The following is a 144,179-nucleotide window of genomic DNA, read 5'->3' as shown; positions in this document are numbered from 1 at the left end:
CGTTGACGGCGAGACAGAGATGCTCCATCTTGTCCTTGGTCGCAGTGCGTCCGGATCGCTCGGGCAGCAGGGGCCGCAGCAGCGGCGTCACCATGTTCGTGTTGCTCGACAGTAGGCTGCGGTTGTCCTCGACGCTGACCTCGCCGGTTCCCACGTCCCCGCTGGTTCGTGACTGGAACGAGCGGATGCTGGAGCCTTCGCCCGGAACACGAACGGCCATCTCGCCCGCGCCCTCGTTGTTCGCGCCGGCGAAGTACACGGATTTTTTCTTCTCTGGCAGTGCACCGCGAGGGTCCAACTGCTGTTGCTGATAAAACTGCTGCTGACTCTTCTGCTGCTGCAGCTGCTGCGTCTGAAGCTGCTGCTGAAACTGCTGCTGTTGCAAATGCTGATTGGACTGTTGCTGGAACTGGTTCTGCTGTTGGATCTGCTGCTGCTGCTGCTGCTGCTGTTGCTGCTGTTGCTGCTGTTGCTGCTGTTGCTGCTGAAGTTGCTGGCGATGCTGTTGCTGCTGCATCATCAGCTGCTGTTGCTGTTGCTGTTGCTGCTGCTGCAGCTGCTGGCAGTAGTTTTCGTAGATTCGCAAGGCTTCCTGATAATCCGAGTACTCCTGCTGAGTCATGTTCATCAGCTGCTGCTGGTGTTGCAGCTGAAGCTGCTGCAGGTGTTCGGCGATCATTCGCTGCTTGACAACTTCGGGAGCCATGTAGTCCTGGGCGCTGCCAGCTTTGTTCACAGGCGTGGCCGAGCGAGACGTCGACTCCGAGCTCGACGATTCTTCTTCTTCTTCTTCTTCATCCTCACTCGACGAAGACGACGACGAAGAACTCGACGCCTCCTGCTTCTGCCGAGCCGCGACTTCACCGAGCAAGGGCATCTCGGCTGCTTTCGAAGGCGGAGGAGATTCGTCAACATCCACTGTCGCGGGCAGCGGAGTGTCGGTGCCCGTCTGAGCGTCGCGAACGATGACGTACATCGAGTTAACGTCTTCGGGCGTCAGCTTCTGCTGAGACATGGTGGCGTACTTCGAGACTTCACCGCCAGAGTCTCCGGACGACTTGACGACCACGGTGTCTCCGGCCTCGCGACAGGCATCGTTGCCGCCGGCTTCCTGCATCATGTGCACTGCGTACTGTTGGTGGTGCGCCTGGTAGCGATTGTACATCCAGCGCTGGTCCCCGGTGTAAGCCGCCATCTTCTTGCGATACTCGAGGTCGTCGTAGGCAACCATCGGGTGCATAAGCCCAGCCGGGTACGGGGCGTAGCAGCGCTGCTCGGCCTGCCGATCGTCCACGACGCGCTTGGGCTTGAAGGAGGACGAACTCGAGACCCTTCCACCGGGGTCAGCTTTGCGGAGCATGTGTGGCGGGTAGTAGGGGTCCGCGTACTGTTGCTTCTGGGGCACGTCCTGCAAGCACACGGCACTGCGCGACGGATAGTACACGCGCTCACCTTCTTCGTCTGGAAAGTAGGATTGCTTGGGCAAGCTGCGGCTCATGCCGTGGGGAACCGGAGCTCTGTAGTCGATGCGCACGGCGCGGCCGGGGTCCCCCTTGGCCATCGGGCTTTCCACGGCGTACCCTCCGGACGAGTCCTCGCGCTGAAGCGCCGTGGATCCCATGGATCGCGACAGGTCCTTGGGCGCGTACCCAAAACTCTTGGACTGGGGAGGGTAAGGTCGCGGCAGGGAGTCCATCATCTGCTGGTGCGCCGCGAACTGCTGCTGGGGCGACTGTCTGTGGGCGTACTCCTCGCTGCGGTATGAGGCCTCGGAGTAGCCAGTGGGCAGAGAGGACCTGGCCGAGGCCCTCTTCTTGTCCCGCTGTCCCTGGTCCGTAGGAATGGCACTCAGGGAGTACGAGTGAGTCATCTGGTGAGGTGCCTGCTCACCGCCTCCGGTACCCGAGGCGCTCCTAGCGCTGTCCGGAGTGCGGCCGGAGGCGGTCGTTGCCGCGTCGGCGGCTTCCGTATTGTCTCCCCCGCGGTTAGACGACGGCTCGCCGCCGGCCGACGCGGCCGAAGCTGAATTGACGTCGGCTATTGCCGAGTCGGGCGACACGTTGTACTGGCCTGCGGACGACGACTCCATGAGCTAAGAGGGTGTCTATGGCCGAGCTGGAGAAGCTTGGCACGTCTCGGTCCTTCCCGGTAGCGGCTGGGAATGCGAGTAGGCGACAATCTGTGACGAACGGCGACGTGGCGAACGTAAGGCCCAGAGACGGGGGGGGGCTAGGAAAAGAGGCGGCAGCCGTTTAGGCTTCGCTTCTGCAGGAACAGATTATTTCACGTGCGCGTGAAGCAGCTGCGCGTGAGTGAGCGCTCTGGGCGGCTTCTCTTTCTTGTCTTTCTGGGATGGGCGCGAATCGCGTTCCGATTGCTCGTGGTGTCTGCATGTTGTACAAAACCAAGGATGGGCCACCGAAGGCCAGGCCGCGTCCATTTCGGCACTGAAAAATCTGTACCGGACTCTGTGAGGCGATGTAATCTAGCGTGATTAGCATTCCGTTGTACTATATATACCTTTCTCCCTTAATTCTTTCCTTATTTCTACTACTTCAAGCAAGCGTATCTGGCCAATTCGTTCAAAAGTTGGTGATGGTTGATGATCCTTAAAGATTGCAAATATGCTAGCTATATTTTCTTTTGTTTCTTTCGGCGACATATTCGCTTTAATAACTTGAGTACGTTCGAGACGTTCTCAGCGTCCAAGGAGCACCTCCCGATTACACAAGTATGTTGGATGACCTTATTAATTTTAAACAATCTTAATGCGAGATTTATCATAAGCATGGTGATGGCGTTGTTTCTATTGCAGAGTGACTGCCTGTTTTATAGATTTATTTGTTTCTTTATACTCCTGTCAACGCCACTTGGGCGTATAGGCCATCCTGCCAAATACTTTATACGTTCTTTAGTTTCTTAATTACTCCCTTAATCCCTTCCTACTGTTGACTGATTGACATGAAACGCAATGTTTGCACACACTGAGTGGACATAGTCCTAGGCAGCAGTGGCGTAGCCAGAAATTTCGTTCGGGGGGGGGCGCTCACTTTGCAGCTCGGCCTCCTCCTTATAGAATTTTTCGAGGCGTCAAATACATTAAACATTAATAATAACTGCGTTGCCATTGCCAAAGATGCTGCAAACGAATTCTTGAACGCTACGCACTGTCAAGACAAGTAAAATATGTCTTTTTTCATAAAATATTATGCCCGTATGTCTCAAAATTGTGCCCGGAATAACTGATATCAATGCTTCCATGTTTTCTGGATATTTAATAAGTAAAGCAAACATCACACGAACTTTAGAACTATTTCAGTTTGAAACCAGCAAATCAGTGCATGCCGCTGATATGAAAAATTTAAAGGCCATAAAATGAAGAACTTGAGGACAAATATCTTATTAAAACTTTGTTAGCCTTCCTGCCTTTCTCTCATTTGCATCTCTCTTTCTCTGTCACTGAAGAACCTTGCTTACATTTTTCTGCATATGCAACGACGAGAGAAAGCTCTCAATGACGCTGTCCTTTGTTGGAATATATTGCGCAGGAGCAGCCGTCATCGGTAGTCTATTGTGAGTAATTGCTCCGAAATTGTAATCGCAACAGAGAGCACATATAAAAAGCAGTTCTGCAAAATATACAAGGGTGACTGAAATGAAAAATAGCCATTGCGAATATATGACAGACGGGGCGGATTTACTAAAAAGCAGTCTCTGTGAGCATTTAGACGTGTATCCCACTGACTAACGAGTCCTGTGATTCCCGTCTCGTAAAACTCCTTGGGTTGCTGCTTCAAAAATTTTGTAACTGACTCTTTCATGTCATCGTCCGACACGAATCTGGTTCCCTTGAGCTTTTTTTTTTCAAATGCCCCAAAATGTGGAAGTCCCAAGGCAACAGGTCTGGGCTGTATGGCGGATGTTGCAGCGTTTCCCTTTTGAACTTTGCCAGTTTATGATAACCAGATAAGCGACGTGGGGACAGGTATTGTCATGGAGAAAGATGACCCCATTCCTGAATTTTCCACGTCGTTTGTTTTGATTGCGACACGCTCAGGCGTTTCAAAATATCGGAAACGATTGATAGACTCTCCAGGTTTAGCAAATTCGAGCAGTAATGGCCCCTGACGATCGAAAAATAAGTCAACAACACCTTTCCGGCAGAAATGACGGCCTTTGCTTTTCTTGGGGGTGGTGAATTGGAATGTTTCCACTGTAAGCTTTGCCGTCGTGTTTCAGGCTCGTAGCAGCGGCACCATGATTAGTCCCCGGTCACAATTGCAGTCAAAAATTCCTCGCGCTCATCGTGATACCGGATTAGATGAGTCAAGGCAGCACCGAACCTCTCCGTCTTCTGGCGGCGGTTCAAAATCTTGGGCATCCATTTCGCACGCAAGAGCTGAAAACCGAGATGTCCATGAATTGTGGTGTGACCTGAACCGCGATAGATGTTCACACGCCCTGCCAATTCATTGATGCTTATCCTCCGTTCTTGTCTAACCAGTCTTTGCAATTTTTTGGGGGGTGATTGCTCGGTGGCTTTGGCCTGGTCTTGGATCGTCTTTGCAACTTTCACGTCTTTCTTTGAATCGTTTGCTCCAACGATTCACAGTGGCCAATGAAACGAAATGTTCAACGTACTCGGCAGCAATACGGCGACTAATTTCTTTTTGGGAAACATCTTCATCTGTCAAGAACCTCACGACACCACGCTGTTTAACTTGTGGGGTTTCCATTATGTCACACAACCATGCTCAACCTTGTGTATGCGAGCATTAAAGAACCTTGATCCTCACACATGCGTGTCCCTTTAGTACATAAGAGATGCCTCTGTGCCACGTACATGCCTCGCAGATAATGAACCAAACCATTATTGCAGGGTGGGTTGACTCACTTTCATTTGACTTGCCTTCGTGCATTAGAAATGCAAAGATACAACTGAATATACAAATCCGAAGGTACAGCTTGATAAAGGGCAATAACATGTCACTGGAAACAAAGTTAACTGCACGTACACACAAAACGTCGCAACAAGATAATGAAATATACGTATAACCAATATATCCGTGTATATAAGAAAAAGTCGCTACTATATATGATGCGTCAAACAAGGCAAATAAACATGTTGCGCAACTACAGATTCACAGCCCCCCCCCCCCCCCTAATCCACTCCCCCAATGTATGGCGCACGACGGAAGGCGGCGCGCTTCCTCCCCGCTTTTCTCCCTTGCGCACACAAGACTTAGCCACCATCGTCGGCTCACCCATGACCCCCCCCCCCCCACCTTAAGCGTTCACTCGCACATACAGCATGCGGTGCGCGGTCCCGATATTACCACCCCTGGACTTTATACGGAACATGAGGGCGACGGTGACGGCAGGAATGCGCCTGCAGTGTCCATATAACTGCTTTCGCAATAATATAATAAGATTATCCGGCAACTGAAGCGTCCCGTGGCCCATTACTTCCCGCAAAAGAAGAAGTAACAAAATCGAACTTTCACCATGCGACAATTCACTGCGCCGCAACAATGTATTATTTCTTTCTTTTGTGGGGCGGGGGCGCCGTAATGAATAACGCAAAGGAAAGCATGTTGGCCGCAATCAAATGCCTACTTTGGGCACCTTGTGTGGCTACCGAAGGAATATCGAACAAAACGTGACTATGCGCATACTGATCGTTATCCTACACCGGCGAGACAAAATTTTCCGGAGAGGTTGCGCTCAAGTGAACGCGTTGCGATCCGTCGAGTCCCCGTGGTGATGGCGGCGAGCGACCAGGCATTGTTTATTTTTCTCGTCTGCTAGCCAGAAAGCGTCCAAAACTCTGCCAGGCGAAAATCCACTCGGCCAGAGAAAAATGAACGCGCATCGAATTACGCCGCGCGGTGGTCGATGCAGCCCGAGAAAAACGCATGTGCTCTGGCTGCATGGTTCGGCAGCCCGCAAGTAGCGAGAAACAAAAAAAAAAAAATAATAAAGAAGAGGCTCAATGTGTCCTCGCGAATAGAAGTCCAAGTAGAAAAATAAATAAGAACGTAGTTACCTTTGCTGGCTTTGGTGTCTTGACACGGATGCTTTGGCGCAGGATAAAGAAAGGTGGATATTCTTTTCTGTGACATGACGGCACAAATGAACCACCACAACGCTTCGTCTCATTGGACCTCGCTGCATGCTTTGTCAACTTGTGTGATAGTGTATTGATTTGGCTTGTCCCTTTGTATGGTCCGATGTACGACTTTAGAAAAGTCAATGCGCCTTTGGCGTCAAATCTTTATAAAATAAAACCACATAGTTCTGGAATTGAAAATCTAAAGCCCGACTTTAGAAATGTCAATGCACCTTTCGCATTAAAAGTTTGAGAACCTTATACCTATAAAGTTTAAGAAGTGAAATCCAAGCGCTCCCGAATTGAAATCCGCGAGATGCCGCGACGAGCCCGCTCGCCATCTAAACACCTCTGAAACTTTGTGCTCGGATGGAGCTCCTTGGCGTTACGATATCTGACTCCCGGTGCATGGGCGTTGCCGCGAAATCCAGCCCAATTTCGCAAAGTTCGCGCTAGTGTCCTTTCGAGCGTGGAAAGGACATTCTAGACAAAATCGAGCATGATTTCCGACGCCGGGGTTTGTTCTGGTCGGCGGCGCATGACAGCACGATAAAATTTCGGGGGGGGGGGGGGAGGCTGAAGCCCCATAGGCCCCCCACGCCCCCCTGGCTACGCCCCTGCTAAGCAGTAAAGGAAATAATTAAAATGAACGGGAGAAATGAAAGGCAGGGAAAATAACCGCAATGACTATCGAGTTGGTTATACTTTGCACTAAGGGGAAGGGCAAAGAGTAAAGAAGAAAAGAAGATATGAAAGGAATCTTTCCGCGCAAACAAGGTAAATGCACGCAGCAATTACATTAATGAAATTCAGGGCGCTTTACGAGCCATAACCACGATATGATTACGAGACAGGCAGTAGTGTGAGACTCCAAATTATTTTGACCACCTGGGGTTCTTTAACATACACCTAAGTCTATTCATTCTAAACTGCGCCGAGTTACACTAATCGCAATAAATGACGCAAAAGACGGACGCCTTTATAGCGAAGTGCTTGAGGCTTACGAAGTCATTCGTTATGTAAGTGACTTCGCGGTAAAGGTAGCGCACCTCACCGCTCAAAATAGAACCGGCACGATCTTTCCTTCGCTTTTACGGGTCATTTCGTACGACGTAAAGGCGTTCATAGCAGAGGCGCTCGCCTGTATACTGTATCCAAGCCACAGTGGATCCGGCATTACTCATAGTTGCTGTAGGTAAATGTCTTGAAGCTTATATGACAGCCTAATGACCATACGCATAGATGGAGAGAGAGAGAGAGAGAACAAGGTAGGACGGGGAGGTTAACCACAGGGTTGGCTACCCTTCTCGGTGGTGAAGGAGTCGTGGATAGAAATAATTAAGGAGAAGCCAAAAAGAGATAGGGAGAGATGGCTAACCCACACCACACAGTAGAGTATAGGCACGGGGTGTCTAGAGGCCTCTTTAGGATCCGTCGATTTCAGAAAAGTCATTACAGCATGCGTAGATTCTTCACTTGACGACGGACAAAAGTAAGAAGCACACGGAGGATTTTTTTGCCTCTGTGAAGGCTCGTTTGTCCATTTGGCCGAGCGCGCTCCGAAGTGGCTGACGTTGAGCGTCGAAGCATATCCCGTGGCAGAGAAGGTGCTCGACAATCTCCTAGCACGGTGTACAAACCTTGACGCAGCTATCGCAGCCATCCCAGCTCCTGCAGCTGCAACCTCCATGTGCATTGGGTTAGACTACGGCATTTTTGTAGTGGCAATGAGAATAGGATGTTACTGTTGCAGTTGTTGTATCGCACTCGATTCTAATGAGGATGTCCTTTTCTTCCATCTTTATTTTGTAGTGAATGTTTCTGAAAAAAGGAAAGTCCGCTACAATCGTGTAAATACGGTGAAGATCGCGAAAACAGACGCACGTGGATGACTGAAGAAAAGGACGAGGACTTCAACAAGGACTCACATACCAACGTCCACCAATGAAGCTTCAGCAACAAATTTATCTTAACCAGTCGAACTTATATTAAAAATGACTAAGCTAATTTCATACGCATATACATGCAGTTCACGCTTGCTTTCGCCTGTTCATAGGACCACTGCCAGTGAACCCTTAAAGCCAGGCAACAATGAAATGGCACTGTATTCCATCGTGTTTACTCCAGATTGATTGATTGATTGATTGATTGATTGATTGATTGATTGATTGATTGATTGATTGATTGATTGATTGATTGATTGATTGATTGATTGATTGATTGTAATAAAGATCCCAAAGGTACGTTCTGAAAGCAGTGAATGCTGTAGCGGAGGGCTTCAAGCATGATTTACTGGATTTATTTAATGTGCATCAATTTCTGAGCCTCTGGACGTCATTCCTCTCTAATATTCTGGTTCACCTAGAATGTGGTCGTCGCAGCTGGAAATCGAACCTTAGACGTCACTACCGAGTACCAGCGTGCGCTATATATAACCCGCTGAAGTCCTCTCGGGGAGTGTCTCACGCGCTGCTGGCCACGTCCAACGGGCCACGTCCCGCAGCTTACCCTTCCACTGCACAGAATTTGCCGGCCCGTCCGTCTCGTAAAGGGGGTACCGCAAAAATCTTGCGTGCACTATTTATCGGGCTCCCCTAAGGCCGTTATTTCCGTCGTAAGTGTGCGCAGAGGACAATTACGCATGCCGGTGCCTGCTTTCGCTCTCAGGCAGTGTACACACGGGACCCGCCTGCTGCAACAGCAGCAACAGCGGCTGCGGCAGCGATTTGCCAAGCAATCCAAGACAATGGCTGGGTACGCCTCTGAAGCGACAATTGCGAACCTGTCTCAGACACGCCCCTTCATCAGCAGCGGTTAAGAGAAAGAAAGAAGGAAGGAAGGAAGGAAGGAAAGGAAAGGAATAAAGAAAGACTGGAGTACCGAGAACCAAAAAAGAGACGGGCGAGCCTGAAAACGCCTTGACTCCCTCGACACCGTCTCGTGGTACTCCCACGCAACCAGTTAAGCGTTCGAGCTAAACACAGAAACGAGAGGTCAGGAGAAGGGGGGAAGGAAATAATGAGGAGCCCGCTATACACCGACGGCGCCGTAGACTCTTTGCAGAGTCAACAAGATGTCAGTTATCGTCTCCTCATCGAACTGGATTTTCTTTCTTTTTTTACAGGTGGAATGGGCAAGGTCTACACGTACGCACGCTCCTTATTCGAGCGCCTTTCTTTGCGTTGACAGATGGGCTCCACCCCGTTCTTCTTGAACGAGAAAGGTCGCGTCTGAGAACCTCGTCGCCTCGTGTACAAAGCCTCCGAGAAATACAAAGAGAGGGACGGGATTTAATGTGCTGCTTTTACATGTATGCATGAACGAACGAACGAACAAACGAACGAATTAGTGAATTAATTATTTAACGTTTTATTGTTAAAAAGCCGAGCTCATCTAAACACTTCTCATGAGTTCTAAACGCCAAACCATTAACGTCCATTTGAACCCCACTGAGCGGTCCTTCAAGTTGCGGACTCCTGGCGGGCCCATTGCTCGTTAACCAAGTGACAATCGGTGGCTTGGCGGCTAATACAAACCAACACATTCCCCAATCCCATTGCCTTCAGTCACTATCACCCAGGCGTATACACAAACACATGTAAGCACAGTAACAAAAGAGCATACCTTCAACACATAATCTGGGCATGCCCAGAGAAAGAATATAATAACAATAAATCAGAAACACAGCAATCAACTTTAATAATGAAAGATGAGCAATGGGAGACCGTGCTACTCGGCTCGGACCCGGATGTTCAAGCATGTCTAGTTCAAATGGCTGAAGACGCCGCCGCGGCCCAGGGGCTGCCGGCCGCCGTCTAAAGAGGGGAGGGGGAAGACTTCTAGTTATTACCCCCTCCTCTAACCGAATTCCGGGCAAAATAAAGTTATTTCTCTCTCTCGCGCGAGCAAGCGAGCCCGTTGAGACGCCCGTTTAAACGCAGGCGAGAGCAAGCGCGGGCAAGGAATGCACGGATAACACAGGATTCGGAGAGCGAGAGCGAGGGTGACGTAGCGTCCAACGATGCCCTCACCGCTCACGCGGCACCTGGCGCGCTATCGCGAAGCGGGTGTTCGCTTTCGTCCCCTCTGCTCCATCGAGGCGCGCTTGTGACGCGGCGTCGCAGCCAATGGGAATTTAGGTGCCGTTTTTCGTTTGTCCAGGCGACACACGCCGGAATTTTCGCTCAATGGGTCATTTTATTCTTTCGCACCAATAATGTAGCCGCAATGCTAAGAAACCCTCAGTCCAAAGCTCCGCTGGTGTATTTTCTCCAGGCCCTTCTGTGTGTAGTCCATCATGTAAGCGTTGGTCGTGCGGGCTCCTGTCGAGGGTTATCTTTAAGCAGTTATTGATACTGCTATCGTATTGGAATGGCTGACGCACCCATGCGCGCAGAGTGCAGATGAGAGGAGGCTGTTGGAGCACCTCCCCTGCCAGAGTTTTTGCTTCGACGAACAACGCCAGACTGTTCTCGGTGAGCCTTCAGACACCGGCCGATCGTCCGTTTGGCAAAGCTAAGGTGCTGGGAGCCGGGCCTCATCTCTCACCAGCCCAGAAAAAGCCACACGTGCTCTTCTTAAGCATTTGAATACAGCGGGTTTTGAATACCACCAGGGTAGCACCTTGTCTATGCACTATAAAATGCTTTACACTCTTAAAAGTGAATAACGGTGTATACAATCTAAAAGAAGTTTATACCCTTTGGGGGTGTATATTTGCCACACAAAGATAATCGTCATCTGTCTTGCCTGCATTTCCTTTCTTGGAAACGCTGCGCTCGTTACTTTCCTGTCGAGAATGCTCTGTCATGCTGATAACGCGCATGCCGTTCGTGACTTGGAAGTGCCGAGCTCGCAGCGCTAAAGAAAGAAAATGCGGGCAAGACAGATGATTATTGTTGTGTGGCAAATATACACCCCAAAGGGTGTAAGGGTGCGGGTTATCAATTATACGCACCCTTTTCAATTGTAGGTATGTAAATCTGTCTAACTCGCACCCTTAAATATTTTCGCGTGTAATGGCGTGACATATAGACCCTTATTCACATATAAGGCTGTAGAATATTGTATAATTTATAGACAAGCTGGTATGCTGATGGCATTCATAACCCGTTGTCTTCAGGTACCGAAGAAGTGCTCGTGTGATTTTTTTCTGGGCTGGCGCGAGATCAGGCCAGGTTTAAGGGTGTACGCTTGATAGTATAGTGCGCTTGATTTATATGAACCACTGTCTGCCTCGTTCTCTTTCACTAAACTGAAGAGCAGGGTCCTTCAATGCTTTCTATGTATCGAAGGACCCTGGCTCAAGGGAGCAAACTGCTGAATATATATATATATATATATAATTGGGTTGCTGTAGAAGTGCGCAGCGGCGCCAGTTTGCGCTGCCTCCTGTTCTTCCCGTGAAAGTTATGTGCTCTCTTAACTGTTTGACTGAACGCGTTGCCAGGGCGCCCCAAGGTAAGCCTTAATTGCTTTCAGTCTTTAAGAAATATCTAACAAATACTTTTTATAAAATTAACAACTCAACCCTAATCAACTGTACATGTATTTTAATCGTTTGTGTACATATTTGTTTTCCTGTTCTTTGTATAACATCCTGATTTTCGTGACAATACAACGCTTACAGTGCTATTCGCATAACGGAATAATTTGCATTTGCTCTCTTCGTTTCAACCACTTTTCATAATTTTTTGCCCATTTTCTCAGCGCATATTTTGTCTGTTTCTTACGCACACTTCTAATTTATTTTCATATTGTTTACACAACTTGTAAGGCTCGCTTCATTTTGCATTCGCCGTTATTCGCTCGTAGGAAGACCGCCTATAAGGATTCAACTTTGAGACCTCTTCCTACATGTAACAGTGACTATGTATTTATTATGGGAAAAGAATAGAAAATGAACAAGCCCAACCGGCGTTCGCTACTAGACACACAAAAAGAGAAATCAACTGGGCGAGAACCACCGCAGGATGATTGCCAAATTCCGTCGATAGCGTGGCGGTGAACCTGACGAGGTATTTGATTTGCCAAATGTAACAGCGCTGACACATGCAACCACAAAGGAGCAAGGACGAGACACAAGCGCTTGTATCAAGTATGCACCTAATCGCCCAGAAAGAAGCTTTAATGAAGTGATGAGATATGCTGCTGTGAAACGCTTATTGGTTAGATATATTGGTTAATGCTATGACCTACGCGGGGTGCTGTGTAAGGGAGGGCGAATATCCTAAACTTTCGAATAGCGAATCGAACAGTGTCTTACTCGATTCGGTCTTCGAAACGAATTAGTCGCTATTCGTAAGTGCGAATATTTTTCGAATACTTTTCGAGTATTTCAGAACGTCAGCTTCGCCCAAATAAACATAACATTGGAGCAAAGGTACGGCAAACAATAGCCCCCGCAGGCATAACATAGGCGTAAAACATGCGAACTTGCCTAGTGGAGCAGGCTACGTCGCTTACGTGCTCATAGTTTACAGGCTGTACAGCCTGTCATTCGCACACTCTGAAGAGCAGTGGGCATGCGAAGAAACTACGTGTTTGCTCCTAATGCTCCGTTAGTGCTTTTAATAAACAACGCTTCGTAACATACTTTGTAATAACGAAACTTGCTAGCTTTATGAACGCCGGGACGTGAACATAGTTTTATATTAGTTCTGATAACGACCGTTTCTTTTATTAGAAAACTATTCGATAATTATTCGATTCGCTTTTGGCACTATGCGATTCGCATTCAATTTCTTTACAAAAAAAATCTCTATTTGCACACCCCTATAGGCAGTGCAAATAGGAATTTGGACTACCTACCTCCGAGTGTCGTGATGTTACACTACCTCTGCAGGATGGGCCCGCGTTACAAACACGCGATAAGACCCTTTCGCGGACACACATCGTGCGACGCTCACTGGCATCAGGATCCGCCCGCCACTTTTTCTCACTTCAAATGGTTCTTCACTTTCAGTATCTTAGGTAGTTGAAAAATCGCAAACAGGCGCACTCGCAACCACGCACGCACCCGCAGTAATATGGCCCGCACACACAGTGCTCTCTTAGTTATTGAGGATTGCTTACCAACTAGCCCGACAGCAAGTTCTTTTGGAACACTTTGAACGTGTTTTTAAGGAGTGTTTCCTTTTTTTTAACGTTACGCGTTCTTTATGTCTTGTACTGTACAAATGTGCTTAAAATATGTACACTTTATACTTTTATTTATAGGCTGTAACGCAGGCTATTCATTTCTGCATCATACTACCTATGTGTTGAACCGGGGCGCATATCTGTCATGCCTTCTGTGGTTTTCTGCCTACACCACTCAAAATCGTTGTACCTTTTTTGCGCCGGATGATTGAACAAAGTGACTCTGACTTTTGATTACACAGTCTCCGGGACCGGCACTGTCTCCGAGATCTAGGCAATGAGGGCAGAGGAGTCAAAGAAAGCTTCGCTCCAGAAAGAACCAAAAGGACATCGGAAAGCGGAGCCCTTTCCACCGCCTCCCTTCTCCCATCCCACATAAACTATTTTCCTGGCCTCGCAATCAGTCCCGCTTTCAAATCTCAACTCTCTGAAAAGCGCTCAATCACAGTCCGCGCTTGCCACCACGAAAAGGGGTTATATGCATATACCGTACAAGCGCCCACGATGCTATAAAGCCACAGAAAGCTGAGTTGAATCTTTCTCTGCGTAAAAGCATCCCTTCCTGGTCTCTACGACGACCCGAAAACCCCCGTTACTTTATCGCAGTGCGCCTATGCTCGCATTGTTTCAAGCAGGGCGAGCCTTAAGTGCTCCGAATCTCTACAATTCTATTTTCGAAGGGCGCCGGCGGCGGCCGGGCTGGTGTGTGTTCACCTCTACACGGACGGACGACGAGGTTATACGTACGAGCATGCACAGGTAGAGAGAGAGAGAGAGTTAAGCGGGCCTTTTCTTTTCCGTAACAACATCAGCCGCTTGTTCTTTTAATGGCGCCCCCGGACCACAGAGGGCGGGCGGGTCGTGACTCCTCAACGAGACTGCTTCCATCATTCAAGGATAGTGGAGCGAAAGGGCGGACCACATCTTCATCACGGGGCCGAGCGAGCAAACAAAGACACAGCCTCCGCGCTAGAAGGGGAAAGAAATGATAAAGAAATACTAAGGGATCTACCTAGGCAGACAGCGGTAAACAACCCGCACTAGACCGAGGGCGTGCGAAAGTGTAGGCACGGAGCATTTTTCCAGCGACTCCCTATAGACGGAGTCGACGACGTATAGAAGATGTTTGCCCACTGCGGTGATTCGGTATGCGCGCCGTTCTGCCGTCGAGCAGGAAGGTTGCAGGTTCGATTCACCGCTTCTGCGGGCAAATTCTGATGTCGGTGAAATTCGAAAAAGAAGAGGAGTGCAGACCGGTGATTCCTTCAGTTCTAAACTTGATTCATGCAACTGTCTCGATGAACAATTAAAAGAGCATAACAACCGTGTCTTTAACTCTGTGCCCGGCCATCTCGGCATTCATTGCCGCGACCATCACCGCAAACCGATTTTTGAAGGCACACAAATTATCAGTCCCCACAAAAGCGAACAGACAAGCGTGATAATTGAGGGCGCATGTAGTACACAAGTCCTACGTGTGTTGATGTCTCTTCTCTCCCTCTTGTCTCTTCTGTTGTGGCGTGGCGTGGTACATAAGCCTGGGGAGTTATTCTGTAAGACTCCACCTATAGTGGACGTGTCCATTTCGTCTGCTGCTGAAGTGTTGATTGGCTGTGGCACCTGCCTGCTGCGGGCGCGCCCCGCAGTCCAGCCAATCAGAATTTCAACAGCAGTCCAAATGGACATGTTCGTTAGGTGGGCTCTTACAGAATACCTCCCCAGGTCTGTGTGCGCAATACAATTCCTGCAAATCAACGCCTATTTCCTGTCTCTTCTCTCACCTCCTATATGTCGGTCGCCGCGCTGCTAACCAAAGATGCAACATTACCAACATACCCGTTCTTCCATCCTTGCGTCTAAGCTAAAAGAGAGTTATAACTCAGCGAGCCAGCGGGCCAGCGTAGATACCAGTGCGCATGCGCGGTACCACATGCGCAGTGTTGTCTACGCTGGCTCGCTGAGCTATAACTCTCTAAAGTCATTTACTGTGACTGCATTTTCCACCAAATTTCCGGCCCCAAACTTTGTGTAATGCTGCTGCAATCCTGGGCAAACTCCGTGAAAGGTACGCAACGGCAACGAACTGGACGACAACAGTTACAGTGGCGTGACCATGCCGCGACAACGACGCAGACGACGACGTGATAACCATGAAGACGACAACGACATCAGGACGGCACGAAAATGACGCTGTGGCAGAGAAGTGGTTCTTGTGGGGAAAGGAGGAAAGGCTGGCACTATCTTCTGCAACCCTTGCGGGAGCACGGCTCAGCGCCAGCAGGGCGATGGATATGGGAGTGAAGGAGATAGGAGGAGGGAGAAAGGTAGAGAGTCAAGGTACGACCATGGTGACGATGACAAATATGATGGTGGCGGCGTGACAAAGGCGACACGATGAAACGTTTCCCCGACTCACAGGCTGAGCGATACTTCGTTGGCGGTTACACCTGACAATCGCTTGTCATCTCCAATGCAGTTCACCTGTACTATGTAGATTTCAGTACACCCGTCAAAGAGCACGTAGTTAAAAAGTAAATTAAATTCTGAGGTTTTATGCGCTAAAAGCACGATTTGATTATGAGGCACGCCGTGCGTAGTGGGGGACTCCGGGTTAATTTTGACGACCTGGGGTTCTTTAACGTGCCCCCTTGGTGCAGGAAACAAGGGCGCTTTTGGACTCCCCCCCTCCCCCTTTGAAATTCGGCTGCCGTGGGCAGGATTAGATCCAACGCCCTCAGGCTCAGTACACCAACGCCATAGCCACTACACTACCACGGTGGATGAGAGCCTAAAGTTTAAAATAAACGGCGTTGGTAACACTCCGGCGTCACTGCTTTTATTAGTGCAACGTCATCTTTCTCACACAGAATTCACAATCACGAGACAATATGCTTAGTAGGTTAATTAAAGAAGACATTGAGGATAGAGGTAACAAACTCGGTAATATACGAGCATGTGACGAGAGGGTAGTCCAAGCCCGTGCTCTTTAAGAGGAAGCTTTAGCTCAGGTGCTCCTATCTAAATACATGTAAAAGGAGAATTTGTTTTTCTCGGCAACCACTGCATCAAATTTGACGGGGTTTGTTGCATTTAAAAGAAAAACTTACAATCTAGGGTCTGTTTGTTTCGAATTCTCGATTTAGGTCGTCAATTCTTTATTAAAAATTGGCAAACATCGCAAATTTTCAGAAAACGAAGCTATCAAGTTTACAACTCCGTAACTCAGCAAGAAAAAATGATATCACAATTCTGTCAATTGTACCTAATAGCACATCTAAGGCGGACAACTTTGAAATCTTACACATGAATCTCAAAAAATTTATTAATATGTAATTCCAACTTTTGCAGAACCCTCGTAAACAACGTAACAAATTCACGAAAGATGTAAAATAACATATGAAATTTGTTCGCTTTGAATGATTTAATGGATGCCGTTTACAGAACCGCGATATCTTTTCTTGGTGCAGAGCTATTAGTTCGTAAATGTCGTGCTTCTATTTTTGTCAAACTTCTCAATATTTTCTAACCTTCTTAACAAAATTCAAGCTCTACATCAAAACTCCGCTTCAAACAGTGTCTAGAATTTAACTTTCTCTCTCAAATGCAACAAATTTCATTAAAATCGGTCCACGGGTTATCTCAGAAAAACGTTTTTACATGTATTTGAATAGGCCGCGTCGGAGTTGGGGCCCGAGCTAAAGCTTCCTCTTAAAAAAAAAAAGAAAATGAAGTTAAACCGTCAGGACATTTACTATGCGGTCTTGCCGAGGGCAAAGGTAACTTGCGCTTGTAACGGCCGATTGTTGAGACGGGCTCGAGCACATGCAAAAGACTGTGTCGATCGCGAAGGCATTGAGGACGGAGTATAAGGTTCACAGTTTCCGTGCCATTTCATATTAAGACTCCGAAACTGTGCCAGGGACTGCAAAGTGTTTGGATTTTATTAGGCAAAGTGTTTGGATTTTATTAGCTGCCATCCCGCAAGTTTCTCAACTCATTACTCTCCAAAACTACACATCAGTGAGTGACTTGCTGGTAGTGGTTCAGGCTGCATTTACATCGCTACATCGCTCACCGTCAACTGCCTTGTCGTTCTCTTCCCACTCTCCTCACTTGTCTTCTTTGCAGCTTAACAGCTGGCTAAAACGATTCGCCTCATGCCGACCTCCTTCCATATACTTGCAAATAAACTTTCTCGGCCGACTTTTAGAATCGACCAGTGTCATATCAGCGAACAGAAAAGCTAATCAGGCGCGGTCTCCTCGCCGACATAGCAGCAGTCATGAAAATTTCGTGTGAATCGTGGCTCCTGCGGTGTTTGAGGTGAGGGACGATATAACGAACAACTCTCGCCCCGCGAGAACGCCGGGCGCCCCCTGTGAACGAAAATAGGCGACGCATGCTGCGAATGACATCGCGCTCCTTGATGGCACCAAAACAGCGCCTCGTATATACACGTACATCCCAGCATCGTCCTCGGGCGTGGCGCCTAAAGACCGTGGATGCATCTGGAATGAATCGACCACAGTTTGTTTTCCTTCCTTCGTCGCGTACACGTACAACGCGAAACCCAAGCGAGGAAGGAGCCGAAATCGCAGCTGAAATAGCCTTCCCGTTGAGCAAAAACGAAGAGCAACAGAGAACAACACCAGAAGCGACGGAAACCAATCATTAGGAGAGGGGGGGCAGCTCGCCGAACCGTTCCATTTGCGGGCATGGCCGTGTCCCCAGCACCGCCGCTAAACGCGACGCCGCCTTGAATCGAAGCCAGGGCATAAGTCACTCGGTCCCCCAAAGCGATGGCGGCCGCTGATAAGTGACGACAGGCGGCGCTCGAGCGACTAGGGCTTTATAGCCAGTAGCACGCCTCGATCAGTCTCCGGAAGCTTGCAGAGGGCGCGCTGCGAGCGCCGAGCTATAGCCCGCTCAGAACGAGGCAATCTTTGCACCCCCTCCCTCCAACCCACCGCAACTCGGGGGCTTCGATCTCGCTTCCCAATAGTCCGTCGCGTTTAGAAGACAAAGTGCGCGCAATGGGTAGTTTTTACGCAGCCACGTCCGTAAGTATAATGGCCCCCTCCTATATCAGTCGTTAAAGCTCAGCCGGTGGTTATAGCTGCTTCCAAGGAGAGTGCCGCATGCGGAGCGCGCATTCTATAAGCTTCTGGAAATCGGTCCCAATCCGCACCCGCGGTTGTCACTGCGTATAGTCTGCTGGAGAAGAAGTGGCCGCAAAATGCTTGGTGCACGCGCCGTGGCGTACCGCCGCAATATTCGGCGGCAATCAGGTTGCGCAAAACGCGTTCGCGAAGACAGCAGCAGCAGCAGCAGCAGCAGCAGCAGCAACAGCAGAAGCTAGCCTTGGAACTATCTGTACAAGCCCACTTACCTCCGCGGCCGATACAAATCACGCCACCACGTCGGCCGCGCTTCGAGCTAAGTTTGGCGCGCGCTACCCTGTAGTACGTGCGCTCATTTCCGTATACAGCGCTTGCTCGCAGAGTATGAACGAACGCAAAAAGAAACTACAGGCATTCTTTTACGGGAGCCAATCTGGAGTTTTGCGTTCCAACATTGTGGCTGCGCGGCATCGTAATCGCGTCTATAGCGTATGCAGCGTCCCAATCTCGTATTGGCTACATGCTCGATTGGCTACAGCAGTCCGAGCACCCAATCGCGGATTCGATACCCTCGTAACGTGGCCGCATTCTTACATGGGCGACAAGGAAGAAAAAACGCTCGTGTATACTTAAGTTTATGAGTTGCTTTGAGACGCTGAACTCCACCGATCAATCGATCTATCACTTTCGGGACGTTCTCGTTAGCGTCAGCCCCGGGTGCCCACACATGCGCACCAGCACGATACAATACTCGAATATCTTTCATTAATATCATATAAGACCTCGTTTATCAATTGGAACAGTTTTCCCAATCCACTCCCGGCCAACTCCACTCTTCCGTTGATTTATCTCTCTCGCGATTCAGTTCCGCCGTGACTATATATACATATTCAGTCGAGACTAAGTAGAGCACTCGACCGCTGCATCCAATAATTTCTCAAGTATCTCGGGCTTTTGTGAGGCTGTCTGTAGTATACTACCGACATTTGTTGTCGGTTTCCGTTCACCTCATCGTGGTCGCCATCTTGGGGTAATAAAGCAGGTCGGGAAGCCATGTGATCAAGAAACGTGACAACGCAACAGGCGCACGTCTCGATGACAGTGTTAAAGCGGTAAAAAAAAAAAACGGTCACCACCCAAAATCGAAACAATGCAAGCGTCATAATATGGTGCACTCGTGTCATCGCAGCCGCCACGTGTGCCCGTACTGGCATGGTAAGAAGCTGAGTCTTAGACGTCACGTGAAAACTATCTACAAGCAGACAGAGATTCGACCGGTCACAACTTCCAGCAAAGGTTCGTTCCATCTCGCTGTGCCCTTTAAACAGCATCCATTCCGCTGCAAAGATATATACGTTCTAGAGCTAGAATGCGCGCGCTCCAAAATATCGACCCTGAAAAGTGCTAGGCCGGCCCCCTTCACCGGTTTCCGAAGGCCGAGTACACCATCGAATCGGGGCGAACCGCCGTTACCGGTGAAGCAATTAGGGCGGCCGCGAATTCTTCGCCGGCACGCGACCGTGTTTCGAGAACGATATGTATACGAGACAACCGTCGGACAAACTAGGCACGCTTGGCTCGATCGACATACTCGACGTGTGGTTTGGCACCAACGAACGACGGGTTGCCTGTTATTAGCCAGGCGCCCCGCCTGCTGCTGACGAATAGGTGACCTCCAGTTCGTGGAAGGCCTCCTGGAGAAGGTGTCGGTTTGCTAATTAAGAAAATCAACAGCCGCCTTATATTCAGAACGCGCGAAACGAAGCCCGTAGTAAAAAAAATAAACTGATTTTAAGTTGGAATTACTCGCAATAGAAATTCCAGCCAATCCTGATACTGGACAAGTAAGCGAATTTAGGCGACAGCTAGGCCAACGTCAAAGAGCATGCACTTACGAAAACCTTTGTGAATCTGGGCCCAGATTTGCTGTAAAGCTAAAGATGTGGCCAATTTGGTGCTATATCTTCCATGGACAGATCAAAAAGGCAATGGTGTCGCAGTATTCGGCACAAATATTAGAGAGTTTTAGAATATCGCTTGTCGCCTTGCGTACGGTAAAGGGCCCCGGAAAAACTTTTTTGAACAAAGTAAGAAAACGTTGGCAGTTCTGTTGTAGAGGCTGCTGTGAACATGTCAACCATATTTTACTGCACTGCACGCAGTAGGAAACTTGCAATCTCGTGTCATAAACAGCGAAAAATCGCTTGCTCTCGCTTCCGCAATGCCGTCGCGCAGCGTCATCGAAAGCAGTACCCCCCAACGCTATTGGCTAATTTCGTGATCGCGAGAAGATTCTCGGTAACTCATAACTGCTAATTTTTAGTTACATAAATGAAGAATATACGTCTGCGATTTCAAAAAGATAGAAAAATCTTTTCATATTTCTACTGCGCGTAGTTGCGGTAGCTGCGCGTGGTCTCCTAAGTGACATTGGCGTGCTACGTAGCGTACGTAGCCTCCACCGCGGTCGCTACACTGTGAAATAATTTAAACCATTTTTCTCTTTTAAGTGTGTAAATTACTTTACTTTGCACGGGATGCCACCACAAGCCTTTTCGCCGCCACGACACTCGACTTTTGGCTGAGGCTTTGCCCTCTTCGCTTCTTGCTGTGTATAGCTTCCAGAGCGCTAGCGGATACGAAAGGGGGGATAACGACGGATATAGGTGCGATAACTATACACTTACAGTTGAAGGATTCGAAAATGTTTTACGGCGTGAGATTCGTCCTTTAATACTGAGGTCCTTCAATAGTGAGGTCATCTTATGATTAGTTAGAAAATCCGTGAGCCATTTCATTCCACTCTGTGAAGGCTGATGACCAGCGAAGCTGTTGAGCGCACGACACAGAAGTGACAGAATTTTGAACAAAGGTACGAACATATTTAATGCCTTGATCTGTGGTCGACGTGACGATATAGGTACGCACGTAAATTCACGTATCACCTCTGTTAATAAATGTGTCCGTCACGTAAGACATTGCATGGCTCATACCCCCTTAAGCAATGACTCATACCCCCGTAAACGCGGCCTCCCGACTACGACGACAGAAGAGTGAAATTCTACGCTGGAATGATGAGCGGCGAGCACGAGGTCGCGGGATCGAATCCCGGCCACGGCGGCCGCATTTCGATGGGGGCGAAATGCGAAAAACACCCCTGTGCTTAGATTTAGGTGCACGTTAAAGAACCCCAGGTGGTCGAAATTTCCGGAGTCCTCCACTACGGCGTGCCTCATAATCAGAAAGTGGTTTTGGCACGTAAAACCCCAAATATTATTATTATGATGAGCGGCAACGGAGCCAGCTGTGGAAGAAGGCGACGACGACGAACGCGCGAGCATGCAGTGGCACGAGCGCGGTGCGCCGAGAATACTTTAACAGTCCTTTCTGAAAAAGTTGTACAAAACATTTTTCTTTTCAAAAAACATCTGTTCTTATCCTAGTGCCTGGAACCTCCTTCAATCCCAAGTGTGACAAGGGTAGTTCAAAGGCGCGTCACAGGTCCCCGAGGCCACAGGTGCGTGTGCCATTGAGCTTGCACCCTTTCTGCACTATCACCAAGACCGATCTACATGATGGTAGTTTCTGCACACGGACGCCACGAAACCTCGGATCTGAGCCATATACAGCTTCGCTGTAAAAAAGTGTTTAAGGGCCTTTTTAAACGGCGGCAAGCACTTTTGCGGGGTGTTACGGTGCGCGCCTCTGTAGACATGTAGCTCAACGTACAAGTATACGCAAATGTAACGAAGACATTAGAAGATAGGGCTCCATCTCCAAAGGTGCTCGTGCAAAACATATCCAAGTTAGGACAATTCATAAGCAACCATTCTGTTTTAAGTGCGTAATCATTTCTATGCCTACACAACGAGAATCCTGTCCGTCCGTCGCGTAGGACGAATGCAATGGCCCATACCCCCGAAACAATGGCCCGTACCCCCTTTTTTAATACCATAGCATCTCATCGCAGCCGTTACTTCGACAATTGTCATCCGCTCCTGAACAGTATAACACACTGTACAATTCGATCACTGTCGGCATTTCACCAAATAGCGACATCTGAAAAGAGCGGAATGCTTGCACTCGAAGGTGAATGTAACATAATCGATCGTTGCCGTATAAATCGAATCTGAAATGCTAATTTAGCAATGACGAAATTCATATAGAAAGCCGCGAGTACGTGTAACCCGACAAGCGAGAACAATGCGTCCGCTTTAGTGAAGAGAAGCGTGCTTTCCACTATGCTTACACTAAAATAATTTACACCCATAAAAGTTACCAAGGGTGTAAATCTGTAAATGCCTTGAACATACCTTTCCATCCAAAAATGGTGTAAGGTTGCAAGTTATAGACCGATTTGCACCTTTTCTCACTTTAAGGTGTAAAATATTCACACCCTTAAACGGATGAACTAATTTAAGTGTGTAAATAATTTGCACCGTTAAAAGTGAGCAAGGGTGTAAATATGAAATATCTCACACTCTTCCACACAAAAATGGTGTAAGGATGATAGTTATAGATCGAGTTACACGCTTTTTCACTTGAAGGGTACAAATTATTTTACAGTGTACGTTAAGCGCAACGGCCAAACCCGTGGTTTCCAAGGATGGTATAGTTCCAGAGTTCTCTAACAGCCTTTACGCTGGTATCTGGGAGATGGTTTTGAGAATCCCAAAGAAGATTTCTATATGATCTTTTTTTTTAGTTGTGCCATGTTTTTTAAGAACTGCTCGCGGAATGCAGACAGTACAATTCTAACCCTTGAAGTTATTACGATAATTATGTTTTAATTACTTACATTACGGCACATACTTCAGTTTACGAATTGTGGCCGGTGATTTAGTAAGGCGTATCCACTCAAAACGAATTCTCGAGACTAGGTGCCAGTTTCGTGATAATAATTTTCAATGTGTCCGATGAAATGCATTGGCGTTCCAGTTTATTTTGTGTTGTTTCAATACATAAACCAGTGTTTTCTTTAAATATTAAGTGGAACAACGATGCATTTTTACCGCAAGTTCCACAGAGCATATCTCGAAACCGGTGACATCCTCAGAATTCGTTCTAAGTCGATATGCTTTGCATACTCACTAGCTACAATTCACGGATTGAAATACGGGCCGCAATCTAATCAATTAGAAATGTTAATTATCGAAATTATATTAATTATTCAATTAGGCATTTTGGTTTCTCGTAGACCTAATGGCCGCCTCGTGAAGTAATTTAGCAAAATAGGGTTAGAATTGTACTATTTCGCTTAGGAAAAATTTTTAAATTTGGTGCAGCACAAGAAAAAACACCCTGTGTGTAGAATTGATCCCTACGTATAACTACGCCTCTTCTACGCGTGCAGGTTTCCAAATCCTTCGTCTTGCAGAGTATCAGATGATGGTGGTGGTGCTGATTATTATTATTATTATTATTATTATTATTATTATTATTATTATTATTATTATTATTATTATTATTATTATTATTATTGCTGCTGCTGCTACTGGTAATATTACAGCCAGTAATAGGCACCACTGTTATCTACCACATACTACTAATACCAGTATTATCGCGGCGATAATGACACTTTTTGAACTCTCATCGAAGGTCGTGGCCTCCCCTCGCGTCCCCAGACAGCCGCCGCCACTTGCGCTTACATGTAAAGCTGACGAGAGCGTGTCCACCCTGCTTGTCCGGTTGAAATTTGCCGCCCGGACCATTTGTAAACGCTAGCATATTGCACCGACTAAGAGTCGAGTTGGTCTGGGTCAAGGCACTTGCAAGGGGCATGCAAGTTGACTCTGTTCGACGCGCTTGTCAAGGTGCATGTAAACACAATCGTCATGGCTCGGTGGTTCGCGACCTGCACCAAAGTGAACCACTGCGTTTTATTTGCCTTAAAGTAACAGTAGCCAAAGCTTGAAGCGGTATCATGTAATGATTATCTCTCTCTGGGCTTTATTCATTTAAATGTTATCACCCGTCGCAGCGAGTAGCAGATACATTTAATAACGCACCGTCATCTTCATTATCGGTCAGCATAAAAGGGGCAAGAAGATTAAAATGAAACGAAACTTCAGAATGGTATTATGTTTGGGCCGGCTGGTGCCTAGCCATATGACAGCATGTTGTGGTTGCACAACATGCTGTACATAACAAAATGTGGTTTTTTGGATTTTATTCGTAATTTTTTGTTTCTTCTGTCATTAGCTGTGCCTTTTTGGCCTGTGCCAGTGAAAGCAGTGACGCAGATACGACCGAGTGAGCCCTGAAGGATCAAAATATATTTTCTTTAATGCATCGTGATATAATACGGCCTGTGGATTCGTATTTTTGTAAGAATTCGCTTCATTTTCCATTCTCTGCACCCTGCTTTGTTGGCTGTAGGACGCCGTTGCACCGCCGTTATCGCAGCGACCGGCTGCCTGTTTTTACGGTTTATAAGAAAAGAAACGGTCAACCAAGTGTCGACCCTAAAGAAGACAAGGTCGACGTACAGTCGCCTTGATACTTAGCCAGAACACGCTAAACCACCTTTTCGATTCCACTGCGGCGGGTGCTAGTGATTTCTGGATTTGTTGCCTTCAGTTCCGCATCTTAATGCGTATTCTTTCCGAATCACTTAATCTTTGTTCCTTAAATAAAGTGTTTGTACAAGTTAAGCTGGTAGAAATGTCTCTTCAGTGTTCGTACTATGTCTGACGGCGGCTGTGCATAGTGGTTCAAATGATGCGGTTATTAAAGGTTAACTACCGCTCTCAATTCTGTATGTATTTTTCATGTTCATCATTCACTTTTTCGTATCTTATTCCTATCGTATTTCACGCGCAATTACGTCGACCTTGTCTTCTTTAGTATCGACAATTGACCTTTTCTTGTTTCGGCATTTCACACTGTGTAGTGAGCCCCTTGCCACGGTTTTCTTGCTCTCTCACGCTACCGCGAAGCATAGAATTCTGTTAGCCCCGAGTGTTCACGGCTACTTCAATACACACGCCCAAGGCTCAGGCGACGCACTCGTCCGGCTGCCGGATCTTCGATCTCCCTACCTCTAAAACCCCTTAAATTTCATAAGTAGCGACGCTCTCCTTCTCCGCCTTCACTCCTCCTCGTTTCTCTCGTTCACGCTTCCTCCTCGACTGTGGCGCCACCTACGCTGCTCGAGCGTAGCAACGGCGCCAACATGCGCTCCTCGTCACTCCGTAGACGCTTCTCGAGCGAAAATGGCACTGAAGCAAGGCGCGAGGGCCCACGTGATGCTATTAAGCCAATAGCGACACGGCGTCGGCCATACTGCGCGAGGAGGCGGCATTCTTCAAAGCGTGGTGTTACTTTACGAAGTTCGAGGGGTTTTGCCTACCCCTCCGACTCAGCTCTTTGCAGTCCCGATAATGATGATGTAACGCAGCTAAGCCCTTTGCAATGAGCAGGCATGTCAATTGCACGCCCCGAACGCCGGTACTTAGCCCCATCTAGGGGAGAGCTGTGCAGTTTTTCCTGTGGCGCCTAAAACGCCTGCCCTGCGTTAAAAGGCACTGGGAACTTACTTACTTACTTACTTACTTACTTACTTACTTACTTACTTACTTACTTACTTACTTACTTACTTACTTACTTACTTACTTACTTACTTACTTTACTTAATTTACTAGTTAAGTGAGATAGCGCTGTAAGGCGGCACGTCAGAGGACGACGACGACACAGGCACTGACATCCCACCCCGTGTACGGCTAATTATATAAATTTGTATTATATTCTTAGTTTCTAACTATTGCTACATTTCTCCAGCATAAAGAGGCGTCATATTATAGCAGATTTATGTTCATATTACATATACAAGTCACCTAACCAACCAATTTTCTCTGCAAGTGGTTACAATATGATGAGATCCCAGATACGACAGCCCTGTGTGGATTCAGCTAAGACCTTGTCCTCAAAATGAGAAACGATAAGTCACATCGATCATTCTGAAATACGCCCAAAAGGACTTCACGTAAACGCTGTACGGTTGGACTGCCTCGTCCCAAGTTCTGGCCCTTCAGGCTTGATAGACGAACGAAAATAATTGATACTGTTAATTGGTTAAGGTTAGCTTGTGCTGCTTTAGGCTATAGCAGGGAAAGAGCACAACGCGTTGCCTGCAGTTTTCGGAAAGGGTAGTCTCAAGGCAAAAAGAGGTTTCGAAACTTCGCCGTTTTTCTTTCGTAAATACGCATTGTACTGCACCAATGACGTAATCGCGCGGTGCGCGCCCTCTCTTCAAGGGACGTGGAGTCTTTTGACGTTCGTGCAGATGAATGAGGGTTGAGAAGGCGGCGGTGGAGGCCGTCTTTTTGCGGTGCCTCTTGTACACATCGTCGCCCGAGATCTTCTTCGAAGACAAGAATGAACGACGGTAAGCCATCGTGCGCGTGTGTGTGTGTCTCTCTCGCTCTCGCTCGCTGTGTGTGCGGACTGCGGGCTAAGCAAAAGTCCGGCAGCCCGGCCGACGCATCAGGACAGGATCGCCCGGCGAACGGCGGCCACCCGGAGGAACGGCGAGCCGTTGTTGCACGTGCCAGAAAAGTCATCCAGGTCCGTCCGGTACAGGGACACGCAGGCCTTGGGACTTGCGTGCTTCGTCTTCATTACCTGACAAGCATTGCAGAGAGCGCCGCGCGCGAACCACGGACGCTTGAATCGACAGGTTGTGTTGTGTATAGAGGCGTCGTTAATATACGTACATTACATAGCAACCGACACGAAAAAGAGCTGTGATTTTAAAAAGCAAGCGTAAAAAAAGAGAAGCACAAAATAAAGCCCCGAAAGCGCAACGCAAACGCCGGCTATCATCTGAAGGATCGCAGTGCGGCTAAAAAAGAAAGAAAGCTAGAGAATATCTATCTACGTTTGCTCCAGCAAAAGCAGTGTCAACCCATCCAAACACGGACACGCGTGTTAGGTCTCGAAAGATCGCGGTTCAAACGTGACAATTTTTCTTCGTGGATGATGATCGAAGGCAGATTGAAATCGTTCATATGACGCGCCTCGACCAGAAGACGTATGTCTTCATTCTCGTTAATTTTTTTTAAACCCTAAGTCCTTGCAAATCCGCTTAGCTTTATGACGAAAAGGCGCCCTTTGTAGAGTCCTAGTTTGGGCGAGTTCGTATGTGTAATATTTAACGGGGGTTTTTTCGCGCAGCAACAGTAAGTGACGAAAACACGTGAAAGACAAACCCGAAAGCAAACTTCCACCCGCATGTCACCGGTAGATCTGGCGAGCGTCGAGTCGAGCTGAACCAACCCGACTGACACGGGATAGGTTGACCCAACCCGATCCACTTGAAGGGCACGTAGTAATGCGGACGGATCGGGTCCGTGGTTCGTAGCCAGAACCATTAACCAGACACGTGCTGTCCTATCTCTGGCTTAGACGCAGTCTGTCGCAATAATCTCGACCCGTCAGGTACGAGTTCATGTATGCGCTGTCGAGTTGAGCTGTCTCAGAGCCCGATTTCTGACTCGACGCCGCTACTTCCGGGTTGCGTAGCCGTACGTAGCCATAGCGAGCCATAACGTAGCCATAGCGAGAAAAGTCGATAGGCTCGAGCGAAAGCGACATACCTTGTTGACGATCGTGGTCTCGTCGTCGAACATGTACATCCGGGACTGTTCGGACTGAGTCACGGCTTCCGCCCACTCGTAGTACTTGAACTTGGACTTGGACTGACATACCTGCGACCAAGCCCCACAGTCGCGACCGTAGGAATGTAAGTTCTAGTTGTATTCCAAACAGTGAACTTTTCCAAATGAATCGGATACGAATGTTCGAAAGAAAACATAATCTGGGTTTAGAATATGGACTCGAATGTCCAATAGTTTTCTGCTTTTAAACGTGGCGAAAAAGGAACGTGGAGATGAAAATTGCCACTTTTCTCTTCAAGGTGTCCATACGAAAACTCTTCTACTTCACACCATGACCTCCGGAATAACGAGACACTGCCCCGATTTCGGAGGCCATGCTTGATCGAATGATCGTGCTTACGTCGGAGTAGGTGCACCAGGAGAAGTCGATGCAGTCCTGGGATGGCGCGTGGATTAGACCCTTCGGTACAATGTACATAAGCACGCCCATGAGCACCGAAATGCACGCCTTGGCGCGGTTACCCGGACCTGGCGCGTTTAGCGTCTCCACGTACTGCAATGCGGACCTCTGCAAAATAATAATAATAATTTATTTATTTATTTATTCAAATACCCTAAAGGCCCTCTTGGAGAGGGTATTACATAGGGGGGGCACACGAAACACACTAATAAGAATATGCGAAAAAAATAGTAAGAATAAACAATTCAGCAAACATAGTAAGAACACCACAAAATACGCATACACCAATATTGGAAGTGGATTAAAGTTCGAATAAAGATAAGAATGAAGTGTGAAAATTGAAACACCGGGGGTTCAAGGATAACACAAAAAGAGAAAAAACTGCAATACGATGTCAAACAAGATACAAAGGTATTAAATTAGCCCTGAAAAAGAAATAGCTAACACCAAGGACGCGTAGAGACGTCAAATTCTGATATGATTCCACAGCATTTGATGAAATTGATCGGTGTTAACTTCAGTGGCAATATCAGATGGTAGGTTATTCCAGTCAGCTATGGTTTTGGGGATGAATGATTGTGCGTAATGGGCCGAGTGGCAAGCTGGGCGTTTGACTTTGCAGGGGTGATCACGACGAGGAAAAATGACAGGGGGTGACTGAAAGAAGTCGTCGCGCAAACGATCATGATGATAAAGTTTGTGAAAGAGAGATAGGCGCGGGCGTGTTTCCGTCGTAGTGATAGCGGAGGCAGTTCGGCACGAATTTTTAAAGAGGTAACACTGGAGTACGGAGAAAAATCTGAAAAAATGAAGCGAGCAGCACGGCTTTGCAGGGTTTCAATGTTACGTATAATGTACTCTTGGCTCGGGTCCCAGATGGCACATGCATATTCAATTTTAGGCCTGATTAACGTGGTGTACGCGAGTTTCTTTAGGTGTGAAGGCGCTTGCTTTAGTCTGTGTTTCATGATTCCGAAAGTACGGTTAGCAGATGCAAGAGTAACGTTGATGTGATGATGCCATGTTAGATCCGATTGCAAGTTGATTCCTAAGTATTTGTACGTGGTAGTAAGTTCGACAACATTGTTACCTATAAAGTATGAAGTTGGAATACGGGAAGAGGAGTGCGTAAATGACATGCGCTTAGTTTTAGTATGATTTAGGGTCATTTGCCAGTCTGAACACCATCTGTTTATTGCGTTGAGGTCTGACTGCAAAGCTTGATGGTCAGTGTCAGTAGAAATGGTACGGTAAATTACGCAATCATCGGCGAACAGTCTTACTCTGGACGACATGCAGTTAGGCAAGTCATTAATGTAAATTAGAAAAAGCAAAGGGCCAAGCACGCTCCCTTGTGGAACGCCGGACGTGACAGGAATAAAAGGGGAGTTGCAATGATTAATATTTGTGAATTGAGTTCGAAAAGACAAGAGATCTTTTATCCATGCAATGACTTGTGCGTCAATGTTAAAATGTTTAAGTTTCAGTAGTAGCCTGTGGTGAGGAACGCGGTCAAAAGCTTTGGAAAAATCTAAGAATATCGCGTCGACTTGGTTGCCAGCGTCAATACATGAAAGCAAGTCATTATTAAACCCTGCAAGTTGCCCATCGCATGAATATCCCTTGCGAAAGCAGTGCTGGTATTTGAAGATTATGTTATGTTCTTCTAAGTGTTTTATGATTTGAGAATGTATATGTTCGAGTAGTTTGCAAACGGTGCTAGTTAACGAAATAGGCCGGTAGTTAAGCGGTGATGAGCGATCGCCAGATTTAAAAATTGGTATGACCTTGGCTGTACGCCAGTCATTAGGAATTTGGCCGGATGATAATGACTGTGAAAAAAGAGCGCACAAGATTCCCGAAATGCTTTGCGATGTACTTTTGAGCAACTTGTTGTTGAACCCAACGTGGTCAGATGCAGATGATACCTTACGATTATTAACTAGTGATATGATACCGGACTCGGTAATATTTATCTGCGGCATGATGATATCGGAAAGTGTACCTATGTTTGGGCATGAAGTGACGTCCTCGCGGGTGAACACAGACGAGAATGCATTGTTTAATATTTGTGCACACTTTGACTCGGGAACAGTGGCGCCTGTGGGATCGGTAAGCAAAACATCGGGGTGATTGCTTGGATTTATTACTTGCCAAAATTTACGAGGATTGTTAGTCAGCATAGATGACAGGTCGTGGTTGAAAAAGTGACGGCGACTGGATTTAAGTAACTCTTGGTATTCTTTGTCGCACTGTTTGTATTTAAGCCACGATGGTGCAAGACTGGATTTCTGGGCTTGCCTGCACAATCGCTTTTTTTTTTGTTGTTTAGACGCCGAAGTTGCTTGTTGAACCATGGCGTAGAACTCCTACTCCTAATTGTTATGGACGGTATATATTTGTTAACGACGTCAGTAAACATATTTTTGAACGCCACCCAGTTTTCTTCAACTGTACGGGACAAGAAGTCATTAAGAAACTGGTCGGCAAAAAGAGATAATTGTGCATTCATTCCATCAAAGTTAGCTCTGCTATAGCATTTAATTTTTTTTTTCAATGATCTTCCTACTGTTATGCCGACAAACAATGTCCCCAGTAATGACGTCATGATCGGAGAGCCCATATATGTGACCAATGTTGGCGCAAATGTCAGGGATATTAGTAAGGATTAGGTCAAGAATACTGGAGCATGTGGCAGTGCGCCGTGTGGGTTGCATGATAAGTTGGGATAATGAAAAATCTAGACATGACTGAAGAAATGCATTCGATTCTCTTTCACTCTCCGTGACAGATAGAGTTGCCCAATTGATGCGTGGATAATTAAAATCCCCAAATATTAGTAACACACATTTTGGAAATCGGTTACACACTTCACTCAAAATGCGATAGAACTCTTCAACAAAAGTACTGGCCATATCAGGGGGGCGATAAAAAACACCAATAAGTATGTCAGTACTGCTACCGTTTAACAACACCCATACACATTCAAGAAACGTAGAAATTATGATGGGTACACATGATAATTCTTTTTTTATTGCCAACAGAACACCACCACCTCTCCGATTTGACCTGTCGCAGCGAAATATGTTAAACGTCGCCTCGGTAACAAAAATGCTGTCGTCGGGAACATTGTCCGTAAGCCACGTTTCCGTGAACGCGATTAAGGACGCAGAGCAATAATAATAATAATAATAATAATAATAATAATAATAATAATAATAATAATAATAATAATAATAATAATAATAATAATAATAATAAGCACCGCTGTCACCGACTCATTCGAACCTACGTGTTTTTGTCGTCGATAGTATACGAGGACAACATCCCCTGTTTTCTTTCTCATTACTCGAATCGGAGAGAGAGAGAGAGAGAGAGAGCGAAAGCAACGGTAGGAAAGGCAGGAAAGTCAACCAGATGAACGTCCGGTTTGCTACCCTACATTATGTGTAAGGGAAAGTGAAATAAAGAGAGAAAAATAGGAAGAGAATGAACACAGCGCGCGGGGGGGGGGAGGGGGGTTGCGAAGGAAGTCTGTAAACGGTCACTCAGGCCGGAGCACTTCCAAGAACTGCACTAGTGCGCAGACAGGTAGTCGCGCCAGTGACGAGTGTTAAAACGGACGTTTGAGCGAGTTGGTAAGCCATATTTGAAACAGACCAGCGCAGTTCTGACGGGACAAGCAGGGAGAAAATACACGGACGAGCTCTCGTCCATGTCGTTTCTCCCTGCTTGTCCCCGTCAAAACCGCGCTGTTCTGTTTCAGATATGACGAGTGTGACCACGGTTACAGTATCTTTCACTCAGAAAATACATCGCTCACTACACATCACTACATCACTCACTACACCTGCATCGGAAATTCACAAAAAGGTGAGGAGATTCAAGTCGCTCAGGTTGGCGTTCGCGCAGAGATAATGTGTTTTTGTATGTTTAATTCAGATGCTAGGATAAGCGCAGACTAAAATTTCGTTGCTTCTTGGTTTAACGTTGATATCGTAACCGCCGAATAAAAATATTCCGACATTTCCTATTTCCGTCCCAAAACCAATGATACAAGGTCACACGCCGAGCACTATTTGCTCAGCAAATACACACACACACACACACACACACACACACACACACACACACACACACACACACACACACACACACACACACACAAACATATATATATATATATATATATATATATATATATATATATATATATATATATATATATATATATATATATATATATATATAGAGAGAGAGAGAGAGAGAGAGAGACAGAGATGTGCATCCGGTTCTTCATATTCATTAGAAATTTCTCAAACATGACTGCTACAAGACTGTAGAGCGATCTTAGCAATCAAAGCGATGTACCCTGGCCTGAACGAACAACACGTGAACTAAAAGGGGTCATCTAAAGCAACAGCTTTTTAAACTTGGTGAAGCTAAGTTTTTTCGTCGCTAGTTCACGCGGTACTTAACCGTGTATTATACGCCGTGGTGACGTAGCGACTTAGGCGTTGCGTTGCTAAGCCCGAGGTCGCAGGATCAAATCCCGGTGATGGCGGCCGCATTTCGATCGATGGGGGCGAAATGCAAGGACATCCGCGCACCATCCATTGGGTTCACGTTGAAGGACCCCCAGGAGGTCAAAATTAATTCGGAGTCCCTCACTAAGGCGTGGCTCATAATCATATCGCGGTTCTGGCTCGTAAAAAAGACGAATTTTTTTTTTACCATACATCGAGGAAAAGATATGCTGCGTTCAGATTGACGTTAATAACGCTTCTGTTTGTCTCAATAATGACTCTGCGCTCGCGTACGCCTCGGGTCTCATCTATGGATCTGAGGTTGACAAATATTGTGTTTGCATGTGCACTGTAATGGTGTTCTTGAAGTTCGGCAGTACAGAAAAGCACCAAAGACCATTTAGTGTACTTTCTTCCTTTTGCTATGATTATATCGAGCGGGATGTAATGCATATAGTATTGTAACGCGCATTGAAGTCATTGTATGCACCTGTATTGATACATACCACGGTTGTACGAGTGCCTGTGTGAATATCTGTTCTTTCAGAAAACCCTAACTTTTTCCCTGTTGACTCGGAGGGTGCAGCGACCGCCCTAGAAGGCGTTGGTCCGGGGTTCGATCACCGGGCCAGGACTGTTTTTTTTTTTTCTTCAACTGCGAATATTTCCTGCTGAGTAACCCGCATGCGTTTTCTTTGTAGCTTCGTGCTACAGTGGGGTAAATTACTCATTTTTCTTTCATTTACCTTCTTCCACCTTTCGGGCTTCCGCAGAAGTAATTTGACATATTTTCAATCTTTTCATATTCAGATGCAGTTAGTTTCGCGGCTGTGTCGTCCATAATAAATTGCAACTTGACGTCGCCAGCGGTGATACGAGACCACTAGAGTGCCGCAAAGCGAACTACCGTGAAGAGTGCGACGGAAATCTGGGTTACGAGGACAAAAATTGGAGGACGCTTAAGCTTCGCCTTCAAGAGTGGAACGCGACAGCGTTCCCGTCGACCCGCCAAGGGGTGTAAGACAATGGGCTACGGCGCAGCGACTACGCGCCCCGCATCGGACGCGGTGAGCGTCGAGCAACGCAGCGTTCGGCGCGACAACGAAATGTGCGCCTGAGCAAGCGACGCACACCTGAGCCTTAGAAACAGCTCGTTTCTAAGGCAACACCGCGTTCACTAGAGGCGCTTTTGTACCGCTTTGAAGCATCGAACTCGTGGCTCAGTGGAAATAAAGAAAAAAAAAAACTCGTGGCTCAGTGGTAACGTCTCCGTCTCACACTCCGGAGACCCTGGTTCGATTCCCACCCAGCCCATCTCGGAAGTTGCTTTTTATTTATGAAGTGCCTGCCGTGATTTATCGCTCACGGCCAACGCCGCGGACGCCGACGCCGACACCGACGCCGACGACACCGGCTTTTCTGCGACACGAGCTCCTTAACGCTATCGCGTTAAAACGTACCGGAAACAGGTTGTTCTTTAGCTGGAGGACCTTGGGGTTGCGGGACGCGTTGAAAGCGGTGGGGAACAGGGCGACGCAGTTATCGGGGAACTGCTTGACGTGCGTCTCCAAGATCATGTAGTGGACTTGCCTGCGCCATAAGATGGAATAACGATTCAGCGTTGATTTCGCAGGCGGCGTTCCCGAGCGACCTCCCTAACCTCACTCCCAAACACATCCCAAAGAAGCCTAGCTTTAATATCTGACGAGAACCAGTGCGCGCGTGCGTGCAGCATCCCGTAGCCTTAATTTAATGGCCAGCTCTATGGCAACTCTCCCTTGCGCGAAACTTCCTCCACCTGCACCGTGACCTCCGAGATTACCTACGTGCAGTCCTCTTGGAGGCCACGGTTAATGCATTATTATGGTAATTTTTTTTTCGTTTTCCATTGGAGTAGAACGTCTACTTGTCTTGCAAAGTCTTACGAGCTAATCAAAACGAACTAAAGGCTCTTCAAATAAAAGTGCGAACTGAAAGACTTGCGAGAGCAATTTCAGTTTTTTTTTTTTTTTTTTGTATACGGTGCCGCTGGCGCGCTTGCTCTTGCTCATAATAACCACGGGCGCACGTTGAAAAAATTGTGCCAGAAAAGTTCAGACACTACGCACTTTACAGAAGCCTCTGTGTTTGCAGCGGCGCGGTGTTGTGGAGCCATCTAGCAAGCACTAGACGAACGACAGTTGCTGCATCCGATATTTCTACGACTATACCTTTGCGTCTTTTTCAGTATTTCTTTTTTTCCTTTTGCGTGGCTACACATATGACACACCAGAGGCTTCAGGCAAGATTACACAAACCAGTACAAACACTACATACAACTTGCTATTGCAAGTAACCAGGCACAAGAAGTAAAACAGACACAACGAGGGGCACACACGAAGACGACCAGTGTCCCGTCTTGTGTCTGTGTCACCTTTTGTGAATTTCGTTGTACGAAGTGAAATACGCAAACAAGCGCATCAGAACTACTAAGCCGTAACGACGTGGAGCATGTCTTTTTTTTTTTTATTCACATATCCTAAGGGCCCTTTACGGGCATTACATAGGGGGGTTAAAAAAAAAAGCCCAATAAGTGACCATATTGCATAACACAGTGAAAAATCAGAAAAGCATAAACAAACATGCGCTCAGGAAAACAGGGAACATATCTGGATGAAAGAAGTGTTTGAGAACACGTACACAGGTGGACCACAATGCTAAAGACAATGTAAAAAAGAATACAGTTCTGATAATAATCTATTAAGGACCAGCACAGAGTAAGCACTTCAGTTTGTTCACGAATGCGTCGTAATTACTTTCGGAAACGATTTCTGCAGGTAGTTTATTCCAATGATAAATGGCAAGGAACAATGGCGAATAACGCATAGGTTTGGTGTGAGCTATCTTGGGTTGCACTTTGAGGCAGTGGTCTAATGAGGCAGTCAGACGAGAACCCAATGACGCTTGTACTGGTGGAAGCGACAAATAAATGGAGGAGCGTAAGTATGCAGAGTGCTGTATTAAAGTCAGAAAAAGTCAGCCAAGAATGAATATCAAAAGGAAAAAGGTGAGAAAAAGAAAGTCAGAACTGTTGTACTCACGATGAAAGAATCTTGAGTTTTGGCTGCAGCTCGTTCAAGTGCGCCGAGGAAAACCCGAGAACAAACTCGAGACTACCTTGCTGGACTTCCTTGAACACCTGTTGTGGCAAAAGACAGCAAAGGAAATGATATTTGGCCCAAATGTTGCCCTGACCTATACCTCAAAGCTCTGATCGGTGAAGCGTTCTCCAAGCATCGGAGCAATCCAACACTAATGTCTGCAAGTAAATGAACAAGGTATACCACACGCCTGACCTAGAAAAACGAGTTACGCGTGCGCAGAATGTAGCGCCTCGTAAATAAATTCAGTTTAAATTCTGGGGTTTCATGTGTCAAAACCGCGATCCGATTACGAGGCACGACGTCCGCATTAATTTTGACCACCTGCGTTTCCCTAACGTGCGCAGAATGCACGATGCAGGGGTGTTTTTCCATTTCGCCCCCATCTAAATGTGGCTGCCGCGGCACGGATTTGATCACGCGACCTCACGCTTAGGCAGCGCAACGCCAAAGCCACTGCAAAGCAACGTACCTCGGCCGGTCCTTATAACTCCCTGATCCTGAAAACACGTCTGCTCGGCGGATACAGCTCGAAATTCAGACAATTAACTCATAGCTTTCTGCGCATGACCGTCACAACCCTCAAATGCAAGCGCTAACAAAGTTTGTCAAAACAATACATCTGCCAAAATCTGAGTTCACTAATAACATATACAAAGGGGGGAAAACACGTTCTGCTATAATGTGCGGCTGACACACGCAACAAATTTGATTTATTACTATATTTACTCTAGTTACACTCTTTCTTCTTTTCGTTTTTTTTTTCTCAGATCTTCTAATGGGTGCGGCAGACTTATGAGTATATTCCCTGAAGGCTCGACCTATACTCAGACTTCTATGTACGAAAAAATAACCTGTGAAATAACGGCAACCACTGATGGCGGACTAAGAACACATTCAGTCACCAAATGATCCTTTCTTTCTTTCTTTCTTTCTTTCTTTCTTTCTTTCTTTCTTTCTTTCTTTCTTTCTTAGGAGACGCACAATGCCGTGAAAAGCTCCGAAAATAATCAGGCAGTCGGAAAAAAACTAAATGCGATGGTAAAATCGATTTCGTTGTTTCTTTAGAGCGCCATCACAGCATAAAAAGTAGTTTGCACACTTTTGTTCATTCTTATGCTGTAGTCAAATAAAAATGTTCTACAAACTGTCTGATCGCCGAGTTAGCGGGTGCGTTTCCCGTTCACCCACCGGGAGGGCAGATGCCGCTTTAGCTATACCACACACCAATTGATAACAACAAGTTGTTACTGCGAGTTCATTTTTTAGCGTTAAGTATTCGTTTGTAGGTCATACTGAAGGTCTTGTTCGTGCCTATAGGTGGCGCGTGCGCAGAGCGTGCCTAATGCAGCACGAACGCTTCTTGTCGGCGACGACTGCGTCACTGGTCGAACGCCGAAGACGCACGCCTATAGCACTGCGAAGCGGGAAAACCTTGCGTTACGTGCACACTCCAGTGACACAGGCCAACCACAGGCGACGAAATAACTGACGCCTGGACGTTACAGACTACGTATCGATTGCTATGATCCCGTTTGGACGAAATCTTAACCGGCCGACGAAGCACAGCGCACCGTTCTCCCTGGTACCTACGCAAGCACGCGCTTTGCGGTGAAACAGCGGTAAGATTCCCCAGCAAAAAAAAAAAGTTACATATTTCTCTCTAGGGAGGTTTAGGGTCAGGGGCAGACGCGAGAAAGAAGCTCTCGTGTTCGGTGCCGAGTGTGGAATACGGTGGTGACGATAATGCCATCGTTGACACGACGACTATAGTTGTATCTATTAGCGGCTTGCGGAAATTGACAAGCACGCGATATGAAATCGACGCTTAGTGAAGCTTCTTTTTCTTTTTCAGGCTTTGTCACGTTGAAGTGGCCGTGCGGTACTTGCACGAAGGCGGACCTTGTAAAGTAAGTACGGCATACGCCGTATGGTTATTTAATTGCACGATCAACCCTCGCAAGTTCTACTTGAACTAGAATAAATGACGATATATGGAGTATAAATTTTGCTCTCAAACAGATGTCGTTGCACAGTTAAGAAAGCGCGCACATGAGGGAGGAGGGGAGGAGGAGGTGAGTTAGCAATGATGATGATGATGATGACGTGGTGTCTTTTCCTTCGTAACGGGTCGCCGCGTTCGCACATCTGTACGCGTCACTTATGATAAAGGTTATTGTAAACACAAATTATTGGAAACAAGTTTATGACCCCACTTAGGCGCCGTTTCTATTTCCAATAATCAATATCCATCTCAAACAAATGTCGATAGATCTACAGGTTTGCATCATCACCGAAATAACTTCTCGTACCGCCCACACAGAACTCCTACGAGCGGTGATTGAACGATAGCAGCGCCAGGTTTACCTCTAGGACTCTCAGAAATTTTATAGCGTGACCATGGCCTCCGAGATTGCGCCAGGTTGCGGCCTCCGAGATTTGCACCAGCGTGAGCAATCTCGAAGGCCAGGGCGTGGTAGTGGCCGGCGAGATCGCGCGACACACTAACGGTCGCCCCGTAAGCGCAGCCATACCGAGCTGAACTTGACGTAGAATTCCGTGTTTTCGGGCGTCAGGATCTGCTCGACGAGGGCGAGGCCCGCGAGGTTCCTGGCCTCCAGCCAGGCCGCCATGTCGCGCGCCGACTTTTGACCCGCCGACATCTCTGGCGCGCGCTGCGCCACGAACGCCGGCGACAGGGAGACCAAATAGCGTGGACCCTCGGTGTTGTTGGCCCACTTGGACTTGCTCGTCAGGAACGACGTGAAGCTCAGCGCTGCGAGGACGAGCGACGCGTTCGTCCGCGATACCAAAGACAACCACTCTTACCACGAGAAGACGCTTGGTAAGCCAGAAAAGACGCAAAAAAAAATGAAGGACGGGTGGCGACGCTGCATTGAAATTCCCGCACCACCAGTTCGCCATTACGTCATCGATTAACGATGACAATGAATTACATCGTATTCCAATAAAGCCAAAGACTGAACATACCAAGTTTCAAGAACCTTTACTGAACCACAACGGGCGAAATGTAAAAAAAAAAGAATGCTTTGTCTCTGTGACGTCACATATTCATTGTAACGGACCTGGAATTTCGGCGCGAAATTCGAAACTGAAACGTGGACCGCTTAATTTCTAATAATCAACCTATTACCGCGAAATAAGCGAAATTAGAGTTCTCCAATAATATTTTATCATTCTATGCTGATATAGTGTTTCCCTTCAGCGTCCCTTTAAATCAAACGAAATCTATCATTTTCAAGTAATCGAAAGCAGAAGGATTAACCCGAGCAACATCTGTGGCCAACGAATCTTATGCTTCTACGCGTGACAGGGCTGTAAATGCTGCCGCGCCAGTGTACATGATTAGACCCGTTCCATAACTTGTAATTCGGCTTCTCTGCAATGCACGTTCACCCAAATTACGGCGGCATCGGGAATGGCACCAATGAAGACGAAGTACTAGATGCACATGATGGGGCTTCTCCCTCGCGCATGGAATTCATCCTGAGAGCCTCGCCTACACTTCCAGTGTCCTAAGACAAGCGAACTGTGCTTGCACGCGCCTATTAAAAAAAAATGAATATGCCACTTTTAACTCGACAAACTGCCTAGCGGGAAAGCTAACTTTATAATGGAATAGAAAATGATATGCGAGTGGCCAAGGGGCCCACGACCGAAAAACGGCGGCTTGAAAGGTGTTCGATGCCCCGTTTAACAAGAAAAGCGAAACCATAGGCAGGCCATGTAATGCGTATAACAGGTAGGCGGCAAGACATTAGAGTGCGAGGAAGCATGCGAACGTAAATGGGACGCAATCGAGGGTGGAAGTATCAGTCGGAGTGATGAGAGGATAAAATTTTGTGTGTGTAGAATAGTGGCTGTCGACAGAAAACCGGGGCAAATTCATATCCCCGAAGAGACTTTTGTCCTGCCATGTGACATAATTAGGCTGACAGTAGCGGTGGCGGTCGTGGCAATAATTATGGCGACGCCGAGTAGGAGGAGGGCACATAGTCGACAATTATCGATGCTTTTCAATGCACCTAAGTACTGGGATCGTACGAGGCGTGAACTTTTAGACGGTACGACCTGACAAAGGCTCAGTGAATGTTGTGCGCGCTTCGCTTGTCCGCTCTCCACTGTCACGATAAATAACCACCGGCAATGACAACTATCATACTGCGATAAGCACTGGTTTCCGGTGACTGTCGTTCCACTGTCATAGTCAAATAAACATTGGCTTCGGCGACACCGACTGCTTCCGGTCAATGACGAGATTGGTGACGTTACTTTCTCATTCATTGCCGCGCATGCGCGTTCCAATTGCGCCAGATAGAGAGAACGATACATCACTCACAGGCCATGGGGGCTACGAAGCTCTTCTTGGCGAAGTCAAACTCGGCGTGCGTGTAGATTATGTGCGTGCAGTACTGGTGCGGGTATCGCAGCTCCTCCACGGCCAGCGATGACACAGTGCACAGCAGGGGGTGGGACACTGGCAACAAAGAAGATGACGATGGTTGCCACAGAGTCATATAGTTCAACGAACTGTTCAACGAAGCGCGGCACTGCTGACGGTGTCGACACGACGCCGACAGTTCAATCCATGTTTAAAGCACCATGCCAGTGCTGACTGCTATTATTATTATCGTTGTTGTTGTATTTCAATACATTGCTCAAGAACAATGTGCGATTATTGAGAGCGACAGTAATGATGATGACGGCGTCAATTCAATGTTTCCTTCGAGCAGATGAACAAGGGACGCTCGAAGACTGCAGTTTGAATAGTATGGTCCGTGCAGCAGTGACCCCATGATGGCTTTTTCTTTTCTTCAGTGTTACTATATTATTTTCTATTTTTTTACAGAATACCACAGTCAGTCAAGGAAACTAAGGCACGATGTCATCCCGGTAACCGTCACCGTATAAAGCCATCTTCTTCTCTGATCTCATTAGAAGCTGAAAAAGTGACGGCGAACCGGGGATAAAGTACAAAATGTGTTTGAAGCCTTACACTTTCTCGCTAACAACCTATTTTGTACGTTTGGGTCCTACTCTTTCGATAACGTAATAGCGATGTCCAAGCCGGGTCAAATTAACCATTTCATTTTCCATTATTCCCACTTACAACACATGACGGCAACTGGGATGTAGGCAGTCGAGTAATCGGACAGGGCGCGACTGCGTCCGACCCACCGCGGTACGACCCAATTAGAACGGGTGGAAAGTGTGGAAAAGCTGTCGCTACAAGATCTGACCTGCGATTTCGCTGTAATATTAACTACACGTCGCGCGCACCTAAGTGCGTTAATTGCTTGTCGCACGAAATGGACGTTGGCCTGGGCAGAACCCTAAACATGCCTCCGAAAAGACACGTGCTGGAATCCAACACTTTCTCACGGTTCGGCGAAACCTCGCAGCTATTCGATCAAGGTAAAACTCTTCTGTTGCGAGAGCCACAAAAGCACCAATACTGCCAATGAGATTCGCCTTTTTCGCTAACTACGAGGCAGGCTGACAAACTTCCGCGGCAGCCGGATTTGTCGATTCGATTCAACGCGCATTGTGTTGTAGGAAGAGAAGGAATGTTGATGGCGCGGCATGCGTCGGCGCGGGCGCTGTAGTATATCAATCACCCGCACGGTGCCACCACTTGCCTGGCTGCCTGGCAGCGCCTGTGCGCGTTTATCGATACTTTGCTGCAGCACCTAGGTGGACCACAGTGAAGCCTGAACGCGTGAAGACGGTCGTGAGGGAGGAAGCGGCAAAGGAAGTACGAGTCTATTCACCTGTTTTTATTACATATGCACCTAGTACCCAAGCGTGACACTGTTTGTTGAATTGCTCGAGTCTAGTGATAGCATGGATTGCATGTTACTTTATTCTCAGAACTTGCGCTATATTTTTTTAGAGATAACTTCCATGGTGTATCTTTATCACCTAACTGGCAATTCGGCCTCAAAGGAAATTAAGCTTGTTACGCTTGCACGTAACCACAGATTTTTAGGGTCAGCATAAATAAACGGAAGAAATATATAGCTCCAAAATCATATTTGCTGCACTCTTTTTCTTTACCTTCGGCGTCTTTCAGAAGTGCCGACAAAAAAATATCTCGTTAACAGAATTCCCTCTCTGCTTTTCCTTAAACAACAGCTGAATATAACTTTGCTACAAGTAATTAAGCTATGTGGATTACTCCATTCAAGTTTTATTTTATTAAATATATGTAACTTGAAATCAGACATGGTTGGATCATACATGCTCTCGTAACTTGACAATCGATAGTACTCATGAAGAGAAACTCCCATTGGCAGCATTGCTTACCACCCCACCTTCTCGAACTCGTGCAGCTACGCAGAAAACGTTTTCAGAATAATGTACTTGATGAATTGAAAAATTATTTTTAAAAAAAGAAAATGCAGCGGATTTTAAAAATCGAGCCATGCGAAACCAGCATCATAAGTTTGCATTCTGTGACTACCCCCTACATGAGGCACCACGAGTAAGATGTAATTTATTTACTACAAATTGACGTAATGCAGTTTATCGGCCGCAACCAATCTCCTGCTGCTCGCTCTGGGTGCAGCTCTCATGGGGGCGCAGCTGGGCAGTGAAAACGGGTGTGGAGGGGTGAAATGGAAAATAATTATTCGTCAAAAAAAAAAAAACGAAAAGAAGCCGGCCTTCTTTCGCTGAGTGAAACAGTACTAGGATTATGCGCCGACTACGCAAAATAAAAAAAAAAACTTGAATATTTGTAAGAGAGCGCCCTTAGCAAAGCTTAATGCCTTGGGTGCTTTAGAACGTGGAGTTAAAATATACATTATAGACGTCGCCCCGGAGAGGTACACAACATGTTTCGCAGATACACCCGCGTAGCGCTCATTGTAACTGGTGCAGGAATACTTGCCCACCATGGCACCGACTGTGCGAGCGGATAGTTAGGTAAAAATTAATTATGGGTTTTTACGTGCCAAAACCCCGATCTGATTATGAGGCACGCCGTAGTGGGGGACTCCGGAAATTTGGACCACCTGGGGTTCTTTAACGTGCGCCTAAAATAAGTACACGGGTGTTTTCGCATTTCGCCCCCATCGAAATGCGGCCGCCGTGGCCGGGATTCGATCCCGCGACCTCGTGCTTAGCAGCCCAGCACCATAGCCACTAAGCAACCACGGCGGGTGGATAGTGAGTGATTAGCATAAATTTGTGCTGTAATTTTTCTTACGAAAGCTCCTTTAACATAGCGCAAGTTGTACTGAGAGTGTATTCTTCTTCGAGGCCACCTGAGCACTTTTTATGAGCTGTGAATGCGAAAGCATTCAAGTCCAATCGAGCGGCGCTGAGCGATCCTTCGAGTTTTGCCCTGCGAGTAACGCGCTGCCCGAGCCAGCAAGCAGCAGCAGCAGCAGTCTGCGGTGCCAACGCCGCATGCCACCCACGCGGCGATGAACTCTCCCCTCACACAACAGCTGGCGCGCAACAGCAAGAATTTTCTCTAGGTGGCGTTGGGTGCACTCGTGCCGAGAACGAGGGCGACGTGGCATCATCTACATCTTTCATCTTCATCATCATTTCTACATCTACATCATTCGCACATCTTATGGTACGCAGATGCTTCGACACACTCTCCATGTTCTTCTGAATTATCTGCATGAAAACGAGATTGCAACAGAAAGTGTAAATTAAAAAATATTTTTGCGCGCATTTATTGTTATGCAACTGTAGGACACCTTGTATTTATGTTGTGTATATTTTGTATAATTCTATCAAATTACATCGATTCACATTGTTATATGCTTTATATTCTCTTTTGCATCCCTTAATGTTACTCATACCTGTGTTTGTATCGCACTTTTATAATAAATGCGACTGAATTGTATTACTAAGTGCATTTTCTTCCGCTGGTCACCACGGCTGTCTATCATGTAAACGGGGGCCTGAACTTTCAAGTGAACTAGTTTTCACTTTTTGTACAGGCCTCCCTCCATTTCGATGTGAAAAAAAAAAAAGTTGATTTCCTTTGGTTTGATTGTATGTCCTCTCGTCTCACCCAACACCTGGCGCGCTTATGGAGCAGCAGGTGGTCCCTTTCCCCTGATCTCCTCCGTCGAGGCACAGCTGGTGACGTGGCGTCGCAGCCAATGCCAATGGGAGTGTAAGTGCCGTTTCGCTGCTACAGACGACAGACTCCGGCTTTTTTCGCTAAATGAGCCATTTGACGCTTTCGTATTAAAATGCTTACATTCTATTCTTGTGTGTACCTACGTGGCTACGTATGCAATGTGCGCCGCACGTACGTGGCTGTGCATACGCTGTGCATGCGCATGCATACAAATACCGCTACGTGCTCAAATTTTTTCATTTCTTGTGTTTTATTTACATGTTTATTTTTTATAATGTTAACGCGGACATATATCTAGTGAAAACCGCTCGCTCCGTTTTCTCCTTTTTTTTTTTAGGAGCGTTCTTTTTCGAAATAACAAGAAATATTGCACACTCCGGTTTTTGGTGAACCGCCGCAGCGGGTCACCGCCCCAGGCGCCGCTGACCCTTGCGACGCCACTAGTTCGACACAGTAAGGCAGCAGCGCAGGAAGGACGGAACACTCAAGAACGTAAATCTGACCCCACGGGTGCTCAACTAACAACTATTTGATTGCTCAGTGCATATATATATATATATATATATATATATATATGTGACCGACATATATATATGTCGGTCACAGCAATAAAACTCGGACGTTAAGAGCCCGTGGCGTCGTCTTTAGGTTCCTGTGTCCTCTTGTCCTTCCAGAGCTGCTGCTACGACAAGTTCCATCTGCGGGAGTCCACAGGGTGGATTAAATTTCTTGAAATAAAAAAAATGGCATTCCCGTGAGTACCACGAAGCTACTATAGGAAATTAAGCCACGCTGGTTTCTTAGAACGAAGGAGCCACAATTAAAGAAAAAAGTTACTCTTGGTCCGGAGATCGAACCTGTATAGACCAACACTTTCCTCGATCCCCGAACTTGGGAGATTACTTCAATTGTTAACATTTCTTTCTGCGACGCCTTGTATGGACTTCATTCGTGGGTTATCGGGCGTACGTCAATTATTTTATTTCACTCAGCCATAATTGAGAACAGCACAAAAATGTGTATGCAGATCCCACCCACACTTAGGAGTCTATGTGAAGCGAACCTTTCGTGAAGTGGTTAATTAAATGCTATATTAAACAATCATCTTCTGCACAGCGTTCTGCAGCATATATGTAAGCAGCGATCACGTCTGCATGCCCAGCAAGTGGCCGAGACCCCCATCACTCAGGCGACGGCAGATTACACACTGCCTCCGCGAAGGGATAGTCCGCTTTACCCGACAAGAACACAACTTCAAGAAAGAAGGCGTACGAATCTTCGCATTAGTAAAAGAATGATGAGCGTGAAGGCCCACACCTAATTGTTGCATACATACTGTCGTTTCACTGCGTGATTCCGCAGAGAATACAGCAGGCCAGCGGTACAGCCACAGTAGTACCATAGATGGGGCTATAGATATATAAGCTTATTCGTTATAAACGAGTGCTGTCTTGCGTGTGAGAGAGCCATTCGGTAATATGGCAGCAGCAACAGCAGCCACGGGCGCCAAATACCGGGAGGGTTCGCTAAAAATAGTTTAGCTCGAATACTTCGCTCTCCTCCTCAGACCATGTCCACTCACGTCATATTTTTGTTATAGGAAGTTCGGTTAAACGCGCGGCCTCGATTTGAACCGGGCACCACTCACTTTCCGGAAGCCGCCGGACTCCGACGCTAGGTTCCTGCGTCGTAGTCTTTGTCACCGTCGTCCGTGGCGTCGTCGGTTGCGCCTTTTTCCCTGCAAGAGCGCAGGTTAACGAGCAAATAACGCCGTGTAACGTTCTTCGTGTGCGACCTCTGGCGTTCTTTGTGAAACAAAAGAAAACAATAAGAGAGACATTCGCTCATTGGCGCTTGCTGAGTACTTGAGGGTTTCAATGTACTTGCGGTTAAAGGTATTTGTTGTCGCCTTCTACCTAGGTTTTCTAGGTCCCATTTTTTTCTTTCTTTTTCGTACATTTCTTTGCCGACAAAGTGAATACTGATAACGACGCTGGTAACTCTCGCATGTTATACTTAGCCTTTCTAGTTAAAGATCACACAGACATATATATATATATATATATATATATATATATATATATATATATATATATATATATATATATATATATATATATATATATATATATTGGTTCGAATCGTGATATACTTGGCAAGCCTCACACTCCGAAGGATTCGCGACATCGGTTCCAGCAGCGACAGCTGCATGTTCGAGAACGAAGTTGGCGCCTCAACTACCGCGCTGAATATTTTCTTTCATTCTTTTTCTTGCTTTACGTCCTGAGATAAGAAGAATATGGGAGTAGGGAGAGGGGGACATGTTCATTCCCCGTCTAGCTGTCATTCCTTAGATCTTTCGGAGTTATTTTCTACGTATGCAACCATGCCTACTCACCCAACTAACAGTTTTGACAAGCCATATAGTGATTAGAGCGCAGGCAGGCAGACATACAGATGTCAGAGAAGCGATAAATTTATGCTTGTCTTATCGGGCGCCACTGTGCCCGCAGCAGAAACAATTCAGCGAAGGTAGCAGTGTAAGCAATCGGCCTCGTAACTTACAGGGCGTCCATCCTAGCTAGAACCAGCGATCAATGAGATAAATCCAAACTGCCCACACGCAGCGTGTACACGTGATCTTCATGCTATAGTTAATACGCTCGTGGCGCAACGTCAAGCATAACTGCGAGCGCAGCTTGAGCGAGAACTGGAATAAAACATTCATGGCACACGAGAACCAAGCACTGTCAACGAGTTAAATGTACACAGAGTGCCCACGATGGTGTGAACCGTTACGCGAATGTGCTTAGGCAGGTTAGGAAGGTGCACTCATCTAACTAGTCCTAACCAGTCCAAACAAAAAATTGGTTGCAGCAAGATGGGTATACTTGATCAGCAGTGAAAGAACGAGGACAGCCTTAGTCTGAAGCCAACGTGTCGACAAGAGCTGATGTGCCTTCGTCAGGACTTTTCTTCGTTGTGGTTTATGAAGAAGACAAGTCCCTTTGTCGAGACGTTGGCTCCCAAGGTTGAGGCTTCCCTCATTCTCCAAACTGTTGCCTTACAGGCAAGATCGCCGCGATATCGCTAGTAGAACGTGCGTCGAAGAGACACGTTTTGAAAGCTTTGATGGTGATATAGGAACGGGGGTTGCTAAAATAGAGATGGCTGCGCCAATCCACACGTTAACGCGCTAAACTGCTTACGACTGCAGCACGAGGTCGGACTTGCTGTTAGCTCTTGCTTCGGTCGAACTAGATGTGCGAAAAAGCGCACTTGCGGATTTTGCACATCGTCCTTAGAGGGGGCTCGGAGGAAACCTCTCACCCGCCTTGACGTTCGTCCGAGACTTCGTCCGGGTCTTGGCGGCAGGACGTCGAGTCGACGTGACGACAGGGCGCTCTTCATCGGCTTTATTCTCCTCCTCAGAGGCTTGTTCACCCTCGGGATGCTCCGCCGAAGTTTCTTCCGTTGAAGGTTCTTCCGCTGCGGGCTGCTCCCCTGGAGGCTGTTCCACCGCTGGTTTTTCGTGCGCGGATTCCTCTTCGGGTTGTTCCTCTTCGGCCGGTTCGTCTTCTTTTTTGTCGCGGCGTGGGAGACCGTTCCGACTGCGCGTTTCCGACGGAGGGGTCGCGCGCCGTTCCGTGGCGACTGCACATGGCACCAAACCAGCTGCCTTCAATTCGGAAGGCTGTGCTGCTCTGACACAGCGATTTCCGCGCTTTATCTATACGCAATGCCCGGGTGTTCCAGATATTATTTTGTGAATTCCAGCCGAGTATTATTTGAAGTGTCCTAACTTTCTGGGGCAGTGCTACAAGTAAACTTCAAATGAAGCAAAGACCACGCAGCGAGCAAATAGGGAAACGAAGGAAGGCGGGAGGGGAGGGGCTTAACGGGATAGGAGAAAGGAAGACGGTAGTATTGATCACAGAGTAAACGTGGGCTAGCTGAAACTGTATATTTGATTAGGAGAGAGAGAAATTTATGAAAGAAAAGCTGGGAAGGGGTAGGGGTTGGCCTCAGCTACTGTGTTCTAGTATATTACTCAGCGGCGTTGGGATAATAAAGAAACAACTGTAGATGACCAGGTGATGTAATACGTAGTGGAGGCAATAGCTGATCTCTAGTAATAGAATGGGGTGCCAAGGGAAGGGTCGAGGGCGATAGTAGATTAGGCGGTACATCAGGAAATTTGCAGGCACAGCACGAAGTCAGCTAACGCAGAACAGGGATAATAGCAGATCGCTTCAGGGAGAGGCCTTCGTCTGACTGTGGACTTAAATAGATTCATTATTATAGTTTTTTAAGAGTATCAGAAATAAAAACTAAGATATATATATATATATATATATATATATATATATATATATATATATATATATATATATATATATATATATATATATTCAGTTTTAGTGCGTGTACAAAAATGGATGCAACTGTCCTGCATAAAGGAGGATAGTCGCAGGAAGTAGTCGCTGAGAGGCAAGCTAACTGGCAACGTTGACTGCTCTTAAGCGGAATACTGCATTAGTAATGCACAGAGCACTCTAATTCTTTACTGAACACTTGGAATGTTGTGGTTCCTCAGACATAACCCTAGGCTCTTCGAGTAGTACAGCTAAATAGCAAACCTGCTAATGCATTTTTTTAGAGCGCAGTTCTTAGGCGCCGGTTCCCGCGGCGAGCGTCGGCAAACGAGCGAACGACCACAGCAAAAGATGGAAGAGCGAGCGCGGAGTGCAGCGGGAGATGAAAGACGCGAGGAGGAAAGCGGAGGAGGAAGAGGGTATGACGATAGGGTGAGAAGAAAAGGCTAGTGCGGCGACGATGGCTACGAGATGGCGCCAGAGTACCGGGCGTCGTCTGGGAAGTTTGTCGGCGGCACCTGCTGTGAAACGCGCTGTCTCTCGCGATCTCCAGATTATTAGCGAGGGAGTCGCGCCACACTTCGCTCCGTTTGCAAGGTGCCGCACGGGACAGTGTTCGCGTCAGCCAATATATTGCGAAATGAAAAAAAAAACATATAGAGCTACGCTCAAATTTCTCATTAGTGAGTATCGTAATGATCGGTGATTTCTTTTTTTAGTAAACCCACTATAATTTAAAGGATATTCACAGTGCGTATATGTTTTATAGTTTACAAAATACCAAGGATTTAGACGTTAGCGGCATCATTTGTGACGCCATCTTGTGAGACCGCGTTTAGCCATATATAGCTAATTTAACTATAATTGGAACGTCTGCGGTCCACTTAGCTGACGCAATAAAGCAGCAACGTAACCAATTGCAGTCATGGAGCACGTCAAATCGACGGGAACGATGTGAGGAGGAACGAATAGACGATACCTTCGTTGCGTCGCCCTTTTCCCTTGGCTCTGCTGACTTTTTTCGTAGTCCGGCGACGGGTGGTCGCTGGGAAAAAGTGTGCATGCTGGTTTAACGCAAGTTAGCTGTCACCGACAAGCGCTGCTCATGAGATGCGCAAGAAGCGGCAGCCAATGAGAGACGACGCCAGCACAAAATACCGCAACGTTGCGAAATCTCACACGCCGCTTTTTTCTTTCTTTTCTTTTTCTTCGGACATATACAATAAATTTCACTAAAGAAGAATCGTACACAAGCCTAAATTGGTAAACTATACACTTGGGAAGTAAGAAAAATACAGGTACCACAGCAGCGTTCAGCGAAGTCTTGGAAAAAATGCGAAAGAACGAAATGGCGGTGCCGATGCTAATTTTAGGTTACCGCACTAGTTCTCCGCGACGACCGTTGCTTCTGCGACAGCGCGTGCTCGGAACTGTAAATTAGTGCCTTATCAGTGAACAAAGAAAACTCACACTAAATTCTGCAGGAACTGAGGACGACCTAACAACATTTGAGAACTGTTTGCGCATATACAAGGAGGGCCCAAACTGTCGAAAATGCTTTGGAATCACCGAAGACACAATGACCCGCTGGTCCTGCCGCCTGAACGCCAAATTGAACAAGAAATACATCGCATTTTGTTTTCTTCTGCGAGTAACCAACATTATATTTAGCGAATATAATGAAAACAGAATCTTGAAAAATACTTAATTCGCATGTCTAAGCAGACTTAACCGTCCTGTTTCGTGTCCTTTTAAATTGTAGTTCCTTTGAGGCTGGTGATACAATTCCAGTTCAAGCTCACTACTCGCGGAGGTGCAGACATTACTTGCTCGAAAAACATTGTATATCCGCTAAATGCATGCTTAATTATTCCCTTTGGACCGCATATTGCAAATTCCTTAACTGAAGCCGGGCAGTTGTGAAGTCATCTTCACACTAGCAAAAATCCTAGACGACCGTCATCGCCCTGCCCTGAAGTATCTCCTCGGTTTTGTCGGAATGTCTGACATCTTATGCTGGCTGTATAGATCCTGCTCCAGCAGCGCGCTTTCCCTTTCCAAGACCCCTTCTTTCCTTTCCCCGTACTTGCCCAAAGGCCCACCCACGAAAAAATTTAATAAAAAACTCATCCAATCAATCAACAGTGCGGTATGCTCGCTCTATTACCGATAAGCGATCCGAAATCGTTCTTTTCTTTTTTTAGAATTTCAGCCGAGTTCGTCTCTGAGAGCTTATGGGTTATAAATGTACGTTTAGTTAATAAAAAGTAATAACACCCCAAGTGGCTTAGCCTACCCATAAACTCAAACTCCGCTTGCGTTGGTTTTGTGCGCCCTGGGTGTAATAGAACGTTTTAGATTAGGGAACGCAAGGCACCTTACGCATCTTGGGTATTGGTGAGACTCATGCGGAATGCTTATTATTCAAGTCGGACGCAAGAGGCTTGCGTCCGACTCTAAAGCTCTCTAACAGAAAGTTTCAGAAATTAGTGTCCCCAAGCGACTTTGCCTAGCCAAAAACGCCAACTCCTTTGTACCCTTCGCACGCTGTTTTAAACGCCTGTGTGGGTCCCCTATTCCTTGAACTCCCTAATGTTCCTTAACATAGGGTTTCACATCTCTAAAGCTCCCCAGTAATCAGTCGGCCAAATGGCACAGTGCGCTATCGCTTTAGAGCTACTGCACCTTCAGACGTCGTCGTGGCCTCCTCGCCCTCTTCGCTGTCCTCAGACGCCGCCGTCTCTCCTTCTTCGGCCGTGACGAGCGGCGGCGGCGCTGGTGTTGCCTTCGGCTGCCTTTTGGTACGAGCCGTTTGCTCTGCAGTTAACGCGCGCATCGAGTGTCAGGTGGCGCCAGTGGACGTTCCCCTGTTGCGAAGTTCCTCTATTGTCTAAAGCATGGAGGAAGGAAACTCAGGAGAGGCCCTGACGTCACTCTTTGTGAAGCTTAAGTGAAGCCGGAAGCTGGAGTTGCTCATGGCGTTGCTCCGCTATAAAACTCAGGAGAGGCCCTGACGTCACTCTTTGTGAAGCTAAAGTGAAGCCGGAAGTTGCAGTTGCTCATGGCGTTGCTCCGCCTATCGGGCCAGCTCTCCTCTCTTGTTTCCACTTCTTGCGAAACCACGCCGCGCTGCGCGCAACCGGGCTGCTAGGACGCGCGCGCTCCGCAGCAATACTAAACACTCGTTAGCACGTTAGCATGATTCCGCCAAAGAGGGCAAAATTTCCCGCGGATATTCCTTCGTCCGTAGCCATTACCGTGGCGCGGTACATTGCGTACAGCGTTGCATGCGCGTTCATTTCACGAACTTTAGTTCCTCCTGTCCCACCTGGCCACAGCAACATCCGGTAGAGCACGGTGCAGATAACGCAGAGCAATAAAACACGGAGACCAATGCGAACCTGCCCGCACGGCGCCTTTGCCACGGTACGAACCCTACGGAGCAACACGTGTGAGCGCACAGAACATTAACAAAGCCGCCATTGTGGCCCGAAAGGCGTGGCCACAGCAGCAAAGAAATAAAAAAACAGCAAAACAAAGGAGAAACTACTACGTCATTACCTCCGCACTTTTCTCCTAGCGCGCGGGAGGGGTAGGGCGTCTCCTCAGTTTCCTTCATCCATGGTCTCAAGCATCGAATGTTCTGTTCAGCAATCCCGTTATCTCGAAGTGCAAAAAATTCGGGATACAAGCGCGTACGCCTAGTCTCAGAGCTGAGTAATTCTGAAGAGTCTGCGCCAACAGTTAGCGAAAAAAACTGTCCTGTCCGTACAGCTGAATGCCCTTGTTTTCGCGTTTATTTTATCTTACTTTAGCTAGCTCGTGATCCCGTAATGGGAGGAAGCTTTAGCTCGAGAGTTTCGACCTAAATACACGGTGCCGGAGAAACCGTCTTGCTAGGCAACCACTGCTGGAATTTAATCACGTTTGTTACATTCAAAAGGCAGCATGTACCGAATCATTAGTTATTTAAACCATGAATTGTTTTACAAAAATTGTTAGAGGTCGCCAAAAATACTGAAGCATCAAGCTTGCAACTCTAACTGAGCGATAAAAAAGCGATGCCACAGTTAAGTATAAGATGCATCAATTGAGATATCGAAAGCGGAAGAAATTGATGCGTCGTGCACGACTCTGAAACGTGGCATTACTTTGGGAGTAGGATAAAGAACACGGTGCAAGATACATACGCTTTAGGTGGGCACACTTCTCCGTTTGCTTGCAAGGCGCGATCGACCAAAGCAACAGAATGTCTTTCTCTATGATAGCAGCGTCGCTCGCCCGTCGGCGCACCGGCGACAGCAGCTACCTATCGGTGGGACGACACAACATTAGGACAGAAAAGGACTTATCTCCCGTTGCTATAGCGACCGCCGCTTCGCGGCAAATCCGAAATGATTGAGTGACGCGGCGAAAGTAGGTCACTGGCGGAGAAAGAAAGGCGCCTGTCACGTGCTCCAGACGATAGCGGCTATACATCTGTGAGGTGACGCAGCAGAAAGAGCGCCCGAATGTCATTGAATTAAGATTTCCCCGGGAAGCGTCGGCAACGGTAGATAAAGCCTTTTCTGTCTTGAAAGTGCGTCGCCGCGCCGATAGATGTCCGCTGTCGTCACCGGACCGAGGTGCGCGCCCCGTTGCTGCATTATCTGGTCGATCGCGCCTCGCCAGTATCTTCACCTAAAGAGTTTGTAATCTTACACCGTGAATAAAACGCTCGTAAGCATTGCGATACTTTTCCGTGGGCTGTAAACCAATACATCACATTTTTCCGCTCAAGATTCTCTAAAAGGTTCAGTTTACTGAACTCCAGCATTATTTTCTTTTTTCTTGCAGACCTACGAGTTCTTACACTTCGTGCTTCAGTTGTCTTTTCCTAATTTCTTTTTTAACTTGTCCATTTGTGGCAAATTTTATAGAAAGGCTGATGCCCTGAACCAAAATTCTGCTTGACAAACTCGGTAGAATTTAGCTGTCGCTCTCAAATGCGATAAATTTCATTCATATCAGTTAATAGGTTATCTAGCGAGAACATTTCCCGGGACGATAATGAATCCAGTGACTCTAGGAAGATGTTATATTCAGGTGATCAATTTTTTTTCACAAATATTGTTGAAAATTTCAAATGCAAAAAACAAGAAGGAACCTCAGATACCATGTTCTGAACTCTGCAACTTGTGTCACAATTCTGCAGACTGCACCTATTAAGACATTCAAAGCAGATAAAATCGATCCATTATACAAATCACCAGCAATTTGCGAGCAGGGCTTTTCTAAACACCCGTAAGCATCGCAACAATTACACGTAACCTATAAAGTCATACACCACATTCGTGCGTTTTAGATGTTCTAATAGATGGAGCTGACAAAAGTGTGATATCTGTCTTTTATGCAGAAATGCACAATCTCGTGCTTCGTTTTCTTTTCTTTCTTTCTTTATTCATGGAGAATAGTGGCTTCTCTTTTTCATTGTTTCTTTTTTTAATGTAGGAGGTTTCTATGAAACGTCTGCTTTCTACAGACGCTAGGCTTCAACTTTCTCCCTCGATTGCGAGAACTTTCATTCAAGTCGGTCCGGCAGTTGTCTTGCGAGAGTATGTCTGCATTTTACGCTCATTTACGCTTTCACGCTAAAGTTTCGATCCTCTTAAATTGTGATTTGGTTTTTGCAGATTCGACGAGCGTCATGGCTGAATGGCTCCTCGATTGTGGAATCATACGTGGTTGTATAACATCTGTTGCTTTCAAAAGTAAATTTGGTCGAAAGTCGAAGCTCGTATACCCGTCATTCTCCCCCCCCCCTTTTTTTTTTTCGTCCTTCTTTGCATCCCGCGTGGTGAATCAGAGAAAACTCGCGTTACGGCGGGGATGTTTCTGACGCATTCTGTTTGCGCACAGCGTCGAAAGATGTTGCCAGTCGTCGTTGCAGAACAGAATAGTTCGTGGAAATCGTGTCTATATGAATGGCGATTGATAATGAGCTCGTGTAACGAGAGGTAAGCTTACGACCTGTCATGCGCAATCATCTAAAACATTTGCGACAAAAAAAAAACGTAGCGTACGACAAAAAGTACATAAAACGATTTAATGTCGTTGAAATTGTGGTTGGCTTAATAAAAATGTCATCGTGTATATATATATATATATATATATATATATATATATATATATATATATATATATATATATATATATATATATATATGCGACGACCTTCCACAAGTATTAATTTCAATGGACTTCGCCACAACAAGTTGTTTTGTTGTAATTTCAGCTATTTGTTTGTTTGTTTTTGGGCTCCTGATAACAGAGTGTCGAGTTAGATTCGCGTAAGCATGCTATTCCAGAACTGATATTAGCTTATACGTCTCACACGGAGACTTGCAGAGTGAACTTTCTACAAACGGTGTCTTCCACGTGCTTCACCATCATCACTTTTCTTTTTCCTACACTGTAGAATTAGTTCACGCTCTTCGTTGGCTTGAATAGGCATTAGCGCGCCTAACAGTGTGCCATCGTGTACTTGGTTCTGCTACCATGAGGGCAGAGAACGTTCCTTTACAAACAGGTTTAAGAAACGAAACACCAAAGAGTGCTTACTTTTGCTGCCTTGCCTTGCCTGTGTTTTGCGGACTCTCGCTGCGATTTAGAAAACGAGAACAACGAAATTTGAAATGAATCAAGAAATTGACCCTGTCAACGCGCTCACTTACGAGGCATTTACGCAATGCAAGGAAAGCAAGTTGCGTTGCTTCTTATGGCTTCACGGTTCCACAGTTATGCCACGCAGTAAAGCACGTGGTGAAGCGGTCTAGAATACGAGTGGAAGCAGCGTCGTAAACGGACCACACTGCGCTGCTTGCAACTAACGTTTATTGCATACAACGCATGGAGTATAAATACACTTGCATAAGAAAGGGAGGGGGAGGAGTGGGAGGGAGGAGGGACGAAATGGTAAGAACATATTACTGTGTCTGTCAAACTGTCAGTCGTCGCGCACGTGAACATCCACACAAAATGTTGATCTCTTTATGAACCAGGTTAACTGAAGCTGCTGTAATGGACGCTCTTCTTTGTTACTGTTTGCTTTGCTTCGTCGATTTGGCGTGTCCTCTAGTTTTATACTTCCATAGGGGGCTTTCATTAGGATACCGCAAGCAACCGACAATCTTTGCAGTGCAGTGCCAGTTTGCTGCCTACTCCATATTTTAAAGAAGTTGCGTGCACCCGCTGCATGACCTTCATACAACAGCCCGTTTGTCTAAAGTATAATTTGCGCCAAGACAGCCAAGATGTATAATACTTCGGTGGTACAGGCGGCATACTCTATCCAATTTTTTTATGCCGTGCGTTCTTTCGTCCCATGTTCTCCCCTCATTTGGCCAAATGGAGCCTATATGTACACCCGGCCACAAAATATTACGCACCATGAAATCGGAGAAAAAGCTGGATATTTCCGCAACCTTACAACGCAACTTGGTATTCGCATTTCTGGCCTCGTCTAAAATGTGCTAACAACATTGTCGTATACAGTTCTACTGGCTACTGCCACAGGCTGCTCGGGAATTGAGCGTTTTCCGAGATCCCGTGGTCCGTAAACTTTTGTGGCCGGGTGTACACGTACCAGTCACCACGCGTCGACGCCCTCGTTCAGTGCTTAGGGACACGACGCTGTCAAGCATGCAATTGCTCTGGTCTGTCTCCGCTCTTCAGGCTCATTAACAAAGCCGGCGCTCAGTGCAATGAAAACAACTTGCGTTATCGGCTTCATGATTACACAGCGACGCAGCGTAGCAAAAAGGGTGCGGTATAAGGCTTAACAAAACACTAGAGACTTAGCGGCAACCTGGGGCGGTTTGGGCGGATTACCGGATGGGCGGGGGCATAAACGTGAGCGGCCGGAGCGGTGCAGCCGCCTGGTGTTGTAGAGCTCAATCAGACAAATACAGAGCTAAAATTGCAGTAACCTACTTTATTCTGCTTCGCTGCTGGTGCAAATTTTCGGCAGTGGCGTAATTGTGCTCAACCACCTAAACACAGAGCAAATTACTACATTCTTCTTAGCTGGGGTGTAAGTTCTCGGCAGCGGCGTAATTGTGAACACAATTACGCCGCTGCTGAGAACTTACACCCCAGCTAAGAAGAATATAGTAATTCGCTCTGTGTTTATGTGATTGATCTTTGCACCACCAGCTGGCGCCACCAATGTGGCCGCTCACGTTTACGCCCCCGACCATCCGGCAATCCGCCCAAACCGCCCCGGTTTGCCGGAATAGCGGACACGCTAAAAGTATCTATTACATGGGGTTTTACGTGCCAAAACCGCGACGTTATTATGAAGCGCGGCCGAGGATTTGATCCCGCGACCTCGTGATTAGCAACGTGCTCGCGATGACGTGTGCTCGTGGAACCGCATCAGGGCGACGCGGTCACACTCACGCGGCCTGGTCTGTCTGCGCTCGTCGGACTCCGGCTCGTTGTCTACGCCGAGGTTCGAAGGTTGGTCGTGGTCGTGCGACGCACCTCCGCTGCTTCCGCCTTGAACTCCACTCGGCATGACCACGGGCGGAGAAGCTGAATCTGCGACAGTTTCAGTCTTATAGGTTATACTATATATATATACAGACACAGAGTATGTATATATAGACAATCTATAGACAACACTTTTGTTGTGTGTGTACTCTCTCCATCGACCGTCTGTACACGGAACTGAAGTTTAGCAAACTCAGCAAAGAGTCAATTGGCTAGTACTGACACGTGACGAAAAGCAACCGCTTAATAACTCGATGCTATAGGACAGCGCATGCATAATGCGGAAGGTGTGATTTAAGCTTTACTTCACCGACGGCTGTTGACTCTTTAATTCTGTGTTCTCGTTTCAATTTGCCTTGTTTCGCGCATTTCAATTAAGAAAGAACAGATAATTTCATCTACACTTCCCTTTGCTTCATGTGGTCGGAAGCAGTTATAATCACTTGCTTTTATTTTGAACGCATCCACTTTGAAATGTAATCAGCCCTAACGTACTTTCCGCGCTTATAGTTTAAGCATGTACCTACAGGTACAGTATTCGCGGGTATAGAGGTATTATATACCTACGTGTATATAATTCGCGGAATACCGAATACAGTAGAGCACCGCTACTGGTTCAACCGTAGGACATAGAACTCTTACAGTAATGGCCGACTACGCCATACTTAGCTGAAGACGTAAAGACGCTGGCAGCGACATGATTATTAACACATATTGGCATTTTATTTATTCTTTTTTATTTTTCCTTTAATGAAAACGTTTAGGTTACGCAAAAACGTTTATAACGTGTTGCGGTTGAGCAAAGCGTCACACGACATCGCAACCTGCGCAGCTGCTGTCGTTTATGTGCAGTTGTACAAATAAGACAACACTCGTCTAACAACATACACGTATACCGCAGATATTTGTGCTTGCGTTGCTGTTACAGTCCTTTTCGATGGTTTCCTGCGTTCGTTAAAACATACGTTTTGTCAGCTAGGAGGTCCCGCAGTCAACCAGATTATGAGTGGTTGCGCTTCTCCTCTAAGCGTTTCTTCGATGCCCACATTTTCGACGCCGAGCGTGACTGTTATTTTCAGTTTTGAAGACTTTCTTTGCACAGTTGAAATGAAAAAGAGAACCGGCTAGTTGATGTAAACGTACGGAATTTTATAAAGGAAAGTCTGCGATGAGAACTCCGCTGTCATGCACTATAGAATAATTTACGCTCCTAGAACTGAAAAAGGGTGTAAGTAGATATATAACTCTCACATGTACACCAAAAAGGGCGTAAACATCTGAGTTAAATCCCGATTTACACTCTTATTCATGGTTAAGGGTGTAAATTAGTTTACAGCGCAATAAAGCCAGAGCCCCCTTCACTCGTCCCCTCTAAACATGCACCTGACATCGAATTCTTCTATACGATTATACGGGATACAGTATGAAAACCCGCATGTCCCCATATAAACTATGTTATCAATAAAGGGAAAATCAGACATCAACACCCGTTTGTGACAATTGCTACAAAGGACACCCATACGGGTTCCTCGAATGAAAAGCCTCACAGTTAAAGAAAAATGCGTCCTGGTCCGGGACTCGAACCCGGGATGTCTGATATTCCCTTTATTAATTACTTCTCTCCACCTTGTGGGTTTCCGCAGAGCTATTATGTCAAACTCTTGACTTTGCTTCGTGTTGCCAACAAATTCGACTTCGCCCTGCCACCTGCTAGCTGCCTGGTTAGCTCAGATGGTAAGGCGGCTGCCCCGGAAAGGCGGTGGTCCCGGGTTGGAGACCCGGACCAGGACGAATTTTTCTTCAACTGCGAGGCTTTTCTTTCGAGGAACCCGTTTAGGTTTCCTTTGTAGCAATTGCTACGAACGGGTGTATGTCTGACTTTCCCTTCATTAAACAATGTTATCATATGGCATTATGGTAAGGGGTCCATATTGTTTTCGCTATCTTTCTTTTTTTTATTAAAATGTTGTAAGAGCTGCGGAGCGCAGCACTTGCCTTCTTCCTCTTTCGCGAGCGGTAGGCCCGTGCCCAATATGTCCAGATCTGCGAAGAACACAATCATGTACACCGATGCGCTCGTTACGACAAATGCGAACGGCATTAGATTGCAACTGCTTTTTTTTTTTTCATCACGTCAAAGAAGTTGCTGTTTTTTTTTTGCATTATGAGCGTCTTCTGGCACGCTTAATACGGTTCAATGCAGTTAGAAACTCTGAAATAATTTCGAATAAGCAAAAGAAAAGGAATCAAAGAATTTAAGGAAGCCCGCAAGAGCACTCGAAAAATGCCGCGCGACTTTTCGCTCGGTACTTTCTTTTGTTTTGCGGGCTATCTTAAACGCCCGGGAAAAAAATGAAAAACATTTATGTAGCACGTATTGAGCAACAGAAAAATGGATCGGTAAGGTTTCATGATGGCCTGCAATTTTCTGATTGACAATTCTGCTTTGATTGCAATACTTGAGAAGTTAATGAATATAACTAATCACGTTTTTTAGGCGAAATGAAAAAGTTGTCTCATTAGTTCCAAGCGATGGCAAACATTACCTCCATGGGCCTGTCCAGCGACGAGGTACTCGCATATTTTCATTTTTTTTTTAGTTTTGGCATAAGTTACGTGGGACACCCTGTATGATTCAGGGACACTGCGCGGCTCCTCGAGACCAAAGCGCCAGCTTTAGGTTAGGCGACGGAAAGGGACATTCGACCGGCGGGTGACATGCTCTCAAAAGTCGTACGCCTCGCTTCTACCATGCATTCAGTATGCCCCCCCCCCCTTTGTTCCCCGTCTCAGTGGCTATGGTGTTGGGCTGCTGAGCACGAGGTCGCGGGATCGAATCCCGGCCACGGCGGCCGCATTTCGATGGGGGCGAAATGCGAAAACACCCGTGTGCTTTGATTTAGGTGCACGTTAAAGAACCCCAGGTGGTCAAAATTTCCGGAGTCCTCCACTACGGCGTGCCTCATAATCAGAAAATGGTTTTGGCACGTAAAATCTCAATTATTATTATTATTATTATATTGTTCCCCGTCGTGTTTCTGCACGCGCGACCTGTCTTTCCGGGGGCGGAGGAAAGGGGGTCACGTCTCCGCGACTCCTGAAGAAGCGTAGTTTGCAAGGCGACGGCGATCTGGAAAGGTTTGAACCCCGAGGGCCTAGAACCCCTTAAACTTCGTAAAGTAGCGACACTCTCCTCTTTCGCCTTCACTCCTCCTCGTTTCCACTCTCTTTCATGCTCCCTCCTCGACCGTGGCGGCGCCTACACTGCTCGCGCGTAGCAACGGCGCCAACATGCGCTCCTCACCACTCCGTAGACGCTTCTCGAGCAAAAATGGCGTTGATGCACGGCGCGAAGGCCCACGTGATGCTATTAGGCCAATAGCGACGCGGCGTCGGCCTCGGCCAGAGCGCGCGAGGAGGAGAGGGCATTCTACAAAGCGTGCCGCTACTTTACGAAGTTTAAGGGGCTTTACAAGGGCCATCACTGCAGGAAGAAGGCGAAGCGATACGCACGCGACGTGGTTGTCCTGAGCGCCATGGCGCAAGCCAGGATCCCGCCGACGACCACGAGCGCGATGAATGCGCCGCCGACGTAGATGGCTGAGTCCGGGATCACCGCATCCAGCCGACGACTCGTGCTGCTCAGGGCATCCTCGTTCAGCGCCGACGAGTCCAGCAGCTGCGTGTCAGACACCCTGTGCGCGCGCAGCGCCAAAGCAGAGGTCCACGGCAACGCGTGAGCTTCGACAGCGCAGCTCTCCCGACTTCACAGTCTTTTAAAAAGACGCTCCCCCCCCCACCCCGTATCCTCCTCGGACCCGAAATAAAATGGTAAAACCTCGTTATAACGAAGTTGAAGGGGGAGCCAGAATGACTTCGTTAAACATTGCTTCCTTATAGCCATTATAGCACGTACTGCAATTTGAATATGCAAGAGAATTTCACTTCATTCCTTGTATTCGTTATTTCGCTATATACAGTTTCGTTATACGAGGTTAGAGTGGTGATACAAGATAGCTTTTAAAGTCAATTGTTATCAACAACAGACCTCGTACAAACCTGAATCAGATGGCACGGGTGCGTGCTCACAGCAGCTAGTACCTCGACGGAGAGTCCATGGCCGCGATTTCGTAGCGGTGCTTTCCACTTGATTCTATACTACTTTCGTCATCCAGCGTTCACGACCGGCTGAGCTCATTGGTAACGCGGGTGAGGCGTAGTTCTAACCCCTCAAGCAGCGCGGAAAGCGCGAAAAGGAATAGCATCGGGAACATGCATCGCTGCAAAATCGCAGTTCCATTTTCCAGTTTTCTTCAGATAAAAGCACCCGCTCTTTGCCTAAACATAGAAACAGGGTAAGCATCACGTGGCGGTTCGTTTCCTTGACTTTTCACCCTCTATTGCCGCGTCACCTGGCGACATCTAACATATAGTGCCTACGTCTAGCTTTATTTTACGCCAGGATAGGGATTCGCTAGAATTCTTAGGGTACTTCACGCAATAATTGGTGTGCAAATCCATGCCCCATAGGGTGACGCACTCTGTATTTAAAATGCGGATCTTAAAGGCTATGCTTTTACTGGTTGAATGCGGCGGGAGTGATTTTGGGAGCCGGAAACACGTCATATACGTCTGGCTTTGGTTATCACTCATTTCTGGGGCTATGTATGTATATATGTATCCGTTTATGTTTGTATCTATGTATGTTTGTATCTATATATGTTTGGGTCTAACTGTTCTCGCGCTTACTTGGTTCATTGGGTAGTCAGTGTTCGAATGGGTAGCGCATCGGGCTGCTGGGCTGAGGGAACAGGGCTCGAAACCAACCATTCGACCCACTTGGGCCACTGAGTGTGTGGCACTGTGAAAGAGCTTCGCTGAAGGGCGGCATATATGTTAATACACATTACCACATAATCAGTGACCCAAGTTGGTCACTAGTTTTCATTTACAGGTTTAATATTGAAAATGAAGGAAGCCGATGACCCCGAGGGATGACAAGGGGTCTGAAGGGGTCACATTCCTGCTGTTCGGATGCTGTAGGCGACCAGACGGATTGGCGTCATATCAGGAAACTTGTAGGAGGACGGGGCATATATATATATACCTTACAGCAGCACTTGGAGATGTCCATTTAAGGGAACACATAAACGCGTATACAATCGACTCCCCTTAATTCGACCCTTGCGGGTATGAAATGTTCGGTCGAGTTATCCGAAAGGTCGAATTAACAAACGGCGCAAAATTAATGAATTCAAATTATTTTTTATTGCTTGAAGTTGTAATCTATGTTCTTTTTTTCTTGATCTTGAAACCAGCATGAAGTGAAGAGAGCTTATGTATTCAAAAGTTGCTTCAGCGTGAACGCGACTTCAAACGAGAGTGAACGAATACATGTCTTCACGGGTGGAGGGAACGTCGGCCACGATAACAAAAATAAATTTGAATAAAACAGCTTCACGCCCAGGGAAGCAGTAGCGCCTTACTGCAGCATTCTCGCTGTAGTTATAAGCTGTGGTTTAGCAGCACTGAGTAGTCGCGAAACATGAGACGCTCCTATAGCAACGTGGGTACCGTTCTGCTGTGGTGGAAAAGTGGTGTTTGCTTTGACAAGGGTTCAAATTGTTATATGTAGATAAATTGCGCGACTACTTCGTAATCGTTGCACCAGGTTTCCTTTTACGAATAAAATAGCTTTGCTTAGTGATAACAACATACCGTACAGCGCCCAAAGCAGTGGTAGATGCTGGGCTATAGCTATGTTTGTCCTATGTAACGCATGGTCGAAGCATGCGGCATGACCATGCGAGGTCTTATCGCTGCGCTAACCAGTGTTTTTTTCTTCTTTTATTTTCTTTTAAGAAGAGTATGAAAACCGATATTTCTCCCGTTCTTGTTCATCCCCTCCTTACGACGCACTCACCCGTTTATCGGAAATTGTGTCCTCACAAATCCCTTTGGATAATACTGCATTAGAGGGCCAAAAGGCAATGCCGAAGCACGTAACTTATACCCATCATGCTGGTTCGCAAACCGCAGTGACACCTGTATTGAGCAACGCCATTGGCGTCTTGTAGGAAGCTAACGTATAGACATGGCACAGTGACTTCAGGTCTACTAGACTTGCATTGCGTGAGAACGATGTCGGTAGCTGACGCAAATATTTTATAACGATTGCCGCTTAGATGTTTCGGGGTATCATTGGGCTGGCCGTACAAGAGCACTCCTATGTTCTAGTTCTTACGCCAAGCGATCGGATAATGAGAATGTTTTCCCATTAACCCTGGCAATTCAGAAACGCCACTGATATTTTTTTTCTCTTTATTGCCGGTCTTCGACGTACACATACGGCATAAACAGATACACTTCATAATGGTAAAAGCAATGACTGTCTTGGGCCCTTGCGAATAGTTAAAAACACTTGATTGCCGCTAGTTCATCCAATATATGCATCCATTCGGGTGGTTCTGTTCTCGTTTTATAAGCTTCACGCAGATATAGCACGCTTTCAATGAAATGCTCTCTCGCAGGATGAATAACAAGCCTCTCATGACGCTCATCCATTCTTGTTTTCCACAGGCTATGTAAACATATTACCATAAACATGTCACATGGCATATCTGCGTTTCACCGAATAAAAAATATGCAGACGCTACGCGCTGTAAGAATTGATATAGGCGAAGCTTTGTCTGCTGTTCGCGTTCATTGGCGTTATTTGACTGTAATATATCGACGTGATACAACAGTCGTGAGGGGATGTGAAATGTTACCTTGCCTGCTCCGCTCGACGCTTTATTCTGGGTTGTAGCGTTGTGTGTATATATCTATATATATATATATATATATATATACATATATATATATATATATATAGAGAGAGAGAGAGAGGCAGTTTTGTGAGCTACAACGCTACAACCCAGAATAAAGCGTCGAGCGGAGCAGGCAAGGTAACATTTCACATCCCCTCACGACTGTTGTATAGCTAGACGTCCACAGGGAATTGTGCAGATGCGATGCGGCGTAAATCTTCACACGAGCTTCCCTGGCCTTCTTTCCTTTGTGCCACACTGCTGCCGTATCCTAACGCAGAAAATCCGATGTCGACGTCGTCGCTTGGCGCATAATCATTCTGAACCACAACCGCGCAGGCCCTCCAAGTGGCGCATACCTTGTCTTACATTCTTTACAAAGTCATTCCTCGGAATTGTGAGAACGGCAGCTCATAAAGATATGTCACGAAACAAAGCACCGACAGCGCATGCCTTTTATGTTTTTGTGATCTGGCCACGTCTCGACTACGTCCTGACGTGGCCGGCGTTAGCGGCATGCCGGACAGCAGCAGCCGCAGCAGCCCACATCAGCAGCAGTGGGAAAGTCGAAGAGGCAAAGAAAGCTTCGCTTTAAAACCGACATAGCCATAATTGTTCGCCAGATGCCCGCGCACCACGGCTGATGATGCGCGTCGCATGTTGGTGCAGTCGCGTGAGATTTCCGCATACTGTAGTTACTGCTGCGCCCACAGGCTGCACAGTGGTTCTTCGCTGACCTCGTATGACCGACATCGCGTAAATTTCACGGAGCACGAGCTAAAACATCGCCAATTCGTTCGGCAGCGTGCCACGGCTCGCCCAAGCGAGAGAGGAGGAAGGGCAACGTGACCCCTTCCCTCCACGCCCAATGACAAGGTCACGTCGGACATTGTGCTCGGTGCCATGGTACCAGGATAGTGTCGGTGATCACAACTCTGGCGTTTCGAGACCGATTTCAGCACCAAATTAAAATATCTTACACGTGTTTCCCAACCTTCATGCTCACTAATTAAGTTTCATCCTTATACGCGCAAGTAGCCCGTAGGAGAGTTTCCGCAACTTCTAAAATATGTGCCCGTACTCTTTTTAAGAGGAAGCACAGCCTTGCTAGTAAATTACGCTTGGAACATGCTTTGTAGGACAGTGAGGACGCAGGAGGGAAAAGGAGGGGGATGGCGACGCCACCGTGAAGCTTTCACGCCAGTCGGCCGTTACGTCATCAGTGGCGTAGCTTGGTCGTCTGGCACCCGGGGCCCATAGGTCTTCTGTCACCCCCCTCCCCGGGTGTAGCCGCCAGAAAGAGGAGTGTCTTCAGACGTATATGACACCCCTCCCCCCCCACTGGCCCCTTGCACCCGGGGCCCACGGCCCCCCGGCCCCCCCCTGTCGCTACGCCACTGCGTCATTGATTTTGAGAGCGTCTATAGTCGTGACTGATCGATTGTTCACCGGCAATGAAGGACTCCACAGCATTCTGTAAAAGTAACCACAAAGGCTCATCCCAGCAGGTTCCGATAAACTTCGTTGTCCCAGGACGGCCCAAGTATGGAGGAGATGGGAAGGGGGAGGTAATGAAACCCGTGACGCCACAATAAGGTAAAAAAAAAACGATCTATGAAGATAAACAATTTTTTCCGCGTAATGAATAAGAGTGGAGTTTTGAAAGAAAATGTAACCAGGGGAGGTATTCTGTAGTCCACATATAGTGGACGTGTTCATTTCGTCTGCTGTTGAAGTTCTGATTGGTTCGGCTGGGCTGCGCGTCCGCAGCAACCAGGCGCCACAGCCAATCAGCACTTCAGCAGCAGACGAAACGGACATGTACACTAGGTGGACTCTTGCAGAATACCTCCCCAGTAGCCATCTAACGTTGATCTTCCTGTTTCTCTTTAATCCGGGCCCTCCATATCTTTATCACTGTCACTTAATATTCATCATTATTCCTTTAAAATGTGAAAACATGTAAAAGAACCTTTGTTCCTAACACTTAGTAGCCTGATTTCAAAATGCAACATTTACATCGATGTCAGTTCATTAGGTTCGTTACTGCATTTAAAGTACATATTTTTAAAAAGGTGTTGCCTGAGCTAAAGCTTTCTTTTAATTGTGCAGGTGGTGCTGTTGCTGCTGCTGATAATATCGAGACGGGCAGCATTACAGCCCTTCACCACAGAATGATGATGATCCTACGGTGATTTTTCCTTTGTAACGGGTGGGCGCGGCTCTCAAACCGAGCAGTACACTGTAGAACCGTGCTGTAGACTATCTAGCGTAGGTTATACTGTACGGCGCCGGAATTTCAGCGCGAAATTCAAATGTGGGAGTTTCACTTTCATTGTTTTTTCTTACAGTAATAAATCCAATACGGTGAAATTTACAAACATTGTATTTTGAAAGAATACTTCATCAGTCTAGAATGAGTCTAGACTGACTTAGTGATTCAAATGGTGTCTCTTTATGTCGTACAATGTGTACACGAGTACAATACATGTGCACCAAGCGAAATTTTAGTCGAACTGAGCGGCATTTACCGCGTGATCGACAGTTGTATAATGAATAGAGTACTCACGCTGACGCCTGTGACAGCTGCGACTGGGACTGCTCAGTAGATTCCGCTGCAAAGGAATTCGAGAATGCTCATTGCACCACCCAAAGTACACGGTTCGCAATTACAGGCACCTCAAAAAAATAACGAACAGGAGCATTTATTGTATCCAGAAGTGGCGAATAAATTGATTTAAAAGATACTTACAGTCGTCCATGGCATCGGATGGGCCGCCGCTCGCGGCCGCAGCATTCAGGCACCGGCACCTCCTCCTCCTCCTCGTCTTTGACGCATCAAGTTTGGATTGTCGATTTTTCAAAGCCTTTATTGCGCATGTGAACGTGTCAAAATAATCAGAGGTCCGCGAGCGATTTTTTTTAAGCTTTCCTCGAAAAGGTCCGAAACGCTCTTTGACCGCTCGATTCCGTTGAAATTCATTTTTGAAGCTGGCACGCGCGACGCTCCAACAGCAGCCGGCGAACGGCCGTCGTTTGAATGTTTCGTGACGCGTGTCCCTTTTGCAGCTTCTTGACGAAGCGGCCACGAAGCCCGGTTTGTGATTTATCACAATCTGAGGCTTATGTTGGACGCTCCAAGGCCGTGCACTTTGCTCGAGGCGTGACCCCAAGTCAAATTGCCGGGCGCGCTCGGAACGAAAACAAAAACTACGATCGAAAAAGAACGCCGCCATCTTTGCTATTCATTGTAGTGGGCTCCCTCCCTACAAAAGTCACCTTGTCTCAGAAAGAACAATTTTCTGCTGCTTTTATTTGTACATAAGTAGTAGATACTAATTTAAAAAATGTAATAATTTTGTTTCGAATTTTGATACGAACATACAAGCGTCAAGAGGCAAATGTATTTTTTAAGTCTCAGTTGCAAAACTCTTGTTCCAAATTCAACCATTTTTTAAACCAAAAACTGACCATTAAGAGATTAAAGCGCCATCTATGTGTATAAATATAGATTGTTTTTTGTGATTTTAAAAGCAAAATGTGTGCATTGTAACTCTTCGCGCTTTTCTACGGTTCGCGAGCGTTTGTAACTGTGTGGGCCGAGTTTCGAAGCAAAGTTCGTGGTTAGTATCGCTGCAGAACCACGTGATGCTGCACGCCGGATAGAACAGCCGCATACCTTCGTTTTCGTTGTTTACTTTTCGTTGCCATGTTGACCGTATGTAAATACACGAATCGGATCGAAAACCTCACGCAACCGCGCGACACTTTGGAGACACGTAAGTCACGTGGAGCTGTCGATCGCCGTTGACCGTCCGTGCACGCTTCTGTAATCGCTGGCAGCGCGATCGTGCTCGAATTAACAGTCTTTTCGTTGTCGTGACACGTTGTTGTAGCGGCTGAAAGTTCGCTTGGCGCGCGCTGCCAGGCTTTTTCGCGCTCGCGTAGCAGTACCTGTTGCGTCGCCTTTTGCCAAGAGATATCGGAGCACGTGCTGCCGTATGAGCTTCGCACTTTATTGCGATCTGTGCCAAATATTTCGTTGTTGCGAGCCGTCCGCGTGTCGGGTGGTGTGTCCTGGAGGCCGCGCCGAAAGCGGTGTCAAAAGTTACTTGCGGGGCATAACCCCGCCGCAACCGAGTTCGTCGAAACGAGCGAGCGGGCGGGCGGGCGGGCAAGCGTGCGTGATCGCTTTTTACTTTGGTTTGTTGATCGTTACTGTTTGAAACACGTACGACGACGCGCCGCTGGTTTCGCACGCTCCCGGTCTCCCTGACCTATTTGGATTTGGCAACTTTGGTGCACAAGGTTTTGAAGAAGAGTGTGTTGTCGCCGACTGCGACGGAGCTGCGGAGGTAAAAATAAAGAAGTGCGAAATAAAAGCGACACGACTTGTGCAATTACGCGAAAAGCCGGCGGCGGTGCCACAAGTGCGTAGTACACGAGTACGCGTTCGTCGCGAACCTGAACCTAGGTGACCCGTGCCGTTCGATGCGTCGTACGCGACCTCGGCGCATCTCATTTTTGCTGGTGTTGGCGACGGCTGCTCTCAGGTCCGTACGAAATTTGCCTCGCCCGATATGACTGGCTCGCTACTCGCGCGTATGCAGTTCTGTGACATCAGAAACGCTTACATGTGTTGAAAGTGCTGTAGAGAGACTGATAATTTCTCTCTGTGCTATCCGGATGAGTGTGGCATGGAATTGACAGAATTGGCTGCATGCAAGCCTCCTGGGGTGCTGGCGAGACTACATTTTTACGAACTTTGGCATGCGTTACGCTGCGCCCAATGCGCATGCGCACTAACGGTAACTGTATGCTAAATAATCGGTGACCGTGCGCGTCGCATTCGGAAACGCTGAATGACAGCGCCAGCAACTACAGTTCAAGAAGCCACTACATATATAAGACCCTTGATTTGTCAACTACTTTCGTAAATGAGCAGAAATTCTGGTATCAGCACATGTGAATGAATGGAAGCGCATGCTTTAGCTGACCATGTTAGCAACAGTTTCTGATCTGAACAGTTTGTTGTCCGCGCGTGTTGATACTGAGGACGGCATGACTTCTGTTACTGTGGGCACTGTGCTGAAACTTCGTTCCAAGCAGGGTAATGTCAGGTAGTTGTTGCTGCTTCAAAGCCACAAAAGTTGTGATGCCTTTGTGAAAAAATAACTGACAAGCTGAACTGTGATAACAGCCCATTCTCACTTGATGGCAGCTTATGTTTGATAACTTGTAAAAGTAACTCAGTTAGATTTAATGACTAAGCTTGATTTCAGTGTACTCACCTCCAAGAGAAGCGAGTGACAGTGCAAGTGGCTGAAAGGTGCATTTCTGCACATGAGCAGAGCCGGACAATTTGAGACGTCCATTGATTGACTGACTTTTAATCTCAATCAGTCGAACATAAGCAATCGCTTGGCACAGGTGACTTAACACGGTGGCACTGGGAATACACCCTTCCATTGCAAAACACATGGCTCGTTTCAACACTCGGCCACAACAACTACATTCAGAACTGCGGTGTACTTGTAAATATCAGTGCACATTGAGGCACATGTGCGGCTCAAGTCAATCTGGAGCCCTCCATTGTGTGATACCTTAAAGGGGCCCTGAAGCACTTTTCAACTGATCCTAGCCAGAATGGCCTCACTATTAAAGAGCGTCATCTCGTGAATTTCACGGCACAAAAGTTTTTCGCATCCTTCAACTGTGAGTGGAGTCATTGCTCAAATACCCGGCTTTGTCACTCTTTTTGTCTCCGCTAGCATGCTGCAAGCTACACAGCAGACAAGCCAAGAGGGCAAAGCCCGGCCAAAAGTTGTCACGGCGCCCCATGGCAGCCTATGCAGCATGCCCTTGCCATCTCAGAGGCCATGCACAGCAGACACAGCTATGCACAGTGCAAAAATGAAATGATATTTCTTTCTTTTTGAGGCCTCGCACACATCTAATTTTTATTTGTGCAACTCAAAATTAGCGATTATGCATTACTGGGAACACTCTAGCGATCACGAAATCAGCCTGTTGTGTTGGTGGGTCCAGTTGCTTTTGATCATGCTGCAGAAGCGAGAGCAAGCAATTTTTCACTGTGTTTGACAGGAGATAATAAATTCCCTGCTGCATGCAGTACAGTAATATTTGGTTCCCATGGTCATAGCAGCCTCAACAACAGATCAAAAACATTTTCTTACTATGTTCAAAAAAGTGTTTCAGGGCCCTTTTAACAGCCCAGGTGGCTATGTACTCAATCATTCACTTTAGGGGATGCGTTTACTTTTGCATCACTCAACATTTTGCAGTCACTTCACTTTATTCATAGGTGTCATGTCAGCACAGTTGAGGATTACATAACATGGAAGAGATGTTCGTTGGTAGCTGCATCGGCCACCACTCTTTTCGTCAAGTCCACTTCCATTGGTTTGGCCAGTCAATCTTTACAGATTGAGTGTTAGATGATAGGTGATAGGCAATAAACAGTGATGCAGAATGTTCCTCTCAGACCATACAGCCAGCTCTCATCGTGTTCTCTTTTTCTTTACCGACTGACCAATTGACAGCTTTTAGCTCGATGACATGCGCACAACCATGCTGGCATCACATTGTGCGAAGAAGAAACTGGCAAAGTCCAGAGAGGAACATGAGAAGTCTTTCTTCTTTTTTGACTGCCTCACTGCGCACAGCCCTGCCATGGTTGGCAAAGATGATCATCACAGTATTTTGTACACGAAGGGCATGTTTATTTAAAATTTGCTCACAATGGGGTCAGTGGCAGTTCAGGGGCCCTTTTAAGTTCCATCTACACACGGCATGCTAGTCCGTGTTGATTGTGAGCCTTCTTTCCCGTCTACGCTTGCAGCAAGCTGCGGCTGGTAACTAACCACCCTGTCGTCAGCCCCAGACCATGAATGATCCGGAACACAGCCAAGGGTCCGGACGGTTGGGACAAGCCACCGGCAGCGGCCAAGCCTGCAGGTGGCCCAGAGCCACCACAAGGCATGGCTGCGGTGGCGACACCTAGGGGACGACCCAGCAACGAGGAGCTGCTGCGCAAGCCGCCCCAGGAGATCCTCCGCTGGCTGCAGAAGGTTGAAGCGGAGAACCTCAAGCTCATGTACGACCATGGTGCGATGATGCAGGATGTCAACCGCCGCATGCAGGTGAGCGAAGACAAGTGGGACAAAATGGTGATTTGGGCTAGTTGATTGATGTTCATGTCTAATTTTCTTTAAAACTCAACAACAAACACGAGAATGTTGGAGACGAAAATGAAACAGGGCAAGCGTTTCACTGGCAACTAATAGTTTTTTGCAGCAAAGCTGTTAAGGGGAGCTCTGCAGTGGTTTTCATGCGGCAACTGTGAAAGCCAGCAAACTGCTCTCAGACTGCTTTGCAGAATAACATAACCACTAGTGGCTGACTATGAAAACATTTATTCAGTCCTCGTTTCCCAAGTTCACATCGTTGGCACTCTCTCAGAACTGTGGTTGTTCTCTGTGCCTTCCGTTACTGTTTGAGATTCCTTTCTCCATCACCTTGAAGCTTTCTATGATGGTGTCGAGCAAAAGCGCACGCCATGTATTCAACATCCACGTGCACATTTTGCAGTGATGCTCTCTTAATGCACCTCAAAGTGTGATGCAGTTTAACCTACTAAACAACACACTTCATCACAAAGCAGATAGGTACATACACTGGATTTATGCCGCGTGATGAGCATGATCACAATTCGGTAGGACACCTTGACAATGAAAATGAAATTATCCATTGGACAGTAACTAGTGCTATCTAGTAGTGGCTTGCAAAAATTAAACAGCACGCGGGCTCTGATATTGCAACAGGTCACAACTGCAATCTCGGAAGCCTTGCATGTGGTAATGTACGTGACGCTTAGTGAAACATTTTTCCCAAAATATTTGCGTTCCAAAGTGGGGGTCTGGTCCTTAAAAAAGGGCGGGCCTTATCTGAATAATTACGGTATCTGACTCGGGTCTTATTGCGCAAGCATTGTCTGGTGACTTTTCTAAGCAGTTCATTTTGAATGGTGCCTTTCGCCTCAGGTGCACCTGATGGAGATCCGGCAGTTGCGCGAGGTGAATGAGCGGCTGCAGCGCGACAGCCAGGAACTGCGCGATCTCTGCTGTTTCCTGGACGACGACCGGCAGAAGGGGCGCAAGCTGGCCCGCGAATGGCAGCGCTTCGGTCGCTACACAGCGTCCGTCATGCGCCAGGAGGTGGCCGCCTACCAGGGCAAGCTGCGGGGCCTTGACGCACGGCAGCAGGACCTCATCCGCGACAACATCCAGTTGAAGGTCAGTCGCAGTGCTCAAGTTGTAGGGCAAATCCACGCGCCCCATGTATTTCACAGCCAGATTGGTTGTGCGAGGCCATTGACATTAGAAACCGCTGATGATCTCGAAATGCATTGTTTTGATAATGCTTTATTTTTCGCTGCACCAATTCGCACAAAAATGAAGATAGACTGCTATTCATGGCGTCCATACTGCGGAGCGCATGATATGATCTGGCTGTCTCGCATGCATTGCAGCGGCAGCCAGGAGTGGGCTCTGAGTTTAACTCGCCTTGTACCACAGCTCTTGATCGTGCTACAGGTTTGGCAGTGGTTGTCGCTTGTTGGGAAAGATAAAATTACGACAGCGGTTTATTCTGCCATCCACCGTTTTGTGTGCAATAACTGAAGCCGATGTTTGTGCCACTGGCGGAGGGACACACTTGGGCCAGGCAGCCAACACAATGAGAAGCTGGCTGGCTGGCTCCCCGCCATTGTGCCGGCCATTAATCTTGTGCAGGGAAACTACCATTTTTCGGTAACCAGCATCCGGAAAACAGCAGACAGCAAGGCACGGTGCAGCGTGGCTCTACAGTTTCAGTAAAACCTCATTCATTTAGATTTCACAGGACTGAAAGATATGTCCGAATTAACCGAATGTCGAATTATTGAGGGTATCAAGAAAACAATTATAAAATGCATACACTATGTCAACAAACTTTTATTTACTGAATGAATCAGCAAATCCTGTTTCTTTTTTGCACAAAAGCAGTGTGGAAGCTGCAATTCTCGTCTCATAGCGCTTGCCGCGGCGAAGGCTTTGCGACTTCTTTTACAGTGCGGCCGCGGCATGTCTTCATCTGAGATGCTTTTCACTACCACGCGCACATCGCGATTATTTTTTTCGCCAGTGTAGCCAGGTCGCTGCCCATAGCGATGTAGACGGTGCTCTTCATCCTTGACAGCTTCACACAGAGTAAAAAAGAAACTACTGTTTGCCACAACCATTGCAAAAGAAACCACAGCTGCTGTCAACGTGATCATGGATGGCGACTATGCAGTGTTGAGGGCATGTGGCCAATGCGTTATTGGCTATCGGATTCGCTATCGGAAATCCGCTATCGGATTTTTATGTTTTATTTTTATAAACAGCTTCTTTCAGAGCCACCTCAGTGATGCGTTGGCAGAGTTGTGCAAGTCCAATACTCTGTCCGTCACGCTCTCCATCTGAGAAATACCTATAAAACGGTCATTTTCTGCATGCATTCGATTTTTCGGACGTTTTCGCTGTACTTGGGAGTCCGAAATATCGGATGTTGACGGTAAGTAAAGTTTTGCCATTGCACAACACACCATGGCCCTAATTTTGGAATGAATGGACTTAGGATAAATGGGCTTTTCGAGCTGGATTATTACAGTCTGTTGTAATGAGCACTGGCTGTATAAATGGAACCAATATGTCAAAAGTACAGCACTTGGCATTACGAAAGTGACAGGTTTCCTGCTTAGCTTTTTCACAAACTGACAAGGTTCATCAATTTCTGCTGCCCCTGCCAGGAACTCTGCCTCTACCTGGATCAAGAGCGGTCGCAGACGCTCTGCACAAACTGCGGCGGTGTTCTGCCCGAGGGTCGACGTGATGATGGCGATGGCAGCTCGTCCTCGACCATCACCACTCAGGATGAGCTTCCTTCCCCTTTGCCTTCTTCCCCACCTCCGCGACCCTCACCATCGCTGCCTCCTGTGCCTTCCAGTGGCATACCCAATGGCACGGCGAACGGCCACGTACGACCGCCCTCCGCTGTCCCAAACGGAAGCCGGCTGCCCAGCCGGAGCCAGCCGCCCATGAGAACGCCTGCCATCAAGGAGGCGATCCATCGGCATAGAACTGTCATCAATGGTGAGAGCATTTCTCAACATCTTGTCGCAGCGGAACGACGGTGAAATGGCAGACATGCCGCCGCTGGTAAGAGTGGATAAAGTGCCTCTCACTAGGTTTGGCCGTTTTAAACAGACAGGCGCAGCGCATTCTTCACACACTGATGATTTTTTCTGCAAAGCTTTACATGCCTGCATGCTCGTGTAAACAGCTGAAATTTCAAGCCACACGCCGTGATGTAAACGCAGTTCTCGTGACTTTGGCAAATCGTCCAATGAGGAATGTGCAGTGCTGCCACCGGAAATGTGCCGCACAGCTAAAAGGGAAGAGAAGGGGAAATTTAAAAAAAAAGAAGAACAGAGGTGAGGCACATCACGTGAATGTGATGCGGTTCCATGCCTCCAGTATAGGAGAAGGAGGGAAAGGAATGTTGCCTGCGGACGCTACTCGAGGCAGAGAGTGCTGCCGTTGGGAGTCGCACTTGCCTCATGGCGGTATGGTAACCAGGCATTCAATTCCTTCTATCTGCCCCAAATATAAGCAGAATTGGAAAATTATGCCGGTAGAACTATCTTTAGACAGTGTTTTAGAACTTCCAGTGTATGACTAAAATATACATTGGGATTTGGTGAGGTGCCCTTAAAGAAGAATCTAACTTCCATATTGGACGCACTTGCACCCAGAATGGAAATTTTTAGTCGACACACACAGCGGCGAGCATGACCATCAATCGTTGAATCTAATCTCACTGCTCCAGTCTGTCAAATATGTGCACGTGCCTCATTGTACGATCTAGAGCAATTGCTGGCTCTTGAGCAGATTAGAGATTGTAGAACTATATTTGTATCACAAATTGCATGAAGTACTTTGTTTTGTGTCTGTGTGTTCTTTTTCAGTCATGTTTTATAACATCAGTGCACAAACTAGCCCACTGTCAGTCTTTTCCATTTGAGAGAAAGGGAGGAACTGCCTTAAAGGGACTGACAACCTATCTTCATGGTACCTATTTTTTTAATGCAATGGAAAGCTTACTGGTCACAGTGTCTAATTGGGAAGTGGTAATGTGGAAAACATTGTAGAACCTTTTTTATCAGAATTTTTCTATCTGCAGTGAGGATGTAGTCGTTCACTGGAAGCATGCTGAAAACGGTGATAGGTGAGCACGATAGCTATTATATGGCAGCATTAGTGGGAGGCAGATATGTGGGGCCGTAACTGTGAAAAAGTATTATTTGTTCATCAAGTCAATGTTCCTGTGATTCATATTTTCTGAAGTGGGAAAGTATTTCTGCAATAATAGCTTCGTGTTTTCTTGGTTTCCTGTCCAACTGCTTTGGTATTTAACCACAAAAGATGAAACTACCGGTAACGAATACGAAATGACGCTTTTACCCGGATGCGCAGTTCAGCGTGCTGCTGTAGCCATGCGTGTGCTTTTGATTTCTGAAGCATAGCATAAAGCGCAAGTGTCTAATAATATAGCAACTGCAATTTTAAGCAGTAATTATGTTATACTTAATAACAGCCAACTTACGTACAGTCATCTCGTAGACTACATCTGAAGTATCAAAATTTCACCGCCAGGCCTCACCACTTACTGGTTTTTGAGACTTCCTTTGCCAATTAAAATTATAATTCCTACTTACATTGCAAAACAGTGTGCTGGATTGTATCACTGTAAGTCGCGGTCATTTCGTTTCCATCAAGGTCTCGCAACACATTCTGGCAGTCCCTTTAATGACATTCTCCCACGAACACTAATTCCATTTTAGTATATGTTTACAACACAACCTGTATTTCAGTTTCTTCACAGAGTGCATACTGTTTATCATGACTTGCAGTCATGATAATTGCTTTGTTCAACCAAGTTGCACACATGCTTTGACTGAATAAAACATCGAATAATTCATTAATTCACTCATTTCTGGGGAACAATTGTGTCTGATATACCAAAATATGGCTGCATAAAAGCTTTGCTTGTGCTCTGAAGTATCGACCAATAACCTTGGCATTTCTTTTTTGGCAGAGCAAGTCTTGCGGTATATTCGGAATTTGGAGAAACGCATCGAGATTCTGGAAGCTGAGAAGGGCATCGTCAAAAACATTGTAAGTGGCCTTTTATTTTTTTCCTTGTACACTATGCAGCCACTTGCAGTATGACCATTTCATGTTACCTTTAACATTTCACTTAATTGGATCTGCTAGCATTTTTCTGAAACACTTTTGTCTATGGCATGCTGATTGAAAGAGTAACTACTAATATGGAAATTAGTCCAGCATCGCCACATTTAGAAGCAGAAGTGCTAGTAGATGTGTTAAGCCAGTGCAACAGAGCACTGAACTGTCCTTTCTCGCCTTACCTGCTTAGTAAGTGTAATGGAGTATCTCCTTATAATAGTGCCGGGCATATGAGGCGGTAGCACCACAGGGCGGCGCCGCCTCCAACCCGGTGTGCCCATATGTTAGCATTGAAGCTTGGTGCATTTTTCTTTCCTGTTTGTTCCTTGTTCACGCAAATAGTGTTTACAAAAACGAGCCTGATTTACTGATATCGTACGCCTTGCCAGCAGCCCTGCAGACGCAAATGTGAAATGCTCCACTGTGGGTGCTTTCTGCAGAAAGTTTGTCTTAACAGAATCGCCCTGCGATGTGTGATCACTGCTGGTTCTTGTGGATCCTGGGCAATGTGTTCGCCTTCATTATCCGCTTGCAGAGGCGAGAATCCTCTAATAATTGTTTCTGTAGCGGGAGCCTTGCAGGTTTTCACATTAACGTCAACGCTGGCATAGTTGTTTGTGCCCACAGAAATGCCATTTGCTTCTCGTGTACCTAGCAGAGTCTGCTCCTCCAAGTCTGCTGACCTGGGCCTCCTAGTGTCACTGGCGGCTGCGAAAGTGTCCAAGTTGCATGTCCAGTTCAATAATGAAATGTTTCAAATTCAGAATGATTGTATAAGATGTGAGAGGGGACAGCAATGTGGTTTGTGCTAAGCAGATTTTTTTCTGCAACGGGTCAGTGAGAAACCGACTGAATGTTCATTGTTAAGCCTATCCAAAAGTTCAGCCTAATTGGGTTAGCTTTAACAGGAGTCTACTGCAATTGGAGATTACCGGAAGAGACCTGTGTCCTGCAGTGAATGCAGAATAGCGTAGGATGATTGAAGCTTGTTCAAGTGACATTATTTAGTTTCTTTTTTCCACCGCATGTAATGCAGCCTCATGAGGAAGTTCTGCATAAGCCACCACAGCAGCCGCAGGGAGGGCTCGACAAAAAGTACCAAAGTGGAATTCCCCGTGCCCCTCAATATCGGAAACCTGAAGACACTGGTCACATTCTGCCGCCACCCGTGTCACACGGCACTGGCAAAAATACCTCAGATAACACGGTCAGTACATTTATTTATTTGTTTATTTATTTGTTTGTTTATTTATTTATTTACTTACTTATTGTACTTCAAAGGCACTCAACTGAAGGTCTTACACAAGGGAGTGGCAGGGGCAATAGCGAAAATAATCTAGTTTCGAAAGAAAGAAAATGTAAAAGCAGACTCTATACAGTGCAGTATACAGGATGTTTCAGCAAGCACATTCAAAAAATTTTTTTTAATTGACTGTGCCAAATAGCACAATTCTAGCTCATGAGCTGGTCTACTCGAAGAGGCGGACATTACTTGAATGAAAAATTGAAATGCATCATCAAGTAATTAACAAAAATTCACTAATTCAGTTTTCAACTAAATTACCATATCGCACATTGTAATTTACCAATTCTAGCAGGTGCAAGGCATATCCACTTGAAAGCACTAAAGTAACTGAAATGCCAATGCATTTCTCCAAAAAGTTCAGGAATTATTATACCGAAATTTGTGTCATCCTGAGAATTAGTTTCAAGTTGATCTGCCTTGCCAACTCCCCGGCTAGAATTTGTAAATTGCAATTTGTGCCATAAGGTAATTAGTTAACAAATTAATTTGTTAATCTTTGTTAATTATTAGATTACCCATTAAAACTTTTAATTTTATTCTTGCAAGTAATGTCCACCTCTTCTAGTAGACCAGCTCATGGACTGGAATTGTGCTATCTGCCACTGGCAACCTTTAAAAAACTTTTGAAAGAGTTCGTTGAAACACCCAGTATTACGTTACGACGACTGTCAACAAAAACAAATCTGAGAGGAAAATAAAGTAAAAAACAAAATATTAGAACATTACAACAGTAAGCAAGGTTGGGGAAATTTTCAAAATCAGCTTTTGTGGCAACATGACATCACACGCTGTTATAGTTGATATTGGTGCAGGGGAATGAAGGACCATGCATAATATGATGTATTGCATGGGATACGTCTCACTTTGAAAGTATGATCGCGTCATGGAAAAAGTAATGATGCAAGAGTTGAATCTTAACGTTGCTTCCTTTATGTGCCAAATAGTTCTCAAGTGGATGGTCTGATGAAATCTCGTCTAAGAAAACAAAACAGACGGCGACCGAGATGAACAAATTATTAAAAACTTGACATTTCGTCCCCCCCACTGGAGCCTTGTTCACAACAAGTTCCTTAGTATGAACAAGGCTCATATGTGGAGGCCAAGACTAGTTCATTGTGAACAAAGCTTCCTTGTGAAGACCTAAGTTTTTAATAATTTGCTCATCTTAGTGGGCGTCTGTTTTGTTTTCTTCTCGAACTAGTTCTGCCTGTTAAAACTTGTTTTGAAGATGCCAGCAAGTATTGTATTTACTCGAATATAGCGCGCACCTTTTGCCGATAAAACGGGTTCCAGAAATTGCGTGTGCATTGGAATATAGTACGACCCTAAATCTGTGTTACATTTTCGCCATTGGCATTTCAAAATGGCTACCTCGTACGCGCTTCAAGCCTAGCTGCCTCCATGTGCTGCAGTATGTGTGCTTAGGCAGTGCTTCCTTTGGCTTAGGCTAGTGCACTGTCCGTTCTCCCGTTTTCTGTTGGCTCTATCAGCATGAAAGTGCCGACTGCAAAGACATGCCAAGTTCATCACGATGCCGCAATTAAAAGGAAAGTGTTCATGTGTACGGAGACGGATGGAAATCTGACCGCATCACAGGCGTTCGGAGTTCCCAAAACTTGCATGCGGTACTGGCGCAAACAGGGGAGCCGTTTTACACCAGCGGCTGCTACGTACGGTACTGCTGCGCTGCCCCTATCAAGATAGAAAGCATCTATGCACACCGTGTTGTGTTCTCGTTACTTAGTTCGCGTTCAAGCGAGAGGCCGCACAAAGGTCAATTCCCTCGCTCCTGCTACCGCACTTCCTTGCTCCAGCGTTATGATGAAGTTTCTGCGGTTATTGAGTGAGACATGTTCATGTTTGCTTGTGCGTGTGTGTCACCGTGCTTGTTAATTTTGGTAGTAAGCGGATGTTTAAAAGTTTATACGGCCGATAAAACTACTATCCTTACTTTTCGTATAGCTGTCTACTAATTTGCTATCTTAATCGATGCTTTGCCTTTCGGGCGACACTGCGACTTTTTTATTGGAACCTTAGCGCGTTGGGAGTAATTCTTTGTTTTTTCCAAATGAGAGAAAGTTGTATTTCTGTGTGAAAGAATGAGGTGTATGGTGCTGTAAAGGACTTTTCTTTCTTTAAGTCACGGCAAGCAGGTGCGTGTGACAATTGAGGGCACGTCGGAATTGAGTAAATACGGTATTTCAGTGTACTGCCGTGATAGCTGCTGTGGTAGCTTAATTTGTAAAGTGCTGCCTTCTTAATGCAGAGGAAGTGGGTTTAGCTCCCAAATGCAGCAAATTCCCTTTTCGTCGATTTTCCATCTGTATTTTGCTTATTATTTCTATGTTTTGATTAAATGTAACAGTTAATACTCCCTGTGCTTTCTCAGGCGTCATTGTCTTTCTTTACATGGCTGTAATGAACAAAAAAAAATATTTAGCCCCTCAGATCCCTTCTTTTCGTACAATTTTCTAGCATTCTTTTGGTGCAAGTACAACATCGCTACTTTAGGGTTTGAGGAACGGACAGAATGGTTGAGTGATGTAAGGTTCTCGCTAAAGGGAAAGGTGCACAACTTCTTTATGTAGCTGTCACTAATAAGGTAACAGTAATTAACATGTCTGTGCAAGTGTGCTCATGAACTCTTGCATTCAGTGCCGCAGGCAACTTGATCTTGAGCTTGTTGTTTCCAGGAACCATATGTGGGTGTGGCAAGGCCGGAGGCAGTGGTACATGCTATGAAGGTGAGCAAATGCTACCTGTGAGCCACCTTTTTTTTTTTTTAAGTGTTAAGCATTCTTTGCCTCCTTCGTGTTACTTAGCAGTAGGTAGGTAGGTTGGTGTCTCACCTCGCTCTAAGAAAAAATGAGGTGTGACCGATGCAGGAGTTGAGCCTCTGCCATCTAGCACACTATCCAGGTGCTCTAACCATTATGTCACGATTGCACTCACTACTTCTCTAGCTCACAAGCCAGCTAGCTCTTTCAAACATTTGGCATGTGAGTTCTGTGCCACTTTGTCACCTTGTTCGAACTTTTGCTATCACGTTCATGGCAGTTTCCTGCCGATCGCTTGCGAACCCTGCTTCATGCACATTGCCGTCAGTGGAGCCTGTGCATGTCATCTCACGCCAGATCTCCGCGCATTCCTCTACGGGTGCAATCGTATATCAAGGGCGAGCTTCCTGCGACAGCATGCTGCTTGACACTCCCACAGGCTTAGGCCTAACCAGCATCTTCTCTTTGGGAGTCGACGGCTTATGTTGCTGTCTGGTGCAGAGTCAACGGAATATTTGCCTCGCAGTGGCTGTGAGGCACCTGGAAAGTGGAGAAACCACCTCGCCAAAGAAGGTGCGGGCATGCGTCCCGTCGTATCCTTCAGTTCCCTGACACACTTGGCTGCTTGGTCTACATGTTTTGCGCGTGCACAGCCTTTGAAAAAAATGTTTTGGTTGTACAATTGAACCTACTTACAAAGGTATCAGTTTTAACAATGTATCAGTTATAACCATGAAAAGCTGCTGCACCGTCAACTTTTGTATGTTTTCTATGGGGAAATAACCCGCTTACTACAATGTCCTCATGCTGCATTATCGGTTATAATGATGAAGTCTGGCTGCTAGGTGTCCGTGCCAAAAGGTAATGGAATGCGAAATCCTTGAAAAGAAAAAAGAAAAAGTGAAATGCAAGCCGCTGCACGATCGCCCGCCGCCCCAACTGCCACCGTGCGCTCCTCTCCGTGAGAGATGCACGTCAGCATTGTGCACATCTCTTCCATTGCCGTTTCACCCCTCCAAATATGAATGGGCTGCACCCATAGCTCTACACCGCGCAACCCTCCGAAACATGAATGGGCCGCGCCAACTACTCTGACAACCCTGCCGGCGCTGCCCGCAATGCTCCCAGGTTGCTCGCTGGGCCCGCACAGTTAGTTCTTTATTCTATGGCCCTCATTCTGGGCAAGTCATTCGTGCTCGTCTTTGTTGATTGCGTCGAAGTTGTTCCTGGCCACATTGTTTCTGAGCCTCATTTGACTCGTCGCCAAAATGGAAGATGGCTGATCCGCCCGCTGATCATCGGCAATGCACAGCGCTCCCAGTGAAAAGAAAGTGTGCTGCTATAGATTCGGAAACGAAGTCCTTCTTACCGATGAGGTGATCGTTGCTGCTGCAGTAGGGCAGGCTGGCTCAACATTGTCCCCACGGGAGGTCCTGTAGATAATTCAGTCCCTCTTGGGCTTGTTTTCACGAGGGACCTTCCGCTTCACTACGTGGTGCCCCTGGATACCTCAGAGAAGGATGTTGGCAAGCTTCGCGTAAAGCAAGCAAGGCTGACGGGCATGCGGTTTTCTTGCGCAAGCCAGTGGGAAGTATGTGGTGAGATGCTTGTGGCAATCACGTCCCAGCATTTCTTCTGGATTTCTCAAGCTGAGATGCTGCTGTAGCAACCTTCCTGCATTTTTTAAAGGATGCCTTTTGGGGCCACCAAAGCGATGCCTTGGCGGAGCTTGTATGTCACTTGCCGCCCGTGACCCCTCTTTGTAGTTGTAGCAGTGCCATTTTCGAATGCTGACAGCCACGGCTTGTTAACATGCAATCGGAGCGTGAAGGAAGCAAAATTACAGTTAAATGAGTCAACACAATCGGAAGCTGCATGGAGAATGGTGGTGGGGAGAACTGGCCTCCCCGTCATTATGGTTTTCTCAGAACAGCTACGCCATCCCCCATTTTTTTTTCATGCAACCCGGTTATAATAATTATCGTTTATAATAATGGAATTTTCATGGCACTTGAATCTTCTTATAAGTGGGTTCAACTGTAGTGTAGAAATTCGTAACTCTGGCTACTTAACGTTATAAGCGGTCTGTCTATGTTGTAGACTAGTATGACAATGTTGATTAGTACAATGTTATTGTTATTAGTACAATGTTACAATGTTGATTAGTACAATGTTACAATGTTATTAGACTAGTATGACTGTGTTGTAACTAGTATGACAATTTTGAATGCAAGGCACTTCTTTTCCTAGAATTGTACAATCGATTAACTAGCCACTGCACATTTGCTCTTGCTAATAAAGTTATGTAGCTGTAAATTTGAGGTGCATTTCTCATATTTATAATCGTAAAATGCAGGTCCTTGAGGTTCACGAGCAACTCGACAAGGCTTTGGACAGTGAGCTGGAGTATGAAGAACTTGCTGAAGGAGAGAAGGCACTTGTGCGCGAAATGTGCAATGTGAGTATCTGGTGGCTGAGAGTGCCGTTTAAGCTTTTTTGGTGGCTCTAAAGTATACTTAGGAATATGAATTGCCAAGTGTTTGAGCTTGGCGAGCCGCAGAGCCGTGGCAGCCATCATTGCTTGAATGCTGGTGTGCTACGGCGAGCGTGTGCTTAAGGCCATACTTTGCGTACACTTGCCTATGTGTGCTAGCTTGCTCCTACGTGCCTACGAGCCTGCCATGCCTCAGGAGCAATGGGGGTCAGGATCCACAAAGGATACACGCCAGTACAGCACCAGTGCGTACTTGACTCCTTGTTAGAGGTCTCTTCATCCTGAGTTTAACTGATAGTGCTTCTACGCGATTATCAAAAACAGCAGATGTATTCGTATCCTTTGTTGAGTCACAAAATCAGCGTAAGAAAAGAAGAAAGCGCTTCCTTACATTGCATAATTTCAGCCGGTGAAGGAGAAAGCCAGAGTCCACAACACCTCAGCAGCGTCTCTGTCGCGGTAAGCCACTGCTTCCCCTTGGCTCCCTTGCCACCGAGGCAATCAGGCTGCCCCATCCTCTGATAGGTCTCTGTTGGTCACGCAGCTTCAGATGTGTCCCAGTGTGAGCGCTCATATCTGACTAGTGCAGATGGCCATGCCTGCACGCACCATCGGGCATACGTCTAGCCTGGGCTTTAGCCTTCATGAGTCACTGAGCTATGTACTACAAGGAAAACAGTTGTAGTGCTAATGTTAAGACAGCCTTACTTGTGCTCAACCTTCGACGGCCAGCAGATACTATACTGGTCCCAGCCGGGTAGGTCGGGAAGTGAAGGTCTCCCACGCCGAGGACGAGTACACAGAAGGAGCTCCCCATGGCTGTGCTGCATACTTTTCATGGTGGCCTAAGGACCAGTTCAAGAGAGCGTAGGGCAACACCTGTTGGAACTAGCTTCCCACGAGTGCGGCTGAGTGTAGTAGGACAGTGCTTGAGCACTAGATACTGCCCTTCAGCTTAGCGTTTTGAAAGGAACGACAAAGTGTGTACATGTTTGCTGTGGGTGACACACCATATACGAGAGATCAAGCCCCAGTGATTGCGAAAGGGACCACCACCGGACAAGTGTTAACCATGTGTGCATCTTGCACCACCCAGTATACAGACAGTTAATAGAAGTCGGCACATTGGCTTTCCCTCGAAGCTCAATTCATGCATAAAGGAAAGCGTGTGGCAGTTCAGCGGGAAAGTTTGAGTGTCTCTGGTAAAGATTGCATAGCCTCCTTCTGTCCACTCTTGCCCATCTCAAATACAAAGCAGCGCCACCATTTTTTATTCTTTCGTTGCATATATTCTGCTGAAGCAACCTTCAATGTCAACTAGAATCCACTAGATACTCTCGTCAGTCTGATGAAAATTGGCTATTAAAATGTTCACTTGAAATTGGCAAACAGAAATGTTGCTATTTCTTAAAGGAACACTAAAGGCAAGTACGAAGTCGACGTGGACTGTTTAAATACCATTCCAGAAACCTCAAAACGCTTGTTTCGTGCCAAGAAAAAGACTTAATTTACGAGAAAATTGCATCTGAAGGGTCCTAATATCTTTATCACATCTTAAATCTACCGCCACCGAACCGGGGGAGTGGTGACGTTGCATACGCCATCGCCATCCTTTGCTGCCGTCAGTGAGTAAAACCACGCCCTACAGACGGCCGTACCGAGCCAAGACAGTGCGGTGGATTCGCTGCTGCAGCTGCTTTTTGGTAAAGTGGCATAGACTGTTTGGGCATTCCGCATCATCACATGGAAGTTGAATTCTTTGCTACCAGCAGTTTGTGCGAGTTTCGCAAGCCATCAAAACCAGCGCAGCACTATGCGATAGCTACTGAAACACGAAAGCATAGGCGGCAAGGAGTCGAGCAAAAATGAAACCCTTCGACTGTCCACGTTGTTGTCAGGGTTATTTCAATGAGTACGTTTTTGTAAAAGTGGAATAGAAGTGGACAAGTAACATTTTATTTCGTCGTATAATACAAGGATGTTTTATGAAATGGGTGGTTGAGTACTAGTGACAGAATTTAACTAGGGAGTGCTTTCGTCATCAGGCAAGTACTTGCATGTCCCGGGAGAGCCTCTAATCATGTCCTGCATTTACCTCAATTTCTCGATTTTTACGGATCTGTTTGCGATATTGATACCTTAGAGATTCTCGAGCAGTAATCTATCACTTTAGCTTGACTTAGTATTTGCCTTTAGGGTCCCTTTAAACCTACATTTTAACCATGGTTAGCAAATCTTGGGTAAAATAAGTCTTCAATTGCCATCTGGAGTGTGCTTTCTCTAGCCTTCTCTTCCAAAACAGGCCCAGTCACTGGAAGGTTGGAGCTTTAGGCATGCTTGAATCACAGTAAAAGTGCCTTCTTGAGGTCCACATTTGTCGGCTACATGAATCCTTTTCCTATTGGGGGCGAAAGCGCCGCTGTCATATGCCTTTTTAATCTTGTCACGATCCTTCAGAATGCTCAAGAGAGTGCACTTTGGGATGCCATGCTTTTTCGCAATAACAGTCTTTGACTCTTGGGCATGCTTTACATCTTCCAAGAACTCCATCTTGGCATTTAAAGACAATGCATTATGGGGCTGCTTTTTAGCAATTCCTTTCATAAAATGGTGCCCACACAAATGGTGTCCACACAAGAAAGTGCTCAATCTCTCATGCTCACTCCCATGCACCGCCTTTCGGACAAGCCCGAGCTTAAGGTGAATGTTTGATCCATCAGTGAAAAGATGCGGCCCGCCGGAAACCAAGACCCCAACCATGTCCTTCATTCCTACTTAAACGGAGCAGGAAGAAGCCCCCAGCGCGCACTTGATCACATTGCCGCACTCATCTACGCACCCCCCCCCCCCCCGCCTAATCCTTCTAGGGCACGCTTGATCACATTACCGTGTTCACCTACCGTTTTTTGTTGAACAAGTCTTCAGTCACCAACACCTGGCATAGAAGCACTAGTCTTAACAGCCAAGGCAATGTTGCTGTGACAAAAATTCACTGCTCGCCTGCGTGGTGCCGAGCGGAAACCGCTGCAAGAAGTTTGCTGCTCGTGGAGTGGCTCATCCATCATCGTACCGGAGATTGTACCACTCACAGGATAGACAGAGGACCATATAATTGGTGCGCGAGTCCACAGGCTACCAGCCGTAAACTACAGCGAATGTACATTCAAGTTTGTCTGTGTGCTTTATGGAGGGAGTGGGTCAAGCTTGCGTGTAGCTAGAAAATACCGAGCTGAATTAGCGCAACACCCACCTTAACTACCGGCGTTGTGCAGTTGGCACAATTAAAGTCACGTGTGACATCTGCACTTCGTAGAATCTTGACGGTGCGCGACACCCATTGAGCCTTGCGACAAGCCAACAGAAAATGCCCCGTAGCGTCAACCATCATGCTATTCAATTACGTTTAGCTACAAGGAGTCAAAGTCTAAATAAATTTACTTTCGTGATGGCCATACTGCTGGCATTGCAAAAAAAAAAAAAGCAGGTTGAAATTGCATTTTTGCATAGATGTATGTGAATAACAGCACTCAGAAGTCAACTGTTTCCTGCAGATAAAGCTGCTTCCATCTATGCAAGTAAATGCACCCCCACCCACCCTTATTTTTTTACGAGTTAACTTCTGGCTCTTAGGTCAAGGTATTATGCAACATTACAACTATTCACTTCGTACCAAGAAATTGTTAATTGCATCAGCCTCATAGAAAGTGCTGTGGCAGTCTTTTTTTCATCGGTATATGTGGTGTACAACAGTTGTACTATGTAAAATATTCTGTTAGAAATTATTCGACTCGTATCATTATATGCCTAAAGTCAATTTTAAGCCTGAAGCTCACTGTTCGCCCATCCCTAGAAAAATGTGATTCGCCAGATACCCAGGCTGCATACTTACCTGTAACATTCAACCTTTCTCGTTTTTACATAGGTTGTCTGGCGGAAACTTGAAGATGGGCCAGTATGATGCAACTGCGACAGTGTCGTCAAGGCATGCTGAACTTCTTGCCGTGCATCCGATTTCGGCGAGTTTTCGATTGCTGTGGTTTGGGCTGGAATGTCTGGCCAGTGCCATGTGTGGCCGTGCTGGTTCCTGTCACTGCAATGTGCTACAGTGTCCTCATTGTTGAGCATCCACGAACTTCCATTGTGAAAGTTTTTTGTTTGAAAACTTAGCAGGTTTATCATAAGAGCGTTTGTTCTTTGATGAGAATGCGCATGTCCAATTGCCGATATTGTGCGGCTTCTATGCACATTTAGAAGAACATGTTGCTGGGTGAGTTGGTTCATGGCTGTGTTTCAGGAGGAGTTGCGCCTAAGAACGAATGAACACAGGAAAAAGACGAGGTAGATAGTTATGCATGTGATGGCTGCATGTGCATTATGTTTTAATTATGGCCGTTGACAGTCTTCTACAAAACTGCCACCAGGAGCATCCTTCCAATTTGCTGGACTGCCACCTCTATCATCCATTGGCCCGTGAAGTGCATATCGCTGTCATCTATTCGATGATGTGCCATCTACAACTGTTAGCGCAGTGCAAATATTTGGAGCTTTGAAATCAGTTTTGCTGCAAAAAGACACTACAATGGTCTGACACACAAGGTAGTTGCACACCTTTTCTTGTGTTTGGAAACTCACATTTTATGAGTTCCTAAAATGCGTTAAACATATTAGACCGTAATATATCTTGGAAACACATTTTCCAGAGTTTCCAAAACATGCATGGCATGTGTTTTGGAAACACTTTGAACATATTTTCAATTACACTTTCTGCAATGTCTCCCCAACGCATCTTCTATGTGTTTCCAAAGCATCCAATGAAATGCTTTCAAAACGTGTGTTCTAAACACAGTGAACCTGTGTTTCTGAACACATCTTCCTCTAGATCAGCATAGTGGAAAACACATTTCCTCTGCGAAATTCAAGAGTTGGTTCTGCACGTTTTACCACCCTAACACAGAGCACATGAAACCTCCCTAATTAACGTGTTCCTCATCCTTGTTCAAGTTCTTCAGTTCAGGAACTTCTTCACCATCATTGCAACTCTCCCCTTCTGGCCACGAACTTCGGTCTTTCAGTCTTGCCATTGTACATTCAGCTTCAAGCATAGCAGGCAAATTTATGAAGTCTAGAAGCAGTTCTGTCACCGCATGCATTCGTGACCTAAACTAGTGTGTCTCACGTGAATCTATGCATGAATTATACGAATGAACGGTATATGTACGCGCGATGTGATTCTGTGGTACATTGTCTCATACACTTGGGCTGCAATTCTAATGTAAGCTGAGGTTTTTTTTTCCCAGAGTCACTAGCCTCCAGGTCCATCCCCTGCCTTATATGCAAGGCTGATAGATTCAGTTACATCCAAATTTTAGATGGCAATGCAAATCGTATCAATAAGCCTTGGCAAGTGAGATAGTACCATATTATTGCGCACTTAACCTGCACTGATTGTTGTAATTACTCGGTATTTCGAGCAATTCCCACCGAGTCTAAATAATGCGTAGGCTACTCTATATCGCCTTATTATGTTAGTGTGCATACTGATGTTTTTTTTCTCAGCTGCACCTTTTGCCTTATAATCTTGAACGCCTTATAAGTCAAATCAATACAATATGTAGTGATTATTACGTGGTAGGAATTCGCAGTTTGAAACTGTATTTGCCAACAGCCGAGAGAAGTGGCGTGTTTCTGTGACCATCGACCATGGCACCACTTGTGCCCAGTAGGTAGTCCAAATAATGTGCGATCTGACATGATCTTATGTCCACACATTGTAGTTGTAACATATGAAGCTGTTATTCTGAAGAAAGCACCGCAGGTCGAAAATAAGTGCACTGCGGAATGCACGGAGTCGGATGTCTGTGACCGCACTGTTTGTAGAATTATCGCGACTTTGCCTGCCCAGTAGGAAAGGAGTATTACGGTTCTCTCATTCATTCTGCACTCTAAGCTTCAATCGTGCATTCCCCTTCAGCCACTATCTTCATGATAACGTTGGCCATCCTTCCGTCCTTCTCATCACAAATGCTCGCGATTAACATAATTCTGCGCAAGCAAATGACGGTGGCGAGCATTCATAGAGATATCCTTCGTTGAACTTATCTATTGAATGATCTATTGTGCCATCTTTCCTTTTGTTCTTTATTACGTCTACCTAAGATATTGATTCTTGTGAGCTCAGGCACAACTGATCCTCTTATCGGTATACAAGTACTGTGTTCTTTTACGTCATGCTCTCTTTTTAAAATAGTGCCGCTTGAAGCAGTAGCTGGAAGAATCAAAACACAAGCAATCTCTGCATATATTTTTCTCCTATTTACACCTCTGCACTTTGTTATTCACCACATCTTCTCGCGTTTTGAAAACATGTTATGAAAAGCGTTGGCCACTGCGTCGGGATGTTTTCTGACAAGGACTGAAGTGCATTTCGTTCTACTCTTATGATAGCGCAGTAGCGTTTCAGCTTTTGCTTGAAGTTCTTTAGGATTGTTTCCGAGATGTCCTGTAGGACTGCGCCATCGCATCGCTTTAATAGTAGTATTATATTTTTGAATGCTATTTCTGTTTATGATTTATCTCTTGTATGGAAACAGTTGTAGAAAACTATCAGTCTATTTCAATGGGGTGAAACCCGGTTACAATGAACTTGAACACAGTGAGGCGTGTCATACGTTGAACAACCTGAACATTCTTAGATGTCAAGTACCAAATTGATTGCCTATATGCAAACTGTGTGTTGTACGTATCAACCTCTTTTGGTGACTCACTGTTAGCACCAGGAAAGCTCTTGCTTGCCTACTGTTGGTATTGTAGTAGTAGTTGTATATTGAGCATGGTCTTCACCAACGATACATAAAGCGGGGGAACACTGCGAAGACACCCGTGTGCATAGATTTGCGTGCACATTAAGAAACCTGAAGTAGCCAGCAATAACCTGTTGCCCTCCAATTGCTATTTTTACAATAGTACAGTTACTTTCACATGTAGCCCAATTCTCCTTCCAAATTTATTCCACGCATCCATGATGTGCGATAACTTCGCAGACCGGTGAGCTGTTATCACTGCAGGCTAAATGGCTACTGGCATCTTAAATTAATGAAATTTCAGTTTTATTCAGTCATAGAGCCTGCGTGTGAAAACGCTGTTCCCCCTCATGATCTTTACATAAAGCTGTTCCTCTTAATTGCTGAATTGTATTCATGCATGGTGCATCTTATTCCTGCATTTAAGGGGGGCCTAGTTTCTCATATTTAATTTTTCCATTTAATTTCATTCCATTTTCAATTCCATTCCATGTAATTTTTCTGTCATACTTGTTTTATTAATGTTTATAATGAATTTATGATCAGTGATCAAAAATCTAAATGTACACTGTTCTGAATACGTTTAAGACACTGGACAAATTGAACAAATTTTTATATATGATCACTTTTTCGTTGTACGGGGGTTTGGCCATATTCTCCATGACACATACCGATCAAATCTTATGGATGACGCATAAAAATGCAACAACATTCACCCAAATCACGTAGGCCTATTCATGGAAATTTGAGGCTGTAGCATCATTCCATGTGAAAAGTATTATACACAACATTTCTGGGCACATCAAATTTCCATGAATCACATTTTTTTTATGTAAGTGGGTTTGGCTCCGTTACCTATGATGTGTACAAAATTATTCTTTTTTACTAGTGTAAATGGCATGAAAATGCAATAACATTTGCCCAAGGCATGTAAGCGCATCGCTAGAAAGTTAAACAGCATAGCAGCATCTGATTGTCAAAGTATTATACAGAATGAACTTCTCCTTTTTATGTTTGTTATCACCTGTAAAAAAGAAAGATCTCTCGTGATTTGATGTGATGAACTCGTTATATTTTGCCATCAAACCTGACCAGACGCACCATCGCTGACCAAAGTTTGAGCGTGGCGATCTTATGTTTTTTGTGCATTGTTTTTTATTACTCCTCTGAGACAGCCACAAAGGTTCTAGGGATTTTATTGCCCACTTTGCTTTTTGTCAGTTGCTGAAAAGTGCCTTGCCTTTCCGGGCGTTTTGTGCCCAACTCGAATCCTGTGTAAATATATAGGTTGTGAACTCTTCTGTAGGCAAATGTTTGGAAGGTAGCGGAAAGAAAACAACCAGGGTATTTGTAGTTGTTCTTTCAAGGTGGTGTGTTGTCTCGTGGTGGCGACTGATTGTGTTTGTTTTTTAACCAGAAGAGGGCGTTGAGATGCTCGCGAGTGCCATTGGAAGAAAGACAAAGCCTGCACGATTCTCAGCTGGATATGCATCGTCTCGGCCCTGTGTTGTCGAGCACAGTCTCTTTTTCGAGCCGACGCCGAATGCATTCCTTCTTGTAGCACAAGAGAAAGTGACCTAGACATATTTTTTTTTTTTTTACACATTTCAGCAGTTGATAGGTGCGTTGTTAGACACATCTGCAGATGCGAATGTGCTGATGAGGCTGATGAAAGTAGGATAATTTGGTACTAGGTGAGGGGTAGGCAACAGCTTCTCCCTAAGAAGAGTATACTGTTCTTTATTGAGAACCAGGGAAGCGCGACATTGAGGCCACTTGGTGTCGATGAACTCGGAACAAGATGAGTGAGTGTATGTCTTTACAGTTGTCTAAATGCTTTGTGTAGACAACTATGAAGTTGACGGGCTGTTGCAGATTGTGACAAATTCGGTGAACTACTGTTCATTGACTGCAAAGTGTGCATTGTCGGCTTACCGGTTAGTGCCGACCTGAAACTTAAAGCTGCAGAGATTGGGGTAAAACAATGTTTATTGGTTTTCTGTCAAAAAACAAATGGTTAGGGGCAGTGGTGTAGGCTGGCATATGTAACACTGGTGTCACACACACACACTTCCGATCACGATTGGGACTCATCCAGATCGCATTTTTTTATCGCTGCTACACGGTCCGACGATCCAGATCAAATCGATATCATCTGCTGATCGTCGGCGACTCGCAGAACTGCATAATGCTTTGGCTAAAATTAAGATCTGCAAAATATGGTTAAACTAGGGTAATATTTGAATTTTACTGCTCACTATTGCTGATAACAATGTTTCTAAATGTTTTTTTTATTGAGCTGCCTTCACTTGTTCTTGGCGTGTTCAGAATACTGTGCTAGAGGGTGCAGGCATCAGCCTGCAATCATGATAGTCCATATCCTGCAGGATTGCAATTGCAAATGACCGTGTAGCAACTCTATCCAGATCAAGCTCAATCCGGATTGGCCCCAATCACAATCAGAAGTGTACATGTTACACCGCCATAATGCAAGAGGCAACAAAGGATTGGGGGTAGCCTTCTGCTCAAGCCTGTCAACTGCTGCACTGTTTGCATATGTACGGTCCAAGAGAACTAAAATATTGCTGCTTCTTTTTAATTTTTGTGAAGTTTAGTAGTAGATTGAAGGGATTCTGGAGGGCCTTTTTTTAGCATTGTGACCATAAGTGCTGTCTGATACCATTTGAAGTGGCCTCAAACCATTCAGATAGCTGGTGAATACTGCAATTTCTGGACAAATGTCTCACTTCCCTTCAGGGCACACAATTTCAAGAACACTACAGTGCATACGAGTGCTAAGAACATGTTTGTACAGCGGTATCACCGAGAATTGTAAAAAAGTTTTGTTGGTAACAGCGGCGTTATGGCAACAAACTCCACTGTGCGGTATTTTGCACTTAAGTTTGATACCAGCTTATTACAGTGCCCAGAGAGGCGATAGTCTAAGACAGAAGTCGAGTGTCTGCATATTGTAGTAGGCTTTGCAGGAGGAAAGTTTTCTGACAACGGACCCTTTTGAAAACTGTTAAGTTGCCTTCCTAGCAAAGCTGCAGTAATCGCTAGAGAGGCTTTAAGTATAAAGCTGTATCAGTGTGCATGCAAAGTGACCTCGAGAGCATCCTCAAAGGAGCGATGACACCTCACACTTCGCCATCACATTAAAGAGAGAACAGAAACAAGAGTTAGGTCAATTGAGTTAGGCTAATCTATAACTCTAAATTAAGAAATTATTGCTCGAAAGAAAATTCACCGCTGCGTTAGAGACCAACACTTCTGTAAACTAGACGACACAGACGCAAGAGGTAGGATTGGTCCCACTACTTTGGAAATGCAGAGGGCCAGCTTTTGCCGACGCAAATAATTCTGTCAATAATTTATCAGTGCCGGAAGTGTTTGTGTAACCTTAAAAATTAAAACTTAGCATTTTTCAAGGAAGTTCGTTACCATCAGGATGGCATGCTGTTGCACTGCTGAGACAAAAAAAAAAAAAAACTTCATTCTGTGGTGTATTCGATGTTGACAACCAGTGGAGTGACTGATAATGTGTGCGCAATGTACTCCTCTTTGCTGAAATTTTATTACTGAACAGAATTGTCTCCAGAACATGTACATACACATGTGAGCAAGTAGTATTCCTATATATTTCTCTTTTCATATACATATACATACAACAAACAATCACACCTGTGCCACATATAAAGAGCCCTTTTGTGCCTTACAACAGATGAGCGTGTATTTTTGTTGCGTGTTACGGTTGTGCCACAGAGTTTAAAAGGTTGTTCCTGTGTTTTTTTTTATCATTTCGAGATAGATAATATACTTAAGAATGGCATCACGAAGACAGCATGTACAAACAGTTGTATACGTAACAAGCACAGTGCCTCATATGGTAAGCTGCAGATTAAATGTTTTTTTTTTCTCCAGAAAGCTATTCGAAGTGCACAACCTGTGCTATTTGCAAAATTTCAAATTTCTCTTGCAAGAGAATTAGCCTCCAGGTGACAGCCACTGATTGGAACTGCAACAAGGCGATCAGCACAGAAATAAAACAAAAAAGTTTTGACAAATTTGTTTTGAGCCTCTGTGTTTCAGCGACAAATTACAGCCTTGCAGTATTTTTTTTTTAGCTTCCCCTTTCGTTGCTGTCTGAATGTCATGGAAGAACAGCCTAGCAAAGTATTTTTTCTTTTACGATTAATGACTAGTAAAGTGGAATGGGAAGAAACTCTCCTCCACTTGACAAATCTGCAGCTAACTTTTGAAAAGAGTTCGGGATCTTGCGCTGAATCAAATCACGTATGCAAAGGTCTGTGTGTCGTGATGGTTTTGGAACACTGAGAATAAAAGCTATGCAATCATTGCACTTCCTGCATTTGTTTTGCTTGTGCCCAAGTTGAAGTCGCTACATGCTACAGCGAAGAAGTAGGCAGTACGGGAATCACAGTGGAAACGCAGCGCTTCAGGTGGGGTTACTGGATCTTCTGAACGAAGGCATCTATCTGGGTCTGTACCTCTTTGAGGATTTGTTCTTCTGTGGCCCTCGGGTTTTTCTTGACATATTCTGCTATGGCAAGCAGAGCTTCGTTCTGCGTAAAAGGATAAAAGTTTTTTTTTCAGTCTTTCAAAGCGACGCTTTTTTCGCCTTAACCCCCCCCCCCCAAGGTGTGACAGCATTCAGTACGCAAGTTGCACTTCTCGCTTAATAGGCAGCTTATGTAGCATTACGCACCATGATAGTTGAGTGGCTGACATTGTGCTGCAGAGCTCAAGGTCTCTGATGCAATTCCAGACGTGGTGGCCACAAGCAATTGAAGGCAGAATGCAAAAATGTACGCGGACCATGCATTGTGCTGCGTATCATAATCATGTAATGGTTTTGGCTGCTAAAACCCCAGAATTTAACTAAATATATAGCCCCGAATTGTGACCAACAAAGTGGCGCCAGTGAGCACACACATGGTGTACGTAATCAAACAATGACATAAAATGTGTATAGGTAGCGTCGGCTCATGGGGATCTCTGGAGCACACAGAACTCTTAATGGAATGCGAACCCTATGATCGTAAATGATTTCATTGCTGCTCTTCTTGTATTTCGTCTACCTGGCCTGTATGCGCCCATCTTTGATCAATCCTTCAGAATGGGCGTGTGCCACTGTGACAAAGAGGTATACAAACCTTAAATGTATTTAGAGATGTGTTGTACTGGCCTGTGCAGTATGTGTACACCTCTCATAAACCTTTTTTCCTCGACAAGTACCGTACATAACCTTTGTCCTCTGCACCGTGTACGCGGACGGCCACGGGCAATAAGGCCACACGTGAATCACCAGCTGTTGCTTCGACATCACTGCATAAGACCAGCTTTGCATCATTTAGATTCTAGCACTGCATTGAATATGCATGCTTCCCTTACTGAAGGGTCATGAGGCAGTAGCCATATACAAGAGAATCAGCTTGGTACTATCTCTTGCATTTGTGGCCCTACAAAAGCCAAGATACTCCGGATAGCTGGCATCCAATTCCTAAAAATAAAATTAAATGCTGGAGTTTCACATGCGAGAAACATGATATTGTGAGGCATACTGCAGTGGCAGACTACAGACTAAACCATCAGCTGGGGTGATTATGACCACCTTGCTTTGCTGCATCCAAGTGTGTAGCCCTGATTGCAGTGTTTCAAAAATAAAATAGTACTCGATACAGAGTTGGTACCAATTCTAAAACCACAATTTTGTTATTTCAAAAGTTCTAACTATCAATGCTTATGAAAACTGTCGGCTTTCTACCAACGAAAGGCATCTCGTTTTTTAAGCACCAATGCTTCGAGAGATTTAGCACTTCCAAACGAACAGCATGTCGTTCAGGTGTTGGATGCAATGAAATTTTGTGTTCGCTTGTGACGATTGACTACTCTAATTTTGCAAATTGGTACCTACAATCACAATCAAATTTCTTGAATGCCACTCGATCCCTTCTGCAGCCTGTGCACATAAGCCAACCACAATTGAGGAACTCGATCCCGGTCGGGTTGAATTTCAAGTCACAATTGAAAGTGCACCGTGTGGCACCCGTATATAATGTGCTGGCCGACTTATCAATCGACACTGCCATCAATTCTAAAAGACACCCATTTCACGTCTGGCAATGAGCTGCCAAGGGCACTCGCTGTGGCAAGGTGCAATTGCTCAAATCGACAGCCTGACTGCGGTATTACTGTCACCAGCACGAAGGCCATGAACAGTGGGTAAATTTGCCCACGGTCAATATGATCCGCGCAGGGAGAATTGTGTACGGCGAATTCTTTGATGTGTCAAGCTTTTGCACTCGGCCCACATCAGTGCATTCTGCACACACCGCGTATATAGTTGCATTACCCTGTGTGCTTCAATCTCGTCTTCTTTGCTGAGCTTCTTCCAGAGGTGTTGCAGGAGCCTCGCACCAACTACCGTTTTGTAGAACTTGTCCGCGTGTTCAACTTTTTCCAGGGACAAAAACAAGCCAATCTGAAGAGAAAGTGTTTACATGATAAAAGTGAGCTTTGAAGTGATGTACGGGCGCCCGTAAGCTTCAGCCAGAAAAACAAAAATACACAAAAAAGCTTCCTACGTAGCAGACGTAAAATCACACTGAACATCGCACTACAGGCATACTACCTGAACAGTCGCACCGGACATTCTCTACAAGAGCATGCAGAGATGCAGTACGGTCGTCTACACATGTCTAGAGCGTCACAGCGCGTTGCAATGCAAATAGACATGCTTACCGGCCGGTTTCATACAAGATGCTTGTGAACAGCGGAAGCTACGAAGTCAGGTAGACCGCACGTTAATAAGTTCAGGTACCTTGAACATCCGAGACTATGGTTAACAGCGCTCGAGCGCTCTAGACATAAGTGTAGACATCTGTACATATATTTTTCCGTGATGTCGACTGGAGCGTGCTTCGGCTACGTCTAGACGGAATGGCGACAAAAAAAAAATAATAGCGCTAATGAACGAAAATCACAGGACACGACAATACGAAAACGAAGAAAAGGACATCAATGCAACCGGAGCAGCAGTGCCGTAACAACAATCTCTGGTGCCGGTGGACTCCCATGCAATGCTCCGTTGCTGGGATGCTCAAGCAGGCTGAGAGGGAAAAAATGTACTCGCTGTCTGACCTGTTCTAGCAACTCAAGATTGTCAGCGCTTACTTGCTGAAGCAAATCGCCACCGTCTCTTAGTAACGGCGAACCCATAACGTAGGGGTAGCTACGCTCGTCCTGAGCAAAAGATGCGACGTCGACTGCGTTGCGAAGAGATGTTTGACGTTTGACGTGGTTTGACCAGTTTGACTCGGTAAACTGGGTTAAACTGAGTTCTAGCGCGCAGACATACGCTGACCAGAAACAACACCCGCCCTTCGCGACTACAGCATCCACAGACAGTTTCCACCTGGCGGCACAATGCGGGGCCATGCAGGGCCGGTTAAAACAGCAACCGAAGCCAAGACAAGACAACAGGACTAGGCTTCCGGGACGCATTTTCCGTTTTATATTGGATCATGGCGGAAGGTAAGATGCTGTCCGGCCGTCGGACGCTTCGATATAAACAAATTTCGATTAGATTGAGTCATTATTTCCTGGAAATCGATATTCACGGGCTTACGCCTTTTGATTCTAAACACGTGTTCACTTGTGATGCGTTTCTTATCTCCTCGCTTCCCTTGCTTGGTTGAGAAACAGTTGCATGAAATGGCCGACTGATGCGATGTGCCTTTTATTGGTGCTGTAGAACAATCAGCAGCGCTGCTTCTTCGGCCAGCTTGTCAGACAGAAGTCCAGCCCTGTAGAGTGCCGACGCACTTTTTTTTTTTCACGCTTCAGACCAGAACAACGCTGCCAAGACAGAAGTGGCCGACGAAGTCCGCGCTGCTACGGACACCGTCACTACCGGTGCATCGGAAAACACTCAGGTGAAATTTGCTTGCACGCCATTGCAGGATCCGGTAGTCTTAATCACTCACGTGCCCGTGCGTTTACTAACGGGCGCACAGGGTTCAGAGTGCTGGACGCCTGTAACGTGTTTCTTCTCGCCCTCAGGCAAGCGCCGACAAGGAGAACATCGGCGCTAGCTTACCGAAGAAGTCCAAAATGGACACCGACTTCCACTCCCTACCGACGAGGCAGTATCTAGACCAGACTGTCGTGCCCATTCTTCTTCAGGCACTATCGACGCTTGCCAAGGAGCGGTGAGTGCAGTGGAACTTGGGATGAACGTCCGTGTTTTGCGGTGATGCTCCGACGTTCTTGCTGCAAAATGTGGGCCGTACATGGACGACGGAGTCGTTCGAATTGCTGTGTACTGCTCATGTTTACCGGCGTATGGCATGAAATGTTTGCATTTAATAACCGCTAGGTAGTGGGTGAAACTGGCTGAACTGTATACGTCTGACAGTTCAGTGTGTTAGCTACGTGCAGCTCCAATCGCGCGTACGATGAGCAACGCAGGGCGTAGCATCATTTACTGGCGCCTGTTGTGGAGCTGATAATTCTTTCTTTTATCGCGAAAATTTGTCTTGCCTGCATGCGGAAATGCGGTGCAGTAGCCATTGCAGCTTCCATTAAGATCAGTCATCTGGTATTTTCATATTATAAGACATCGTTTTCTCCGTCTCATGTGTACGCTTACGTTGCGCGTAATGTTGACTTATAGCTTGCCTGAAAACGTTGGCGCTTGCCGGAGGTTTAAGGGGACGTGCCTGTGCACACCAAGCATATTGTGTCGGATTTTCCCGAGCAGAGCGTCATTTGTGGATGTCAGGTGCTCTGTGTGCCACCCCCTGGTTACGCCACTGCCTGTACCGGAATACAGGATATGCCAAAACTCTATTATTGGCTGACTCTGCTGCTTTCATAGTTTGCCAGAGGTAAAGGAAGTGGCATACATCAGACTTTTCACAAACGAAAGTTATTGACAACAGGACAGCCAAGAAAATAAATGAACGCTATGTTTACACTTCTGCCCATCGCGAAAGCTCTACTTGTGTGCGTTTGAATTGGTGAATTTCAGTTACCTGAACTTGTCTTGCCCTGTGCAGTGTTTTTTGACAATTTGTTTGTGCCAGCAATAGTGTAAAGGTCCTAATAGAACAGAATATTGGGCTAGTTCGTTTACACTAAGCATGATGGAAGTAGCACGAGGAGACTGCACATGGGAACGAAAGGACGCACAGTGTGCTACACTTCCAAGTGGGGTTGGTTGGGAAAAACACGAAAACATCTTTCCTGTTTTTCCCAACAAACCTCACTTCAAAGTGTAGCAGTTTGTCCTTCCATTATACTTAGCTTAGAGGTCTATGAATCGACATGTATAGTTATTGCAGTAGTCTGTCAATACTGATAGACTATTTCAAGCAGTAAAAATGGTTTAATTTTGTTCAAGAGAGTACTGACATTGCTTGACAAACAGACAACGAAATCCAGCCTTCTAAAATGCGTACACAAGATGAGAGAAAAACGCGCGCTGGGTGTGGGTGTGTTCGAAGGCTCGGTTTCATCATTTGTTTGTCAAGCAATGTCAGTACTTTTAAACTTAAGAGACACTTTAGGAAAGCATTAGGTTGAGCTATATTAAAGATATTACAGGGGATTTATAGCGAGGACGGACATGTCAGCAAGAAAATGACTAATTAGACTATAGCGCCTCTTGGGCAATGCGAGCTATGGCTCATTCAAAGAGCAGCAGATAGAGAGGTGAACTCGTTCTTCTTTTGAGGGGGGGGGCACCGGCAACTGAAATTTGAGAAGCAGCAGTTGCAATCTAACTCTACTTAACATCTTCCTTTAATTGGCCCTTTACGGTCATTGCCTGTGAAACTTATTTCAGTGGGTTTACAATGATGACTTGGTAGTGTGTGCTATGTTCATAAGATGCTGTTAAAACTTGGTCAGAACTGCTGCTGAGATGTTCAACGGCACTGCCATCCATCTTCTTGCAGGCCCCCCAACCCGATCGAATACCTGGCAAACTACCTGATGAAAAATAAGTCGCAGTTCGAGCATGGGAGTCACTCTGTCAACGGCCAGAACTGAAGCAGGGGTGGGACTGGGCAGAGAGATATGTTGTGTATATTTTTCCTTTATGTAATTATTTACAAGCATGTGGACGACGTTGCTTTATTGCTTTCCCTTGCTGCCACAGTTATTCTTTCCTTCTGATTTTGAAGCATTTATTTTACAAGGTGTGGCAACGCCAGAAGCGAAGTCTGTCCGTTTGAATTGTGCACTTGCTTCGAGAACCACAGAAGAATTGCACATGCGTGACACACTCCAACCACTTTGAAAGCTCCAAGGAGCATTTTAGAAAAATCTGGTAAAAAGAAAAGACACACGGTGATTTTAATTGTGCAAGCACGGATCTAGTGCAGATCACGTGGCCAATGTGTGCGCACAATTGTTTCTTGGCAAAAAAACAACCCGCCCATGAAATGCAGCTGCCGCCGAATGAGGCTTGTTTTTTCTTGGACATAGTGTTGATGTCCTCCTTGTTCACTGCAAAGGGTTAGCAGATCATGAAGTTTCCAAGATAGTTGCGAAGAGAGAAGGGCGGGGGTAATGAGGATAAAATATTGTCAATAAAGTAAGTTGAAACAAATGTGTCAGTACTGTTTTAATTTGTCTTCTTAACTGTACAAGGTGTTGCTGTTGCTCCTCTTGTCAGAACACTGGAAAGGAAGAAAGTTTTGAGCAACATTTTTTATCATCACGCAAACAATTTGCTCTGTGCTTATGGCAGCCACGAAGCTTCCTGCAAAAATCATTTAAGGGAACAGTGGCCCTGCAATCGTCTGACTACCACAGGAATGATGGTTCGTAGCAGTACATGGATTTGTCTGCTCTTTGAGCTTGTGACATCTATTATGCTTCATCCTAAACTTCAAAACACTCGCACCTCCCTCAACTCAGCAAGGCGATCGGTCTTTGCAAACTTGCACTTATATAGTGTAATATTTTATTGAAAATCGTCAATTTGCAATATGACACAGCCATCTGAAGCTCCAAAGACTAGGCAAATCCATGAGACATTGTGGCAGCAGCAACTTGCAGCTGCGATGTAGCTAGGGGTCGCTGTGCTAGCACAATACTTGCCAGTGATCCCTGCTGTGAAGAGTTGCTTGAGAAATACTTCTGCATTTTACAGGATGAACCACAACACAGCACCTGATTATCAAAGTAGTGAAATGCTGGGCAATGTTATCTCGGCAGGACAGACACAAGAACATTCAAATGGCTACCCTGTCCAAGGAGAGAAAAATGAAGAAAAGAAATATGCTGCAAGCACATATTCAAATGCATTGCCAAAAGCACAAATTCCTTCTGGGCCTGCTAAACATGTCATTGTGCCATAATATCGCTCATTTCCAACACGAGAAGTTGCTTCAAAAATGCCTGTCTACTCAACACTTTTCCCTAGCACACTTTAACCTCGCAATTAATTTCACGTTTAAATGAGAAGCCACGATGCCCAAACATTCCCATCTCAAGAATAATAAAAACTTTATCACCTTTATTTCTAGCCATGGAGAGCACCTTTGCACAAAAAATTTGAGAGAAATTACGCTGCACTTCTTTGATGTCCCAGATCCACGATTCAAACTGTGTTCACCACATTGAAAAATGTCGTTCAGGAGCTAAGTCCACATTCATCCTTGCCTCTTCGAAGAGTGAAGTGCAACTGACTGTGGTCTGGTGCAGACAACCGTCACTTGCACGATGTGTATATATGTTGCTATTGGTCCTCCCGACAGTGCTTCGTTACGGCTCTGTTCCACAGAACATATTCGCCTCCTCCATCTTGCTGTTACCGACATAGATGTTTCCTCTGTTCCACGTACACCAGATAATGAATACATCATATTCTCTGATCTAGACGTCCTGCTCGTGCATAACTTCATGTTTCCTCGCACCGTCATTACCATTATGGACAACACATCCTGTCTTCCGCTTGTGAAGTTTAGACTTTGTATACAAATCCCTTGTGGCATATCGCTGTCGTAAATCATGCCAGCCCGAGACTACCACACTTCGGCTTTTAACTTGTGACAACTCCTCGTGTGTAACTCTTGCTTCCTCTCTTGCCCCTTCAGACTTTAATGCCTTAAAGAAAATGATTATACTCCCGACCATTCCGCTCCAGTGTGCTCATAAACTACGCTGCCTCCTTGCCTCGTACTGGAACATATTCGACCTTGGAGACCGTCCTGCAGGACAAACATCTGTTGTCAAGCATTGAATTAACACAGGTTATGTAAGCCCAATTCATCGGCGACCCTACCACGTCTCACCCACTGAACTACACATCATTGAACACGAAGTTGACAAGATGCTTTCTTATGACATCATTGAACCTTCTTGCAGCCCACGGGCATCCCCTGTTGTACTAGTTCAAAAGAAGGACAACAATTGGCGATGTTGCGTGGATTATGGACACCTCAACAAGGTAACAAAGCGGGACGTCTATCCGCTACCACACACTGACGATGCCCTGGATTGCCTCCATGGAGCACAAGATGGACATTCGTCCATAGACCTTCACTCCGGCTACTGACAAATTGCCATCGATGACACGGACTGCGAGAAGACGGCTTTTATTACTCCTGACTGCCTTTATCAGTTCAAAGTGATGCCTTTTGGTTTATGTAATGCCCCGGCCACATTTGAACGAATGATGGACACCCTCCTACATGGTTTCAAGTGGTCCATCTGCCTGTTACCTGGACGGTATGATCGTTTTTTCTCTGACTTTGCGACACACTTTGAACACCTATCGACGATCCTATCTGTTTTCTGTCAGGCTAGGCTAGAACTAAATTCATCCAAATGCCACTTCAGTCATGAAATTTCTGTGCCCAGACATTTCGTAGATTCTTCTGGTGCAGGTGCTGATCAAGATAATATGCAGGCAGTGAAGGACTTTCCCGTGCCAACGTACGCCAAGGACGTTTGCAGTTTTTTGGGCCTCTGCTCCTACTTCCGTCAGTTCATACAAAATTTTGCGAACGTTACACTTACTGGGCTCCCCAAGAAAGGCGCTGTCTTTATTTGGGGCCCTCAGCAAGCTGGTGCACCGAGCTGATCGGGTGGCCATTATATATATATACGTGTGTGTGTGTGTGTGTTTTTTTCTTCTATGCTCTCCCATTCCCTCTCTAACATATGACTAACTTTCCACACTTCACAAACATACTTTTTTCCACTTTGACACCTAATGCATTAAAAAGAAACAATGAAATGTTACTTCAGTTAAAAATTAATTGGCTTGGTGGGCTATCCACAACTGAAACTTCACTCCAGCATGTCAAATGCTACTAGGGGTTCTGCATTAAAGGCCCTTTAAACCACCATTGACATTTTCCTTAGACCTTCTAAATAAAGATGCACCATGTACAGTATACTGTGACAGTTATACTTGACAAGGACGGCAGCGCCACCTGCCATGGGGAACCCACGAATTCAAAAAACAATCTTGTGTTCCTCTCCAGGCTTTTCCAGTCCCTCCTTCCCCCGTTGTAACACTGGCAGGGTGCTGCGCATGATGTCACCAAGGTTAAAAACCTGTCAATTGGTCAGCCAACAGGGGATGATGGCACCAACATGACAAGAACCAGCTGTGTGTTCTGAGAATGGAATGGGGCTAAGGCCATTGTGTGCCAGTGAACCTTTTATGAAGCTTCCACTCAGGCGTGCGGAGGGCGATTAGGGGCAGACAATGGAGGAGCCTTTCTTCTGATGTGTTTGCATCTTTCGCTGTGCTGTATGGAGTTGCTGAGAATACATGGCGACGAGAAGAATGCAGCAGTGGAGAGGGTAGCAAAGGCAGGTGATAAACTTCGTCGGATCGGCTGTGACCTCGGAGACGTGATGAAAGGCGGGTGGGTGGCAACATCGACGACATAGACGCTCTTTTGCCAGCCAGTTTCTGTTTCAAGGAGCCTTCCAAGGGAAACTAATTGTTCGCGTAGCTCCCACATGAACTCCGCTATTCAAAATTTGATCGCAGGGATAGGTAGCCTCGAGGACGGGCCCCAAAATACTTATTTGCTGTAGCCACCTATTGTTGATAATTAGAAAGTTAATTACAGTAACTTCGCTAATTACGCACGTAATTGCAGATGTTTCTCTATTATCTAGAGGCTGCTAATCAATACACTATGGTAAACATAACGTTACCGTGATTTACATTTTTCTAACGTTAAAAATTTGGTGCATCTAAATAGAAAAACACCCTCTATATCAAAATGCAGCTAATTAGCTGGTCTTTCATGCAGAAATAAATAGACTTAAAAGTTGTATATAATACTAAGAAATCTCTAATTGAAAATTTGCTGAGAGACGAACATAAAAAAAGTTGGAAAAGCTTTGTATGGATATACAAGTAAGAAACAACAATAAAAAAAATCTAAAATATACAAAATGTGCTACATTGCCTCGTTTCTTGCTTATGAAAATTTGGCGCGCCTATCTACAACTGTCCTTCTTTGTGTGAACTCTGGCACCTGTGGTCAGCACTCAGTTCCCGCGGTTCTTGTGCCACTCGAGGAAACAGTTCCAGGCAGTGGTAAAACACAAATGAACTTTGCATGTGCTGCAAAAGACATTCATATTGAGCTCGATTTTCTTCTATTCATAGCACAGTTTGCAGTATTTGCGCTTCACCACTTTTTCTGGCTTGTGGAGCACGTGTCTCGTGGAGGGTGGTGGAGGAGTGTGAGCTCGCTTGGCACAGTCAAGATTCAGAAGCTGTTGAATGAGCTCTTCCCTTAAAGCCAGGCGGTCAAACCCGGCATTGCCTGCTAGCTCGGGAATCTCTAAGTGCAATGCGCGGTGCGCTTGGAATAGTACAAAACTTTTCACACATGCAATATTGACGCAATGGAAGAAGAGAGTCTTTCACCACCACACGCTTCTCATTAGAACATTATAGTAGCCAATTAATTATTTGATCTAATTTATCAATGCCTAGCATGCCAACATTATAATCATAGACCAGCAAAGGTTTTGTCACAGCTATCAGAGTCCAGGTGTTTCCCCTTTTTCCCTTCCTTTTTCAGTGACCGGGTCGTTTGGTGCATGAACTGTGCTCCTCATGTTGACAACACGCCAGTTTTCCCACTGAAGGTAAGGTACAGGATGTTATGATTGCACAACCATTGAATGCTGCCAAGACAAGTTTTTTTTTTTCCCCCGTCGTGCATCTTTCAGTTCGGCAGGAAATCCTCAGCAATCCTTTGTGTGTGGTTCCGCAAGCCAACGTTTTTCAGTCGAGGAAATTACCACATAAGCATGTAGAAGTGTAAAAATTATCCATGAATATCCTGTACCCCCGAACAAGATATTTGTCACACAGCTTTCAAACTACTACATCAAAAGCCAACTCATGGGGACCCGGCTGCTCACACTTGTTGGTACATATATACACTAAACTGCATAATCCCAGCATAGGCAAAACCGTCGATCATGTATGATCGATGGCTTATAGGCACTGTCCTGAAAGTGTTAACGAAATTACGAGTTGTCATCCTTTGCAGATTAGGAATCGGTTAGAGTTCTACCTTAAACAGCACTGTGGGTTGGTATTATCTATGCTAGGGACGTTTGATTAATTAGTTAAGCAATTCGTTAGACTTCTACATCAAGCAAAGCTGTGAGGCAAGCTTATCTAACAGCTAGGGACATCTGGTTAACACTCATCGCAGGGTGTGCATACCGTCCTCAAACGTCCCGTTATCGTCGAAGTCTTCAGACAGCCACTTCTTGAAGTACTGACACGTAGCTGGGGAAACCGCACCACCCTCGTAGCAGTTGTGGATCACCTGAAAGATGAGTTTCATTAAGGCTATTGCTGTCCTGCAACACAGAGGATGTGCGCTATCAGTTCCGTGCCAGGTGTTCTAACCACTGCAGCATGGATGTTCAGTGTTGAAGTGACAAAAAAATTGGGAGTGCATTACTATGCAGCTCAACGCATGGGCAACGAGCTAATTAGGTGCAACACTTTATGCACACTACGTAGAGGACTACAGTTTGGTGTATTAAACATTTAAACACCTTTCGCGATAGCGGAAAGGCAGGTTACTTGGAGTGCGCAGCCACATTGCTTGTGTAATGAACCATAAACAAGAGACATTTGTCGGAGGGCGGAACAGTAAATAAACAGCCTCTACACATCCCAATATGGTGTCAACACACCATGAGTGACAAACGCCATATGAAGTGCTTGCATAAATGCATTTACCGAAGTAAACATAACATCACCTCAGCTATCATTACTATGTCTTAATAAGTGAACAATTCCAAGCAGTCACATAGCTTCTTTGTTACTTTTAGAATTGTACACAACGCCCAGACCAAAAGCTCGTTATGGTATTCATATACAGGGCGTCCCAGCAAACTTGTCAAAGTTTGAGAAAACGATACAGGTGCACCAATTAAGAAGAATAAGAGGAATCAAGCGGCATCATTAAAAAAAAAATTTTTTTTTACAACCGTATGAAGCCAACATAGAATGAAGCCAAAGTTAGCATATGGGAAAAAGACATGTTTAACTGAAATGTAGAAATAATAAGGAAAAGGGAAATAAAAGTGGACGAAAAGACGACTTGTCGCAGGTGAAAGCTCAACCAACATCTTCCACATAACACATGCAATGCTCTATTATTGAGTTGATGTGGCAGCCACCCTCCCATCCACTTTCTTGTGCATTGGTGCATGTGTAATAGACCTAGCCCCGGGAGTGTTGGCCAGTGCCCCCTTATGGTCATGGTGGCAGATGGATCTACAGGAGGATGAGACTACTAAAAGCACGTTGTTGGTCACTCTATGGAGAAAAGCATGTGCTTTTATTGCACTACCTTTAGTTATTCCAATTAGTGAAGATTAATTCATGAACTGCAAAAGCATATGCATTTGAGTTGGTTGATTTATAACTTCAGAAGAAGCAGCGCAAAAGAACAAGATTTAAGGTGATGATGATGAATGTGGTGTTTTGTGGCGCAAGGGCCAAATATGGCCAAAGAGCAGTCGGCCGGTGTTAATGAGTTCGCAGTGGCGCTATGAATAATGAGAGGTAGATGTTACGTGGCTGTAAAGGGGCCTAAAAAGCAGTCGCTGTAAAGTGCATAAAACCTATATGAGATAAAATTATGCCAATGGTTAATGCGCTGTGCTATGGGCACAAAAAATGCATTGTGAAACAATGGTGATATAGTAAAATGTCAGAGGTAAACGTTTGCAAGAAGCACTACCGCCTTCACAAAGCCCTTGAAACACAAGGACCTGGAGGCATGTGCTATACAAAACTACTATCACAGCGGCATCCTCTCGAAAGAGGATGTGCTATGAATTTATGGGGCTAAAAACATGCAATTCTACATCACTCAAGAAGCCTATAACTGCTTTGGTGTCAAAGAACAGATCTGCGCTGAGAAACATTACAGGACGGAGAGGGGCGTGCTGGCGGTATGCTAGAGGAATATGTTCCTCTCAGCTTCAGCTTCCCGACACTCCAAGAAGACGTGAAGGGCATTCGGTCAGCCTCTCGCCACATCTATCACAGGTTGGAAGCTCATTACCATTCAGTAAAATATTATAGGTGCTATAGGGGTGCAATCACATGTAGCTTATTATTTGTCTCAGTGTCCCACAAGCGTTGCCAGTGGCTTTGCAACTTCTTTTGTAAGAAAGGCTTCAGATCTGTAGCAAGGACTGCAGTGGTAGAAGTAGCTTGCAATGTAACTGATGAGGCTATTTGGTCTGCTAGCACATTCCACCAGACAATCCACCTGATCTTGCAAGCTATCACTTTGACTACTTACTAAGGGTAGGGGATGCGACTCCCGACCTATTAACTTATTTACCCTGTTCCATAGTCTTGTTTCATCAGTGTACGAATTTATACTGGAGACGTAGGAAAGTGCTACTGTCTGTCCCTTTCCTACAACCACTTTCTTCTTTTTTTTGTGCTGTTGCTGCTCAAGTAATTGATCAACTCCATAAATCATAGATTTAGAGAATTTTAATGAGGAAATTGTAGAGAATTCTTCAGAACACCTGAAGAAATATTTGAAGTCCTATGCAATCAGTTTGTCTGCATCACAAACAAAGCCTCCGAAATATGCACACAAAAAAATGTGACGGCTGCCTGTCGCAATCGCAGTGCGTTCAGTCATACTGCCTACAAACATACAGCACATTTAAGCTAGTTGCCCTGCCACCGAGAAAGTGACACAACAGCAATGATTTCAGGTTCCTCATTCTGCTTATCAGAATTGTGGACAGCAGTGCCTGTAGCTTTCAGCAGTGCAACCGATAAAGACTGCTTGCATGAATTTTGAAGCCAATATCTGCACCACGGTTTTATCACTTTCTCCGCGATGTGGGGATTGAAGTGCCCTCCACCGTGTCGTATCCTAGTTCGTGCGGGGTGCTTAGTTCGTTCAATGGGAACTGCCATCCCAGTGGCAACATGGCAGACACTGCTTGCACGCCAGAGCAAGCTTCCCATGGAAACTGTGCTTCTCCCTCCCGGCGTCGAGTCACCGCACGAGCATACGTCACTTACCTGGGACATTTGCTCTCGCAACGTCTCATTCTCGCGCTTGGTGTACTACTACGTAGTTAGCCCTAGCGCAGCAGGCACGCACATTTGATCGATCTTGCAGAGAGCCTTTGCCCGTAAGGGCCATGACTGTCAGATTGTGTTGTATCTTGGATTAATAAACGCGTGTTTGTTGGAAATCTGATTCAAGAGCCTTCTCTGCGCTTGTCGGAGAGTCGACAAACCCTGTCGCTGCACCTTTGTGCGTTGCGGAGTGGAGGAGCATCATGCCCTTTCCTGACTATCGCTCGAAGGGTGAGCCGCATGCAAACCCATCTCCAAAGCTGCAGCGCACTAGGTTAAAAGCATTCTTTGTTTATGTGTGGCAAGCTTGAGAGCACTGCAATTGCACCACACAAAGGCTAGTCAAAAGGATTTTTTCATAATTCTGGAGCTTTCTCTATCACGCACTGCTGAATCTGACGTTTCCTGGAACACTTCGCAACTTTCTGATTAGGTGTTTTCCTCAACTTTGTTATTTGTGAAATTAATTAAGTAATCTTGACTAACTATGCAACCACACAGAATGCCACAAATTGGCAAAATTTTTCAGTAGAGTCTCGAACATGCTTTCAGCTGCATCCTGCTGTCGCGCACCAGAATATTTTGAAAACTTGGCTAAAGTTAGTGGGACGTTCCTACAGACTAAGATTGCAGATACTACTAAATAAGTGCGATATGAAAAAATGTCTCACAGGACATGTTCCACAGGGCATGCGCATCAGGCCCGCGCTGTCAATCAATGGCTCGACGGCACGGTAGAGATTCACCAAGTCTTCTCCGGGAGAACTGTCCTTTGAAGAGCCTCCCAGGCTGCTCGAGCCGCAGACGACTGTCCTTTCCACTTTCCCATCATAGATGAGCGTGTTCAGGATCATTTCAATGTCCTCCACACTTAGCTGAACCTGAAGGAGGACAAACACCAATTAACACCTTTCGTGAGCTACGCCCTGGGATGATATCTTGTAGTGATTCCATTCAATTCTGTTCGATTCTATTCTTTTAATCCCTACCTCAACAAATCGCCAATCCTTCAGCAAGGACATAGCTTCATGCGAGCCAACAACAAAAGACAAAAATCCGAGGACACCCAAGCACTTCTTACTTAGTTATGAACTCCTCACGGGCAAGTGAGTGCATTCAGGCACTTGGTTCATTTTTATTTGGCATTACTGAGGCTCAATTAGAACGCAGACGAGAGCTTGCGAGGAAAAGGAGCACACGGATAACACAGCCTTCTGAGAGCGAGGATGATTTGGCATTGCCGTGATGCCCTCTCCCCTCACGCAACACCTAGCACGCTACTGCGGCAGCAGGTGTTCCCTTTCGCCTGCTCAGCTCTATCAAGCCGCGCTCGTGATGTGACATTACAGCCAATGGAAATTTAGGTGCCGTTTTGCTGCTACAGACGCCGGAGGCCAGCTTTTCACTCAATGAGCCATTGATGTATTCGCATCGAAAGAATTAAATATCAAAGTAATTGTTACAAAAACATGGCCCCCAGTAGATCTTTGCCTGAACTATTGCATGGGGGAGCAGCTTGGCGTCGAATTGCCCTGGAAGAATGCCCATTCGTTTGGACAAACAAGAAGCCCAGACTGAATTTACGGCCAGGCGACCAATGTACTACAATGTCTACCACATTTTCTCGCCTATGGTTAGAAAACCTGTGTGTTTAAAAGGTAGTAAACGGAGAACAGTTAAAACACAGCCTTTCACTCATGTCTATGACTTCTTTTTTACTATGAGAAGTTGCCCACTGAAATCAGCTCTTCAATGCGCTTCGCTCCGTAGGTGCATTGTTTTACTCACTACTTCTTTGTGTGGCCGATCTAAAGAAGTACTTTCTCCTGTCAGCAAAAGTTATTTGCCCCTGTGAACTATCATTTTCCTTGTTTGGACACAGTTTGCAAAAATGTGAGTAGGCCCTTAAGCTTAAGGTTAGTTTGAGTCAGAAGGTATAAAATAATAATGGCAATTTGGACAATACTATAAGCAACGCTACACTAAAAATCATAAACATTACCATGTGCCATCATTTTGAAATTTTTCTGGGTTCATTTTCACCGGATTTTATCGGCGTTATCACGGAGTGCAAGGCACACCTACAGTATCCTAGATGTATTGAATGTTGTGACCAATTACTATATACAGCAAAGCAGCCATGCCTGATCTGATTGTGCATGCATCGTGAATAGTGTTGTACCTTCTGAAATGTGTGCAAACACCATTTTAATCCAGAATGTTTGTTAAGCGATGTATAAGTAGCAGATGTATTCAACCCATCAGATAAGATTTGACGACCAAACACTGCACTTCACTGCTACCATGGTGATAAGAGTGCTGCTTGCCTCTCTGGGTACAAGTTCACCCAAAAGGAGTTACATATTTAACTCACTCTTAACGGCAGTGTTAGTTGAAGATTTAAACAGCTCTACTATGCGACACTGTACAAGAATTGCAAGTAAAGGCTCTGCATGTTTACTGTATAATCACTCAAAAAAGAAAAGTATGCATAGTTGTACATATCATACAAATGCAAACAAATTCCCATCTATATCTCACGTTTTTGCACACATACTACTACTATCACTTTCACAAGATTTTATGCGAGTCTGCATTGGACTTGTCCAAGTTCCTGGCACTGCGCACAGATAGAGCTCAGCACAGCACCAGAAACACTGGTGGCCGTATACACCAACACATCCGGTGCCAAGTCATGCGAAATCTTGCGAAAGTGATTGACCAAGTGATTGACCTCCAAATCACAGTCGAGCACAAAATGAACCCATTGCAACCTTCACGAAAACATGCCCTGTTGCCATCTTGTATGACGCTGCCTCTGATGGCTCCGACAGTAGGCTGTTGCCAATACCGTGGACGTGGTTTTGGTTTTGTATCCAAATGTAACACTTAGGCAATTTTTGGATCCATTTTCTCAGAAGAAAGATGCGCATTAAATACGGGTAAATACAGTAACCGCAACACATACCTTACTGATGCCAAGCTTCTTGATGAATTCCCAGACCTCTTTTGAAGAGGCGAAGGAAGCATTTTTCTCCAACAAGGGGTCGCTTGTCGTCTCCTTGGCAACTGCAAGCTGAGAAGGCATCCATCAAAGACCAGCATATCTGCCAATTTCTATGATATTATCACACAATGCCTAATTTAGAGCTTGGCTAGGACTATAGTAACTGATAATTTCTCAAATTTTTATTTCTGGCACTTTAGGAGAATGGTAAACCGGGTGAGTTGGTATTCCTTCATTATTTCTACAGTGAAAAAATACAGGGAAGACAGAAACAACATGCGCACACCATCAGAAGTAATCAGAAACAAGATCCAAACGACCAATGCATAGTCTTGTCATTTGTGTCTCACCTTGCCATTTCGGCATTTGCACTGTAGGAATAATGAGCCCAGTTTAGGGCAATCTTCATTTCAATAGAATATAAACACAGTTAGGCCTCGATGTAAAGGTCATGAATATAGCTAATTATCAGATATAATGACAGTATTTTTGTGCAGGATACAGCTACATTATAACAACGCTTATCAGCACAGCTATCAACCCATATTTTAAATCCAAAATTTTCAGACATGCTCATTTATTCGGTACACAGCACCAACACCTACTCTGTTGAAGTTTTGTGGTGGCAACGAAAATTTCAGAACATTTTATTAACAAAGTTAATAAATAATTGCACTTTTCTATGGTGCAGACCATTCTATAGCTGCAATATTTGGGCAGAGTGCCCATTCACAGCATCCTTATCGAACAAAGTCTGCAAACTTTTTAATGAACAGTCAATATGGTATGTTGGGCGAGTTGACATGCATTCATGGTAATGGATACAGTGCAAAAAATACAAGGATGACAGAAGAGCAGACACCACAACAAGGTGCCTAGACATAGGCAGGCAATCACTAGAGAATGGAAGCCTACTATATCAGCAAACATTGTGATGTATGCGTGATCCAAGTGCGCACTGTTCTGTCCAGGAGACAAGCTTTCTAGGCGGTTTTTACTGATTTGCCAGACACAGTGTTGTTACCAATCCATTGTCATGTTTCTACTAGATAACCACATACTAATTTAGTTTTTAGGCAATAAAAATTCATTGCGACTCAGTGCTTGTGGTGTCTGCTCTTCTGTCACCCTTCTATTTCTCACGCTGCACCCATTACTACCATAACAGGTCAACATCTTCAGCAGTGAAACAGTTTATAGCATTTTTCATCAAATTTTAGCCTTTTGGGGCATCAACTAGAACATTTCTCAAACTTTAAGGCCGGCAGGTTTGGATCGGATTAGATTGGATTAAGCTCTGGGAACATGTCTTTATGTCAAGTCACCTTCTTCACGAGGAACCTGTGGCACTGTTGATTCAGAACTTCCACGAACTCGGACTCAAATTCTTGCTCACTGTACCATGCGCCGCCCGTAACAGACCGGTCAGGTTCGAGGTTGTACAGCATGTATACTTTCTTTTTGGAGGCCTGCAAAAATGAAACGATGATAACGTGAATGCAGTTTGAAAATAGACTGGTCCATTAACATAAATTTGCTTTACCAGCCTCACTTCCGGCAGGAATGATAGAATGGGGAACGTGGAGACTGCTGATTAACTCATTCCGTACCGCGCCCATTTGGCATCATTAGCCCGCTAACAATGGTTTGAGACACTGCTTTCGAGACCTTCCGCGCCGCTCACGGACACTCTGTGCCATGGGACATGAAGGAGGAGAACTACATTTTTGTTTTCTAAGCAGTTTGCTTTTTCCTTGCCAGGCATTAATTTTTTTATTCCCTTCGAAGTTTTGCAATCGTCAAAGCAGAAATAAAAAATGCCCAACTCTGGCAGCAGCCCGTGCACTTCGAAAGATCAGAGATCTTGCAATTCCTCTGCATATGCAGCTGATTTTATCAATGAATCGAGCAGCAGCTAGTCTGAGGATGATTCCTTTTCTGTCGGACTGACTCTGAGAGCGATGACAACGGAAGTCAGCCTTGAAAATCGACGGCCGCAGCCCGCCACGTCAAACTGTAGTGCCTATTAGATCGCAATACATTTGGTATATCTCAACATTTTCGTTAAGTTTTTTTTCTTAGCAGATACAAGTGTGTGCTTACAAAATTTGTTCAATTTTATCCTTTAGTCTTGATTCTGGCAATATATACCTTTTTTATGACATACATCTCATCAATGAAACTTTTATGCGTGAAAAGTGCATTCAGTCTGCTTTTTGTTTACGCATTACATAAAGTATTGAGTGCAGCAGATCCTTGAGAAAAAAAATGTGGTGTAACTTACAAAAAACACCTATTTCCCCCTTGGTGGGGAAAGAGTCAAGGACAAAGATCATCATGGCATAATGGCACATTATAACCACAGCAATTGCGCATCTTTGCTCAAGAGCTCATATATATCAATGCATAACGTCCTGACTAGATGAGACGGAAAATCGTAGAAGCATACTGCATCAGGATAAGAAAAGAGAAGTGCACAAGACACCCTTTTATCTAATTATACGAAAAGTTGGAAGGCAATTCAACCTTCAGTTGAAGTCGATGAAAGACAGTCTTCCTAAGGGAGTTGGGGGTGACAATGGGTAAGATTCACTGTGCACCACACTCTCTTGCATCACCCTTCATGTGAAAGGAGCAGGAAGAGTGTCGGTCTGCTTAAATGTTTTACTGCACTACCATCGGGATCAGCCCACAACTTTAGACTGCCCTATCTTCAGGATTCACCCTCATTTTATGTAAGATGACGTGCTACCTAAAATAATTTTGGGGGTTTTACAAGCCAAAACTATGATCTATTCTGGGGCATTACAGTGGTCACAATAAAGTAGGAGTAAGTCGTCAAAAAAGACTGTCTTTAAAAGAGAAAACATTTCTGGAATGGAGAGACAACAAGATTTCTTTTGTATTGTTTCTGTGCCTTTGCTAGAGGCGCGTGAATAGTTGAAATTTCTAATACAATTCGAATAGCTTTTGCTGTTCGATTAGAGAATTCACTATCTGAAATCGACAAATATTCATTTTCTTTTTCCTGCCAAATAGAATGTAAAACAACACTTATCAGAATCTACAGGAAAAAACACTGATGCAAATGACAAGGGTTCCGAGTGATTCTGCTGTAGGAGAGCTGCGATTGTAATGCAATGCACCAGTTTCCTGAGCAAATAACTTCTCTGTAATTTTTTGTGATTAGTCATTAAGATAGATATGGACGCTTTGCCTTTAGCTGGACTACGAACTTTTTGTCTCAGTTTACATTCCATTTTATCTGAATTTAGAAAATATTCAGTTTTCTATTTGTTGTCAAACGGTAGATTTTCTAGAATATATTGTGATGGTTTTGAAAATTTGGCTATTTGAACGTCTTTAGTTTTTGATTTCTTGTGAGCCTCCCTAACACGTACAACGACACCCGTACTTTACGACTGAAATTGTAGTCGTCCTTGTTTCCTATCTTTGTTGTCCTGTTGTTGCTTATGTCCTTAAGTTTTTATTCATTTTTCGATATTTTAACCAAAATCTTTTGTCCTATGTGTACAAGATGGTCTCACTGACAGCAGGGCATAGGCCTTTTTGGTCATGTGCATAGATAAATTCTTGTATAACATTGAAAACTGGTGTTGTCAGTTAGCAGTGTTCGAAGGTCATGCTCTCTCATGTTATGCTGGCGGAGCCATGCAGTTGATAAGGGTATGATTAAACCACTCTTACGGACTCGTTTGTATTGCAGGTGAACAGGGACAGATTGCTATGACAGAAACCAGAAGTCAAGGCACAGTAAAGGGGAGAGCGACCACTCACCGATACAGATTTGACAGCTTTGATCAATTTCTTGCTCTCAAGGCTCTTCAAAATCTTGTTCAGTGAGGTCAAAACAAGGCCGCTCTTTATCCGGATGTCGCGAATCCAAATCCCTGCAGAAGAGGAGGGCCCGACGTGTACGGATTATGCAGGCAGAAGGCGATATTACCAAACGCAAGACGCGCCACACTATCTTCGCTTCAATCGCACCTTTGTCTCCGGCCTCTTCCACGATCTTGTACACGACCTTTTCTTCTCTGTCGGAGCCCTTGCATTTGCTGAGAACGACAAAGCAAAAAGCTGAGCCACACGTCTAAATGCGTTGTCCCAACAGCGACTTACTTGTCGGCGTCAGAGTTTTTGAGACGATACAGCAGTTGCTGATTCTTCTGCTTCAGGATCTCTAGCTTACCCTGTATTAAAAAAAAAATGAAGCCGTCACACGGTCTCATACGCAGGGGAGCGAAATATATACGCGCGGCAGTGTAAGAGCAGTGACTAATTAGCTACCTGTGCCAGCAAGCTGTTGAAAGCCGCGACTCGGACGGTGGGTTCAACGTTGGGAATGTGCATTTGCACGATCTTGTCCGTGATGCCCGTCGGGTTGGCCGTGCAGAGTTCGACGATCCTGCATTCCCGTAATTTTATTGAGCATAAAGCACAAATGTGTTGCCGACGAGAGTGGTCGGGAAGACAAATGCGCCGACAGAGCTCGGAAAGCGTGCTTACTTTTGCTCTATCTCTGAGGCGTCGAGCTTCTCGACTTTCACCGTGACGCCCTGTGCCATCTTTACAGTTCTAAACACCGAGAAGTTCAGAAGCAAATGAGCACCCCCGAAGATGTCAAAAAGCTGACAGCGTGTATGGCGAAAATGGAATAGGCATACCCGTCAGGTGGCATTATTTACACATGTGTTTTAGAGAGCAGCCGGCGAACCGGCCGTGAACCGGCTCCCAGTCTGAACATGGATCGATATGGATCGCGTCCGCCGCCGAAGCGTATAGCCGAACGGCCGATACCAGCCACGCCGAGCCGCACCAAATATGACCGTCGCTACAAGACCCGATCATATTTGTGAATTAATAAAAATTACTTTGATTTGTATGTCGAAACCTACGCCCTCTGGATTTAAAATACAAATCCTAAAGGCTATGTTGCTACTCGTTAAATGCGGAGGAAGTGATTTTGAGAGCCGAAAACATGCGTAGCCCATATTGTATGCATCTCTATGGCGCAAAGGTAGGGTTTCGAACACCACCTATATAGTCAAAATTCCTGTCACTTTCTATTGTTAAAGCTTTAGCTGTATTATTTTACCAAAGCAAGTCTTCTTTTTTTTCTCTGACCCATCATTACCAGCGTCTCCCCCGTGCCCTCCCCCGAAGGGTCCTGCATATTTCGCTGCGTACGTTCTAAAAAAATTTTTTTGAGCTTATTGCTGCACTGTTCTTGCTGAACTTTTCCAGAAAGATCGTATTTCTGAGTTCACGTCGTTTAACTAATAGTTCTGCGGAAACGCGCAAGGTGCAGAGAAGTAATTAAGGGAAATGAGACATCCGCCCAATCGTAGCAATTCTAGAAAGGAAATACATACAGGTTCCTCGAAAGAAAGGCCTCACGTCATTTAGTATAACACTTAATTGGACAGTTAGTCGACTGTATCTTAAGAAAAAAAGTGCAATTTACCTGCACTTGTGGACTTGTTAGTCATCAGCAAGGATTCCAGCTGCATAGGCGCTCACTCCCGCCACGCGCGCAACCAATCGGAGCCCTTTCGCTTCCGCCGGGGAGGGAAAGGGCAGGAAAGGGTGTCGCGTGCGCTGCGCCAGGTTCGTTTCCGTTGAGTCTCGGAAAGCGGATGACGCGGCCACGCGTTGCACGTTCTCCCGAGGAACCGGCAACCTTCGACGAGCGGCGGCGAGAACTCGCCCGTGAAAGGGCTCGCCGATTTAGCCGTTAGAGCCGTCCGAGCCCAGGAAATCCGACAGCAACAAAAAGAAGATCCCGAGCTGAGGGATCCGGAGGCCGAAACAATGCGACACCGTTACCTGTGGTCGGGTGCATGCAAGACAAACTTCGCTTACGCCCATTTTCTGGTACACTCTTAAGCAAAATTACACCCTTTAGCCATACAACAGTAATCGTCATCTGTCTTGGCCGTATTTCCTTCCTTTAACGCGGCAAGTCCAGTACTTCCAAGTCGCGAACGGCATGCCCGTTATCAGCATGACAGAGCATTCGCGACAGGAAAGTAGCGAGCGCAGCGTTTTCAAGGAAGGAAACTCAAGCAAGACAGATGAAAATTATAGATGTGTGGCAAATATATACACCCCAAAGGGTGTACATTTGCTTATGAGTGTAGGGGAAGCGTTGGTCTTTTTTTTTCTAACGTAAGCAGCGAAATAAGCAGGGCCTTGTACATAACCTAGGTTGCACTGATATATATATATATATATATATCTATATATATATATATATATATATATATATATACATCCGTGCAACCTAGGTTATGTACAAGGCCCTGCTTATTTCGCTGCGTACGTTAGAAAAAAGAAAGACCAACGCTTCCCCTACACTCTTAAGCAAATATATATATATATATATATATATATATATATATATATATATATATATATATATATATATATATATATATTTATAATGTGTGTGTGCGTGTGTAATTCAAGGAAAAGTTCTGTTAAAGTTCTGTGAAAAGGTAGTTGAAGAAACGAAGGAGCACACTTACGAAAATTGCATTTGTAAGCATTCTTGTTTATATATGGCCACTCGAGGTGCGCTCACGCCATCGGCGCCGAAATTGCATTATATATATATATATATATATATATATATATATATATATATATATATATATATATATATATATATATATATATATATATATATATGCGTGTGTGTGTGTGTGTGTGTGTGTGTGTGTGTGTGTGTCACCAGTTTTTCTTTTTTTTTTCACACGCACGCGCACAAAATGCTCTTACCGTCAGAAAAGGCTTGGTAAAACGGAAGAGTGGTGGTGACGCGGTTTTGACGTTCCTGCATCAGTTCGCCATGACTTCATGGATTTTGACGCAGTCATCTCGGGCCGTTGTTTATGTGTCATCTGTAAATATGTTCTACATTGTATTATAAAGTGCGAACTGAGCGTCTCTAGAGACATCTCAACCCTCCACGCGCGAGCCGCGCTTGCACCGTCGATACCAGGACAGCACGGCGTCGGCGCCGACGGCGTGAACGCACCTCGAGTGGCCATTTATAGACACGAATGCTGCGCGCGTACTTTCTAGAGCTCTGTTCCCACGTGTGGCGCAGCCGCAGCAATGCAGAAATCGCGTGCGGGCACGGTGGCAACTTTCTGTGACAATGAAGCGAAAGCTACGGAAGCACAGCAAAGCGCGCACAAGTAAAGGCTCTCCTGCAATAATTCTCGCATTTTCATCCACGTTAGTTTATTCGCTGCTGTGGAAGATAAAATGTAAACACCACATTTACCACAGCATAAGAAAAAGGAAGAAAAAGAAAAGGAACCAGCACTGAGTGTTTAAGTCTGACTTATTTTCCTGCTTTTCTCTTCAGCGTGTGGGCAAATGCGGAACCTCCGCACCTGGGAGCTACAGTGAATTATTGAGGGCGTTGTGACGCTTTGTTTTACTTTATTGTCGTTTTATTCCCTCTTTCTTTCCCACTCTCCCCCCTTTTTCTGTTTCGTATTTCTACTGGGGGAAGAGGAGCGGATGAAGAAGGGGTGTTAGCGTTCCTGGACTTTCACGTAAGAGAACATAACAAGTCGGTAACATGTCAGTGTTCTGTCTTTAAGGCAAGTCGGGGATTTGGAGTGGGTGCTTCTATTATTTCCTACGAATTTGTTAAAGCTTTCACATACCGATTAGTCGGTGCCCATGCAGGTACTTCGATGTTGCCGTCGGCAGCAAGTCAGCCGCAGTGTAGGAGCCATGCTGCGCCGCCACTCCATGGCAGAGGAACCGTGATGGACGGATTGCAGAGAAGACAAACGCAGAGGCAAAGCACGTACCCAAAGCAAGTGATTGATTTGGCTCCATGAACTCCCACGCAGGTTGTGGAGACCAGTCACGACAGAGAGTTTTTAGCGCATCGTATACTCCCGTATAGTAACATTGTATACATACCGGCGTAACGACAGCGAGTTTTAGCACATCGTATTCACGTATAGTGACGTATATATACCACCTTCGTCAAGTCAGGCGAAAACGTGGAGCGGGACTACGTTATTAGGCTACTTCGATGTGCTAAAGCTCCCCTGACGTCGCAGCCAACAAATGCACGAGGGGAGATATAGACAACATCCACTGATAGCGCGCTATACGTTATTCTTGATGAACACAAGCCGTTTGCCTGATCTGCAGCGTCTCGAGCCCACCGTTGTGCGTTTCGCGAGCGCGCCGATTTACCTGTGCGTCAGCGCAAGCACCTTACGTTTGTTGGCTCCCATTCGTGGCGCCCCGTAGGACGACGGTCCAGAGTCATCTGCAAAGTAGCAAGCTTGCAGTCAACTGCCAGGCTTCTTAGCGTGCGCACTATATAGAGACGGTATCAATTTTAAATTCGGAGTATACATACTGGCACGCGCACTTGTTTACCCTTTTTTCCCGGTGACCGCATTTCACCGGCAAACAAATGTCAAAAGTTATCGCTCAGCGCAAGACATTGTACGCGCCTTATCTGTTATACCGGAAGTTTCTCGAATGTTATCGTGGGTTCTGTGTGTTTGTCTGTTGTATACCGCCAAACCTATGTAATCAGGAAGAGTTGACTGTTGGGCTAGTTGGTCGTCCATATTTGAAGTAGTAGCTTAGCGCAAATAAAACCACGGACGCAAGGCAGACAGACAAGGACAAGCGCTACTCACAACTGTTTAATGGAAGGAAGGATAGTATATATATATATATATATATATATATATATATATATATATATAAAAGATCACGTTCTCGTGACGCCTGCGGCAAAAAGGACGTTCCACGTCCGCCGCCAAGGTCTGTTTGTGGTGGCGCTGGCTAACACTCCCAGGGCTCTACTAGGACACATAAATACCCAAGAAAGTGGATGGGAAGACAGCGCCGCGGTAGCTCAATTGGTAGAGCATCGCACGCGAAATGCGAAGGTTGTGGGTTCGGTTCCCACCTGCGGCAAGTTGTTTTTTCATTCACTTTAATTTCCATGAATTCTTCGTTTCTTTATTTCATTTATTAAGCACAAGTAATTTCCCCTATGTTATCCTTGGTGTCAATGTTTGTTGGCTTCTTATGATATGACTAATAAAATCGGGACCCTCGGTTAACTCCCTTTCTTCTCGTTTATTACATAACGAGGGTCTCGAATCCGGCTACATTGATGCCTTCAGGTAGCATATGTGGGTTTATTGACCAGTTGCCTTCACACAAAAAGATCACGTTCTCGTGACGCCTGCGGCAAAAAGGACGTTCCACGTCCGCCGCCAAGGTCTGTTTGTGGTGGCGCTGGCTAACACTCCCAGGGCTCTACTAGGACACATAAATACCCAAGAAAGTGGATGGGAAGACAGCGCCGCGGTAGCTCAATTGGTAGAGCATCGCACGCGAAATGCGAAGGTTGTGGGTTCGGTTCCCACCTGCGGCAAGTTGTTTTTTCATTCACTTTAATTTCCATGAATTCTTCGTTTCTTTATTTCATTTATTAAGCACAAGTAATTTCCCCTATGTTATCCTTGGTGTCAATGTTTGTTGGCTTCTTATGATATGACTATATATATATATATATATATATATATATATATATATATATATATATATATATATATATACTGTACTCTGACGAAGGCTGGTCCACCAGCCGAAAACGTTAAGTAAAAGAAGTCTCCCAAAAAGTTCGTCGTTTCTTTCCTGCGTATATATATATATATATATATAGAACTTTGACGAGTCATGCATGTATAAAAGCCTACTGTCTTGGTACACATCAGATTTTTGACGATCACCCGCCGTGGTTGCTCAGTGGCTATGGTGTTGGGCTGCTGAGCACGAGGTCGCGGGATCGAATCACGGCCACAGCGGCCGCATTTCGATGGAGGCGAAAACACCCGTGTACTTAGTCATAGGTGCACGTTAAAAACCTCCAGGTGGTCGAAATTCCCGGAGTCCTCCACTACGGCGTGTCTCATAATCACAGAGGGGGTTTTGACGCGCAAAACCACATAATTTAATTTTCTTTTAAAGATTTTTGACGATCGACGAGTGCGCTCGCCTCCTGTCATTGTGCTAAGCGTTACGTGTTTCGCTGGGCACGGGTTAGCCCAATAAACAGGTAAACTCGTCATTCAGTTTTACTTGGAATCTTTGTTAGCCTTCACTACAATGCGACAGCGCGCTCTGGCAAAAACTGCCTACCGGAGTGATCGGAAGTCATGATGCAATCATAGACTTTCCTACAAAAACTGCTAGAGGAAACTTTGGCGCCAGTGTCATTGGGAGCTGCAAGCATAGTGGTTAGGTTAGCATGGGAATGTTGGGTACTGCATGGATTTGCTTAAGCTTAGTAGCTTGAGGTTAAGCGCAAGAGAGCACGTAGGGCAACAGACGGGGACGAAGACGCAGCGCTGGAGCACCAGCTAGCCCACCAGTCTGTTCTTTTAAACTTAGTCCTTGCATGTGTTCACACGGATTTGTGACTTTGCAATATGTTCGCGCGCGTTCAACAGGATATTGTGCTTTGTATAAGCTTTGTATAGCTACATCATCAAAAAACTACGTCTTTTACCTGGTCCGAAATTTCGTTGCACTTCAGCTTTAAAACTCTGCATATATAAATCATCAAAACCTGTGTCTATTACACAGTCCGAAATTTCGTTGCAGTTCACCCTTAAAACTTTGTATATTTACATCATCAAAGAACTACGTCTTTCACTTGGTCCGAAATTTCGTCGCAGTTCACCTTTAAAACTTTGTATATCTACATCACCAAAAACTACGTCTTTCACTCGGTCCGAAATTTCGTTGCAGTTCGCCTTTAAAACTGCTTTGATTACCGCAAGTGAGTGAATCACCCGTGCTCACCGGTCATAAGGATGTAGACGATGGCACCCATGACGGCCACAATGGCGATGACCAGGGCCGCCACGATGACGATGACCATCCGCCGGCTGCCCTCGGGATAGATGCTTCCCCGTGGTGGCCTAGGCAACGCAGCAGCGAGTGTCGACCAATGAGCAACGGAAACAGGCAGCACCTTCCCGCGAACCGTGAAGAGCAGCGGCAACCATTCGTGACCATCATAAGTTTCGAACCGAAGTATCCGTCTTGCTTCTTTTGTTCTGTTATTGCGTTACTGCCCAATCTCCGCGTTACTTAGTCGTGTTTATTCCATCTTCTAGTTCCCTAGTTTTGTTTGTGGCATTCTTATCAAATCCCTGTGTTACTTGTGTTACTTGTTTTCATGCCTTCAGTTGTAGCTAATTCCGTATTACTGTTATGTCATTCTCGCCTAACTCCTATGCTATATCTGTTTATTAGATTAATGTGCGCGGGTGCAGCGTTTCTTTCTTTGTTTTTTCTCAGTTCTGTGTACCCCCGTGCTATAAATGTTTCTATTTGCATCTACGCAAATACCTCCATCAGACAATGCTTCTAAACTGGTAACTGTGACATACTTTGAATAAATAAGTAATCCGTAGCTAGTTGATTAATATGCTTACAAAAAAAATTTGTCCGAACATGAACTTCAATAGGTCACAGTTGGACTCTATTTTGCTGCTAAAACCTCGTGGTGTGCAATTGGTTTTAACTGGACATCGTTACAACTTCTTGGCGTAATAAAGTTTTGAAATCGGCCTCACTTCGCGTTCATCTGGCGCACAGCTAAAGGGTCCTTGTTGAGATCTATATGTTGGCCAGCCGGTTGTTAAGGGGTTTTCAAAGGCACCAATGGAAATGCACTAACTTCAAGTGATCTTAATTAGGGGTGTTCGAATGGGGAAATTTCCGAGTCAAATTGAAGGTGAATATTCGAGAAAGACGACGTTCGAATACAATTCAAATACCGAGTAGTTCTTCATTTCCAAGAAAAGTGAGATGTACAGTTTGTGTGAAGCCCGTGGAATAAAGAAAGAAAGAAACAGCTTATTTACATTATTCTATATATGTCTGTAGAACCAATCACCACTGGACATCCCGTGAACTGATATACTTGTAAATGATAAAGTATCATTTATTTACGCACTATGACATTCATGCGTACAGTGCCATTGAAGGACGTAAGTATATAGTACTGAAGCACCACAAGCTTTTGTTTTTCTTTTCATCGGTATGGAAGAATGGTGAGACTGCCCAAATGATAAATTGGTTTACTTAAATCGAGACAACAATGAGCCGCCTTATTCTTATCGAATGACAGGAAATCATTAAGCAGAAGTTATCTGCCCCGTTTTATTCGCAGCAGCCGCGGCTATCCAGCCGCAGAATCATTCGTAACAGACTCCACTTGCGTTGGTCTTTCTTCCTTGTGACTCCATAAGTGTTGTTATTTCTTGCATTCAATGAGAAACGAATATTCGGTTATTCTGAATAGTAAATTCTGAAGTCGAATACGAATCAAATAGTCATCGCTATTCAATCCGTTTTCCAAATTTCGAATATTCGCAGATATACCTTTACACTCTCAATAGGACCTTAAATTTCGCTTATTTCTTAATAGAACTACATTACACGTTCATGATTAAGATTTAGCCCAAGATGGTCCAAATTAAGCTCGAGTCCTCCATTACGGCGTCCCATGTCACCCACTGTAGTCTTTCGGGATATTAAAACACACAATTAAATTAAATATTTGAAATTACATTGATGAGCAGTATGCAGTGTAACAACGAAACAGTCAGTAAAAAAAAAATGAAACTGCGTGACTAAAATTTGAGTTCTCGGGGTGAGATATACTTCTGTAGTTAGGCATGTGGCCAATCGAGCTCAGCATATATATATAGCCACCTTTCTTCTCGTTCATTACATAACGAGGGTCTCGAATCCAGCAACATTGATGCCTCCAGGTAACATGTGGGGGTTTATTGACCAATTGCCTGCACCCGAAAAGATCACGTACTCGTGACGCCTGCGGCAGAAAGGATGTTCCACATCCGCCGCCAAGGCTTGTGAGTGGTGGCGCTGGCTAAGACTGCCAAGGTTAGTTCTAGTAGTAAAGACATAAATACCCAAGAAAGTGGATGAGGAAACGGCGCCGCGGTAGCTCAATTGGTTAGAGCATCGCACGCGTAATGCGAAGACGTGGTATCGTTCCCCACCTGCGGCAAGTTTTTTTCATCCAGTTTCATTTCCATTAATTTATCGTTTCTGTATGTCATTTATTAAACTCAAGTAATTCCCTCTATGTTGTCCTCGGTGTCAGTGTTTGTTGGCTTCATACGACTCGGTATGATATGACTATATATATATATATATATATATATATATATATATATATATATATATATATATATATATATATATATATATATATATATATAACCTGATAAAAAAGTGTTACCGATTTGTTTTGAAACGGTGTCACTGCTCGGTGTTTCAAATTCAACTGGCATATAACATTTAGCGATATGATATAGGCACCTCCTTGCCAATAAATTTATTCGTACACGACTGAGCTGCTCGATTTCAGTATCACAAACAGGATGATATTTCTACTTTTACTATTTAGTGGAGGGCGGTGGGGAAAGGGGGGGGGGGTGTTAGTAGGAGAAGGATGAAATATGGTACACTGGAGGTTTAGTGCCGCCGTATGCAGTGCTCTTCTCGGGCACAGAGCAGTGACTATGCAAGCTTGAGCAGACGTGTAGTCGGGGTACGTATGTATTTCTATTTAGGGGTGGGCTAATTTTTGAAATCTCGCACGCGAATGGAATAGTATCTGCTATAGTATTCGACTGGAGAATTCACAAACATCGTCGAATATATTCGTTTCTTTCAAATACAAGTGAGTGAAGTCTCGAGGATAGAGAACGAATTAAAAGAGTGAGGACTTTGAGGAGTGATTCTGCCAAAAAGTGAAGTGAGGAGTGACGAGAGTAAAGGAGTGATCTTGAAGCAGGAGAGCTGCGGCTACTGCGCTGAGTCACCAATTTCTTAGTCAACGCACGATGCAGATAACTTCCATTTCAGTCGTTTAATAAGAATGGCTCACTAGGTAACCTATATACATAAGAATTTGTTTCGTTTGTATGGGCGCCTATGTCTCGATTGATTATTTGTCTATAGTATCGCGACGTTAAAGTCCCTTTAAAACAATGCTCGTGCTAGTACAGGACTTCGCTTATTTTTTAACGAACATTGCACGCACGTCTGGCGACACACTGTTCCCTCGATTCATTACTGCCATTGTCGCGATGCCCAAAATAACTGGAATCGGTCGTTTCTTATTTACAGGCTATCCCGTTGCTCGGACATTCAATTGCGAACAGCGTTACATGCATGTATCAAATAATGTATGTACGACTCATTCTTAAACAAACGGACAAAGCAGAAACCTCACTTTTCGCTTTGTTTTATCGACTGTTCGTATTCGATTCGATTCGGAAATCTCACTATGCGCGCGTCCATGCTTTTCATTAGAGATGGCCACTATTGGTAACCGGACGGTCGCAAAGTATATTGCCTCTGTTGCGTTTCGCCTGCGACACGTGGTTTTGCCGGCGCGACTGCGGCGGGGCGGCAGACATTTTGGCCCGATCGTCGTCGCCGCAACGCTCCCCGCCAGGTGTTTCCAGGCGCGACTGCGGCGATGCGACCGCAAAGGATCACCCTCTCCTTCCAGTCATTGTGCCTGAACCAGGCGATGCGACAGCAGGGGCACCCTCTCCTTCCAGTCATTGTGCCCGAACCAGGCGATGCGAAAGCAGGGATCACCCTCTCATTACAGTCATTGTGCCCGACCGGCAGCGCTACGACAGTGTGCGTCACCATTAGCCCATTGTACATTCACGTGCTCGTCTATTGAGGGGTTGCTTCTTGCCCTCAACTGCGAGAGTATAAAAACAGCTGCCCCCGGACGCCAAAAAGGGGGGCTCCGATTTCTTCTGTTGAGTAAAGTGCTCTCCCGTCTCTCTACTTCGGTCAAACCTGACCGCCAACTCTTTGCGATGTTAAAATAAACAAGTTGTTTTGTTGTTACCAGTCGACTCATGCTTTGCCCGGACCTTCGGATGCTTCCAGTTGTACCCCAGGCCGCCAGGCCAACGCTACCCTTGGGGCTTGCGACCCAGGTACAACCACGGGCGTCAGCGCCGAGTTCCCAACAACCGATCGCGCCAGCGGTGCGATCCAAACACCTCCTTATAACGAACTTTAGTGACTCTGCCGTACACAATTAGTACTTGTCGTGACGGCTGTGCTCACCTCACCGTTCTTGCTGCTCGTCGTCCCGGAGAGTCACCTCTGCCTGCGGGACTTGAGAAAAGATTTCACCGCGGTGAAACGTCGGTACATCAACACAACCAGGTGCGACGGGGGGGTACAGCCTTGGTCGAAAGAAACGGAGCCACTGCAGTCATGTCTACGGCTGACTGAAAAGCTCGTTGCCAGTTTCTTAATGACTTAGCGTTAGGAGTGTCAAAGTGACCACGCAATGGTGACGGTGTCACCACACGGTGGTATAGGGGTGCCATTTTGCATGCTTTTCCCGCGGCAGCTACAGCGTTCTGAGGCTCTGTCGTTGAGGCTCTGCACGTGGTATTAGACGCTGCACGTGGTATTAGAACTGGTCCTTGATGGAGTGGCACTCGACGTACCAGTTGGCTCCAACGCATACGGCCAGGCAACGTTGATAAGGGGAACGCCACATAGTGCAACATGGTGCCACAAATAACCTCCCCAAGCATGCTAAGCGCATTATTGGATACCCTCTGGGATTGATTACACATATTTATTTTTAATCGCGGGCCTGTTGCGCAATTCTTTCTCTCTTCTTTTTTGTCAGGTGGGTTGCCAGGAGAGACGGAAATGCGCGACAAATCTCAATGTCTATAGGTGGCTAATTACCAAAGTTTAGTAATTCACTTTTTTTTTTTTTTGTAGTTCGTCACTTTAGGCCACACGTTCCGATGGCAAACTTGAAGACGAGCATTAGTGAAGTCGTGTCTGTAGAAATACTGCGGTTATAGCGGCAGTTTCGGGACATCCAATGAACTTAACGCAACCTTTAGGACTAAACATGTCGAAAGTGACGCTAGTCTTAAGGTTTCTGTTAAGAAAACGTTACTTCATTACAGCGCGGCCTCAATCGACGCAGTCACGCATACGAGGCACTCGCCGTCATCGTGGCTTCGTTAGTTTTTGCAAAGGCTGTACCACAATAACAAGTGCTAAAGCAAAAGATTTAACGTAACTTCAACACTTCTCGAAATATCTTGGTCTCTTGCAAGTACTTCGAAGAATAAGTGTTAACTTCTATAGTACGGGAAATAATTTTCCTATAGTACCATACTGGTCACTGCAATCATTAAAGGCGCTCTTTGACTGCCAGACGGTGTTCATCGTCTCTTGGCTTCTATAATGACCCAAATTCCTGCAAGTCAATAGACCTCCTTCGGAAGTATACTTGGCTCTTCGTTTTGAATTTGAAGTAAACTGTATTTTGTAAGTATCCTCCTAGTAACGAACTTCTCAAGAACTTTTTGGAATTAGGTAGGACTTTTTATCCTGCTATATATATATATATATATATATATATATATATATATATATATATATATATATATATTGCGCGATACTGGGTTGTTTCAAGTACATTTCTTTAGTATCTTCTGAAAGCCTGCATGCGCCTAAAGCGCGTTGTAAGTAGATGATTGACTTACTTGACACCCGATTCCACTCCGACTATCCTGGGCATGCGATTGAACAGAAAAAATTAACGACGGCACATCCATGGAACAATGTATATGTATACGTATTATGGATGCCGTGTGCTCACAGGGGTGTTGTCTACTAACCTGGAGCTGTTTCTGTCTGAAAAAAAAAAAAAGAAAATGCACGGCAAAAAAAAAGTGGGGGGGGGGGAGCAGAAAAAGGATATAGTACGTCAACAATAAGAAGGAAATAGAAAAGGATATACTACTATGTCACGTTAGGCTATAGTAGATTACATTTCTGCAATAGCATGCAGGTCGCGAAAAACAACCAAAGGAGGATTGTTGCAGCTTTCTGTGACGTCAAAGGTCGTGGCAACGACCAGCAGAGGCTGGATGATACTGCACTCTCAAAGGAGGCTTTCGTAGTCCAGTAATGCCGAGAGCTTTCAACAACGCTCATTTCTCGCTACGCTTTAGCGAATAGTCACGGCAGCGACGAAAAACAGAGGCGGATGACGTCACAGGTTGTTGCAATGATCGACCAGCAGATTAAAGCCGAGGCTGCAGTGTTCTCTGTATGAAGCGTTGTGAAATGCTCAAACTTGCTAAAGATATTGATTTATTAAGTTTCACGAACTGCAGTTAAATAGTGGACCCCGATGGACGTCGTACTGGATGACTCCGCATCGCTTTTGACCCCCTGAAGAAAATTAAGGAGCACTATACGCAGGTTTTCACATCCCATCCACACGGTAGATACACGAGCTATGATTACTGTAGAAAGGCGACTTATTTTTTTAACTCCTTTTAAAAATAAAAGTGCAGAGACAAGGACAACAGGCAGGGGCAAATCGGATCGCCTGCAAATATTTGATACGCCGGTTAATAAGGTGCCGTACTCACCACCAATCGCCATTCTGTGATTTCTTCTTCTTCTTCCCTTCTGTGATTCTGGCCACGTGGAGGCCACGGAGTACGGTCGGGCATGTTATTGCGTCTTTCTTTATCGACGGCATATTTGGCGTTGTCACTTTGAAACTGCGGCCGTATCCACAAGCTGACCTCGACTGGACACTTCTTCTCGACCGTCGAGCTAGTACGAATTACCACTCCTCAACTGATAATATACGATTCGTTGCTATGTGGGTGCGTGCGAACATTCCCAACTTTCGAAAAGGAATCGAAAATTGTGAGACTTTTCAGACTAAGCCAGGATTATTTGCACATCATGTTTCTTCATTCAGAGGTGGCATTCGGCCTTGGGCATTGATTGGCACTATTTGTGCCCTGTTCGTGGATCCAGCACCTATTGTCTTCCGAGTAAATCGCAATACGCTTCAGTGACATTTATTTGATATAATAAATAGTGGCGCCGCTATGCTGACGCCATTCCAACTAGAGAAATTCACTTTCTTCCGCTTAGGCCAGCGTCGAAAACTATACGCCCATTTCCGGGTTAGTCTCAAAAAATACATAACGGGGAGAATAGTGCCCCTTAAAAATTTCGTTTTGATATAATGCGCGCAACCACTTATGCTACGAAGTGTCCAGACGTATACGTTCATAGTCTCCAATCTGTGCTATTAAAAGGGCACATAAAAGGAACATGTATTTGAGTTGTGTGAGTGAATTATACCCTTCTTCAATGCAAACTCACACACAAAAACACACAGATGACAACAATGACACCTGCTCACCACGAAGTCATGAATTTTGACGGCGCCTGTAACTTTCAAGAACTGTTGCTGAACCTCAATGGCCGAAATAAGAAAAAAAAGTACTTTGTTCGTAAAATTCATAAAATCGGACTTTCACCTTCATTTTTTCTGTCAACATATTTTACCGCGAAATTCGTAGTCGATTAGCAACGAGACCGGCAGGCTTTTCGGGCATGCCGAAAGTGCATTTAGAGCAGGAAAATAGGCTTTCGAACAATCCTGAGCATGAAGAATGTAAGAACGCTGGAAACCATCATTTTGTGGGGAAAAAAAAGAGAAAGTCGCGTTTCTGGATATCTGTCAATGTAACAGTGACGCGCTGCAGTACAACGGGCCACGAATCGCCGAAAATAATGTGCAAGATCGGACTCTGTACTTCACTGACCATTGCTAACATAAAAAAAAAACTCCGCCCTCGATATTAGCAGCACAATATTCAGAAAACACCATTTGGCGCAGCTTTGGAGCACATCTTCGAAAATGTCATCTGTGATCTGCCTTTTAGGGCAGTCTGGAGCAGCATTCGCATCGCTGTTTAAAATGTTAACAACTCGCGTCACCGTTTTGTCGTTGCACCGCTTACAGCCTTGTACGCAAGCGTTGGTGAGACCGCAAGCCGCTAGCTTTCGTCCAAGACGCAGAAAACATTGCGAATCCACATAGTACTTTTTATTTCAGTAGAATTAACAACACTGATTCATTATAGATGTCGCTACTAGCTATGTACATTGAATATTAACAGTTGTAGCTGTAGTAATATACAGCTGCGGATTGACGAGGATGTATGCACTTGTAGCACCACCGGTAGCGGATGCCTGTGCGATCCTTGTTCGTGCGTTGACGAAGTGCCTTTGTAGACATGGAGCACAGCGGCGATACTGCCGATGGTTGCGGTCGGCGGTCGCCGTGGTCCATGATCGCCGGCTTGGAAGAGGATTTACACCCTGGTAGCGGCCCCGCTCACGGACTCGGAAACCTGAGCGATCCTGGTCTGCGCCATCTTGACGAGCGTCTCGGTGGACTGGGAGCACGTCGGGTAGCGCTCGTGGCACCGGGTGCGGTCAGCGGACACCTGGCCGGTGAGGGCGGCGTCGCGGTACGGCATCCAGGGGGCTCCGGAGTCGTCCTTGGACAGAGATCTGTCGAGAAAACAGCGAGAAGTGGGGGGCCATAATTAGGGGATTACCTGGCACACATTCTCCACTCTATACACAGCACATTTCTGTGGCACAATGACCTCGCCACGTGAACGTCGTCTGCGTAGCACCATGTACAATTAACCAGTGTATATACGACGAGACTCACGTCATGAAATCGGCGACGTTCCTGCCCTGGGGCCCGGCCAGGCTAGGCTGGGCAGCCACCTCGCAGACCACGCGCAGAACGCAACGCTCGGCGTCGTAGCTGGTCACGTACTCGAAGATGTTCTTCAGCATCTGCGGGTTCATCCCTGCTGCCTGATCCAGGGCAGCGTCGGTCGCGGGTGCCTCCCTGCGCCTGCGTGGTTGTGAATGTGTTTATGCAGCGTCGAAATTTCGCTGTTGACATACTGGTGTTGCAAATTATTAAAAAAAAACTGCACCTCACATCGTCGCTTCATCGGAGGCATGCTTGTTGCAGAAATACTTAACAAGGACTCGTGAGCAATGCACGATTTGCCATTCCGCGCGGTTCTCGCTATGGTCTAGAAGTAGAATTTAACGTTACCGCACATCCATTACCGTGCTGGTATAGACAGCGCGCTTCCGCTAGGAGCCACCACGGTCGTTTGGCCTTCAGTGCCACCAAGCGAGCGGCGCCGCAGACGTTGCAGGCGACGCCTGTGGATCAGCTCCGTAGGGCATGCATTTCGCGCGAGGAGTCTGCAAGTGCAAGAGAAAGTGGTCCTTGCTGGCAGCCACGAGCGCGTACAGTCCATCTTCACGACTGTTACGCGAAGTTCGAATTTTGCGATAAAGCTTCAAAGCACGCATGCACCCAATGTTCGCAGATGCGTAATCGTCGACTCCTTTCCCCCCAAATGTCTGTCGAACCTTACCAAACCAAACCGCACTTCTGATAAATCCAAAATGGTGATATTTCTTGAAACCAACTTGAAAATAAAGGGTTGAGGAGTCATTCAGGCTGGTTAGCTTGTTTTCCTGGTTGGCAAGATGGCGTCTACGGGGACAACCGCAAGCCTTGGCGCATGCGTGCTTTCGTTTGCTGTCGTAAGCTTGCTAATATCATAATAATAAAAAACCACTTACTTGCGCAGCTCGATGGCGCTCCTAGTGAAGCCGTATCCGAAGAATGGGTGTCCGTAGATGATAGAGTGGTCCCAACCAGCGGGCAGAGCGGCGCTGACCTTCCATGGGTCAACGGGCACGGGGCGGGCAGTGATGACTGGCGGCGTCTTAATAATCTTCACGTTGGTAACCGCTGCGAGGAAGAAAGAAGGTGATGCGAGTGCCCTCCCGCCATATGTGGCAACGGAAAACTGCTACCCGAGGAAACCTGCACGATGCCTCGCCTACCCTTGCGCCCTTCCCGAGTCAGCCAGACCCTGGAATGGCTTGCAATATGCTTAATCTCGCCCGTTCCATCTAAATCAAACCTGTATCATCGATATGCCTTTGCTCTAGGACATGCAGTCTTATTATCTCAACGTTGACACCATCGTTTCCCGTTCATCCATCCTGCCCTCTACCCTTTGCGGATTATGTTTATGTGCATTTATTCAAGGATGATTTGTATACGGTGCCGCTTATTTCTGTGTTAACTTGCAAATTAAACACGTTGATGTGATTACCAGGAACAACGGGGAGAGTTGGCGCTGCGACGACTGGTGCGACAGGAGCTACGCGTGCAACGACGGGCGCAGTTGCGATCTTCGACTTGGCCTGGTGGACAACAGCTTTGACTCCGGCTTCGGCTGCGGCCTTGGCAGCAGCCGTGACGATCTTAGCCTTGGCAGTCATGGCGCCCAAGCCGGCGATCTTGAGAGCAGCCGAGTTGATCAGGGCAGCCTTGGATAAAAAAGAAAAGGACGGACACGAGTTGTATTGACACGTCCAGACTCGTTCGTAACGTAGTAACGCTTACGCGCGAGAGGCCCCATATTCATGAAGTTTCTCTTATACTTAAGAGGATCCCTCGTTCTGATGCCCGTCATCTCTTTTTACCACTACGGTCAGTCTACCTCCCCAGCTACCCGTCCCAAGTCACCTTGATACCGACGTCCCAAACAGAACGCCGTCTGCATATATCTACCTACCTGCTCGGCCTGTCTGCTTATCAGTCGTTATCTGTACCCCCGATTATACCTCATCCCGAGTCCCTCTTATCCATCCCTGCACCTACTCATCCGTCCTGTTCATCTAGCCGTATCCGTTGGGATAGCTCGCCTCACCTTGAGACCAAGGGCTCCGAGTCCGGCCAGGCCGGCACCGGCGGCTCCTCCGGTGGCGAAGCCCACGCCGACCAGCCCGGCGCCCTTGAGACCGACTAGGAGGGGCAGCGCAAACGGCAGGGGCCCCACGAGGGCCAGGGGCAGCGCCAGCGGGAACGGCAGCAGGCTGGTCAGCGACGGCGGGGTGAACAGGCTGGGCAGCCAGCGGAAGAGGGGCGGCGTTCCTTGTGCCGTGTACAGGCACAGTAGCAGCCCGACAAGTACGAACTGCAGCCTCATGATGTCACTGCAGTCGGGGACCTGCAAAAATTTAGTTTTGAAGAGAGACTCAGAAACAAGGATGAGAACAACAAAAGAAAAGGATTCGAGCGGCTAAAGCGCACAAACGTCATGTGGCTCAGAGCAGGGACACGGAACGGACAAAGGGGTCAAGAAAGTTGACAATAACGGGACGCGGTAATTGATAGTGTAAGGGGACATTGACATTTACAAATACGACGAGAAACAAATCGGGAGCTGTGCCTTGCCATTTGAGGCACGAGCTGGCTGCCTTAGGGCAAAAGCATGCCGGAGGAAATATTCGCCACAGGACGAGACGTGTCTGCAGCAGCAGAACTCCGGAAACGACTCGGCACATGGTATAATGAAATACTATGTATTTACAAGGCATGTATATTACAAGATATATAAATACAACATATTTATCCAGCAAGACCCCTATAGGTAACGCTGCTAGGACTCAAAGCAGATGGAAGCATTATTGGATGGACAGCAGTCGAGATAAGCAAGAAGCATGGCTATAGCGTTTGCACTGTTGAGTTCGAAGTTGCGGGATCGATTCCGGCTTGTGTGTATAGGTTTAGGCGCATATTAAAGATAGAGCGCTAACTAAAATAAACGATTTATTGAAATTCGCAAGATTTCAAATAAAACCATGAGTGGGATGCTCATGTAGTGTTCTCGATAATATCAATTTGAAGTGTAAATCACATATAAAATACTTGCAGCGCATTTACGGCTAGTCAGTCAGAGATAATAGTGCACGTCAGACGCTGCAAAAGATATGCATGTATGGCGCGGTTGTAATACACTTGAACACTTCCCGATCCCTTACTTTACCAAGGACGAGTTTGCAAATTGCACGTTACTTGGCCTGAGAAGCGGAGAGATGCTACTGAGCAAGAGTCGACGAAACGGTAGATCGCTAAAGCAAAGCATCATACGTCATCTCACGCGTCATCTCCCATACTACGTCATATAACGCGGGTGCCGGCCCATCGCTATGTTGGCAGACCGGTTGAAAGTTATTACAACGCGAAATCCCATATCATTAAAGCATCAGCTAGTTGGTAACAGCGCTAAGAACGAATGCTTTATTACCCACAATGGAGGGATGGGTCAAGAATCGAGTTGCTTGCACGCAAATGACACAAAAATGAAACCGAAAAGGCAAAACTGCGAATACAAGAGTATTTTATGCTTCTTAAGTGCTGTTCCCGCCTGGAAGGAGTCGGGAATTGGGGCCCATGAGGGCGGAACTCAATGATACACAATGTATATGTCTGAGCCTAGAGCCAACACTTTTACGACAGAACTTGTGTGCTTGCTTATAAGCGGGACGTAAGAACAAGAATGTCCGAAGAATGCGTGTGAGGGGAGAGGGAGGGAGTCGTCCTTGAACGATTTGCGAGCTAGCCTACGAATCCTTGAGTGCCAAGTGGGAACAAGCGGGTCCTCAAGTAGGGGCTAACGGCTTGCGCTACACTCAACTCCACGCGCGCGCAAATTAAGCAATCCGGTATAGCAGCTGATCAAGTGTACAATAATGAATGTACGTTCAGAGTTTGATGCAGCACAGTGGTTTACATTAAGAAAAGCGAAACGTAAACAGCGCACGTTTAATGAAACGCCTAAGGAAAATATCGATGCACTTTACAAGAAAATGAAAGAAAAAAGAGATACATTGCAACTGGTGGAGTAAGAACTAAAATACTCGCTTGCTTTGACAAAGAGGCCAGCTAATAAAACGCAAACTTACCAAGTGGTTGTGAAGAGTAGTCGCTAGGTTATCCCCTATAGCGTGGATGCTCGTGCCGAGTCTCTTTTATAAGCTAACGTGACCAGTTCCCAGCCTGCTCCGGGTCGCGATGCTCCGCCCCTCGTGACGTAAGGGAGAAAGGGCAGTTCGCTTGAACAAGCCAGCCCATCTGTTTAGCGGGTTAGGGGGCGCTGTTCCCAGAACAAAAGGAATTTCCGAGTGTACTAGAGGCGAATTCTCTGGAAGGATGGGGTGAATGGCACACAGAGGGGGACGTGACGGAGTCAAAGTAAGACTGCAAGAATCTGAAAAGAGGGCAAGTACCTCCGGCCCCACGCCCCCCTCCGACACAGACCCGCAGTCAGGGCAGGCGAAGCGAGTCAACTAGCCGAGTCAAGCCAGCCAGAGAGGAGGCGAACAAGTCACCTTGCGGCGTGTCTTTGTAGTCGAGGTGTTAGACTGCTAATCCACTGGGCTCTGCTCGCGTGTTCGAATCCCATCCTCGTCAAAATGTACTTGCTATATATATTTTTTTGGCACTAAGCCGTGCTAGCTCAAGGACTGCAGAAGATAGCGCCTACCTTTCCTTCCTCACAACGAACCACTACTCTCTTCAGTCGTAAGCAGTAGCAGGGTCCTTTAATCCTTTTGAAGGACCCTGACAGTAGCACGGAGAGTCCTAAGAAAGGGAAGGAGTTGTGCGGTGAAAGGTAAATGCAGAGAAGTGCCACCACCTTGACTGACTGATGAGCTTTTCTTTTTTTTCCTTTTCTGCCGCCACCTCCTTCTCGTGTAGCTTCAGTGGAAGCGTGCCAGACAAAAAAATTCCGCGGTTTAACGAAGCTGTACAGAAGTACCTTGCGAAGTGAAAGCTTCAAATGAACAAAAAGAAAGACGGTGTTTTTATGCGTTTGGTGTATGCGGATGCGCAACTTCTTATAGTAGCACTCGAAGTAAACGGTTTCCCAAGCGCAGTAAATATGGCCACAAGGATGTTAAACAAGCCTTTACGATTTAGTTCTTCCGTCAGGTAATAAGTAACATTCTTATCACAAACCTTCACGATTCAGCTCTTCCGTCAGCTAATAAGTAATATTCTTATCACAAACCTTCACGATTCAGCTCTTCCGTCAGGTAAGAAGTGACATTCTTATCACAAACCTTCACGATTCAGCTCTTCCGTCAGGTAATAAGTGACATTCTTATCACAAACATTCACGATTCAGCTCTTCTGTCAGGTAATAAGTGACATTCTTATCACAAACCTTCACGATTCAGCTCTTCCGTCAGCTAATAAGTAATATTCTTATCACAAACCTTCACGATTCAGCTCTTCCGTCAGGTAAGAAGTGACATTCTTATCACAAACCTTCACGATTCAGCTCTTCCGTCAGGTAATAAGTGACATTCTTATCACAAACATTCACGATTCAGCTCTTCTGTCAGGTAATAAGTGACATTCTTATCACAAACCTTCACGATTCAGCTCTTCTGTCAGGTAATAAGTGACATTCTTATCACAAACCTTCACGATTCAGCTCTTCTGTCAGGTAATAAGTAACATTCTTATCACAAACGTTCACGATTCAAGTCTTCTGTCAGGTGTAATAAGTGCAGGTTTCAGAGATCACCTGCCCAGGTTAGCTGCGCATAACACGTGCACAGCTAGGAATGCAAGCATTACTATGGCAGTCATAAGGGATATTAATGAATATATCTAGCCTTCATGTCTGCCGCCGGGATTTATCAGCAGTTGATTGGTTCAATGTTTATTGCATTAGAGATCCTGAATTAGCCTTTGATTGACTTTTTATATGCTGAAATCTGTCTATGACAAATGGTTTTCATACATACCTCCAAAACATTACCTCTATAGCAAGATAAAATGGACATCAAAGAACTGCATGAAATAAATGCGCCAGAAAAATAAATTATACAGGCTTTTAATAAATAATAAGAGTGATAAAACTAACTACCAAGAGTGGATAAAACCTTCAAAAGTTTTGAGATTCAGAGAAATAGCGTCAACAGCCTATTACGGCGTGAAAAAAAAATATTTAAGCAATATAACCTACAGTAGAATCTCGTTAAACGGAATCTCAAGGCACCGGAAAGATGTGTTCCTATAAACAGGAGTTACATTTACTGAAAAAGATGTGCACAATGCACTATATGTCATACACACTCTTAATATTGTTGTTAGAAATGTTGAGTATTGAGAAGTTAATGTAGCAGCTTGTAAAAATAATAATAAGAAGAAAAATCGGTGATCGGTGATGCCTCGATTTCTTGATCGCTCATTAATATGATCTACCGATCTGTGATCCACCGATATAATCGGTGATCCACGACAATGTGCTTATAACGTTTAAAGCTTTATTATGGAACCAATACAGTCACCGACAAATAATTCGAACCGCATGCAAGTACAAATAAATTGAAGTCCAAAATAACGGATTCCACATAAATTAAATGACGTAATTATTCTGCAAGCGGCAATAAACAGAATAGAAGAACAAAACGTTGCAAACGCCTTGTTACACGCACATGCTTGCGTGCAACCCGCAGTCTGGACTCGGATCATTGTCGTACTGTCGTTAGAGATTATTATTATTATTATTATTATTATTATTATTATTATTATTATTATTATTATTATTATTATTATTATTATTATTATTATTATTATTATTATTATTATTGAACACATACAGTTAACAGGAAAGGGAAAGCAAAGAGCAGGCTGGCAACTGCCACCAGAAGGGGCACAATGCCTGCCTACTCTTCAGAAGGGAGGTAACAGCAACACAGAAATGGAAGATAGGAAGAAGGGGAGGAAAGAGGAAAGGAAGAGCAACAGGACAAATCTAAAGAATGGAGTAGAACACAGTACAGATCACACACAGTAGGGCCGGTCACTGAAGGTCACGCTATTACAGAATGTTGAATGCAATAGTTTCGACGCTTCAAACGTGAACATAAGTTAACTCTAGATTACTAAGTAGAGCGCGATGAGCCTGATCACGTTTAGACGCACAACCACTGGGGTACAAGCATTAGTCGAGTGTCGTACACCGCAGTCCAAGGAGATGATAGTCTCTCACTAGCGACATGCGCTGCGCACTAAAAGCGGGACACTGAACTATAAGGTGCTGAAGTGTCTCGCAGCAGCCACAAGACGTGCGCGATGGACTTGCCAGATGTCCTTGTCTGTATAAACGTTCGTGCACGTTCACGCAGCCGACCCTCGGCTTGAATAGTTGTGCTCTAGCGCGACGAGGCAAGCCTCAACCGCGAACACGGGGCGCGAACGTTCCATTTGCGACGCGCTGGTCTGGATGCTGCTTGAGTAGGTGGCGACGAATCAGCAGACGAGCGTCATCAAGCTTGCACAAAATTTCTGGGCAGTCACAGTTGTTATGAGTACAAGTAATAGAAACTACGATTAATGCATGCTCCAAATCTTCATCATCTGTCAACTTGAACAGTGGTCGGCCGAATAATAGCTCTCCTTTTTTTTTCCGCGACAGTCAGTTTCCAGCACTTCATTCGCTTATCATCGCCGCTTTCGTTGGCGCGATCATCGAGAGTGGAAGTAGTGCTGCTTGAATTCCAACTATAAACAGTTGCGTATAACGCAGAAAGAAGCTGCTCGAGCGATCGCGAATGCTTCCTCGGGGAATTAAATGTCGTTTTCCCTCCAGACTTTTGCTAGCAAACGCTTATTAGGTGTTACAAAATGCGACTTAGAAAAAAAAGAAAAAAGAAGAAACTATTTACTCGCAAGTATATCCTGCTTGACATGTAACCAAAACACACGTGACACATCGTTTCACGAGATTTGGGACGTGCCAGGTTGCCGAACCCGATATGGTAAACATATGCGGTTGCGGCTATAATGTATACTCAATAAATGACCTACATTTCTTATCAATTAATCAATCAATAAATCAATCAATCAATCAATCAACTGCTCAATCAATCAATCAATCAATCAACAATGGTATTCAATAACCTTGTTTCCACTTCAAGAAGAAGGGGATGGCATCAAAAGAAAAAAGCTCAACTGAGCTTGAAAAGGCTTCTGAGTCCTACGCACTTCAGCAGCGCAGTACAAGCGACACGATATTAAGCACGCATAATATTACGTACAAGATAAGCAACGATGAAAAATGTTCACACGCATGTCCATATACAGCAAGACGATGAGCAAAACGAGAACAAGGTAAAAGCGGGAGCCAACGCTTCGACAAGAGGACTTGTCTTTTTGCCAAGACAAGTTCACTTATTGAAACGTTGGCCCCCACTATTACCTCGTTCACGCTTTGCTCATCATCTTGAATTTCCATCTCACGCCTTCCCCGCGGTTTTCATATACAGCAATATAATACACGAAAGGCAAAAGACGGATAAACTACACAATTATGAACACGAGCTCATACATATCGGCATCCAATGAAAAATTGTGAAGTAATGAAAACCACCGAAGTTAAAAGAAAGAAAAGAAACTATTTTAATTCTCACTTACGGGATTGTGCATGATGTCTAGGCAGTCTTTCTACAAGTCTTTTAAAAACAGAGGGAAGCCTGAATCTTAGTCTTTGAGCTCCGCAATGAGTAGGGGACGTTATTACGTTGTGGACTTGCACGAGGTGCAGATTACACAGTATAGTAGGATATGTCAATTGTGGAATGTTAGTAAACGTGTATATATTATTGTTAGCTTCATGCTTGCAGCCCCATATATCGGGCGCCTCAGGGAACGCTGCCAACATTTTTTAAAGGTTGCCTGTGGCAGATAGTGCTATTCTAGTTCATGAGCTGGTCTACTCGAAGAGGCGGACATTACTTGAACAAAAATTGGAATCCATAATCAGCTAATTAACAAAATCACTAATAAAGTTCTTAACTAACTACCTTATGGCTCATATTGCAATTTACAAAATCCAGCCGTGGAGTTCTCAAGGCGATTCCACTCAAAAAGAATGTTCAGGATGACACCAGTTTCCAGAATTTAATTCCCGAACTTCACAGAGAAGTGCATTGGCGTTCTAGTTACTTTCTTAACAAAACGTCGTTTATAAATTAAAGCACAGAAGTAACCATGCGTTGATGTGTAGCAGAGGTAGAACACCGGGCTTCCAATCTGAAGGTGGTAAGCTCGAGTCCTCATCCAGTACATTACATATTCAGGCTTGGAGTGGCACCTGACACCTGTAAAAAAATGCCGAGAACCAATGGGGCCGTGTTAGTCCAGGTGTAACCAAATTAGGAAGGCCCGCTAAGCTTCAACAACAACACTCCCTCACCAGAAGAGGAATTGGCCTCCCTGGTGCACTATTCGGCCACTACCTCCCTCATGACTCCTTCAGGTAAACCGTGGCCCTCAGTCCAATGCGGTTGCCCAGCACCTGACCAAAGTGAGGGTCATACCTGCGACACGGCAGAGAGTGCTAAGAATCCCTGGATCAGGACAGGCCACCACTGGAAACTGAACCTGGCCACACTGAACAGACGAACCCTCTCGAGTGAATCAAGCTTACCAGGACTCCTTGAGCAATTATCGGGCATTGCGTGAGATATATTATTGGCCTTAGTGAGGTTAGAAGAACTGTTGAGGCTAATAGAGTGCTGACTAACGGCCACGTAACTCTGCTACAGAGGACAATGCCGGGTAGGGCCTCAATTCCATAAAGACATAGCGCGCAACATTGATGAACTCTACAGCACTAATGAAAGGGCAGCAGCAGTGGTTATAAAGCTGAATAGGAGGTGAAGAATAAAGGCAGTACAAGCTTACGCCCCAACCGCCAGTCACGATGATAAAAAATAGAACAGCTTTACGAAGATGTTGAGTTATCGATGAGAAAAGTGCAAACTCGGCATGTCATGAGTGACTTCAGGGCAAAAGTGCGGAAAATGTAGGCTGGTGAACAAGGAATTCGCAACTACAGCCGACTCTAGGAACAGTAGAGGAGAGATGCTGGTAGAATTTGCGGAAGGGAATAAGCTCCGAACAATCAATACCTTCTTCAGGAAGCGTAGCAACAGAAGTTGAACCTGGAAAAGCCGTAACGGAGAAACAAGAAATGAAACAGATTTCATACTTTCTGCCGATCCCAGCATAGTGCAGGATGTAGAGGTATTAGGTAGGATAAAGTGCACTGATCATAGGTTAATGAGGTTTAGCATGTACCTCAATATGAAGAGAGACAGAGTAAAGTTATTCAAGAAGAGGCGAGCCAACCTAGACGCAGTAAGGGTAAAAGCAGACCAATTCAGGCTGGTGCTTGCAAACAAATATCCTGCCTTAGAACAGACGGATGAAGATGCCATAGATGTAATGAGCGAAACTGTAAGACTAGCTTCAGAAGCAGCAATTGAAGTATCTGGTAAGACACCAAGGCAACCAGTAGGTAAGCTCTCCCATGTAACGAATGACCTTATAAAGAAACGACAGAGAATGAAAATGTCCAACTTATGAGCTCAGGGGGAATTCACGGAACTGTCAAGACTGATCAACAAGAAGAAAGTAAGGGATATTCGAAATTATAACGTGAGAAAGACTGAGGAAGCAGTAAAAAATGGACGCAGTATGAAAATAGTGAGAAGAAAAATTGGCATAGGACAAGCCAAGATGTATGCACTGAAAGATAAGCACGGTAATATCTGCAATTTCGATGATATAGTAAAAGCAGCAGAAGAAGGCTATACTGACCTGTACAGTACCCAGAGCAGCCACGCTACCTCCCTTCGAAGTAGTAATGAACAGGATACAGAGGTCCGTTCTATAACTAACGATGAAGTTAGAAGGGCCTTACAATACATGAGCCGTGGAAAATAGGCAGGAGAAGGTGGAATAACCGTCGATATAATTAAAAACGAAGGTGATACTATGTTTGAAAAGTTCGCGGCCCTTTATGCGAAATGTCTTACGACTTCAAGGGTTCCAAAGAACTGGAAGAATGCAAGCATTATATTAATCCACATAAAGGGAGACGTAAAAGAATTGAAATATTATAGGCCCATTAGCTTGCTTTCAGTATTGTACTATATATTCACTAAGGTAATTTCCAATAGAATAAGGGCAACACTTGACTTCAGTCAACCAAGATAATAGACTGGCTTCAGGAAGGGATGCCCGACAATGGATCACATTCATGCAATCAATCAGGTAATCACAAAATCTGCAAGGTACATTCAACCTCTGTATATGGCTATTACATAATCAAGGAGTACAGGAGGCATGCGTGCCTATCTCGCAAAATATCTACAAAGATTCTACAGCTACCTTGGTCCTCCACAAGAAAAGTAGAAAGTTACCTATCAAGAAAGGGCTCAGGCAAGGAGACACAATCTCATCACGGCATGCTTGGAACAAGTATTCAAGCTATTAAACTGAGAAGGCTTAGGAGTGACCATCAACGGCCCTTCGGTTTGCAGATGACATTGTCCTGTTCAGCAAGACTGGGTACGAATTACAAAAAAATGATTTACTTTAACAGAAAAAGTGCAAGAGTGGGGTTGAAGAATAATATGCAGAAGTCAAAGATGATGTTCAATAGCATGGCAAGGGCGCAATAGTTCAGGTTCGACAGTCAGCTTCTAGAGTTTGCAGAGCAGTACATTTATCTAGGTCAATTAATCACAGAGGACCCTGATCATGAGAAGCAAATTTACAGAAGAATAAAAATTGTTTGAAGTGCATACGGCAGGCATTGCCAGATCCTGACTTAGAGCTTACAACTATAATTGAAAGGAAAGGTGTACAATCTCTGCACTCTACATTTACTAACATATGGGAGAGAAACTTGGTAATTGACAAGGAAACTCGAGAACAAGTCAAGGACTGTGCAAATAGCGATGGAACGAAGAATGTTATGCGTAACGTTAAGAGATGAGAAGACAGCAGTGTGGATCAGCGAGCAAACTGGGATAGCCGATTTTCTAATATACATTACGAGAAAGAAAATGGAGCTGGGCAGGCTATGTAATGCGTAGGATAGATAACCAGTGGACCATTAGAGTTACAGAATGGGTGCCAAGAGATGGGAAGCGCAGTCGAGCACGGCAGAAAACTAGGTGAGGTGATGAAACGAGGAAATTTGAAAGCACAAGTTGGAATCAGTTGGCGAAGGACAGGGGTAATTGGATATCGCAGGGAGAGGCCTTCGTCTTGCAATGGAAATAAAAATAGGCTGATGATGATGAAATGTCTATCTGTCTCAAACTGTGGTTTTCTCACGTTGTGGGTTTATAATGTATATATGGTGCTGTCTCCTGAACTTTGCAATCTACCTACAATACGCGGTCATTGACGTAGCACGTGTATTCTATAAATGCTACGTGTTTTCTTTTTCTGCGTCAATGACTGAGCTTTCGCATTCATCTTGTGTAACCTATCGCGCTGCAGTAGATTTTTCTTCCTGCCTCTCCTCTTACTTTTGTGTATTTAAACTGCATGGGAGTTTTAGTGCTTTTGTCGAGCTTCCAGAGTAGCTTCTATCTCCGAAAGCCCTCCAGGGCTCCTGCTAAAAAAAAAAATTTAAAAAAACCTCGGGCAGTACTCATCTTTAATGTCTGCCCCTGTAACGTAAACTCTCTTAGCTATCGCTGTAAAAAAAGTGCATTAAACACACACACATATTGTTTGTAAAATGTGGGATCTCTATACCTACACCCAACCTCGACGTGGGTATACAATAGAATCGTCGCTGCGAAGGACCTCTTTCACAAATACGGGGGAACCGCGCGTTCTTAGTGTTCGACTTGTCGATATGGAAATACCGGGCTATTATCACTGGCACGTTATTTTTCAGTGGCGTTGTGCAGGTACACGGTTTCGACGCACGCATCTGTACAATGCGTCCATTTTTCGCCGGTCCCTGAAAGGCAGCACAACAACGACGCGCTGCTTCGGCGCGGCGATTTTCCCTTCTTCCGCCCGCTTCATGGCCAATCCACCGCAATGGATTGAGTCACACCATCACAGGCACCA

General features: G+C 45.6%; 6 protein-coding genes and 1 non-coding gene across 9 annotated transcripts; 3 read left to right on the top strand and 4 right to left on the bottom strand.

Annotated features, from left to right (window-relative positions):
- Positions 1–26,534: 26,534 nt before the first annotated feature.
- On the bottom strand, positions 26,535–66,772 carry LOC142588268 (uncharacterized). The gene is made up of 16 exons (XM_075699842.1): positions 66,710–66,772; positions 66,527–66,572; positions 60,662–60,843; positions 59,144–59,191; positions 57,056–57,196; positions 55,217–55,255; positions 51,302–51,433; positions 49,596–49,661; positions 45,889–45,978; positions 40,473–40,610; positions 38,647–38,888; positions 36,053–36,150; positions 34,433–34,562; positions 28,387–28,554; positions 27,966–28,076; positions 26,535–26,991 (listed from the first exon to the last, which is right to left on the bottom strand). The coding sequence occupies exons 1-16, from the start codon at positions 66,717–66,719 to the stop codon at positions 26,854–26,856; spliced, it is 1,779 nt and encodes a 592-aa protein (XP_075555957.1). The 5' UTR covers positions 66,720–66,772; the 3' UTR covers positions 26,535–26,853.
- Positions 66,773–67,631: 859 nt separating this feature from the next.
- Ccdc85 (coiled-coil domain-containing protein 85) lies at positions 67,632–94,047 on the top strand. Of its 2 annotated transcripts, none has more exons than XM_075699836.1 (9): positions 67,632–67,736; positions 70,820–71,120; positions 72,021–72,272; positions 73,808–74,150; positions 76,156–76,235; positions 77,344–77,514; positions 80,307–80,357; positions 82,747–82,848; positions 86,807–94,047. In XM_075699836.1, exons 2-9 carry the CDS (start codon positions 70,869–70,871, stop codon positions 86,840–86,842), a joined length of 1,287 nt encoding a protein of 428 aa, XP_075555951.1. In that variant the 5' UTR covers positions 67,632–67,736; positions 70,820–70,868; the 3' UTR covers positions 86,843–94,047. The 2 variants fall into 2 exon arrangements, with proteins under 2 accessions (XP_075555951.1, XP_075555952.1); XM_075699837.1 differs by lacking the exon at positions 67,632–67,736 and adding an exon at positions 67,776–68,510.
- On the bottom strand, positions 93,308–97,144 carry LOC142588266 (uncharacterized). 2 transcript variants are annotated; one of them, XM_075699839.1, is made up of 3 exons: positions 96,849–97,144; positions 96,061–96,189; positions 93,308–94,270 (listed from the first exon to the last, which is right to left on the bottom strand). In XM_075699839.1, the coding sequence occupies exons 1-3, from the start codon at positions 96,924–96,926 to the stop codon at positions 94,154–94,156; spliced, it is 324 nt and encodes a 107-aa protein (XP_075555954.1). In that variant the 5' UTR covers positions 96,927–97,144; the 3' UTR covers positions 93,308–94,153. The 2 variants fall into 2 exon arrangements, with proteins under 2 accessions (XP_075555954.1, XP_075555955.1); XM_075699840.1 differs by having other exon boundaries at positions 96,882–97,141.
- Positions 97,145–97,216: 72 nt separating this feature from the next.
- Positions 97,217–100,323, top strand: LOC142588267 (protein dpy-30 homolog). The gene is made up of 4 exons (XM_075699841.1): positions 97,217–97,241; positions 97,554–97,642; positions 97,770–97,918; positions 99,668–100,323. Exons 1-4 carry the CDS (start codon positions 97,232–97,234, stop codon positions 99,759–99,761), a joined length of 342 nt encoding a protein of 113 aa, XP_075555956.1. The 5' UTR covers positions 97,217–97,231; the 3' UTR covers positions 99,762–100,323.
- Positions 100,324–116,128, bottom strand: Polr3F (RNA polymerase III subunit F). Its single transcript, XM_075699838.1, has 11 exons — positions 116,041–116,128; positions 115,883–115,951; positions 115,664–115,781; positions 115,496–115,566; positions 115,364–115,431; positions 115,154–115,266; positions 112,681–112,824; positions 111,317–111,424; positions 109,020–109,229; positions 105,436–105,541; positions 100,324–100,393 (listed from the first exon to the last, which is right to left on the bottom strand). Exons 1-11 carry the CDS (start codon positions 116,052–116,054, stop codon positions 100,386–100,388), a joined length of 1,029 nt encoding a protein of 342 aa, XP_075555953.1. The 5' UTR covers positions 116,055–116,128; the 3' UTR covers positions 100,324–100,385.
- Positions 116,129–124,414: 8,286 nt separating this feature from the next.
- Positions 124,415–124,487, top strand: TRNAT-CGU (transfer RNA threonine (anticodon CGU)). Its single transcript has one exon. It is a non-coding gene; the product is annotated as a tRNA-Thr (tRNA).
- A 5,925-nt stretch (positions 124,488–130,412) lies between these two features.
- LOC142587233 (uncharacterized) lies at positions 130,413–135,809 on the bottom strand. The gene is made up of 7 exons (XM_075698104.1): positions 135,763–135,809; positions 133,144–133,443; positions 132,544–132,760; positions 132,002–132,173; positions 131,474–131,614; positions 131,058–131,249; positions 130,413–130,891 (listed from the first exon to the last, which is right to left on the bottom strand). The coding sequence occupies exons 2-7, from the start codon at positions 133,420–133,422 to the stop codon at positions 130,690–130,692; spliced, it is 1,203 nt and encodes a 400-aa protein (XP_075554219.1). The 5' UTR covers positions 133,423–133,443; positions 135,763–135,809; the 3' UTR covers positions 130,413–130,689.
- Between the last annotated feature and the right edge of the window lie 8,370 nt (positions 135,810–144,179).

The sequence above is a fragment of the Dermacentor variabilis genome, chromosome 7, assembly GCF_050947875.1.
Source record: "Dermacentor variabilis isolate Ectoservices chromosome 7, ASM5094787v1, whole genome shotgun sequence".
NCBI classification, from domain to species: Eukaryota; Metazoa; Arthropoda; class Arachnida; order Ixodida; family Ixodidae; genus Dermacentor; species Dermacentor variabilis.
This window is presented reverse-complemented; position numbering and strand designations above follow the sequence as displayed.

Coding starts and splice junctions, on each gene's coding strand:
- LOC142588266 (XM_075699839.1), bottom strand. CDS start 96,926: ATGGGTTCGCCGTTACTAAGAGACGGTGGCGATTTGCTTCAGCAAGTA. Junction 96,190..96,848: donor ATCTTGAGTTGCTAGAACAG/GTCAGACAGCGA, acceptor CTTTCTCTTCAG/ATTGGCTTGTTTTTGTCCCT. Junction 94,271..96,060: donor ACGAGATTGAAGCACACAGG/GTAATGCAACTA, acceptor CCTTTTACGCAG/AACGAAGCTCTGCTTGCCAT.
- Polr3F (XM_075699838.1), bottom strand. Junction 115,782..115,882: donor GCCTCAGAGATAGAGCAAAA/GTAAGCACGCTT, acceptor ACGGGAATGCAG/GATCGTCGAACTCTGCACGG. Junction 115,432..115,495: donor AAAAACTCTGACGCCGACAA/GTAAGTCGCTGT, acceptor TGTCGTTCTCAG/CAAATGCAAGGGCTCCGACA.
- LOC142588267 (XM_075699841.1), top strand. Junction 97,643..97,769: donor GTGCATCGGAAAACACTCAG/GTGAAATTTGCT, acceptor TCTCGCCCTCAG/GCAAGCGCCGACAAGGAGAA. Junction 97,919..99,667: donor TCGACGCTTGCCAAGGAGCG/GTGAGTGCAGTG, acceptor ATCTTCTTGCAG/GCCCCCCAACCCGATCGAAT.
- LOC142588268 (XM_075699842.1), bottom strand. Junction 57,197..59,143: donor GCTCGCGAAAGAGGAAGAAG/GCAAGTGCTGCG, acceptor AAACTGTCGCAG/ATTCAGCTTCTCCGCCCGTG. Junction 49,662..51,301: donor GGCCACGACGACGTCTGAAG/GTGCAGTAGCTC, acceptor ACTTTTTCCCAG/CGACCACCCGTCGCCGGACT.
- LOC142587233 (XM_075698104.1), bottom strand. CDS start 133,422: ATGAGGCTGCAGTTCGTACTTGTCGGGCTGCTACTGTGCCTGTACACG. Junction 131,250..131,473: donor GCGCTGTCTATACCAGCACG/GTAATGGATGTG, acceptor ACAACCACGCAG/GCGCAGGGAGGCACCCGCGA. Junction 130,892..131,057: donor AACGTCGCCGATTTCATGAC/GTGAGTCTCGTC, acceptor TTTTCTCGACAG/ATCTCTGTCCAAGGACGACT.
- Ccdc85 (XM_075699836.1), top strand. CDS start 70,869: ATGATCCGGAACACAGCCAAGGGTCCGGACGGTTGGGACAAGCCACCG. Junction 74,151..76,155: donor GCATAGAACTGTCATCAATG/GTGAGAGCATTT, acceptor CTTTTTTGGCAG/AGCAAGTCTTGCGGTATATT. Junction 82,849..86,806: donor TTGTGCGCGAAATGTGCAAT/GTGAGTATCTGG, acceptor GTTTTTACATAG/GTTGTCTGGCGGAAACTTGA.